This window comes from Balaenoptera acutorostrata, chromosome 15 (assembly GCF_949987535.1).
Source record: "Balaenoptera acutorostrata chromosome 15, mBalAcu1.1, whole genome shotgun sequence".
Taxonomy (NCBI): Eukaryota; Metazoa; Chordata; class Mammalia; order Artiodactyla; family Balaenopteridae; genus Balaenoptera; species Balaenoptera acutorostrata.
In genome coordinates this window covers 58,996,723-59,112,328 of record NC_080078.1, presented here as the reverse complement: position 1 = coordinate 59,112,328, position 115,606 = coordinate 58,996,723, and the positions used below count along the sequence as shown (strand labels likewise).

The following is a 115,606-nucleotide window of genomic DNA, read 5'->3' as shown; positions in this document are numbered from 1 at the left end:
TATTACATTCATAAAACAAAAAGGGGAAGCTATGAAAAAAAAGCAAGAAATAATTCTTGGAATTTTAAGCTAGAATCACTGAAATAGAAAGAATTCAATAGGAAGGAGTGTGAACATCTGTGGTTTGGGTGTACAAAATGAATTCATTCTCCTTTTGGTAAAAACTACTCTGATTTCCCTCCTATATTCTCAAGTCCTGTGGATTGAGTTTGATTGACCCCCCCACCCCCACATTTGCTACATGAGAGAAGCATGTTGCTCCTGGCAGACCACAGTGAGGAGCCAGGGAATGACGACAACACTGAGTGCAGAGGAAAGATATATAGTGACCCTGGGTCCTTGATGACATCATTGGAGTCCCTGGATCAAGCCTTACCTGAAGCTAAAGGGGTGAGTGCCTCTCACTCTCAATATCCACTGATCAAATCCCACTGGACTCCAATTATTCTTGCCTCAGTTGTGTGTCCAGCCCTCATCAGTCACCATCAAGGTAAACTGCCAGGCATTGGGTATAGCCCACCCCTGAAGGTACTGCAATTGGAAAAAAACCCAAATCATACAGTTGGACTGGGGAGCAGCAGTTCACCAAAAGAAAGGGGAGGCGAATGGAATGCTGGATAAACTCAACAACAGTTACCATATCTCACTACACATACAAAGGACCCAGCATGGGACAGTGTATATGGCAAGTTGACTTTGTGGTAACATAATGGAGACAACATCTGTTTCTTCTCTCAGAAAGAAAGAAAAAAAAAAAAAAGGTAATTAGAAAACCAGAAACAACAAAATCTATTCCAGGAACCAAATATGGAGCAAACACATCTGAAGCATGATTCTGAGCAATTAGTGGAGTGAAACAAAAGAGAATCTACTTAACCTTAACATTTGAGACAGCAAATATTCTTCCTCAAGCAGCATAGGGTGGAGGAAATGCCATTACACTTCCTTCTCAGTAGAGGTATCTTATTACTTGGTTCTGCAGTAAATAATGCTTATATAATCATAAAATTGGTTGGTTTTCAGTTTTCAGAATCAACCTAAAGACAAAGAATGGAAGATTTAAGTATAATTACAGTACAGAATATAAGTGTTATAAACTTTGATCATGGAAACACAAAAGTAAAACCAACAGAAATTAGAAGGAGGTGGGGAAGGAAGATGGCAGATGGCATAGAGGGGCTAGTTCTTTTTATATAGTGGCAGGGCTCAAGAAATTCTGTCCGAAGTTGATGAAAGAGGAACTAAGTTTTAAACTCAGACCGTTTACAACTATGAATAACACCAAAATAAGTCTGCAATAATAATACAGCTAACACAATTGAGAAAGTAGGCACGGGGAGATGAGAGATAGTGTGATTTAAATTCTTGCTTTAATGATGAGGCATCATTAGATGTTCTCTTGAGTTACTAAACTGAGAAACAGAGGTAAAGCATATTATTTAAAACTATGATGTTAAGACTCTGGAGTATATAAAAATGGAAGATGTTCTGAGGAGTGGAACTGAGTGTGGAGAATTTTGCTTTTTGATTTGTGTCATTCGGTATTGATTGAGTTTCTTTACCTACACTTACAGCACCAGAGCAGCAGCCCCCCACACACCCACCAGGCTCCACCTCCTATGTTTACAGGGAGGGTTGCCACTCCCCTCCCACCTCCTTCTGGTTTATTTTCCTGTACTGCAAAGGCTAGACAACTAAATTTACATTTCCCAGACCACCAGCTACCTTAATGTCACCACGCCATCCAGCCATAATTAATTTCCCACTTCACCAAACTGGTCAAATAATAGTCTCTCCCCAAAATCTGGAACTGGGACTAAGAGACACCATTTGGCATCTGCTTGTAGCTGAAATGAAGGGCAAATGCATTCAGGAGCTGTGGAATGATCACATGCATGGAGAAAAAAAAAGTAAACAAAAGGCAATCTGTTAAGAGAATTAAAAGACAAGCACAGACTGGGAGAAAATATTTGCAAAACATATCTGATAAAAGATTGTATCTAAAATATACAAAGAACTCTTAAAGCTCAACAATAAGAAATCAAACAACTCCATTTAAAAATGGGCAAAACATCTGAACAGATACCTCATCAAAGAAGGTATATAGATGGCAAATAAGCATATGAAAAGATGCTGAACATCATATGTCATTGTGGAATTGCAAATTAAAACAACGACTATCAGAATGGTGAAAATCCAGAACACTGACAACACCAAATGTTGACAAGGATTTTTGTTGTGGAGCAACAAAAACTCCCACGCATTGCTGGTGGGAATGCAAAATGGTACAGCCACTTTAGAATATAGTTTGGTGGTTTCTTACAAAGCTAAACATAGTCTTACCATATGATCCAGCAATCACACTTCTAGATATTTCCCCAGTTAAGTTGAAAACTTATGTCTATACAAACCCCAGTACACAAATGTTTATAGAAGCCTTATTTATAATTGCCAAAACCTGAAAGCAACCAAGCTGTCCTTCAATGGGTGAATGGATAAATAAACTGTTACATACATAAAATGGAATATTATTATTCAGTACTAAAAAGAAATGAGCTGTCAATCCATGAAAAGACATGGAGGAACTTTAAATACATGTTACTAAGTGAAAGAAGCCAGTCTGAAAAAGCTACATATTGTATAATTCCTACTATTTGACATTTTGGAAAAGGCAAAACTATAGACAGTAAAAGGATCAGTAGTCATCAGGTATTCCAGGAAAGAATAGGTGAAGCACAGGGGATTTTTAGGGCAGTGAAGCTACTCTATATGACACTGTAATGGTGAATATCTGATATTATGTATTTGGCAAAACCCGCAGATGTACAATATAAAGAGTGAAATTTAATGTAAACTATGGGCTCTAGTTAATAATGTATCAGTATTTGTTCATTAATTATAACAAATACATCACACTAGTCCAAGATGTTAATAATAGGGGAAGCTGTGTGTGAGGGAGGGGATAGACGGGAACTCCCTACTATCTGCTCACTATCTTTGTAAATCTAAAACTGGTATTAAAAAAAAGTCTAATAAAAAGGCAGTCTGCAGCAAGAGAAGAATTTAGCAGATACACAGAGAGCAGAAGGAGGAAAGTGGCCAGGGCGACAGCTCCCTGCTGCTGGCCTATTTCCAGTTCCTTGTTCCAGGCCCTTGTGGAGTCCAGATGCACTCCTCTGCCCCCACATTCTATAACATACAAACCCCTGTGATATGAGCTTCTCCTTTACTTATGCTGTTCTAATGGGTTTTTAAAATAAATTTATTTATTTATTTTTATTCGTTTATTTTTGGCTTTCTCTAGGTGCGACGAGCGGGGGCTACTCTTCGTTGCAGTGCGCGGGCTTCTCATTGCAGTGGCTTCTCCTGTTGCGGAGCACGGGCTCTAGGCATGTGGGCTTCAGTAGTTGTGGCATGCGGGCTTCAGTAGTTGTGGCTCACGGGCTCCAGAGCACAGGCTCAGTAGTTGTGGTGCACAGGCTTTGTTGCTCCGTGGCATGTGGGATCTTCCCGGACCAGAGCTAAAACCCGTGTCCCCTTCATTGGTACGCGGATTCTTAACCACTGCGCCACCAGGGAAGTCCCTCTAACGGGTTTTTATTACTTGTGTGGCACTTCTCAAGCCATCATCCAAATGGACCAGTCTCAGGTGATGTTATGACAGATGAGGTCCAGTCTAGCAATCAAAAAGTAATTTCAGCACATTTCAGGTTGTGTGTTTTCTTGAACACCGCGAAAGGGATTTTCACACTACAACAGCACATTATAAAACCTCTTTTTTTTCCTTCTCCAATCTACTTTGCCACACACACCACAGCTGCTCTTAAAATTCTCTCTCTAAAAACTCTTCCAAACAATTTCCTCCAACCCTAGTCCATAGACCTCTTTTCTTCCCCCAGCCTCCCTCCATCCTGATTCTGCATCATAAAAGCCAAGAAGTGTGCTGAGGAGGCAGAACCCTCCTCATGATCGGAAGCAGGTGGATGAAACTGAGCAGCAGAGCCAGAACAGTCTTTCTGGGCAAGAGGGGGACAGACTGCCTCCTGGGCAGGGCTTGTCTGCTCTTCCACACAGCACACTGTGTCTTGCTGATCTCATTGCTCTGGTGGCTTCAATTCCCATCTCCGTGAGAATGACTGCCAAATTTCTACCCACAACTCCAAACTCTGCTCTGTGCTCCAGGTCCATTACCCACTGCCTAGTCAACATTTTTCCTTAGGGTCAAATCAGATAGGATTACATTCTGCTATGAGTAACAGAGACTGAAAATACAGGGTCCTAAACAAAAGAGTTTCTTTCTTTCGCGTTTAAAGGTCTGCAAGTACTCAGCCCTGGGTGGTCATGGGCTATTGCTGAGTGCCAGTCTCCTTGCTGGTCGCTTTCTGCTATCACTGGGGTGTGTCCCTCAACCTTATGGTCCAACATGGTGGTTAGAGCTCCAGTCATCCCATCAACATTCCAGGCAGCAAGATGGAGAAAAGCAGGATGAGGAACAAGAAACAATGGGCAACCAACAGCAGTGTTTAAAAGCTGAAAGACACTATGGAACACTTCTGTATGGCTGAAAAGAGAAGTTTGTATTATGAAGAAAAAGAAACTAGATAATAGGGGAGGGGGCACCCAGCACTGTCTACACAGCATTCTCTCCAACTTGACATGGCTGAAAGGAAAGTGTCTTCTCTCCCCCAACATCTTCTTTTCCCTTAGAGTCGTGGCCCTTTTCTGTACCCCCATACCCTAGCAGAGAGGCCATTCTGTGGGGCAGGGGTTGGCAAGGGGAGGTGCTGCCCAAGGTAAGTGAAGGCGTGAGCAGAGAAAGGGTTGTGCAGTGAAGCTGAACTCCCAGTGGTCAGGACTAGAGACCAAAGATCCCAAACAGAAGATGTCCAAGTGGAGCAAGTGGGGTTGAGTGTTCCCGAGCAAAGAACCAGCATGCCTGCTGGGGTAGGGCACAAGGGAGGACTGTACTTGAAAGCATCAGGGACACACACAGCCAGACACTCATCCAGCTGTAGAGTCTGCTGATTCCTTTCTGCCTCCTGCTCACTCCACCTTCCATGCCTTTGTCTGCAGCTTCCTCTTCTTGGAATGCCCTGCCCACTTCTCCACATGGATGACTCTCAGTCATCCTTCAGGATGCAGGTCAAGCGTCACCACCTCCAAGAAGTCTTCCCAATGTCCCTGTTGGGAACCCTAATAACATCACTCTGGAGAAGGAGCTGCAAGTGGAGCCGTGTCAGTGCAGAGTTCTGGGAGACAGGGCCAATTCCGGTGCTTTGGGGGTCATTTGGGGCAGGGTATTAGGGAGGCTCAGCAGGAAGGTGGAACCCCAGGGCTCTCTTTTTATGAAGGAGGAGGTGCCAGCTGCCCATGCAACAGCGGAGGCAGGGCATCACCAGGGCTGAGCCTGAACTCCTGGCCACAGGCTGGGCCTCCCACGCTCCCATCTCCAATGAGGAAAATGATGCAGATGGATGCTATGAGCCACAGAGAGGAAGTCCAGCTGGGTGGGGCAGGCAGAGTCATTCCTGGAAGGAAGCTCGCACCTCAGGAATCTGGTAGAGGAACACTCTAGAGGCCTCTGTCCCAGGAGCCACCCACCTTCCATCCCCAGGGAGGGGCAGGCAGGGCTGGACAACTATCCAGGAAGGCTGCATCTGGGTGCCCAGGTACCATCTTCCCTTCATCAGTCTCTTGCAAGAGCACAGGCTCTGAGACAGTCCACTGAATCGATCTGTGCCCTGAATCAGCAGTGGATCTGAATTGGGCAGTGTCCTCTTCTCTCTAAGCCTCAGCTTTCTCCTCTGTAGAATGGAGAGTCCCTCCCCACCGAGGGTGTTGTGGCAGCGTAAAAGTGGCAGGTAAGTTACCCATATAGGCACCAGCACACCACGAGGTGCAGTCAACAGGGTCTACTGATGGAAAAAAACTTCTGTCCACCCTCTCCTCCCGAGGGAGGCTGTGGGAATACCTGCCCTCCTCCTGGTGTATGTGTGTGGGGTGTGTGTGTGTGTGTGTGTGTGTGTGTGTGTGTGTGTGTGTGTGGTTTGTGTGTCTCTCTGTCTGCCTGCCCCAAGCTCTGGGGTGGAGCAAGCAGCCGGACTTGGGCAAGAGGGAGGGGAGACAGAACACATAAGCTTAGGTGGAAAATGACATGTCCTAAAGACAAATATCACCCTCTGCCCTAATACTGCCTGCTGGTGTGCGGGTCAGGCACCAAGCAAGAGGAGCATTGCTCCTGCCTTCCAAACCCAAAGAGTTTTCCTAAAAGCCCCACCTGGTGATGACCAGGGCTGGGGGCTCTTTGAGCAGACACAGCACCCACAACAGGTTCCCAGGGGCCAGTTTCTCCCAAAGAGCCCAAGGGAGGAAGGGTGATGCCTGCCAAGCAAGGCAGGGCTGGGGCTGGCCCAGGTGGAACAAAGGTTCAGAAGCAGAGAAGGCAAGTTGGGCTTGAAGGGCAGCAGATGCGGTTGGAGGTTAGGGCTGGGAAGGGGAGTTTGAGAGGTCAGCCAAGGGCAGTCCAACCCTTGGATCACTTGGGTCTTCTGCTGTAGGTAATGGGGAGTCATGGAGAGTGTAGGAGTGGTGAAGCAATGGAACCAGATTTGCACTTTCTAAAGTCTCCTCCAGTTGCACAATAGAGGTGAACTGGAGGGGCAGGGCTGGGAACGAGGGCATCCACAGGAGGGGGATATCCTGAGTGCAGGCCAGAGGAGGGAAGCGTGACCTGGAGAGAGGCTGCTCCTGAAAGGACACACTCGGAACTGATCCTTCCTCGCTCCTCCCCCACTGGGGAGAGGCAGGAAGCGGGTGAGGTCAGTGGGTGGGTCCCCATAGCGATGGAGGGGAGAGGAGGGAGGTGCAAGGGCACAGGGAGGATGACAAAGGGCAGGGGCTCTGCAGGTCCCTTGTCCATGCCCACCTCAGCCCAAATCTTCTGGTGGCAGTTGAATCAAACCTCCCAGTGGCAAGGATTCACTGGGATTGTTCGGTGTCCTTCTCTTGTGTCTGACTGGACGCTGCCCAAGGGTGGGGCTGTGATGCCTATGTCAGACTGAGGGGGCCTAAAATAGGGGGGGAACAGAAGGCTGCTAAGCAGAAGGGCACCAGGGGCTGGGGACCTCCCCACCCATGACTCTTCTTCACTCCTGCTCAGAGCCTGCTGCTGTGGCCCTCAGAGATGAGCCAGTCTGTGGAGCTGGGGGTGGGGAGGGAGGAACACCTGGGGTGGAGGAAAAAGAAAAAAAAGAGGCAGGTTGTGTTTGAGGGGCTGGACCCTTTGCCCCTTCCCCATACACTAATGCCCAGCCACACTTCAACCCTCCCCGGCTTTGCTCGGCCTCTGGAATGAGAGGAAGGCCTGCCAGCCCCCATCACACACTTGTCACACACAAACAGACAAATACAACAAACACACTTACACACACAAAGACATAAGATACAGAGACACACAAATATAATACATACAGACACACCGACAGGCATAGACACATATAGACAGTCACATAGACATCCCAAGAGACACACTCACATATGGACACAGATATACACACAGTCATAGACACACAAAGACACACTCATACACATAGACACACACACAGACACACCAACAGATACACACATTCTTACAGACACACATTTGGAACAGCCAGTAGAGGTTGCTGATTGGATACCTTGCTGGCTTATTGGCCAGTGCTAACATCCAAAATTGTTTGGTTCTGCACACCCCTCACCCCCAATCTCATTGCAGGGAGCCCTCTGGAGCAGTGGCCCTGACAATAAGGGCAAAAAGTCTAGGAGAGGGACTTCCCTGGTGGCTCTGTGATTAAGAATCCGCCTGCCAATGTGGGGCACATGGGTTCAAGCCCTGGTCCGGGAAGACCCCACATGCCGCAGAGCAACTAAGCCTGTGCGCCACAACTACTGAGCCTGCACTCTAGGGCCCGCAAACCACAAGTACTGAAGCTCGCGCACCCTAGAGCCCGCGTGCCACAACTACTGAGCCCATGTGCCGCAACTACTGAAGCCCGCACGCCTAGAGCCCGTGCTCCGCAACAAGAGAAGCCACCACAATGAGAAGCCCGCACATGGCAACGAAGAGCAGCCCCTGCTCACCACAACTAGAAAAGCCCGCTTGCAGCAACGAAGATCCAATGCAGCCAAAAATAAGTAATAAAAATTTAAAAATAAGAATAAATAAAAATTTTTAAAGATTAAAAAATAAAATAAATAAATAAATAAATAAATAAAAAGTCTAGGAGAGATGACACTTTAGCTGGGGAGCCTTTTAGATGGGCAGAGAGGAGGAGAGAAAGTACTCCAGGGAGGGACAATAGCCCCTGCCAAGGTTTGGGGTGGGAGGGGCAGCTGATGCCCAAAGAACTGTGGGAGCCTTCTTTGGGGAAGGGGCTGGGGCAACAGACAGGAGGCCAGCCCCCCTAACACAGAGAGACAAGCTAAGAAGCAGCCCTTGGCCCCACCCCATCCGTGCCCAGCCTAAGCCTTTGTGGGAACACACTGGGCAGAGAGAAAGGGGCCAGGCCCAGGCCCTGCCAGAACCAGGAGGTGGTGGGCGTTATGGGAAGTCAGCTGCCTTAGAGGGGCCTAGCAAAGAGATCTCCACTCTAAATCTCCTGTTTGGAGGCCAGGTCCCCAAATCCCCACGAAAGCATGGGTTAGGACAGGAAGAAGGTCATGAACCCTCACAGGAAAGGAGCTCTGTGCTCCTTGCCAAAGCAGGATGAGTTCTGAGTGATCCCTTTGCTAGCAGTGGGGACCCAAACTGTGAGAACCCTTCCCTCCCTACCCCAAACTTCAGCAAGGACAGACCTAGGCCCCAGCCTGGGGCTTAAAGGCCTGTCCTCACCCTCAATCTGGCTTCTTCTCTCTCCTCTGACCCTTGGAGACCAAACTCGGGATCTTGGGGGTGGGGTGGGGGTGTCTGGGTGAAGGGACTGCGAGAGTCCGGGGCAGGGGCTGCAGGGGTCTGGGCAGGGCCCTCCCTCTCAGCAGCTAGGCCCCCTAGGCTGAATCCCGAGGTGGCCTTGGGGTGGGCAGAGGAGCCCTTCGCAGTCGGGCTGCAGGAGGCCTACCAGGGCCTGAAATTCCTCTCCTCCTCCCTCCACCTCGTCTCCTCACCCTTCTCCCCTCACGGCCCCCCGGGGGGCTGGGAAGTGGGGGAGGCGCAGGAGGGGCAAAGGGAGGGGCGGTGGACTCGAGCCGGGCCGGGCCCCTCGGCGGAGGCCCGTGTTGCAGGCCCCGCCCCGGCCTCGCACATCTGGGCTGAAGCGCTGGCCCACCCGGCGGCAGCGGCAGCGGCGCGGCCATCCGGCCTGGGGGAGGGGGAGGGGAGGAGAGGGGCGGGGGCGGTGCGGGGCGGAGAGCCGGGCTGGGGCCGGGCGCACGTCGAGGGCTTTGGCCGACGCGGCAGAGCACAGCCGCCCCACCGGCTGTGGGCCCAGGATCCAGGCGTCTGGACACAGGTCGAGCTGTCGGCAGGGCAGAGGTGAGTTCTGGGCGGGGGACCGCTGGGCTCCCAGAGAGGAGAAAACGCCAAGGTTTGCGGTCTCATCGCGGGCTGGCGGCTGAGACCCCACCACAAACTTCCTGACCAAGGGGGACAGGACTGGGGCAGATCTGCAAGCCCCTCTCTCCAGCAGGGCTGTGGGTTCGGTAAGGCAATTGGGGCAGCGACGGAGGGCTACATCCGGGCTTTGGGACCCCACACTCGCCCTGTGGAGGGCGGGGATCTGGGGGGAGGGAGGGGGGCTCGAGAGACTTCCGTGTCTGGGTGTCTGTGGGGCTGGGGGCGGCTCCAGGGAGCCAGTTTGTGGAGGACACGGTGCTTAGGCCAGAGGTGGAGACCCTGGGGTTGAGTGTGTGTGTATTTGGGGACGCCTGCAGGGGGAGTTCCCAGGGCCTGTGGTCCAGAAAGTTCAAGAGTGGCTGGGTGGCACAGTGCCAGACTGTGGGCTGGCCTCATGAACAGGGACCTCTGGTTTCTCTCTGTGGGGCCAGCTTGGGAATCCAGGTGGGGTGGGGTCAGGGCTCCCTGTGGTATCCCAGTGGAGCCAGGCTGTAAAGTTAGCTTGTGTGGGGGAGAGAAACTGACAGGGAGGGTGCTCTAAAATGTGGACTCCCTGGGAGAGTGAAGGCAGCCCTGGATCCCCAGAAGGTAAGAGAGGTGATGAGGGACAGTGGGCAGAGGGTGGGAGGGGCTTCAGGCCCTAGGCTGTGTGAGACAGAGGTTGTTTGTGAACTGGCTGCTCCCTTGATGAGGACCCATGGGGGCAGGGCAGGATGTATAGAAAGAAAAGTCGAGGACAGGGAGGGGACTTGAGAGGCCATTTCTATCACTCCCTGCCTCAGGCCAGGAGAAGGCAGCTTCCTCACCCCACAACCTCCCACTGGTCCCTCTCCTTGAGGGTGCCTCTCCAGAGACAGACTGGGGCAGCCCTTTGGGTGCCATTTCTGATATGTTCCTTGGGCCCTGATTGGCTCAGTCTCTGGCTTGGGAGAAATGCCTGTGGCCTCTCTTTGCCTGCTGACTGGCAGGATGCTGAGAGAGCAGTGGATGGGAGAGGCAGGGTCCCGGTAAAAGGAGGCCTGCGGGGGTATGGAGGCGAAAGTCCTAGGCTTTTGTGAGTCTGGGGGACACTGTGGGATGGGAGTCTCCAGTTTCAAGTCCCTACTCGGCCACACTCTGTCCTAGTCCCCAGTCATGCCTATTGGGTAGAAGTCAGGGCCAGGGGTCAGGGTAAAGCTGAAGATGAGAGGTCAATATGAGGCCAAGGGCTAGGGGTCAGTCCATGGGCAAGGTTAAGGGACAGACCATAGGCAGGGTTAAGGGTCTGTCTGTGGGTAGGGTAGGGGCCAGGGTTTAGCCTGCCCTTGTAGCCAGGAAATGAAGTTATTCTCTGTGTAAATCAAACTGCCCCACCCAATTATTCGCAAACCCATAAGCATCACCAGTCTGAAATTAGTGGGCCCCTGGGGCAGGGATCTACCTCTCCCCACTTCCAGCTGCAGGCCCCGCCCAGATATAGCTTTTGGGAGCTGAGGTTGTCCTGAGTCCCATGATCAGCATTCTCCTTAAATGTTTCTGGTATGTGCGTGTGTATGCATGGTGGGGGATGTCCCAGAGAAATATGGGGTATGTGTGCGTGCTTGTGTGGCTGCCACCCTCTTGTACCTCCACCTCTCAGAGAATCAGCAGGATCCTCCTTCTTTAACACAAACTGATTCAGGGCCTCCCTCCCTCCCTAAAGAACTCAGAATGACTAGAATAAAAGTCTCAATAAGACCAAAAACTTCTGACAAGAGAAAATTCAGAATCCACATCATGAAGGGAAAGAACACTGCTCACATCTGTCCAACTCCCTGCCTTTTTATCAGTCACCTTCCTTTCTTGGACTTGATCCTCACAAGCCCCCTGCATGATCCATTTTACAGGAAAGGGCACTGAGGCACAGAGAGGCAACATGATGCACTCCAGCCAGGTGCCATAATAGGCCCTGTCAGCCCTGAGTGTCGGGGCATTCAGTGTCACATGCTCAAAGATAGGAGATAACTGGACCAGGTTCACAGAGCTGGGGAGATTATAGACACATTGGTTTGGACATGAAATCAGCTTAGAGTGACAACTCTTGAGTCCTTTTTTCTTGGTGGTTCTAGATTGTTTCTGCTTCAAATACAATATCCTTGGTTCAGAAAATCCATTCATTCATTCAGCAAAGCGTTTCCCCAGCACTTAGCTGCAGAACCTGGCAGGAAGAAATGTCAATAAGTTTTTGCTGATGAATCAAAACAATGCATAAATAGGGCTGCCATATTCTCTCTTGTGGGCTTGATACAGTAGTGTGTTGGTAGATGTTTTTCAGTCAGCTCCCCAAGAGGGAGAAAAACCTAATTTGCAGTTTACCAACTTCTATGGTATAATCACCGTGGCTGATTTCAAGGTATCAATGTGATGTCAATAAATGCAGAATTGAGAAGAGATGCACAGAATCAGCTCTTGGGAGCTGGTAGGATCCACGTCCAGCACGACACTCCATCACCCTGAACTGGGCACCTGTCCCTGGCTCTCAAGGCCCATACCCACCCCCACCATTTACTTTCCTTTTTCTCAGCATCATCCAGCTGCTGTACAAGTGCCCACGATCAGCCCCTGTATTTCCCCTGATTCTGATTCCTGGACATCCACCTGTGCACCTCCAGTGACAGCAGGACTGCATGTGTCTGGAAATCTCCATGGTGCTGGCCATGGGGGAATATCCTGGATGTGTCTCAGTGTCTGTCAATGCTGGGGCTGGGTGGTGTGAATTCTGTGTGAGCAAGGGTGTGTGCACGTGTGTGTAGGGGTGTGACAGTGCCCAGCTCTGTGTCTGCTGTGTTCTGTTAGCAAAACTTCCTGATCTGGCCACTGGCTACAGAGAGGGAGTGGGCTCTGGGCTGCCCCCACCCTTGTTTAGGCTCACTGCTGAGGACAGTAGCGTTGGTGATCTGAAGACTGGGCCAGGATACGTTGACAAGCACTTCTCAAACCTTAGGGTGCTCCCAACCACCTGGGATCTTGTGAAAAAGCAAGTGCTAACTCAGCAGGTCCGGGGCGGAGCCTGAGGGCCTGCACATCTAACAAGCTCCCAGGGGACCCAGTGCTGCTGTCCTGATACCACGCTTTGAGTAACAAAGCTGTCAGTGACCTGGAGGACGATGCCTCTAGCTTGGCCCTCAGAACTTCACAGACACAAGCTCAGGTTCCTCCCACCTTAGAAAAGAAAATAAAAACCTGTCCTCCCCTCCTCAAGCATTATGTTCCTCCAGGTGCAGCCAAGCTTCCCAGAAGTGCTAGCTCCGTTCTCTCACCGTCTGCTCCCTCCTCGCCTACCTGACTCCGCCCCATCTCCATCATTCCACTGAAATGCCATTAAAAACAGGTGTTTCCAGTCTCATCTAAAAATCTCTGAAGGCGTCTAGCTTCACAGTCTTCTCTTACCAAGATCTTCATGAAACCATGGCAGGCAACTCCATCTCCCTGGCCAGCCAACCTTCCTCCAGTCAACCTTTATTCAGAGCTTCTCCTCCCTTCCCTTCCCCCACTCTACTCTCTGCCAAGCCTCCTGTGACAATGACTCCCAGACACACTTCTCCACCTCAGATTTCTCCCTGACCTCTAGGTCATGTGTCATCTGACTCCTCAGTCTGTTCTCTCAGCAGTTTCAAAACTGCACCCAGAACACTGCCCCTTCCCCCCTGCCAGCCTGCCCTGCCCCAGTATTCTCCATTTCACCATCCATCTCCTAGCTTGAATCAGGCAGTGTCATCCTTGACACCTTCTTCTTCCTAACCTCCCATGTCCAATCCAGCCATCTTCCATCAGGCTTGTTGATTTTAACCTCTAACATAAATGTCTACACTTCCGTCTCAAGACACACAGCCACCACCATCATCTGTTGCCTGGAGCACTGATTGGCTCCTGTTTTCATGTCGTCCCACTGCAGTCTACACTTCCCATGCAGCCAGAGGGGCTTTTTAAAACACAGATTTCATCATGCCCCTGCCTTCACTCTGCCACTTGAAACCTTTCAAGATTTGCTGTTGCCTTTCATGTAAAACCAGATCTAAAATTGGGTCCACCAGGGTCTGCCTGCAGGGTGAGCCTAGCCCAACCCCTCTCTCCAGCCTTGCCATGCTCCCCTTTCTGCCCTGCTTCACAGTATCCTTCACAGCATTGTTTGTAATCTCAGATTCACTTACATGATTATCTGATTATGAATGGCTTCCCCACCAGGCTGTGGGCCCCCAGGACAGGGACAGTGTCTCTCTGGGTCACTGGTGTCCCACAGCATCTGGCAGAGAGTGGGCACCTGAAAACACTTAGGAGCATCCTGGTTCCAACAAAGCAACTGTTAAAAAGACATTTTTGAGGGAATTCCCTGGCGGTCCAATGGTTAGGTTTCCTCCCTTCCACTGCAGGGGGCCAGGGTTCAATCCCTGCTCGGGGAAGTAAAATCCTGCAAGCCACGCAGTGTAGCCAAAAAAAAAAAAAAAAGACATTTTTGAGACAAGCTGGGATGGAGGATTGACCATTGGATGAGATTAAGGAATTACTGTTGATTTTGTTAGACATGATAGTGGTGTTGTGGCAACGTCTTTTAAACAATCTCTGTTAGAGAGACATATTAAATAATTTATAGGTCAAGCAACATGCCTGGGATTTGCTTCAAAGGACTCCAGCCAAAAGTAAATAAATAAAATAAACAATTATTCAGTAAGGGAACAAAGGAACAAATAAATGCCATTCTGCTTGTCTGTTCCTGTTCACAGCCACAGGGCCTACAAAGATGCTGGCTGTCCCGGAGATGGGCCTGCAGGGGCTGTACAGCGGTAAGACACACCCCGTCACCTCTGCCCGGGGCCCACTGCCCCCCTCACCCTGGCACTCAGACCCACCCCTAGTCTGTCCACATGCCTTGCCCAGCAGAGGCTCCTGAGAGCTGTTCTGTGAGTGTGTGTGCGCAAGGAGGGTCAGTGCAACAGGACTACGCATGTGAGTGTGTGTGTGTGTGTCTGCGTGTGTGCCTATGGGCAGGTCTCTGGGCACAGGGTGTGTATGTCTGCACAGAATTCTGTTTGTGTGCATGCGCATCTGCCTTTGGCCTGGTCTGGGCACAGGCTCTGGGTTCTGTGCAGGGGTAGGAGGCCAGGAGGCAGGACGGACACGCCTCAGGAAGTCCACTCACAAAGACCTGGTGGGCTGGGGCTTCCTTCCTGACTCCCTTCCCAGGCTCAAACCACAGCAACTCAGCCCCTCAAGCTGGAGCTGGTGACAGGACCCAAGCCTGCCCTGGCCACCTGAGAAAAAGGGGCTCTGGGAGTGTGACCACCATGTCCTTGCCCCTCCAGCACTGCAAGACAGATGCCAGCCCTGTCCAGGCACTTCCCAGAATTCCCTTCATGCCCAGCCCCTCACATATATTCCCAGGGTACCCCAAGGTCGGGGAGGGCTGGGACTTGTCAGGGCCACAGAGCTGTGGCTGAGCGAGTATACAGGCCCCAGCCCTGGCTCAGCCTAAAGCCAGACATTGATTTGCTGATGTGTCTTCATACCAGACCCCATCAATCTCCCTGGTCAGCGCCCCCGTCCCCACACACGGATCTCAGGGCAGCCCCAGTGCCCCTCCTAGGGGCCTTAGCAAAGTTCAGTGTGGTGGTGATGAGCCATCAGCCCACACCAGCAAAGCAGGCCCTCCTGCCCCCTGAGCTGCCAGAGCCTCCAAACCAGGCTTTGGGCTGCCTTCTGGGGGCTGCACTGCTTCCTCCCACCAAAGGTCCAGCTCAGTCCTAGGCCTGTGAGAGGGTCTTAAGGGGACCTCCTGCCCCCAAACGCTGGCTCCAGGTCTATGTGTGTCATGGGGGAGGGGAGGCTTGGAATCTGACTTCCTAGTGTGGTGGACACCTCTCGGCTCAGGGCTGGGCTGGGGGAGGTGTTGCCCCAGTCAGCCAGCTGGGCCTGTCCATGGATGGCCCTTGGGGGGCAGAGGGAGGGGGCGAGGCAACTCCCTCAGGTCCTGATTAGAACCATGTGGCTGCACTTTAGTGGGGAGAGGAGCGGCTCCACTCCTTCTCAGTTAGGTCTGTAGTCCCCTACCTTTTCTGGTTTCTCCATCCTCACCCCAGGAGCTCACCTGCCCCATCTCTCCTGCCCTTCTATCTCTGGACTCAGTCTTCCCCACCCCCACAATGCTTCTCTGTCTCTGCCCTTCCCTGCTGTGTCTGAGGGGTGCTGGGGGAGACAGTGAGTCCCTAGGTGAAGTATGTCACCCTTCAGGAATAGGTCACCTCTAACTGATAACAGACCCTGAACCCAGCTATCCCCGACCCCGACCTCAGTCCTGTCCTTCCTACCCTCCCGCCCTCATCCCCTTTCCCCAGCAGGGTACCCCTCACCTTGGCCCAGCAATGACTGATGGAGAATCCCCCAGGCTTGGGGCCCAGCCACCAGCCTCTTACCCTGATTGTGCCAGAATGATTTGCCCTCTCTTTGCAGGCTCCAGCCCAGAGCGGTCTCCAGTGCCCAGCCCACCCGGCTCCCCAAGGACCCAGGAAAGCTGTGGCATTGCCCCCCTCACACCCTCACAGTCTCCAGTAAGCCCAGAGCAGGGATTGGGGTGGTGGGTGGCCTGGGTAGTGGGGAAGGTCACACTGGTGTCTGGAAGAGCCCTGGCAGGTCTGGGCTGGGGGTACCATCATGCTTCCTGCCCCTACACACTCCACTCATGTTCCCCCTGATGGGTTAGCCTTAGGTGACCTTGGACTGTAGGGGTAACAATTCTACTGAGGTGATCTCTCTCCAGGATAACATCTAGGGACCATTGCACGTAACCTGCCTGGGGCAGGTGTACTTCTGAGCAAGTAGTTTTGTGTGTTCTCAGAGCACTGGGCCTCCGAGACTTGCTGCCCCTCCTGTCAACCACAGCCCCACCTTAATACAAGGTATATCTAGGGAAGAGGAGACATGTTGCTAAAAAATAGTTTGGGGCTAGCTTGACGTATCCAGGACATAACCACCACCCCCAAGCGCCCTAGGTCACCCCACGTGGGGTGGCCTCACCCTAGTGATCCAGCCTGGGGACCCCCTTGTTCTCAGGGAGCCCAGGCCTGGCCTGGGAGGAGGCAGGGACCACTCTTGGGCACGTGCATGGGGCCTCTCTTCTCTCACAAAACTGGATAGAGTCTGGCTGTGTCACTGTGGCCACAAAGAGCAAGAGGGTCAAATAACGCAGGTCCATGTGCTATGAAGCTGCTCAGAGCAGCAAAATTGCCCCCAGCTGGGCCCAGGCTGCGACATGGTGTGAGATGGGGGTGGGGCAAAGGCAGTCCAGGCAGAAGGTAGGCAGAGAACCAGAAGCAGGAAAGCAGGAGCTCAAGCCCAAAACTTCATGGGGCTACCTGAGAGGCCTTGGGCTTTCTGAACAGTTGGCATCTCAAGGGCTTAGCTTGGAGCTTAGGAGAGGAAGGAAGCCAGGCAGGCAGGTAGGTGGGGGTGGGCCAGGGCCGGTCTGGACCACAGCCAGGGGTTGGGAGGGCTCCCACATACAGTCAGCCTGGCCCTCTGGCTGCTCCCTGACTAGGTCTTGCACTTGCAGAAGCCTGAGGCCCGAGCCCCCCAGCAGGCCCCCTTCTCCGTGGTAGTGGCCATCGACTTCGGCACCACATCCAGTGGCTATGCCTTCAGCTTTGCCAGTGACCCTGAGGCCATCCACATGATGAGGTGAGGGTGGCTGGGCTGGGAGATTGGTTGTTGGGGGGGGCGGGAATCCTACACCCTGGGAGAGACCTGGTCCCAGAAGTACTGTCACTAAGGAGAAATGGGGTCTCCTCAGAGTGCCTTCCACTCCTAGTCTGGGCTCCCCACTGGGGCAATAGTTTGGAGGATGGGTGCCAGGCCTGGGCCCTCAGCCCCAATTGGGGCAGCTCTCTGACCTCTGCAGGAAATGTTGGGCTTTGTTTTTTATTTTAAATTTTTTATTGAGAGATAACAAACATACAGTAAAATACACAGATCTTTTTCTGGGCTAGTCACAAACACAAATACATATGCAAAAACCAAATAAATATGTGGTTTTAAAATAAAAGTGGTATATCATACAACTTGCTTTAAGTTTTCAACACTATTTTCTAGATGTTTCATGTGAATACAGAGAGCCACGATTTTGTTTTAATGGTTGCATAGTATTCCACAGTACAGATGTGTCATAATTTATCCATTCTCCTATTGATAGTTTTGAGGCTATTTTTCTAATTTTTCACTATTACAAAAAGTGCTGCAATGAATATTCTTCCTTGAAAACTTGTGCTGGAATTTCTATGTGGTAGATTCCTAGAGGCAGATTCCTAGGTTCAGCTCAAATGAAATACAAGGAAATGAACGATCAGAGGGTTAACTGAGTTGACAAGTCACACAGTTGTCATGAAAGAGCTGTTTGAAAAATCCATTCTGATGGATTTTGTTTTGTTTGAATGAAACATTTGTTTGACACTCCCCTTCAGGCCTCAAGACCCTGATCCTTTGAATATATCTTAGTGGGGCTGTAGCCTATAGGGGGAAGACCCCTATAGAAGACCCCAAAGCTCCCAACTCAGCCTGGGGTGGGGGATCAGGGGGCTTCACCAGGGCCTGGGAGGCTGGATGGAAGGGTGGGTGGAGAGACAGGCAAAGGGTCACTGCCCCAAATATACAGGGGACCTAACCTACATGAGCGTGGACTGTCCTTCCCCTTTCTCTGCTCCCTCCACATCCACATGAGGCCACAAAGGCTCTGGGCCCTTATAGCTCTCTAAGAGCTGCAGGGCATCCCAGCTTGTCAGCACACACAGCTGAGGCCATGCTGGGCCCCTTGCTGGGGCTGAGGACACATGAAGGGACACTGGAGATAACAGTCACAGGAAGTAACTGGGGGCATCTTGGCCTCCTCCCAAGCCCTTCCCACCCCCACTAGCCACTAATCCCCATCACTTCTATCTCTAATATCCCTGTAATACCTGCCTACTTCTCTCCACCACTACCACCCCGAAGTTCAGCCCCACCCTCTCTCACTTGAACGGTTGCAATATCCTTCTCCCTGGTTTTCCTTCTCCATCCTCCCTCCCCTCCACTCTGTTGCTACATGGGGACCAGTGACCTTTCTAAAGGCAAATGTGGTCATGCCTCTTCACTCCCCTACCTAATACCCACCAAGACAGAATTCTGATATGGCATTTGGTACTCCTCCTTAGTTGATCTTAAGATTCCTGTATTTTCTCCTGCTTTGAGCCAACTTATAGCTAGTTCTCCCTGGTCTTTCACACCTCCAAGCTTTTGCACATGCTCTTCCTTCTGCCTGGATTCCCAGTTCCTTCCCCAAAAGGCTGCACTGGTGAACTTGGCCTAGAGGAGTCAGGGCATCAGACAACGCAGAGGAAGTGGAGGAAGGATTTGCCAGGCTAATGAACTGGGCAGTGAGTTCTGGGTGGAGGTCCAGATGATGCCTGCACATAGGGAAGTTTGGAGTCTCAGGTTTTGGGGGCCTGCTGGAGGTGCAGTCAGCTGGGATGTAGCTACTGATGTGGGCCAGATAGGAATGATCATGAATGCCTTGAGAGAACTTAGCTGTGGAAGATGGCCTAGAGGAGGGCAAACCAGCTGGCTGGGAGGAGGCCTCTGCCAGGGTCCTGGAGAGACATATCAGAAGGCCAGACGAGGCAGATGGCTTGCTGCTGCTTGTTAAAAAGACAGGGAGGTGAGGTCCAATGGTATACTTCATGGAAGGGAGCAGGAGCTGAGGATGTCAGATGGGACCCATGGCCCCATGGATAGAGAGGATCCCATGAGCAACGTTTATGGATTTAAGTGGATGCCAAGCACCATATTCACAAGAACCCTAAAAGGTAGGTACTATTATTATTTCCATTTTACATATGGAAAGACTGAGGCTTGGGGAAGCCAAGTGAGCTGCCCAAAGTCACACAGCTGGTTCCAGAGCCAGCACCCAACCCCACAAAGGGAGGATTACTGCTGACCACACTGACAGCTAACTGCCTCCACAGGAAATGGGAGGGCGGGGACCCAGGTGTGGCCCACCAGAAGACCCCCACCTGCCTGCTGCTGACCCCAGAGGGTGCCTTTCACAGTTTTGGCTATACAGCCCGTGATTACTACCACGATCTGGACCCTGAGGAGGCTCGTGACTGGCTCTACTTTGAGAAGTTCAAGATGAAGATCCACAGTGCCACTGTGAGTCACATTCTGGCTCAGGGCCCAGCTCCAGACAGGGAGGCAGGGCTAGGAGGGAAAGCGGAGAGGGAGGCCTCATGGAGAGTAGGTAAAGCTAAAAGGTGAGGAGGGGCCTGGTGGAGGAGTAGCTAAGGAGGCGGAGCTTGAATGTAAGGGATGGAGGCATGACCAAGAGGTGAAGATAGGGTAAAGAGAGGGGCTGGGGAGAGAACTAATGTGAGATTAGAGCCAGAGTGGGACAGTGCCAAAGAGGGGGAGCACCAGGAAATGGGGTGAGTATAAGAGGTTGTCAGGAAATGGAGGCAGAGCTACGGCCTCCTGCAGAGTCACCTTGTGTCCCTGCCAGGATCTCACCTTGAAGACCCAGCTAGAAGCGGTAAATGGAAAGAAAATGCCTGCCCTGGAGGTGTTCGCCCATGCCTTGCGCTTCTTCAAGGAGCATGCCCTTCAGGTACGCTGTGACCCCATCCCTGCCTACTGGGGTGGAGGGCCCCCAGGTCCATCCTTTCCCCTCAGCCCATCCCCTGTCCATCCAATGGGTAGCCACTGTCAGAAGACAGAGGTCATCTCCAGTCCCCTGCCTTTCTGTCTGGTAGAGCCTGCATCAACCCTACAGGTGTTGGGGAGGTGGTGGTGGTGGGGAAGGGGGTGTTAGGATTCCAAGTTAGCTGGGAAGTTCCTCCTGAGGCCTGATTAGTTCCTCCAGCTCCCATAGAGGCTAAAGACACTTCCCACAAACCAAGCCAGCCATTCCCCTCACTGCCCCCTCCTGCTCCAGGAGCTGAGGGACCAGTGCCCGTCGCTGCCAGAGAAGGACACTGTGCGCTGGGTGTTGACAGTGCCGGCCATCTGGAAACAGCCAGCTAAGCAGTTTATGCGAGAGGCTGCCTACTTGGTGAGAATGTGCACTCAGAGCCGTGGACGTTGGTCGGGAGGGCCCCGGGCATGGCCCCATACCCTCATTCACCCACCACCCTTGGGACCACAGAGCCATTGTGTAAAGACTGCCAGCCCCACCCTGCTGGCCATTTTGGAGGGTTGTTGCCACCAGGAAAGGGGGTGGGCCTGCAGGACCAGAGAGCAGAGGGACAAAAGACACAGCCCAGGCCAGGTTAAACAGTGTCTTAGGGCAGGTTTCCTAGAAGCAGAGCCCAAGATGGGGATTCTTGTGCATGTGGTCTATTGCAAGGACTCTCAGCAGAAAGAGGAGTGAGGAAAGCAGGAGAGGAGAAAGAGCTGAGCAGGGATGTGGTCTTAGCTGGAGTCTAGCCTCAGCCTGATCCCATGGAGAGCTCTAGAGGGAGAATGTACTGTGGTGTTGGCCACGGGGAGGCGGGGGGGGGGGTGGCTTTTTGTCCATCCTTATCAGTCTGTCATTGGTTACTGGGGGAGTTGGGGAAAGGCCCTCCAAGTGAGGTGGTTCCCATTCAGCTGAGGGCAATTCTTCAGAGAAGGGGCAGCGGTGAGCCAATAGCAGCCAACACTCACAGTAGCAGGGCAGGACACCAAGAACACCCACTTCAGCCAGCATCAGTATTTTCACCACAGCCCCAACCACTGAGCAGGGGAAATAGGACTATGAAACTATGAAGGGAGGTGATTTTGGCCAATGTTTGCTGGTCTTCCTACCACAAGAGATGCCCAAAGGTCTGGAGAAAGGGGGACGGCTCAGGCACCCCTCTCTCAAGTGGAAATGGGGAGGTTGGAGGGGGCTCATTGTTTGATCCTGCCCGTGAACCTGGGGCCTTGGTGGACACCCTACGATCTCCAAGAGGGATCTCAGGAACTCCAGTGCACCTTCCCCTGGAGGATACCAGGACCCCCAACCCCCCACAAACACAACTTTGGGCCAGGCATGCCTCAGCTGTCAAATCCGCAGGTGCCTACACTTGTCTCTAGAAGGAGCTAACCCTGAGGCCAGTGGGCATCCCCCCTGCAGAGACCAGGATGAAAGCATGGCTGTGCCCAGCCAGAACAAACACCCCCACACCAGTGGCCCCCTGCTGGTTTACCCACCCTGCTTCCTCCCACACTGTTCCCTGTCAGCTGAGGACGGGCTGGCCCTGGGCAGGAAGTCTTAATACCCACCCATCCCCATCCCCCACCTGGTCAGACTGCCTTGCCTTGGCACCTGAAATTTCACTGTTAAAGTTTCTTTCCTCCTATATCAGATTCCCTGAGAACAAAGTTCTCCTAAGAGTGGGGAGGCCCATGGCCACTGTCTATCACCAGTGGAGAAAGAGAGTTCAGTAAGACAAAAGGGGCCCCCCCACCCCTCTGACTGATGGTCTGGCCATTATACCCACCCTCCCCAATACACTGTGTTGGAGTCTCCACTAACCCCCTCAGCCCGTGCTTAGCTGGCCAACGCAGTATCTGTGAAGGGGACCTTGCTGCAGCCCAGGGACACCTTGGGCAGCCTGGAGGCAGATCCCAGGTGCTCTAGGTTTTCACTCAGTCAAGGGTCTCTTCCTGCTGGGCAACACCATGGCATCCTTGGCCATGGCCATGCCCCTCCCCAGCCTGGTCATAGGGTGGCTGTGAGACAGCTCCAAATTTGTGCAGCATGGAGGGGCCTGAGCAGCTTAGCATGGGTGGGGTATAATCCGGAGGAGATGGGAGCCCCACAGGCCCCCGGTTGCCTGCCCTGAGGTGCCATTTCAGTGTGATGCCTGGCCCATGGTGCTCCCCAACCCTGCCAACCACCCATCCTCAGGCCGGACTGGTGTCGAGAGAGGATGCAGAGCAATTACTCATCGCCCTGGAGCCTGAGGCCGCCTCTGTCTACTGCCGCAAGCTGCGTCTGCACCAGCTCGTGGACCTGAGCAGCCGAGCTCCAGGCAGTGGGCGCCTGGGCGAGCGCCGCTCCATTGATTCCAGCTTCCGTCAGGGTGAGCCACCCCCAGGGGTACTGCCCAGTGGCCTTGGAGGCAGGCGCTTAAGATTACACCTTGCCCTAGAGTAGCACTGTCAGAGGACGGTAGGACTCAGCCCAGCCCTGAATCTGAGAGTGGGAGGGTGATGCCTACCCTGGGGAGAGGTGCTTGGGTACTGACAAAGGGTACTCTGAGCTGAAGGTGGAGGTCTTCAGGAGCTGTCCCTTAAACAGCCACTGAGTCAGTTTCCCCTCCCCTCCTGGCACATCAGCTGTCCTCCCCCCTCCCCCATCAGCCCCAAGCTCCTGCTGCCAGGACCAGGAACTGGGACAGCTATGGTCAACCTTCATCATCCCCTCAGATGCCATCTCCCATGACAGGGAGAGGTCCCAGGACCTTCCCCCACCCCATCCCCAGCTCCTTCAGACCTTCTTAATTCTGATTTTGCTATGGCCTGAGCCCTTCTGGATTAAGGGAAGGTCCTGCAGCCGGAAATACTTCCCCTTAGCTGTTGGTTACAGTGCCTAAGATTACCCCATCCAGTTTCTCTGGACCCTTTAGGGTTCAGTATTGCCCTCTCCCAGTTAGGAGTGGAGCAGGAGTTTCAGGAGCACTGGCTGCTCCAGATGCTCATGGAGGGCGTTGGTGGAAGGATGCGGGGCATTGAGCGTGGTAGCTGAGACACTCCTTCTAACCTCACTGTCCTGCTGTCCCTCAACACCCAGCCCGAGAGCAGCTTCGAAGGTCCCGCCACAGCCGCACGTTCCTGGTGGAATCGGGTGTCGGAGAACTGTGGGCTGAGATGCAAGCAGGTGGGGGAGGGGAGATGGAGGGATATTCCTTGGGCCCTGTGGGGCACCATATACTGCAGGTGGGGGGAACATTCCCGAAGTCAGCTCTAGCCCCTAGGAACCCTGCCCCTTCCAACTCCTTCAGCTGTACCTAACCTGGTAGTCCCCCTCAGTCACCTGCACTCCCACCCCCACTCACAGCCATGCCCCTAACCCCCACTCCCCCGGGGGATTCTCTGCAGATGGAGTTGCAGAATCCTGGGACCATTTTCCCCCACACCTTGTGCTCCTACCTGGTGACCTGAGGTTCAAGCACCTGAAGCCCCTTTCTACCCTAACCCCCATGGCCCCGCAGACAGGGCTCAGGACCTGGGGCAGGGCTGGAGGCTGGGTGAGTCTGCAGAGGGCGCAGAGCTGAAGGTGCCACGAGTGTGTGCTCACGCTCGCCCCCGTAGGAGACCGCTACGTGGTGGCAGACTGCGGGGGAGGCACGGTGGACCTTACCGTGCACCAGTTGGAACAGCCCCATGGCACCCTCAAGGAGCTCTACAAGGCGTCTGGTGAGTAGCCAGGCAGCACCCTTGGTACCCAGACCGCCCTGGCCCCGCCAACGCCCCCTGGCGGCGGTGTCGGCACTGACGCCCCCTTCGACCCCTGCCCTACCCAAGGTGGACCCTGTGGCGCAGTGGGCGTGGACCTGGCCTTCGAGCAGCTGCTGGGCCGCATCTTCGGCGAAGACTTCATCGCCACCTTCAAAAGGCAACGCCCAGCAGCCTGGGTGGATCTGACTATAGCCTTTGAGGCCCGCAAACGCACCGCAGGCCCACACCGTGCGGGGGCGCTCAACATCTCGCTGCCCTTCTCGTTTATTGACTTCTATCGCAAGCAGCGAGGCCACAACGTGGAGACAGCCCTGCGCAGGAGCAGGTGGGCCGGGGGACCGCCCCTACAGGGGAAGGTGTGGGCCCCAGGGGGGAGTAGGGGGTCCACCTTATCTGTCCCACGCACACATCATGCCAGCCCCGGTGGAGGCAGGGGGAGGGGCATGAGTACCCCAGCTGGAATCGGCAGCCCAAACTGGGGCGAGAATCTTGAGCCTGGGGAAAGGCCAACATCTACCTCTTCCCATTCCCTGCAGACACACACACACACACGCTAGCCAATGGGTCTGGGTTCCTCTGCTCGAGGCAAAGGGAGGCTCCTCTCCTGGGACCTCGTGCCTGGACCTGGAACAGACCTGCGTCTAAAGCCCTGAGGGTATGGCTGGCACAACACATAATGTGCAGTCAGTGCCCAAGTACTTCGACCTGGAATAGGGGTAGCACCTGGGACCCTGACCCATGGGCCTGTGCCTTCTTCAACACCTACAGCGTGAACTTCGTGAAGTGGTCCTCACAGGGGATGCTCAGGATGTCTTGTGAGGCCATGAACGACCTCTTTCAGCCCACGGTCAGCGGGATCATCCAGCACATAGGTAAGTACCTGAGCCTGGGTCCTTCATTCACCTCAACATACACACCCAGATGCGGGAATATCTTACCCTGTTAGTGCCTGGAAACCTCCCCATATCCATACACTGGAATGAGACCCAGAATCATCTGGAATACCTGGAGGATGCAGTGTGGTGGGGATTAAGAGATAGGCGGGAAGATGTGCAGTCTTGCCAGGTTAAAGAACCTCTGGTGCCTTTTTCCCCAAATGGGGTGATAGTATTAGGTCCCCCAAACTGTTATCACACAGATTTAAATGAACTGAAGTATCTAGAGAGTGAGTGCAATGTCTTGCACGTAGTAGGCATTTAATATGTGTAAATGCAGACCCTTATCTCAAGCCCTCCACGGTGTGGTGGGGAAGCAGAGCCCATAAGGATTGCCAGGGGCCCTCATGAAAGCACTCGGTGTTTTTCTTTATGGGAACCAGGCTACCGTTTTATAGCGAAATGTCTAGTTTCTGGTTGCCCGAGGATACAGGCGGGCAGAGGAGAGGCGCCAGTGGCTGCGCAGTGGTGGCCTCAGTGGCCCACTCGCCGTACCTCCTCCTTACCCCCACCCTCCACTCCTGTACCGCAGAGGCGCTGCTGGAGCGCCCCGAGGTGCAGGGCGTGAAGCTGCTGTTCCTGGTGGGCGGCTTCGCCGAGTCGGCCGTGCTGCAGCACGCGGTGCAGGCAGCACTGGGCGCCCGCGGCCTCCGCGTGGTGGTTCCGCACGACGTGGGCCTCACCATCCTAAAGGGCGCGGTGCTCTTCGGGCAGGCTCCGGGCGTGGTTCGGGTGCGCCGCTCGCCGCTCACCTACGGCGTGGGCGTGCTCAACCGCTTCGTGGCTGGGCGCCACCCGCCCGACAAGCTGCTCGTTCGCGACGGCCGCCGCTGGTGCACCGACGTGTTCGAGCGCTTCGTGGCCGCCGAGCAGTCGGTGGCCCTGGGCGAGGAGGTGCTGCGCAGCTACTGCCCGGCGCGCCCAGGCCAGCGCCGAGTGCTCATCAACCTATACTGCTGCGCCGCCGAGGACGCGCGCTTCATCACTGACCCGGGCGTGCGCAAGTGCGGCGCGCTCAGTCTAGAGCTCGAGCCCGCCGAGGGAGGCCCCCATGCCGCCGACGCGCCCCCTAGCCGCCGCGAGATCCGCACTGCCATGCAGTTTGGCGACACCGAGATTAAGGTCACTGCCGTCGACGTCAGCACCAATCGCTCCGTGCGCGCCGCCATCGACTTTCTTTCCAATTGAGGGCGCAGTGCCAGCCCCCCTAGGCCCCGCTGAACTCTCTTTTGGCCCAGGACCTGGGGAGCGGGCTGAAGCGGACCAACCTGCCCCATTCCCCGCCATCCTGCCCCGGGAGGTGAGGTCGCAGGAGGATGGGTGGGGACATATCCAGAAACTCTGGCTTTGGGATTGGGCCCCGGTCCGCTGACTGGAAGGCTGAAGGGCCCTGCCAAGGACTGAGGTCAAGGAGACTTAAAAGAGGTTTGTAAGACGGCCGTGCCCACAGGGAGCACGTGATCCTGAAAGCAGAATGCACCGGAAGACTTGAGCCCTGGTCTGAACTGGGGTCCGGGATGGGAGTGGGGGGGGTGGGGGTGCAGCTACAGGTGGGGCAGCAAGAGGAAGGAGGTTGTGCAGGGCCTGGGCCTGAAGGGCAGAGTGCACTGACTGACTGGCTCAGCCTGTTTAGGGAGCCAGACAGGACAAGGACTGGAAGCTGACAGGAAAGGGACAGGGGTAGTAAGACCTTCCTGGGCGTGGTACTGACCACCCAAGTATGAATGTTAATTGTAGAAAGAGCAGTAGCAGACTATGAGGAGAAGGGTACAGGGTGAGGCACTTAAGAGGGGGATGTGGGGGCACATGTTGGGGCAGCCTTTCCTTTCTATCTGAGAAGGCCCCAGGGGCAGCCTATCAATGACCCACTTGCACTCCATCGAGCCACGGAGTGGGGGGAGGGTAGGGAGGACAGAAGGAGCACTGGTCCCGGCTCTGCCATCAGCTCAGTGTATCTGCCCTCCCATGATGTGCAACAGCCCCACCTGCCTGAGAACCCTAAGGTGACAATAAAGCATTTATGCTCAAGGTGAAGCTATAGCCTCCTGGTACCTCACAAGAGGGGACCCTAATAGTGGAGTAGTGGAGAGGGGCTGGGATCTGCAAAGGGAGGTTTTCAGCTGTGCCTGGGGCTGGGAACTGACCAGAAGGGGGTGCTGCTGTCTCTGGGTCAAGCCTCCCAAACTGAACGCCCCATTCCACAAGACCTCTCTCTGACCTGGGCAGAAGGCCCCTCCCCATCCAAACTCTTCCCAGGCCTAAAATGTCACCCCCTGTGCATTCTTCTTTTGGGGCCAGGTGCTGTAATACCACGAAGTGACCTTGCCTCCAAAAAGAATGAGTTGAGCCAAAACTGTTCCTTGGCCCTTCTGTAAAGGATTGGGCATTCTCAGGGCCCTGAAGAACAAAAATCCTGCTGGCCTCTGGTATCCACTGGAAGTTTTATTTCTTTAGGGTTTTATCCCAACCAGTTGTTTAAAAACCAAGTAACACAGACCTGGAGGGTAGGGATTGGGAACTGCACCTCCCTCCTCCTCACCATGGACGGCAGTGGGAAAGAGGGAGGGGACAGGAGAGGTGGCTAAAGCAAGACAGCAGCAGCAGTAATGGGGGCAGCTACACCACAGAGCCAGCTCCCTCCTCTCCTAGGCCCTGGCTAGAGCCCCTATGGCTTGGGTTAGAGGGGTGGGTAGAACCCACCCCAGGCCCTCTCCATCCCTCCTCAGAGAGCCTCCTTGGGGGCTCAACCCATTTCTTCCAGCAGGAGACTGAGGCACACAGAGAGGAGGAAGTGGGAGAGGAGGATGCTGGAGAGGCAGGGAGGTGGCACAAATAAGGTGAGAGGTGTGGGCGAGGCTCCAGCTTGAAGGCCCTTGGACCCTCCACCTCCATGCCCATCCCTGGGAAGGGTGAGGAAGCTACATCATCACGCAGCATTTGGGGAGACGAGGTGGGGTTTAAGGCTGAGAGGCCCCGAGGCAGGTGGGGGCGAGGGCCTCAGTCGAAGCCGTGCCAGTCACTGTGCTCTGAGTCGTATTCTAGCTCAGCACCCACGCACTTGACACCATCTAGCAGCATGGGTGTGCCGTGGTGTCGGTCTGCAAGGCAGGTGACAAGTCAGTATGCCAGGCTGGCCCCTGGCCCCACCTACTCCAAGGGGACTCCTCTACCTTCCCTCCTGGCTCTGCTAGGGGATGGGGAGAAAGGCACCCACCAAGGAGGTTGGGGATGGGCCGGGACAAGGATCCCTTTTTCAGACTCAAGGAGGGTGGAAACTCTTTGCAGCCAAGTTGGTGCCTCCCTCCTCTAGCCAGACCCGGGCCTCGAGCTCTCACCCATGACGCGTGCCTGCACCATCACGCGCACGCAGGTGCCGGTGCCACCTTCGCAGGCTAGCAGCATCTCCTCCTTGAGGACGCCCTCCTTGTGCGCTGAGTACTCACACTTGATGCTGTAACCTGCCCGGGCGATCAGCACCTCTGCGGCCTCCCGCCCCCACCCGCCAGCACTCACTGGTCCCCACCCACCACCAAGACCTCCAGAGGAGCAAGGATGGCCCAGGACCCTACCCCCAGGGCTGGGCGCACAGGCCTCAGGAACTTCCCATTCTTCATTGAGCTCTACATGCCTCTGCCTGCAGGCCAGAGGTCAAACTCAGGCTTCCAAGAGGTGGGATTCCCCAAAAAGGCAGGCAGGGAGAGAGGGTGATGGGGAGGGGAAAGGAGGGCAGGGCAGGGCTTGAGCAGATCTGGTGGCAAGAGGCCTGAGGGGGCTTGCTCAATCCACTTAAGGGTGAGGTCATTAGGCGGAGGTAGGGGGAAATGAAACTGAAGCTGGGGCTTCGGTACATGGTGAAACTGATACCCTAGCCTTTGGGAGAAGGGGGGTGCACTGAAGCTGGCAGGGTATAGAGAAGCAGCCCCAAGCCCAAGCCCAGGTCTGGCGGGTGCTGGGAGGTAGCTGCCCAGAGTCCCTGAGGTTCCAGTAGCTTTTTCCTGAGGTACAGGCAGAGGGAGGGCTAGAGGCCCAGAGCCAGTTCCTCAGTGGCTCCCATCGTCCCGTTATGGTAACTATCAGGCGATGAGCAGACATAGGCCAACTGTGTGAGCCCATGGACTTCTGTCCAGGGAGTGAGGCCTGGGGCATGGGACCTGCCAAGGTGCCACACTGCAAGACCATAAAGAGGCATCATGTCCGCTGATTGCTGAGCTGCCCATCAGCCCTAGATGGGGGAAGGAAGTACCCCATGCTCTCACTCCCACTCACACCCAGGCCCTGCTGGAGGAGGGCAGGCTTCCAGCATGCCAAGCAGGGTACGCACCTTCTGGGATGGGCATGACGCTGAGGAGCTTGAGGTGCAGGCTGGGGACAGGTGCCTCTCGGACCTCCTTGCTCAGCCTGCGCACTGGGGGCAGAGTGAAGGTAATCTCATACCTGTGCAGGATCTTCAGGAAGCCAACCTGCAGCAGGAGGGGTGGGGGAAGGAGGCACCTTCACTTATAGTCTCCCCCAGGGCCCACCCAGGTTGTGCCACTGATGATCCTGTGGGGCCCTACACTTGCTTCCTTGACAATCCCAGGGGAGCCTGACTCCCTCCATCACTCTAGTTGGTCCACACCCCTGGCCGGGTAGCTCCAGGCCCTTTCTCCAAGGACCCCATCCCTACAGCTTGGCCCACACACTCCTCAGCATGTCTCATGAGCCCTGAAGTTCCTTGGTGGCCATTTTATAGATGATGAAATGGAAGCTAGGAAATGACTGGCTGAAGGCCACAGTGTGGTCAGGGTATAGTCCTCCCTGGACCTCTTGGCTACTGCTGGCACACGTGGCACACAGCAAAGCACCAGCCATTGCCCACATGGGAGGCTCAAAGCCCCACGACAGAGGCCATCCACCTGCTCCCACCACTACCAGCATGTGGCCAGAGCCAATAGCCCAGGGACTTTGGTCCTCTAGTCATGGTGGGGCCACCAGGCAACACAGATAGCACAAGATGGAGGATGGGATAGAATTAGAAAAACAGACACTAGACCAGCTGTGTCAGTCCAAAGCTGGCCCACAAGACTGGCACCAGCCATGGAACCTGGGCTCCGGCCCACCCTGCTGGCACATGAACATGGATTCCTGCCTGCCCACTCAAAGGCTCACTGTGTCCAACAGCCCTGATTCACAGCCCGAGCAATTTCTGTTGTTCATACACAGAGCTTGGCCATCCTTGGAAACTCCAGTCATGTGAAGGGTCACAGGCCAGGGTGGCTGTTGGGCAGGTAGGCTAACTGGAGTGCCAGTCCAGGAGGTGCAGGGGTGCATGCTGTATCCACAGCTCACATGGGCACACACTCTCCTGTTCAGTTTCAGGAAATGGATGGCCCTGTCCTTTGGGGGAGCAATTAGCCTTTCAATGAGATCAGATGATGTCACTGCATGATAAAGCTCAGTCCCTGTGGCCCCCACACTCTGCTGGTAGAGGGCACACCTCTCAAGAGGGCTTTCTGGCTGTACCTGCCAATGGTGACCCTGTGATCCAGCTGTATCATTTGCAGAATTTTCCAGGGGAAATACTCAGAGATGTGCAAAAAAAAAAATACTCATCACTGCCCTATTTATAACAGTACAAAACCGTAACACCAGGAATAGGGAACCAGCTAAATCAATGATACATATAGTGGAATACCAGGCAGTTGTAAAATCTCGTGGAAACCACCAGGAGATGGTTCACAACAGAAGCAAGCAAAACACAGTGCGTACACTGTGATACCAATTTTTCATTTTTGGAAACAAAGCTAAAAAAGAAACTGGAATAACACACATCAAAATATTAACCGTAGTTATTTCTGGATAGTATGATTGCGGGTACTTTTAAATTTCTTTATAGTTTTCTCTATCTTCCAGATTTTCTCTAATTACATGAATGGATTTTGCAATGGGAGGCAGGGAGCTATTTTTGAAAGTTTGGGTTAATTATGTTTATTCCCTTGGGGAAGTTGTCAGCTCTTGGAGGAAGAGCAAGGGTTTTAGAGTTGGGCAAACAGGTATGACTCTGGGCCCCTCCTCAGGGTGGTCTCAATAAACCAGACACCATCCCGCATCCTCACCGCCATGCCCTCCAGGGCTCAACTCTGGAGCCCTGATTTATTGTCCAACCTGAGGGCCTCAGTCCCTGTTTCCCTCCAATCCATCCCCTCCAGAGACTTCCTCCTGCCCCTCCAAAGTGGATGTGGGATCCAGCTGTGTGTGTCCCAGCAGTAGAGGAGCCAAGAGTGTATGAGCTGTGGCCACTCAGAGAGGAGGAGGAGGGGAAAAACATGGGGGTGATAAATACTGCTGCAAAGAGCCTAAATCACCCAGAGGTTAGGCAAAGAAAAGTAAATAAAGTCACACCTTGTTATCAGCATAATTAGCCTCACGCCTGAGTGACATACATACATCCTTCCATTTCCAACTCTTTGGGGTATAAATTGTCTCTACTTCAGAGAAGGGAAACTGAGGTGACCTGCCCAAGGTCAGAGTCAGAATAGCAGGCCTGGACCTGAACCCAGGCCTGTGATACCACAGCCTTGACACCTGCCTTCCAATTGCAATGGTTGGGGTGATGCCGATGATAACAACAGCTCCACTCCCATTCAGGTAACATCCTAAGTCAGTGGTCCCCAACCTTTTTGGCACCAGGGGCCGGTTTCGTGGAAGACAATTTTTCCACGGACCAGGGGGTGGGGGTGGGGTGGGTATGGTTTCGGGATGATTCAAGTGCATTACATTTATTGTGCACTTTATTTCTATTATTATTACACTGTAATGTATAATGAAATAATTATACAACTCACCATAATGCAGAATCAGTGGGAGCCCTGAGCTTGTTTTCACTTGCCACTTACTGATAGGGTTTTGATATGAGTCTGCAAGCAACTGATTTATTATGGTCTCTGTGCAGTCAAACCCCTCTGCTAATGATAATCTGTATTTGCAGCCGCTCCCCAGCACTAGCATCACCACCTCAGCTCCACCTCAGATCATCAGGCATTAGATTCTCATAAGGAGCGTGCAACCTAGATCCCTCGTATGCGCAGTTCACAGTAGGGTTCCCACTCCTATGAGAATCTAATGCCGCCACATCTGACAGGAGGTGGAGCTTAGGAGGTAATGCGAGCAATGGGGAGTAGCTGTAAATACAGATGAAGCTTCGCTCACTCGCCTGCTGCTCACCTCCTGCTGTGCGGCCTGGTTCCTAACAGGCCACGGACCAGTAATGGTCCGTGGCCTGAGGGTTGTGGACCCCTGTCCTAAGTGCACTCATCTTATCACAGTCTCACACTTCCCATTTTACAGATGGGGAAACCAAAGCCCAGGGAAGGACAAAGATGTGCCTATGGAGCCAACTTAGAGGAAATGGAACAGGCTCAGGAAGCCAGGCAGGGCCAGGGAGAAGACAGAGGGAATAAGGCTGATGATGGCGGGGGTGGTGGGGGAGATGCACACATACCTTGACCAGAAAGCTGCTGTCGCTCTCTTGGGTGACCATGACCACAGAGTCATGCAGCTTCTCATCAAAGTGGACGTGGCTCTGGGAGCCTTCTGCATCATGGCCTGTCGCAAAGCGGATACTCCGGACTCTGGGCTTATTGCCTACGAAGAGAGTGGGAGAGGGCTACTGGGGCTGTTGCCTTCACCTATCCCAGTAAACTACTCCACCGTGTCACCTCCCTGCCCTCTGCGACTGCCCTTCACGTAATCCAGCATCCACTGCTGGGTTAGGTCACATCCTACTGGACAGTGGCGATGATAAGGCTTGAGGCTCCCACCTGCCCCTACCTGCTCAGTCCTCCCACAGAAAATACTCATCCTGAGAGAGGGTTTGGGGAGGGATTCAGGGATTAGCTAATATGACCCTTCACTTAGAGGGAATGGGGCTGACAGGGAAGAGACAGTCCTCCCGACTCCAAACACCAAGCAGTGCAGGACTCAGCCCCAGTCCTCAGGATACCCTGCCCCATGCTCTCCTTCACAGTGCCAAGCTCCCCATCTCTGGGACCTCCTCTTCCAGGTCTGTCAGTACCTGAGGCCCCCTGCCTGCCCCTCCTGCTGACCCAACTTGAGAGAGGAGAAGGGCAGAGACAGGAATGGGCTCTATGGGACCTGCCTTGGAGTGGGAGAAACAAACAGGGTCAAAAACCACACTCAGCCCTCCTAGGAGGGGCCGCAGCTGCCTCTAAACCTCATCACTGATCACTGGCAGGTAAGAAGGAAGAACCCAGGGGAGCCTCCAGGACCCCTCCCAGAGACGCCTTTCCCTCCTCTGCTTAACCCCTCACATGGCCCGCGGCTGTCTCCAGCTGGGTCAGGTTCTCCAAGGCCAGGAAGTCAGGGAGTTAAGGCAGGCAGAGCAGTAGGAACTGGGATGAGGGCCTGCGCCGGGGGAGGCTAAGGCTGAAAGAGGCCCATCTTGCCAAGAGCATGACCCCAATCCTCTCTGACCCCCACAGCCCCTAGGGCTCCCAAGAGCCCTACCCAGAGTCCTTTTGGTGGGAAGGCCTGGGCCAGCCCTTGCCTGGGTTCTTGCACACTCAGTGGAGGGCCAGGGGGCCAGCCTGGCTTTTTCACATTCCCCGCTGAGCCCCCCAGACTTGACCCTCATATATCCTACCAGGCCTCTCTTGCCTAAAACCTTCTATGAGCACTTCTGGACTCTGAATGAAACCCAAATTCCTTTCCACAACCTGCTGTGGCCCTACCCACCTCAGCAGCCTCAGTGCTCACCCAAAGCCCCCTGTGCTCCCCAACCCCCACAGTGGAACAGGGAGGCTGGAACATGGGGCCATGAAGGCATACACCTCCAAAGACCAGCACACCATGGAGCCAGCAGGGGTCCCCAGGTTTGGCTTGGGTGTCCCCAGAACAAACACTGGTGTAATGTAATTAGTACCTCACATTCAGACAGACACACACACACACACTCACAGCCAACGCAGGCCCCACATGCAGCAATGCCCCTTCCCACCAGGGCCCGCTGGAAGATGCTACAAACCCCGCCAGACCAGGCAGGCACTCACCCTTGTTGGCTGCAGCCATGGACGCCCTCCCTGCCACAGAGTGAGACACGCAGCTCCTGCCAGACACCACCGGTCAAGCTCAGCAGCTTCCCATGCTCCAGGGACACCAGCAGAAGCCTGATGCATGGGGAGTGGGGAGGGCAGGGGTCAGGGTCACCAATGGGCCTGTGGCTAGGGGAGAGCAGAGAGTTCCCTTTAGGAAGGACCCAAACCCCTGCTGCTCTCAGTAGCCCAAGTGGTACCTGCACCCCCTAGCAGAGGGGGCTTCTGCCCCCCCACTCCTCCACCCACTCCCCACATTCACCAAGAGCCCTCACCCTTGCCTGACACACTACTGACCCAGGGCCTGGCCAGCATGTACTTAGCTGCAGCTTCTGGGTGCCAAAGCACCAGCACAAGCCTCTTGTGCCCAGCCCACCTGAGGCTGGTGGGAAGAGGCAACCAGCAAAGGAAGGGGACTTCACTGGCACTTTCCAAGGGTCAGCTGGTGCTGGTAACCCAAGGGTTGGCCCATCCCAGACACACAGGCTGTACCATCCTACATCCAGAGACCACAGTATTCACGTTGCACAAGTGGATCCAGGTCAGAGTTAACAGTATGCTTGGAGTGGGGCAAATATGGGGACTCACATAATAAAACATGTCCTCAGAGCTTTCCCTCCAAGTGATTGGTCAGGGCCATATACAGAACAGATACCCATGAAGGGGTTGCCGTCCATCGAAACCCACCATTCAGACTCTGGCTTGACTACAATCCGGCTGGCCTCCCAGCTCAGCTCCCCAAGGGCAGCCTCAGGGCAGAGACTGTGGGAGGCGCCTCCAGGAAGCCTGTGTGAGCAGCCAGGCCTCTGAAAGACTGGGCTGAGACCATCTCAGCATCAAAAAGAATAATAAGTGCAACTGATGGAAACAGATGGAATTACATAAAATCAGAGCATTCACAGAGATTACAAAAAATGGGAGAAAGCAAAACAAACAAACCCAAATCCTCATTTGTCACTACTGACAGTAGCAGTGCCCTAACTCTCTACTGAAAACTGGCAATATAGAGAACTAATTCAGCCTGTCTCTTGGCCTTTCCTATAACCAACTTGCCCTGGTGGTTAAAGGACAGCTCTTCTTTAACAAAGGAATGACCAACTGCTAAATAATTCTGCAACCCCCAAAACACAAATGCTAGGAGCAACACTAATCAGTGGGTGCTAAACCAGTAAGGCAAAGGTTGAAATGGATGCTCACATATGCACAAGTGCCACTGACAGATGACCTAGGGTTAAAGGGAATGAGTTTGCAATGGAGGGATGTGACATCAGCCAGTCTTGCATTAGTCAATCTCCTCTCAGAGTGGGACAACTGGACACACTGATGCCTACTGATGTGAGGCGGCACCAAGTCACAGCATTGCTAACAGGGCAGCCCCGCCCCAAATGTCTAACCTGCATCTAACAAGCCCCCAGAACTCCAACTTCAGCTTACCAAAAACACAGAGGCCAGCAGAATAAATTAAATGACTCCACGAGAAAGCAAGGAGACAAACCCAGAAGGCAGGATATTCTACAGGACAATTGACCTAATTTTTTTCCAAACTGTGAGAAGAAAAAGGAGGGAGGTTGTTCTAGATAGGGGATGGGCCAACTACAGCCTGTGGAGGCCGCCACTGTTTTTTGTAAAGTTTTACTGGCACACAACCGTGCTCATTTGTTTACGTGTTGTCTAAAATTGCTTCTGTTTTACTTATTTGTTTGTTTGTTTTGCCTTGCCATGCGGCTTGTGGGATCTTAGTTCCCAGACCAGGGATTGAACCTGGGCCTGGCAGTGAAAGTGCTGGGTCCTAACCACTGGACCGCCAGGGAATTCCCTAAAACTGCTTTTGCACTAAAGCAAAACTACTTTGAGTAGTTGCTACAGAGGCCACATAGCCTGCAAAGTCTATAATATTTACTATCTGGCCCTTCACAGAAAAAGTTTGCCAACCGCTGTTCTAAATTAACACACAAAGAGACCAAGAATGGGAAAACTGACCTCTTTTTTTCCACCACGTCAGTTTCAAGAAGAAAAATACATGGGGTAGGGGATTTCTAACTATCTATAAAAAGAGACATTTAGGGGATAATTGGGAAATGTGAATGAGTGGGACTGGATCTTAGATGACATTAAGAAATAAAAGCTGATCAGTTAGGTGCGATAATGGAATTGGATTACGTAGAGAAGTATGTCCATATTGGTCAGAGATACACACTAAAGTAGAGATAAGTGAACGACGTTGGCTAGTCCAGGGAATGAAGAGACTAGCCAACTTGGGGTGGCCTCAGAGTTGGGCCTGTGGAGGGCATGACCTCGAGGCCCCCCAGGTGCCGAGCTGCCCTGAGAGCAGGCCTCACCTCCCTCCCTACTTCCCAATGCAAGAGAAGTCCACCTAGGCCCAAGCCTGGCCTCAAGGGCAGGGCAAACAGCCTGGGTACCAGGAGCCCGCATTCGAGCCCTCAGGAGGTACAGGGAAAGGCAAGGCTTGGGTCTCAGGAATGCAGGAGCGGCCAGGGCAGAAACAGCCCCAGGTGAGTACTCTGGGGTCACTCCCAGAAGGGCAGCCCCTGAGCCCTGGAATGCTCAGCTGTCCCAGAGAGCCTGGCCCCTGGAGAGAGACCTGCCCTACCCTACCCACTCCAGCCACCCCCTGAAGCTGTGGACTCAGAGCATGTGAAACATGGCCAAGAGCAAGGGGCCAAGAGCAAGGGGACCCTCCTCCTACCTTGGGCAGAGGCTGCTCCAGCCACACCTCTGCAGCCAGGGGAAATGACAAGATGCCCCCATTTCCCAGGGCATTTCCTGGGAGGCCTGGATGAAACTCTTAAACAGTGGCTGGTAAGCAAAGGCTCCTGGGGCTCTTCATAAAACTCTCTTCACTTCATAAAACCCCAGTACATACAGGGTCCCGTCCCTGTCTTCCTCCCCAGTCCATTGCCTGTTGCCTGCCTGCCTGCTTTAACCCAGGCCATCCCCTCTGCCTGGAACAATCCTGTCCCCCACCCACACCCCAGCCTGGGTCTCAGCTCCAGAGGACATTTTTCAAGGTAGCACAACACCATCCCACCACCGCCCATCCCAGGATAGACCTGAAAATCTTCAAAAAGGATCCCCTTTCTCACTTCTGGGATCATTTGATATCTATGTCCCCCACCTTACAAGGGCGGTGACTGTGTTTTTGCCAAACGCTGTGTTCCCAGCACCAAGCAGCACCTGACAGGGAGCAGCTGTGTTTAGTTTATATTTGTTAAATGAATGAATGACCAAACTAAGTGGAGCCCAAGCATGGGCCTCAGCTGGGCCCTCTAGGCAGATGTGGCACCAGTGCCCAGAGGCTCTCAGAAGAGGAACGCCCCCACCTCACTCTTTAAGCCAACCCCTGCCCTGGAGGGCACTCCCTTCCCCCCATCTCAGAGTGGGGCCCCCCGATGGGCATCTTCTAGCCTGGCCACAATCAGCTGTTACCTGCCCCCTTAACCTTGAAATGGAAGGTCCACTGAGGGAAGGACCTGCGTCTCTTGCACTGCCCAGAGCTCAGGACAGAGCAAGCACTCAGGCACTGCCTTGTAACCCTTGGGCAATGAGAACGCAGAGCGAGGAGGCAAGTGACTTCAGGGGCCCAGAGAAGGCTGGAAAAAGCTCCTTTCCCAGCAGAAAGCCTCTCTAGTCGCTGTCCCCTGTGAGCCAGACTCTCGTCCATGCACAATTCTTCATCAGAATCGGGAGGAGATGGCATCGGGCCTCCTCTTGCGGCAGCTGTGTCCATAGGGAACCACTTGATCCCCTTGAAACCCCAGGCCTCCTCCTGTGCCAGCCAAGTCTTGATCGTGGCCCAAGTGGCACAGCCCCCAAGAGGCAGCAGGGACATGGTCAAGACCATGATTTAAATTCAGGCTTCATGGCAAAGTTACTCCGTGTCTCTGTGCCTCAGTTTCCTCATGTGCAACACAGAAATAAGCAGTGGCCTCTTCCTCAGTGGGTTTGGTGCAGCTGGTGCCTAAAGCTCTGTGACAGTGCTCCCCACTCCACCCCCACCTTTGCAGAACAAATCCCCCAAAGGACTGGTTTCTGAAGCAACAGCAATTTCAGCATCAAAGAGGCACTTCAGAAAAAAAAAAAAAAAAAAGAGGCACTTCAGGCCAATCCTGCAACAGTCAGGAATGGCCCTCAGGGTGGGCCACAGGGACTTCAGTCTTCTCAGAAAACAGCTCAAGGGACTTCCCTGGTGGTGCAATGGTTAAGAATCCACCTTTCAATGCAGGGGACATGGGTTCAAGCCCTGGTCCGGGAAGATCCCACATGCCGCAGAGCAACTAAGCCCCTGTGCGACAACTACTGAGCCTGCACTCTAGAGCCCGCGAGCCACAACTCCCGAAGCCCGTGCGCCTAAAGCCCGGGTTCCACAACAAGAGAAGCCACCGCGCTGAGAAGCCCGTGCACCTCAAGACTAGCCCCCACTCGCCACAACTAGAGAAAACCCACGCGCAGCAACGAAGACCCAACGCAGCCAAAAATAAATTATTAAAAAAAAAAAAAGAAAAACAGCTCAAGGGCTGAGGGGCCTCCCTCTCCCTTCCTTCATCCTGCCTTCCCCTCCCCACCAGGTCTCCAGGGATTGCCAGAGAGCAGACTGCTGGGAGCCCACTATGCCCTACAACCAGAAGGACTCATAAAGAAGATGTGAAGAATATACAGCCCACTCCAGCGAAAAAAAAGACACCCCCACCTTTAGATGGGCTGTCAACAGGTCAGGGGTGGTACCACAGAGAGTCACAGGATGGGGAGGGCTGGGAAGCTGGAACAAGGGCCTTTGGGGACTCCTTCAGCTCTCAGTTAATCTCAGGGAAACTAGCGGAACCTTCTCTCTGGGAAACAGAGCTCCCAGCTCAGATCCCTCTCAGCTTTAGAGAGAAAGGCTGCTTCGAGGTTATCCTACCCAGGGCAGGGCTCAGCCAGGCCCAGTGGCACCTCTGGCACAAGGAGCAGAACAGGGAAATGGCAGCTGGGCAAATGGACGGATGGACAGTTACACAGGAACCCAGAGTTCTCAGCCCCTTAGATTCCTGCCCTGCACACAGAGTGCTAGCTGCTACTCCAGGCTGTCCCACACTGGGGCCCAAGGCTGGAGGGAGGGTCAAAGACAGTCTGTCCATGGCAAAGTGAAGCTCCAGAACCTGCCACCCTCTTGCCCTATACCTCATAGCTGCATCCCCACAGCACCTCTCTGCAGTCCCCAAACCCCAGGCATCGTAGGACCAGCCCCAGCTTGTCCTCTGCTTTGTGGCTAGGAACATGCTTCTTGGGGCCTCGTTTCTCATTCATTCCTAATCTCCATTCTCAACCTGTTCAAGGACTTTGAGCCAGGAACTCTACAATCTTCCACCCTCCCCACCCCAGCCTAGGACTCAGTCCTGGCTTAAGCACTCAGTCCCGCAGAAGCCTCTCATCAAAGCTCAAGAATGTAAAAAGAGCACCCACAGAGGCCACACTAACCTGCTGACTCCAGGACCTGACATAGGACTGGGCCCACATACCTAGAACAAGGCCTGGAAAGGCAAGGCTGGAGGTCAGGAGTGGTTGTGACAGTTTTACATCAACTCAGACTGGATATGACTCCATTTCCTCCTCCCTCCAGCAGGCCAAAGTTGCAAGAATAAGTATGGGTGTTTTCTCTCTTGAAAACGGGTGGAGGGCTTTCCTGGTGGCCCAGTGGTTAAGAATCCGCCTGCCAATGCAGGGGACACGGGTTCGAGCCCTGGTCGGGGAAGATCCCACATGCCGCAGAGCAACTAAGCCAGCGCGCCACAACTACTGAGCCAGCGCTCTAGAGCCGGTGAGCCACAACTACTGAGCCCGCATGCCACAACTACTGAAGCCCACATGCCTAGAGCCGGTGCTCCGCAACAAGAGAAGCCACGTCAATGAGAAGCCCGCACACCGCAACGACAGAGTAGCCCCCACTCACCGCAACTAGAGAAAGTCCGCGCACAGCAACGAAGACCCAAGGCAACCATAAATAAATAAATAAATTGATTAAAAAAAAAAAAGAATGGGTGGAGCAGGGGTGAACTGAGGAAGGGACCCCCACCATCTCACACCCTCCTTTCTCCCCAAGAAGTGCTGCCCTCCTCTCCCCAGCATCTCCTCCCCACAACCTCTCAGGCCCCCAGCTAGAGGCTGCTCAGACCCCTCTAGCCTCCAGACTGCCTGCCCCACCCAGGTCCCAATTAGTAGAGGCCAGGCCAGGTCCAGCGGGTGACAGCTGCACAGCTGCAGGTGGAGCTTCTTCAGCTCCCTGAGCAGAGAAACGCCCTACCCACACTTCCCAAGGCGAAGATTCAAGATGAAAGGCAACCCAAGCCCACCCTTCTCAGTCCACCAGGGTTCCTGTTCACTAACAGGAACACTGGTCCAGAACCTAAACGAACCTTTCCTGCTCTGTGACAAAGGGGAGGTGGTGGCCAAGCTCCCAGAGACATCAGGGGCCTGGGTATAGGAATCTGTACCCTCTCCCGCCTCCATCCCCGTGTGTGTGGCGCCCCCATCCCCACCCCATCCTCATCTTCTAAGGGGACAGAGTCTGGACACCACCCCTCCATCACACTCCTCCCGGGCTGCGAGGCGTCGACTCTGTCCCTCATAACCCTGTGCCGTCCCCACCCTCATCTCTGCTGACGCTGTAGTCTCGGGAGCCCGTACTCCCCGACATCACGGCCCTCCCTGAAGATGTCGAGCCACGCGAGGTTCAGAGGCTACTCGTCCAAGGTCACACATTGAGGCGATGACAATGGGGGGCGGGGCGCGGAGTTGCTGACGGCGCTGACCCCATTAGGCCCCCACCCTCACTGTGTCACACGTGCCCCCGACAGCGCCCCGCGGAAAACACTCCAGCTCTACCACCTAACGGTCACCTGCGGCCCTGGGGCCTGACATCTCCCCAGCTCAGATGCCAGGGAGCCCTCCCCGTCCCGGGCCCGACAGCGGAACCCTCCAGCCCCAGCCGGATGGGGTCGCAGGCACCGACTACCCAGAACAGCGGCTCCGCTGGGAGGGGATCTCCGCGAGCGGGGCGGAACCGGGAGGTGGCGGAAGGAAGAGCAGTCTCACCGTGCGGGGAGCACCCCGAGGCCAGGACGGGCAGGGACGACCGAGGCAGCGGCGGCGGCAGCTGTGGCGGTGGCGGCAGCCGTGGCGGTGCCGGCAGCCGTGGCGGTAGCGGCAGCAGCAGGGTCTCAGCGCAGAACCCGAGGAGAGAACCCTACGCCGCTGCCGCCCGCCTCAAGGGCACACCCCCCGCCTCCGCCCATTGGTCGACCGAAGGGGTGGGGCGAGGGCACTTCGGACCACTAAGCGAGCCCCAAAGAACCGCCAACGGGCGTTGCGCCTCTGCGTCACCTGCAGGAGCCCCTGCGGCTGCGCCGTGCGAGCCCACGCTCCGGGGCCCGGCAAGTTCTCGCGATGAAGTCAGCCGGGGCGCTCTCTGTGGCCAGGCGGCAGGATACCGCAGAAGCGAGAGAAGGAAGAAGCGTCTTTAATAGGTCGTACGCGTGTCCACTTTCAGCTTGGGGGTTTGCACCTCCTGTCTCCGCCCAAGTTGGAAGGGGCGTCCCCTGGGCTGTGTCCCCTTGAGCGGCCGTAAGGTGGGGCTCAGAGCTAGGTGGGGCACCTGAAAGTCGCCTTTCTTCCGAGACTTCCAAGCCCGCATTGGCAGTCGATACGGGCATCGCTAGGTCCTGTCCGGGAGCGGAGGAACCCTCCATTCTTCCCGCTCTGCGATCCCCGGGTTTCGGCATCTTCCCCTTACGTCCCATCCCTCTGCCTCGGAGGAAGCGCTCCTGTGAGGACCTGAGACGCGTTCTGGGTGCCCTGCCGGCCCGGATAAGAATCAGAACAAAGAAGGCCCGCGGGGTGGGGGTTGGGAGAACCTGTGCAGGAGCTGCCGGGGACCGCAGCCTCTGCTCTCGATCTCCACGGAGGCGGTCGCAGAGGCAGGGGGATGTGCCTAGTTCAGCGACCCGGGGTGGGATGTGGGCGCCTGCACAGAGTCTGGGAGCAGAAACGTAGCCCTCGGATCTTTAAGGGTTCTAGCCGCTGCTGCGCCTGCAGGTCCTTGAACAACACCCCCTCCCGATTTCGCTGGCTGGAACAGGGTCCCTAAAGTACCCGCGGGGAACGGTCCCTTCTTCCAACGTAACTAGGAGAGAGATGGTATGGGCGGCTTAAGGCCAGCTTCCTTTCAGAAAGAGCGGGGTCACTGCCTTTGGGGAGCCCCCAAGGCTCCTACCCTCCGCTGGATCCCTGTGGCCCCTAACCTATCTTCTGGTCTCTGGTGAACACACTGTCGGCAAATTAATCTTGATGAGCTATTGTTACCATTGAATCCTCCCCTGCTCCAAAGCGCTCTGTGCTCTGGGACTGTCTCCAGAAGAGCCTCAAACTTTTTAGCATCATTTTGGGTGATGCGTGCACACTCTGACGTTTGAGATCCTGTCTCCAGCATGGTCATTGGGAGATTTATACATTCTGATCCCAGCCCATCCACTCTTGCCAGATGCTTTCTTATCACCCAACCCACCATTCCATGTGCCCCGGTATGCCTCCCCCACAGTTGTATTCACATGTCTATTCTATTCCTCAAGCTCTAAAGGTGGCAGGCAGTGCGCCCAGAGTAAGCTATAGATGTATTTTGTTTAATCCACATGGGGCTTTAAAAAATTCTTATTCTTGGGCTTCCCTGGTGGCGCAGTGGTTGAGAATCTGCCTGCTAATGCAGGGAACACGGGTTCAAGCCCTGGTCTGGGAAGATTCCACATGCCGCGGAGCAACTAGGCCCGTGAGCCACAACTGCTGAGCCTGCGCGTCTGGAGCCTGTGCTCCGCAACAAGAGAGGCCACGATAGTGAGAGGCCTGCGCACCACGATGAAGAGTGGCCCCCGCTCGCCGCAACTAGAGAAAGCCCTTGCACAGAAACGAAGACCCAACACAGCCAAAAATAAATAAATAAATAAATAAATAAAAACTCCAAGGAGACCCAGTCATAGCGGAGCCTCCACAATTAAAAAAAAAAAAAAATTCTTATTCTTCCTCTTCCTCCTCCTCTGCTTCTTCTTGTTCCTCTTTTGAAATATCAGAAGATCTAACAACATGGACTCAATTCCAGCCTGGCACCAAAGGCTGATGGCACCAAAGGCCAAGGTATCTTGGTCAGGGTTGGGAGTCAAGCTTGGCCTTGGTCCACAGAACTTGGGGTCAGTCTGTGGGCAGGGTTGGGAGTCATATAGAGGACAGGTTTAGGGGTGAGTCCATAAGCAGGGTTGAGGGTGACTATGTGGCTACATTTGGTGAGAATCTGAAGCCTGGGTTTGTGGTTGGGTTTGGACAGGGTTGGAGGACACTGTGAGGATAGGTTTGGGGGTCAGTCTAAGGCCAGAGTTAGAAGTCAGGCTGTCCTAGTGCACAAGACCTAACCCCTGGTGGTATCATCAACCTACCAAGCAGTGGCCACTTCAGGGCCCAGCTACCCACGAGTTGAGACCCACTCTGGGCCCACAAGGCTCTTTCACTTAAGGGGTGGGGGGTAACACAAGGGGGACAGGAAATCACTGCCCTCAGAGAACAGAAGGCAGGCACAGAAAGGAGAGCATACCTTTAATGGGGGCAACCCAGCCATTCTTAACATACCCCGTGTGAGGGGAGGGCAATTGGAACAGGCACAGCCCATGTCTTCCCCACTCCTGGCTGAGCTCACTCCTCACCCCGTTCTCTTCAGCTGTTGCACTTTCCAGCCTCCAGTTGGGTCCCAGGTGAGTGCCCAGGAGGGGCAAGGAAGCCCCTCAGCTGTCTGGGGCAGCCTCCCCTTTGGCCCAGGGTACAGAGGACTAGCCTGGATGGAGACGCTGCTGTCATCAGAGCTGGGCAGGGAGCGGGTTCTAGGGGTGCGGACCGAGCTGGGGGACCACCCCGCCAAGGTCCAGCACAGGGAGCACCAAGGCAGAACCCCCTCTGGTGTCAGGCACTGCTTTGGGGTGCATGCCAGGTCTCTGCATGTGGCTTCTAGGTTCTGGAAAGCAGTCCATTCTCCTGACCCGGATGGAGTGGAAGGAAGTGGCTCAGTCACGGGGCTCAGCTTGGAGGGTTCCTGTCCCACCGCCCCCCATGCTCACTCACACCCCAAGAGAGGGGAGGCGCTCTGGTCCCAGGAGGCTCATTGGAGCAGCTGGCTCACCGCTGCTTACGCTCCGCCTGCTGGAGCCGCCGGGAGAGATCTTCGATGCGCACGTTCTTGAGCTGGAGCAGGTGCTCCAAGCGTCTCACCTTCATCTGCAGGACCTGGGAGAAGCCCCACAGAGGTCAAGCCTTGAGGCCTGCTGCCCCCGCCCCTGTCTTTCCAGGCCCCAATCCCCCAGCGCCTTCCCAGTGCGCCCTCACCTGCACAGTCTCCTGCGAGGCCAACAGCTCCTGCTCCTTTTCAGCAATCTGGAGGACGAAGCTTCGGTCGCCCTGCAGCGCCTGGCTATACCCCAGAGGCCGGGGCACAGGCAGCCGGCCCACCCTGGGGTGAGAAGCAGCTTAGCCCAGGCTTGGATCTTGGGCCCCACCCTCACCCTTCCAGTGTCCCTCGACCAGGCCTTCTTTCCCCGCCACGGTCCCCCACCCGTCCCTGACTTCCCTACCTTTCCAGGTGCAACCCTCACCCTCACCTCCTAGCCATGTGCATAGGGAGATTACCAGGCTTGGTGAGGTCAGGAGCTCCCAGTTTCCTTACCTGAGCTGCCCCCCTCCCTGGGGGTCTGGAGCACCTTCCCCTCGGGCCTTCTGGGACAAACCTGAGACAAGGCAAGTGTAGGAGTAATCCTGATGGAGCCCTGTTTTCCTGTCTTCCACCTCCCCACACCCTCAACCCTTCCCCCACAGGAAGGAAGGACAGGAGGAAAGCTCCTCCTGGGAGGGAAGAAAAGTGAAGGCCACTTTACCCACATCCATGTAGTCAGTGCCATCCTGGGGAGCCAGCTCCTGAAAGAACCCCCAAGGTCTGCTGTGAGCTCAGGCTGCCCACCCCCAAAGAGCACCCCACCCCCGCCAGGCTCCCTTTAGCCAGGCACCCTTCTCCCATACTTATTGCTGAGGCAGAGCGTTCTGCTGCCTGGGAACCTCCCCCAGAGCAGTGCAAGAAGCTGGAGTGGGGTGGCACCTGTAAGGAGCTGGTGCCCTGCTTCCTGCGCCTCTGCTGCTCCTCCAGGCACTGCCTCAGTGGAATGAGCACCAGCTCCACCACGCCTGGGGCACACTGTGCGATCTTGCGCATCACGTCAGCTGGTACAGAGAAGCTCAACTTGTTCAGCACCTTCCTGGGGGGCAGACACAGGGATGGTGGACTGGCTCCTGGGGGGGATGAAGTGAAGGGTTGGGGGATGGAAAGGGGTGCAGCAGTTGCAGCCCTTCAGTGCACAGCCCTGGGGGAATGGAAGGGCACCCAACCTGAGCCCAGTGTTTATATGTCTCGAGGGTCCTTGTCACCTTCCCCAAAGAAGAGTCCCTTGATTTTGTTACCAGACAGATTCTGTCTGCATTGTCCCTTCCCAGCCAGCCACCAGCCTGGACTGTGGAGACCACAGGAGGTGGAGGGGCTGGGCAGCCCTTCCTGGGATCCCAGGGTAGGGGCTGGAGATCCCACTAGTGTGCCCAGGTATTCTGCTACCTGTTCAGGTGACCCCAGTTGCTCAGCTTCTGCTGGAGAGAGTTAGCAGGAACATAATTGTGCATCTCCACCATCTTGGGGAAGTAAAACTTGATGACCTCTGCGACCAGGACTGAGGGATAGGGGGTGGGAGCAGACATGGAAGTTGTAGAGATGGGTAAGGAAGAAAGGGGAGGGAGAAGGAATGGGTGGGATGGGAGAATCAGGGTTTGCAGAGTGGTGGGGCCAAGTGGAGAGGTGGAGATGTGGAAAGGGGTAAGGATGATATGGAGGTGAGGTAAGAAAGCAAGATCAGTGATCAGCCAGAGACAAAAATTCCAACACACCCCAGAGGAGCTGCATTCCTTTGCCATTAACTCGGGGCATATAAAAACTAAGGGCTCTGGTCCTCTATGAGTCTCAAAGAGAACCCTTCAGGAGGCTGGGGCCTCACCCTAGGAATTGACATAAATACACACACACACACATAATGACACAGAGATGCAGAAACACATACACAGACACATACTTCTATCACTGGAGTTCTAAGAGACAGTCACCAACACACACACACAGAAGCACAAAGTGTCACATATGCACCAATATACACATAGAGAGATGCATACTTCTGCTATTAAAATCCCAGGAGACAGTCTTCGACACACACCTACACAATCACAAAGAAACATATGCACACAACATCCCCACTCATACATACAGGACAGAACATGTCAACACACATATGACCAAACACATGCTCAGACTCCCACAAGACAGATATACAGAATACAGGAATAGGCATGCACACACACAGAGATGTACAAATACATACACAGAACGCATCTTAGTCATTAAAGTCCCAGGAGGGAGTCACGGACTCAGATTCAGACACACACACACACACACACACACACACACACACACACACCACATGCATAAAGGATAGAACATGTATACATAATATGGACACACACATGCCCACATACCCAAGATGCACACTTCTACAACTGAAGTCCTAGGAGATAGTCAGACACCCCTTCCACCAACCCACCCCCACCTCCGCCGCCACAAGCACACAAGCACAAGAGACATGTATGCACACACACCCCGTACACCCGTACATACAGGACAGAACGCGTAGACACACAAGGACATAGGACATACAGAACACACCCAGGGGCGCACGCGGACACACACACACACGCTGGAGCTCACACGTCTGTCTCACACACACACACACACACACACACGCACACGCTGGAGCGCACACCTCCGTCACTGAAGTCCCGGGAGAGATTTCGCTTGGGCCGGGACAGAGGGATGTTGTCTACCCACAGGTACAGTTGGTGCAGCGCTTCCTCGTCCACGCTGCCCGCCATTGGCGCCCTCAGAAAGGTCAGGCCGGTCCAGCTGTGCAGCGTCCAGGTCCAACCTCACGACCCCTCAAGAGCTTCCTCTATCGCCACTGCCGCCGCGCAGATCCTCCTCTGCCTCTCTAACCCAGACTCACTTCCCAGCTGGGAGCGGCCATATTGTTTTCTGAAACCATGGCAACCATACTCGACTCGCTGGGGAGCAAGGGCTTCTGGGAGTTGTAGTTTCCCCCCTCCCGCTACCTCCTCTCAGGCCCCAGCTTTGAAAAGGCGGTTTGTCTTGTCCACCTCCCAAAAAGAAATCACCTCTGCCAACTGCTCACCAGACATTGGCCCACTCTGGGAACTGCCAAAGCCAACCAGGCCTCTAGAACCCCTGCATCAGTATCCTCAGGACAAGGAAACTCCTCCAGGGTCCTTTAGCAATCAGTCCCAAGTGAAGGCAGCATCTCAGTGTTTGTCAGCTTTATCTGGGGGTCCATTGTTAATCACCAGCTGCTTCGCATCTGGACTGTGTGGTAGGCTGGGTGACAGTGCCTCCTTGCTAGGTCCCTCCTCAAAGCTCTGTGCTCATAGGGCCATCCCCACACCACTGCCCCCCACCCGCCAAGTAGTGTTCCAGTGAGGCATTTTATATGTAACCCAGACTCCCAGGGAGAGCATCAGAGCTCAAGGCCAGTGTCTTGGGCAGGTCATTTATAGTCCTTAACCCTATTTCCTCCTTCGTGAAATGGGGATGGTTCTCACCTACCGTCCCTAAGGAGTAACAGGGAGAATGGGAAGGATATTTACATAAGACCTGTATTTGGGGACTGGGGGAACAGGAGTTAGTTATAGGTACAGGAGCTTCAAGAGCTCCTGTAGACACTTCCACATCCCTCATCTCCAAGAGCTATTCTTCCATGGGTTAGAAACTGAGTCAGTAACCAATTCCTTTAGGAATATGGTTAGGGTTAGGAATTCCTTAGTAAAGGGGCACTTCTAGAGTCAGCCTGGGGAGAGAGCTTGCTTCTGCCACAGACTAGTGGTTTGGCTTTGGGCACATTACTGAACCTTTCTGTTCTGTGTTTTCTCATGGTTTTACCTACTTCATAGGGGCTTTGTGAGCATCTAAAGTACTTAGCATAGAGCCTGGCACACAGCAAGAGCCCTATTAATGTCAGTTGGTGTTATCATTAATGAGATAATCTCAGTTCCAGCAAAAGAGGTGTTCTTGTTGGCAAGAGACAAATGGAAGTATTTGCCTTGTTGGTATTTGAGGTGAGGGCCTTGGATTGGCCAGGGGCACCTGGTGAGAAGGCTACTGCTCCCACATATTTACTCCAGAGCAGGCCAGGGGGTAGGCTGGGCTTCCTTGTCTCATCCTCCAGGGCTCAGATGGGGACTGGATGGGGGCCAGGGTGGGGGCTGGGAATCCCAACTGCTTTTTTGCTTTCACTTAGTTCTGAAGCCTTCAAGGCCTGGAGGGAATCCCTGAGAGTCAGAGGTACGGAAGGGAAAGTCATTCCACCTTCTTGTTTAAAAAGATGACTTGGATAACTGCCTGCAACCCCCCTCCCCCGCCCCCACATTCCAGGGTGGGGAGAGGAGGAACTGTGAGGAGGTGGGGGCAGGGAACCACATGGGTGATGTGCCAGCCTCAGTAGAGGTGGGAAAACCGGTTTGGGGCCCAGAGCTGCTGGCCTGCTCAAGCTCAGGCCCTCCCCTCACTGGAACCACTGGGGCCTGAGGGCCTCAGTGACAAAGGGCCTGGGAGGGGTGAGCTGGCCCTGAAGAGAAAGGTGGGGTAGGATCAGCAGAGGGCCTGTCCTCACCTTTGGATGGGGGCAGGGGGGCTCTAGACGGTACCACACAGGGAGTGGCTAACCTCTTGGGGGTGCAATGTGTCCCCAGCAATTTCACCTCCATCCTGACACTGTTCCCAAGGATAGCCACCAGGATTGGAAATGCCAATCACTGAAAGGCCTAGGGGACTCCCTCTTTTTTTTTTTTTTTTTTTTAGAGGACTCCCTCTTAAGGCACCATACAAGAGATGCCCCGTATGCCCCTACAAACTCCTCCAACCTGGACCACAGGAGCTGCCCCAACACTCCTTTCTTTCTGCCCTCCGACCCCTCTCCTGCAGGGATCTTCTTTAATGGTCCTTGATAAGCCTAGTTCCCAGGTGCCTATAGTTTAATTTGGCCCTCCAGGGACTGTTGGCTCCCTCCCTCCTGTCCCAGCCAACTGACCCAAAAGTTTTAACCCCAAAGCAGTGCAAGGCCCAGCTTGCTCAAACCCACCCCCAGGCAGGTGCATTGAAGACCCCTCCCACCCAAGCCTAGGCAACACTTAGATATACATGTTGCCCCTCACCCTGGTCAGGGCCTGGGCTGTAGCCACTCTCTCAACATTTGTCCCACCAGAGCAAGGACCAAAGGGAACCGGGAAAGAAAGTGTCCCCAAGACAGACGCAAGCCCAGACCATGAAGGATGCACCCTTGGCTGTTAAAATGTCCACTCCCACAAAAGGGGGGTGGACAGATTTATTGAATTCAGACTGGGAAAGGAGCAGCTGGATGGCTGGACTCTGGGCCCAGCCCCAGGACCCCTACCCAGGATAGGGCCCTGCCAGAGAGGGAGGAGAGGCATGGGGCCTGCAGCTGCCCACAAGGGAAGTGCCCATTACCACTCCTCTGGAGGGCCTCTTGAGAACCTCCAATCTGGAAAGAAAACCAAGGGCCAAAGTAACATGGACTGGGCCAGAGGAAGGGGTTGGGGAAGTGGGGAAGCAGGCAGAGGCAGGCCCGGGAGCCTGCGGTTAGACTGTGCTTCTCAAGGCGGCCTCGGGGCAGGGATGCGGGGCTGCCAGCCTTGTGGGGTCCTAGGCTGGACTTTTCTCTGGAGCCCTTCCCAGAATGGCTTTGGGGTCCCCCCCACCAAAGACCTGGTGTGGATGGCAGAGGGGAGAGGCACTCTCTGGCCAGGAGCTTCCAGGGTCCATCCCTGGCTGCTACTGTGGCCTAGTCCACTGATGGCACGGTGTGGTAGCACCGGACAGCTCCCCACCCTCCCAACCTGGTCCCCCAAGCCCAGGGGCAAATAGGGAGGAAAGAGGATTCTGAGAAAGAGGCAATAAGCAGGCAGTGAGGCTGACACCAGCCCCAGGCCCTACCGAGGTGACTGGGCCTGTCACAAGACCAGGAGAACATCACTAAAGGATCTGGGGCTCCCCACTCTGGCTCCATCCACAACAGCTGCCCAGAGAGTCCTCTGCCCTGGGCTGGTGCTGCCACATCCGGGTTGGGGGCATGGCTAGGCCCAGTGGCTCAGCTTTGATGTCCAAGACCTCGAACTCCTGCCTGCCTGGCATGGTTCTTCCTGGTCACGTGGACCAAGTCGTGTTCCAAGTGGAGGATGTGGCTTTGCACACGGTCATCAATGGGGAAGGAGGTGAGGTACCTCTTGACCATAGCAAAGTAAGCCATGGCCTCCCCAAAGCTGGGTACAGGCACCTCATCACCATCCTCATCATCATCTTCGTCATCTTCGTCCTCCTCCTCATCATCTTCCTCTTCTTCCTCACTGTCTGACTCAGAGTCCTCCTCACCTTCCAGGAAGTGGAGGGTAGGGCACTGGACCTCCTCCTGGGCGCCATAACCCCCGAAGCTGCCACCAGCCTCCACTACTCCCTGGGCCCAGTCCTCAGCCTCCAAGCCCTCAGAGGAGCTCTCCTCCTCCTCCTCTTCCTCTTCATCACTGTCATCAACATCACCCTCCTCTTCTGCCTCCTCTTCTTCCCCCAGCTCCTCTCCTTCCCCCACTTCCTCCTCTTCCTCTCCATCTTCCTCCTCCTCCTCCTCCCCTTCACCCTCCTCTTCCTCTTCCTCCTCCTCTTCCTCCTCCTCCTCCTCTTCCTCCTCCTCGCTCTTGAGGGCAGTAGTGATGGTAGCATTAGGGCCACCCCCAAAGCCAGCCTCACGAAAGCAGGTGGCTATGTCCGAAGGTTCCACAGCCTGCCAGGCTGCAGCAACGAAGTGCAGGGCCTCCATGAGGCCTAGCTGCAGGCCTGAGCGATCCTGGCCCTCTAGCGCTGCCATGGCCTTGAGCAGCATAGCCTGGCGGTAGTGGCCCTTCACCTGTTGGACCACTCCACGCTCCAGCGGCTGAACGGTGCCTGGCGGGAAGAAGGCTAGCTGCACATGCCTCAGGCCCGAGGTATCCAGGGACTGGGCAGCCAGGCGGCCAGCCAGCAGCAGGACTCGCCGAGATTCTGCAGCCATGCGGGTGTCCAGGGCCTTCAAGTACTTGGCCAGGGCCTGGGTGGTGACACCACCCTTAGAGTTGGCGGTGTAGTCGCAGGGCAGGCCGGCTTGGCCTGCACGGGGCTTAGCGGACTTGCCGGCTACAAGTGGGGGAAGCTTCTCACTGCCGTCGGCATTGGCGCACAGCAGGACACTCAGGCGCTGGGTGGCCTTGCGTGCCCGTCCATCACTGCCACACAGCCCCGCGGCCTGGTCGGGCAGGAAGTCGTACCACAGACTGGTCTCAGTGGCACTGAACACGTCCTGGGAGGCGTAGCCCTCAGCCACCGACGGCGGCTGCTCCTCCCGAGCGCGCCAGCCCGTGGTACCCCCACCGCTGCCCTCCGAGGGCACCGTGGGCGGGCTGGCGGGCGCCGCTGGGGGCCGGGGGGCAGCGCTGCGCGACCGGGCGCGGGCCACGCCGCTGCAGGACACCACACCGTGGCGCCGGCGGAAGCGGTCCAGCCAGCCGTTGGAGGCAGTGAAATCGTCCATGCCCAGCTCCTCGGCTATACGCAGAGCCTTCTCCTTGAGGATGATGCCCTTGACCGGCAGGCCAGCGGCGCGGATCTGCTGGAACCAGGCGATAAGCAGCCCCTCGAGCTTGTCGTAAGGAGACAGCTTGTTGGTCTTGCGGCAGGTGGAGGCTACACCGTACTTGCGCTCCGACGCCAGGATGGCGCGCTTGTTCTTCAGGATGGTGCTCAGCGTGGACGGCGGAATGTTGAAGCGCCGCGCGATCTCGCCCTTGCGCAGGTCCGGGTTCTCCTCCACCTCCTGGATGATCCGCGACTTCTCCCGGAACGTCAGCTGCCGCCGCTTGGGGCCCATCCCGGCGCGCCCCCCGCCCCGGGGCCCGGCGCCACCGCCGCCGCCCCGGGGCGGGGGGCCCGGGCCCGCGGCGGGGGGCACCTGGCGGCCTCTCCTGCTCGCCCCGCCCGAGACAAAGCGGCTCGCGGGGCGGCGGGCGGGGCGGCGACCCGGCCGGGCCGGGGGCACCTTCGGGGGCGCCGGCGGGCGCGGCGCCGGGCGGCGGGCGGCAGGCGGCGGGCGCGGGCGAGGGCGGGAGGCGCGGGAGCGGAAGGCAGGAAGTGCCGCGGCGCGGGCAGCTGGGAGCGCGGCGAGCAGGGCGGAGCGGGCAGAGCGGGATCTCGCGGGAAGCGCGGGGACGCCCGGCACCGCCTCCAGCCCTCCGTGCCCACCCTCCTCCCCGTCCCGGACCGACCGCGCGGGGGCGCTTCGGCCTGCTTGAACCGCTAGCGCTCGGGCGTCTGGTGACCCGCCGGCAACGGTGCGGGCCGGGGCGCTGTGCCCGGCCTCTGCACTGCGTGGGCAGCGATTTGTTGCTTATAAAGAATAACAACTATGTTTTGTCTTTTTTATTTTATTAAGGTAAAAATAACCCAAGTTTTTTGCGGAAACTGAAAAATACAGGAAACTAAAAAGCACCTTTCACCCCAACACCTGGAGAGATGCGCAGGTCACATTTTGATACATTTACTTCCAGTCTTTTCTCTAGGCGCATGCAGTTTTTTGTTTGTTTGTTTGTTTTTTTTGGCTGTGTTGGGTCTTCGTTTCTGTGCGAGGGCTTTCTCTAGTTGCGGCAAGTGGGGGCCACTCTTCATCGCGGTGCGCAGGCCTCTCACTATCGCGGCCTCTCTTGTTGTGGAGCACAGGCTCCAGACGCACAGGCTCAGTAGTTGCGGCTCACGGGCCTAGCTGCTCCGCGGCATGTGGGATCCTCCCAGACCAGGGCTCGAACCCGTGTCCCCTGCATGGGCAGGCAGATTCTCAACCACTGCGCCACCAGGGAAGCCCCTGCAGTTTTCTTTTTAAAAATTTATCGCATAAAACTGGCATCAGACGATATAGACTGTGTATTGGCATCTCCTGCTGTTTACCTGGCATCAAGTGATGAAAATATTGCCTTACTGATAAAGTACTGCCAACAAACTTTTTAATTGTTGCATATTGTTCCAATTATGGTTGAACACTAATCGATGAGGCCTATTGTTACACATTTAGGTTATTTTTATAAGCAACACTATAGTTTTAAATCTGGTTGATGATGATCCCACAATTCATAGATAAACACTGATAACATCTCGGTGTGTCATTTTCTGTGCTGTTCCATGCATTTAGCCATAAATGTTTGTGTTTGCACCTACAGAAATAATGCCATGTATGTACATAAGCATACATACATACAAATCCCTGAAACCTCTTCCTCCACCAAACACATAAACATGACAAATTCTTAAAACAATGAATGAATTGCAGTGTTTTTTTTAAAAAAAATCTTAAAGTAGCCTGAGGAGTAGGCAGAGAGGAAGGCTGTGACCCAGAGGGACAGGCTGAGGATCTGGGGCTGGATGAGGCTTCAAGAAAATGGGTGTAGATGAAGAAGAAAATAGCATCAAAGACAGTGCCGGGGTTCTCCAAGGTTAAGGGCTCAAGAAAGAACTAACAAGAAACGCGGGAGGAGCAGCTGAAGCAGTAGGAGGAAATTCAAGTTCATATGCTGTTCTGGAAGCCAAGGGAAGAAAGTATAATTCACTGCTGTTTTAGTGTGCATTTCTCTTTTCATATGTGTATTGGCCATTTGAAGCCTGAGAATTTTCTAGTCATATCTTTTGCCCTTGTTTCTCTTTTGTTGACTTTTAGGAATTCTTCATATGCTTTGGACATAAAATCTTTAAGTGTATTGCAAATTTTTCTCCCAGTCTGCCACTGTCCTTTTACTTAGCCTAGGGAATCTCAGATATGAGAAGTTTTTAATCTTTAAGTAGACAGGTCTGTCAGTTTTTTCCTCTATTGCTTTTGGATTTTGTGTCTTACTTAGAGAGAGCTTCTCCCCCTTCCCCCACCTCAAGACATAAAAAATATCCTTCCAATCACAAGGTCCAGAAGAAAACTTGGGAGATTTTTTCCTTTAGGAGCCAGATCAATGCTTGGCCCATAATGGGTGTGAGGTCCCTGTGCAGAAGTAAATGTAGGACCACCTGGCTGAGGACTCCTTCCCACAAACCTTCAGGAAACCAAGTCTACAGTTTTGGAGGTTTCATCCATGTGCGTGTATGTCCCCCTGCCTCCCCACCCATCCTGACTTATAATCAATGGTTGTTTGGGTGAAATGACTATGGATGAGCTTTTTTTTTTTCTACTTTGCTGAATTTTCCAAGTTTTCTCCAATAGCAAGTACTACAGGCTCTTTAAAATGAAAAGGAGGACTTCCCTGGTGGTCCAGTGGTTAAGACTCTGCACTTCCACTTCAAGGGGTGTGGGTTCGATCCCTGGTCAGGTAGCTAAGATCCCACATGCCGTGCGGTGCAGCCAAAAATTTAAAAATAATAATAAAATGAAAAGGAAAATGGAAAGTTTGCTGAGAGGCACAAAGAATAGTGATGACGTAAGTGGAATGGGTATAGGCCTCATGGGCAGCTTTGGACAGCCTAGGCCAAGAGAAGGGAAGGTGGACTGTGGACTTTCCTAAGGTGGAGAATTGGAAAGATGGCATATTTTCATCACTTTATAAAGAAATCTCATAACCTTTAGCTATCATCTCCCTATCCACTCCCTGCCCCTTCCCTGGCTGGCCCTAAACAGCCGCTAATTTACTGTCTGTCTATAGATTTCCCTGTTCTGAAGGTTTCATATGAATGGAATAATATCATATGTGTCTTTTATGACTGGCTTCTTTCACTTAGCTTCATGTTTCAAGATTCATCCATGACATAGCATTTATCAGTACTTCATTCTTTTTTTATGGCTGAATAATATTCTGTTGTACAGATATATGACATTTTGCTTATCCATTTGTAAGTTGGTGGACATTTGGGTTGTTTCTACCTTTTGGCAATCATAAATAACTGCTATAAACATTTATTTGCAAGGACATATGTTTACATTTCTCTTGGGTATATACCTACGAGTGGAATTGCCGGGTCACATGGTAACTCTATGTTTAAATGTTTGAGGAACTGCCAGATGGAGATCATGTTCTTTTAATTAATCTAAAAATTATAATTATATTATTATTATATTATAATATTATTCCAAATTATGTTCTTTGGAAGATATTTTCAAATACAGAAAATTTTTAGGATAAAACCATTTAATCACCATTAATTCCATCACTCAGAGAATACCCTTGTAGGATACTTATCTGTGCATTTTTCTTTTTTTTTTAATAATAAAAAGAAAATTTATTTATTTATTTATTTGGCTGCACTGGTCTTAGTTGCGGCACGGGGGTCTTTTAGTTGTGGCATGTGGAATATTTAGCTGCAGCATGCGACCTCTTAGTTATGGCATGTGGGATCTAGTTCCCTGACCAGGGCTCGAACCCGGGCCCCCTGCACTGGGAGCACGGAGTCTTAGCCACTGGACCACCAGGAAGTCCCCTGTGCATATTATTTTTAATGGGACCACGCTTGGCATAATATTTTTTAGCCTGTATTGTAAAGATCTTCTCATGTCAATAAATATCTACATCAATTACTTTCAAAATTCTTTTACTCTAGAAACCCTTTCTCCAAAAGATCATTTTCCAAGAGCCCAATAGGTAATCATTCAATAATCAGCAATTATTATTGGGCTTGCCAGGTGCCAGGCATCCCTACCCTCCCAATACCTGTTCTCTTTAAATGCTTCAGGTATTGCAAAGTATAGAGGAACCACCTTTGTTGGCTAGTTCCCTGTTGAAGGACACTCAGCTTGCTCTCCATTTTTCATTGTTATTATGAACATACATCTCTGTGTACTTTTATCACCTTCTTAAGAGAAATCTCTAGAAGTAGGATATTGGGGTTAGAGACCAACCTTGGGCTTGGGCCTATTCAAGGTTCTGGGAGACGGGAGGAGAGGTAAATGACTTGGTCCCTGTTCTTCAATAACTCAGATTGAGAAAAAGAGATTCAGGAAAAGGAAAAGGAGATTTTGATAAATAAGGCCCATTCCTTCCAGCAGTTTCTCTTTAGGAATTCATTCTATGCATATCTGTTGCATCATTTAAAAGCTAATAAATGTTCAGCATTAGGGAATTGAGTAAATATATCAACTAACAGAAAGCAAGGTATAAAACATTCTGGCAAGTCCGAATTGAGATGTGCTGAGTGTGTAAAATGCACATTGGACTTTGAAGGCTTGGTACCAGAAAAAAGTATGTAAAACATCTCATTAACAATTTTTATATTGATAACATGTTGAAATGATAACTATTTTCTTTTAAGCCAATTTACAAATACATCTTTTTTTTTTTTTTAAACTTTGGTCTACCGTCATTTGTTTTATTTTATTTTATTTTTTTAATAGTTTTTAATACTTTATTTATTTTATTTATTTATTTATTTATGACTGTGTTGGGTCTCTTAGTTTTTCGTGTGAGGGCTTTCTCTAGCTGCGGCAAGTGGGGGCCACTCTTCATCGCGGTGCGGGGGCCGCTCTTCATCACGGTGCGCGGGCCTTTCACTATCGCGGCCCCTCCCGTTGCGGGGCACAGGCTCCAGACGCGCAGGCTCAGTAGTTGTGGCTCACGGGCCCAGTTGCTCCATGGCATGTGGGATCTTCCCAGACCAGGGCTCGAACCCGTGTCCCCTGCATTGGCAGGCAGATTCTCAGCCACTGCGCCACCAGGGAAGCCCCTTTTTTTTTTTTTTTTTTTTATTCATTTATGGCTGCTTTGGGTCTTCGTTTCTGTGCGAGGGCTTTCTCCAGTTGCGGCAAGTGGGGGCCACTCTTCATCGCGGTGCGTGGGCCTGTCATTATTGCGGCCTCACTTGTTGCGCAGCACAGGCTCCAGACACGCAGGCTCAGTAGTTGTGGCTCACGGGCCTAGTTGCTCCGCGGCATGTGGGATCTTCCCGGACCAGGGCTTGAACCCGTGTCCCCTGCATTGGCAGGCAGACTCTCAACCACTGCACCACCAGGGAAGCCCCGAAATGATAACTTTTAAAATAGGTTAAATAAAGTATTAAAGTTTCTTTTTCTTTTTTTTTTGTTTTTCCGTTTTTTAAACACCCTTCCTTTATTTATTTATTTTGTAATTTATTTATTTTTGGCTGTGTTGGGTCTTCATTGCTGTGCGCAGGCTTTCTCTAGTTGCAGCGAGTGGGGGCTACTCTTTGTTGCAGTGTGTGGACTTACTGCAGTGGCTTCTCTTGTTGCGGAGCATGGGCTCTAGGCAAGCGAGCTTCAGTAGTTGTGACACGCGGGCTCAGTAGTTGTGGCACGCGGGCTCAGTAGTTGTGGCACACGGGCTTAGTTGCTCTGCAGCATGTGGGATCTTCCCCGACCAGGGCTCAAACCCGTGTCCCCTGCCTTGGCAGACGGATTCTTAACCACTGCGCCACCAGGGAAGTCCTTTTTTTACTTTTTAAAATGCGGTTACTAGAAAATTTTAAATTACATATGTGGCTCGTACTTGTGCCTCCCATTTTGTTTCTATTAGCTAGGACTGTTTAGACTGACTCCAGAAGAATATGCAACCCATTATAGTAGTGACTGCCTCTGGGGAGGGGCCCTGAAGATTTGGGTGGGGTAGGAGACATACTTTTGTCACATCCCCCACCCTCCTCACCCCTCTCAGATGGGACTGGGGTCTTTCCATTCCCTTCCTCCACATGTCTCCTGGCCCACCCAACCCCCTACCGCCAGGCCCTCCCTTCTGCCACCCCCACCCACTGCTCCTTGGCCTGAAGGATTGGGGTTGCAGGGGAAGGGACTCAAGGCCGCAGCTCCAGCATTCCTGAGCTGCGACCCGACAAGCCGGAGGGCACCTCTCCCCGGGGGAGATGGGGTGCAAGAGTAGCTTACCACCCACTCGCTTTTGGTTTCAGCCTTCCCACCACGGTCCAGGAAAGATGGCTCATTAGGAGGTGATCAGATAATTAGAAGATGCTCAGTTAAAACTAGTGACAAATTCAGCCTCCCTGATCAAAGAAACACCAATTAAACGTTGGCACCACATTAGCCAAACCGTCAGTGGGCATGAGATAATTCCATAACTGGGTTCTGAGGTTGCTGACACCCTCTTTGGCCCTCACGGCCAAAACTCATGGCTAGACCAACCATTAGAGCATCCTCTAGGGCTGCGGGAGAAAACTGGATCCCTTGGCATCACATCTAATCAGAGGCTACGGAAGCACCCATCAGTTACGTGTCAGCCCCCACCGCGGGTCCACCTCCCACACCGGGGGCTCCCCGTGGGAATTACGCTTTGGGGCCGCTCTGAGCTGCCAGTCGCAGGGTCAGGGAAGCTGCGGGAGTAGAGGCGCCTGGGGTGAATCTCAACTCCACCATCTGCACAACCGTGTGACCTTGAACGAGTTAATGAACTTCTCTACCCCTCATTGTCCCCGTCTGTAAAGTGGAATGGCGAAAACAGACCGCACAGCACAGCTGTATTCTGCAGACTCCGGGAATGGAGGCTCTCAAGATGCCAACCGGTGCTTGTGAGTGATGTTAAACGGCGGGGGCCCCTCTGAGGCTACCCTGGGGGGTTGTTGCATCCTCTGAGGCCCTCTTCGCTGGAGGCTCTCTACACACCCTCTTCGCTGGGGGGTGTGTAGCTCCAAACCACATACTGAGAAGCGGAATTTGGGAAGCCAGGCTCCTCGAACCGTAGCTGGGAGGGAGTGCGAGGGGCGTAAGAGAAACCCTAATTCCTCCACCCCACCCAAAGCCTGGAACTGGGCGAGGCCCGACTGGTCCAGCCTCCGCGCCTTCCACCACACGGGCTCCGCCCCCGGTCCCGCCTCTCTTCTAACCCGCACCCCCATTGGTGGCGTCCGGCGGCGCGGCCGCTGTTATTTTTCGAATATATAAGGAGGTGGAGGTGGCAGCTTCTGCCAGAGGCTTCCCGGGCTGGTGGCTGGTCCCCGCGTCCCTCCTCCCTTCCCCACCCTCCCCGCTTCCCTCTCCTCCCTCGCTCCGGCCCCGTTGCTATTCCTCCCTCCCTCCCCCCTCCACCCCGGGCCGGCTCCCTACCCCGGCCCGGCCAGCTGTGCCCGGCGTCTGTGGGTCGCCCTTCGCCCAGCCCTCCCGCCCCACCGAGATGGAGCTGCCCCAGCCGGAGCCCGCGGCAGCCTCAACTCTCAGTCCGGCCGGCGTGCGCGGTGGCGCCCAGCGTCCCGGCCACCTCCCAGGCCTCCGGCTGGGGGCTCATGGCCTCCTGGGGTCTCCGAAGCGCGCCGCCGCTTCCTCGCCGGTCACCACCCTCACCCAGACCATGCACGACCTCGCCGGGCTCGGCAGGTAGGGCGCCCCAAGGATGCTGGGTGTGGGGTGAGAGGCCCGCATTAGGGTTTAGTCCCGGGCCTCTTGGGAGCCCTGCCTGGGTGCCAAATGGGGAGGCATCCGGGACAGAGACTGCTTCAGGGGCCCAGGACTAGGGCTGTGCTGTTCACACCCTCCAGGTGACTTGTTCTTGGCCCGCACAAGCCTCTGGAGACCCTCTTCCCCACCTCCACCATGCTGCCTTCCTAATCTCAGCCCAAATCTCCACCATTTTGCCCCAGGCAGGGGATTCTGAGTCTGGAGGGGGAACTTGAGGGTGGCCCTGTTCCCTCCACCCCAGTTCTTTCCTGGGGTTAAGGGGTTAAACTCTGGTCCTGCTCCCCAAGCAAGCCTGCAGCTCCAGCCTGGGTTGTCCTTGGAGCAATAAAGACCAAAGTCTTGGCCATTCCTCCAGAAAGGCTTGTGGATGGGTAGGGGCCTGAAGAGTTTAGGGGAAGGCCCTCCAGGGCTGTCTGCTGCCCCACAATCCCCCAGGATGATCCCAGCCCACCTCCTCCAGCCTACCTCCTTGCTCTTGCTCTGAGTTCACCTTCCCCTGCACCCAGAAGAACGTTAAATCAATCAACAAAGAGAAGACACTTAGAGTCTCTGTAGAAGGCCTGAGAAGAGGGTAGGCCCTTGATGCCATCACCTCCCTGGGACAGTTCAGAGGCTGGATGGGCCCTTCAGAGGTGGGTGGCTGGTGGGAACATGGGCCGGCCAGCCCTTGAGCCCCACATTTACCTTTCTCCTTCCCTGGGTCCCTGCTCCCTTCCCAGCGAGACCCCAAAGAGTCAGGTAGGCAGCCTGCTCACATGCCTATCCCTGTCCCGTCGGGCGTCTGAATCCTCCCTGTCGTCTGAGTCCTCTGAATCTTCTGATGCAGGTGAGGCCCAGGGGTGCCAGGGGAGTTTGGGGGGCTGCCTGAGCCTCCCCACTTCCCTACTGATCAGACTAACATCCTTACCACAACCTGGGGGGCCCAGCAGCCTCTCTCTGCCCACTTCTGGTGGGGCTTACCACGCCCAGCACAGACTGGCTGGGCAAGGCGGGTGTTGGGTGGGGTCCTCTGCGGGAGATGAGATCTTACCTATTTAAAACCAGGCGCCAAAGTCCTGAACCACAGCCCCACCTGGGAGGCATTAGGGCTGAAAGTCTGTCATTTTATAACATTCACTTGCCTTCAGCTTTAACTTTTTCCTTTAAAAAGCCATTATCTCTTCTAGAACAGATTATTTTAAACCAGTTCAAGAAAAATGCTTAGCAGAGTTCTGGTTTAAAGCCTACAGGGAGGAGTTTCCATAGTAAACAGGGAGTGGAGCCCTGTGTGATTTGGCAGTGTGTCAGCCCTTGGGGTCCATGGGTGGGTTTTGTTTCATTTTTTAATGTGTCAAGACCTAAAATAACAACAGGTTTTTTTCCCTTTTCTGAATAGGGTTGGGACATGGTGGGGGAAAGTGTGCAGGAAATGCCACCACTTTCAAACCAATGCACTCTGTCCCCAGGTCTGTGCATGGACTCTCCCAGCCCTATGGACCCCCAGGTGGTGGAGCAGACGTGAGTAGAGAAGAGGGACCACACTGCCAAGGAGGGGGAACCTGCCCTGGGGAATCTCAGTTCTACCCTAAACTCACTGGGAAGCCTGGGAGAGCAGACAGACCTCTCTGGATCCCCAGTGGGGGCACTAATTGACCTTCCCATGTCCTGGAATTCTGCTCCTTCTCTCAGGGAAGGGCCTGCTCTCATGGGAGCAGCTTAGAGTGGGTTCAGGGCTGGGGTGGTAGGAAAATATGGTCCAACTAATTCAAAGTTTTTAATTTACTTTAGGCCAAACAAAACAGTTGCTGCAAGCTGGTTTGGCCCTTGGCCATCCTATCAGTAACCTCTGGTTTCAGTGACATTTGACCCTCTGGCCAACCCCTGGACCAGGCCCTTTGTGAGGGGGAGTAGAGAAGTTGGTGGGCTCTGCTCAGCACAGTTCCCTGCTTCTTGGTTGTGGGGCATGAGTAGTACCTTCCAGAGCACAGCTGTTCCCATTCAGCTGATCATGCCCCAGCAGGGAGAGCAGCTGTCAGGCATTACTGGGAACAGCTGGGCATCCCTGGCCTGGGCTAAGGGACTATGGCTTTGGGTTTAGGGCAGTGGCTGTCTTTCCTCCCATTGCCTTTGATCAGACTGGGCTGGGCTGCAGGTTTGTTCATAAACAGGAAATGGGGAGAGCACTGGGTGGTGGTGTGGGGACTGCAGGTTGGGTTTTGATGGTAATACAGGACTGTCCCTGCTTTACCCCCAGGGCCCAGGTGCAGATTGAAAACCAAGCCAATTAAATTGGTCATCCTGATGCCAGGTTGGCTGGGCGCAGCCACCCCCCACTCGGGGCAGGGGCATCCCCCTGACACTTTAGCCCTCAGTTCCCCCCCCCACCACTGCACCTGCTTTGACAGTTACACAGAAAGAAGTGTGTGTGTGCGTGTGTGTGTGTGTGTGTGTGTGTGTGTGTGTGTGTGTACATACATAGACACACAAAAGCCCCGCCTGGCAGGTGGTCTCTGGTAACATAGCTAGCCTCAGAAGGAACATCTGTTGGAATTCTTTGCCTGCTGGCCTCTTCTAAGGCAGGAGGAGGGGGTAGGACAGAGGCTGGGTCCTGGAAAATTCCACAGGAGGGAGGAGAGGTTGTGACCCTGCACATTTGTCACTAGGGGGTCTGGTACAGCAGACTGAACCAGGCCCCTGTCCTGGAGGAGCCAGGACAGTCCCACACAAGGGAGGGAAGCCCAGCCTTTCTGGCATCCAGGCCCTGGAGACATCCACATTGTCAGGACAAGGCCTGTCATCATGGGATGGATGGATGCCTTTCCTGGCAGCCATATGGCCCTGCTGAGGTGATTTGCATACAGGTGGAAGGCCTGTGGGCAGGCTGGTGAGACTGTTGCCTTGGTAACTCCTCAGCCACCCTGCACCCTACCCCAGCTGTCTCTGTCACTGCCATTCTCCAGGCCTCCTCCATTCAGGGCAGCCTTTAAAATCCCAGGCTGCCTCTCATCTCCCCTTCCCCTATACCTGGGCCCCCTGATAGTCTGCATTCTTCCTCCCTCCTCTTTCCCCTGGCCTGAGCCCTGGCCCTGGCCTTGTGGACTAAAAACCTAATGCTGGGGGTGGGCGATGGGCTATGAGGGGAGCTGGGTTGCATGGGACCCTTCTCTCTCCTAGATTTGAACAGGCCATCCAGGCAGCCAGCCGAGTTATTCGAAAGTAAGTGCTCGGGCCTTCCTCACGCAGGCTCCCCTGCCCCGTGTGGGTGGAGTAGGCCCGGGGAGGGTGCTTTCCCAGGTCCTCCCGAAGGGGTGCACAGGGCTCTGTGGTGGAGGGGCACCCTGCATGCTCTGTGTCACAGCCCAGCTCTGTGTTCTTCAGCCCTGAGGTGTCTCTGTTTCCTTCTGCAGTGAGCAGTTTTCTATCCGACGCTTCCAGTCCTTGCCGGTGAGTGTCCTTGAGGCCCATCAGGAGGCTCGGGCTTGCTGGCCAGGATTGTGGAGGGGCAGGAGGGACCTGGGGTTGGTTCCCAGAGGGTAGACTTGAATCGGTTGGGTGTCCCTGGTCTGGCTGTGGGAGCTGGGGCTTTGGAGGTGGACAGGGGAGCTGGGGGAGTTGGAGGAGGGATGGGAGAAGGTAGGGCCTGGGCTGGCACCAGAGGAATGCAGCCTTCTGTACCTGCTGCCCTCCTGACTCTCTAGGGGAGGCTTCTGGGCCACAGCCCTGTGCTACGGAACATCACCAACTCCCAAGCGCCTGGCACCTGGAGGAAGAGTGAAGCATGTGGCCGAGCTGCCCACAGCTCTAGGGAGGACAAAGAGAATGTGCGCTTCCAGAAGGCCAGAGTGGGAGCACTCCAGGGAGAGAAGGGGGCTTGCTGGGATGGTTCTCTGGCATTTGATCATGCACCCCCTCCACTCCCTGTATTGCCCGCAGGATGGATTTGTCTTCAAGATGCCGGGGAAGCCCACATATCCCAGCCACACCCATGCCCTGGCAGAGTGGGCCAGCCGCAGAGAAGCCTTTGCCCAGAGGCCAAGCTCGGCTCCCGACCTGATGGTATATCAGGAGAGCTGACCCATGCAGGGCAGGCATGCATGCAGGGCAGGTGCCTGTGAAGGCAGCCTGGGGGACTTGAGGGTGATCCTGAGCCCTGAGGCATTGGGAAACTTTTCTCAGAAAGTTTGGGGTGGGGACTGCCTCAGGGCCCCACCCCTGAGTCATCTGTGTCTATTCGTCACCCACACAGTGTCTCACCCCTGAGCGGAAGATGGAAGTAGAGGAACTGACTCCCCTGGCCCGATGCTGCTTCTCCCTGACCCCAACCAAGGGGGCTGCCGAGGAAGATGATGGATTCGTGGATATCCTGGAGAGTGACTTAAAGGTAAACAGCCTTGCCCTGTCAGGGCCCCTACCTCTCCCTCCCTGGGATCTCCGAAAAGGGGAGAGCTCTGAGCTCCTACAGCAAGACTATGACCTCATTTCAATGTCAGAAGAAGAATTGGAGGTAACTGAGTCACAGCCTGACCTCTGGCCAATCAGAGAAGAGGAGGTGGCTGGTGCTGCAGTGAAGGGCAGATGGGCAGGGCAGAGGGAAGCCTGGTCCTCCTGCATGGCCACACTTCTCACAGTTCTATGCAAGCCCCTGCAGCGAGTGGGGCCCTGCAGCTTCCTAGTTCTGGGGGACTGCCCTGTGCTCGGGCAAAGTGAGGGAGGTGTGAGCAGGGTCAGGGAGGGCTGCTGGCCTGGAGTTTGCTGGGAGAACTGGGAAGGCTGTCCTGGAGGACTCGGGGCCTTAGAGGTTGGACCTTTGCCTGCGAATGTAACCATATCCTTGCTGATTTGGCCTCAGGAGGATGATGTAGTCCCCCCAGGCATGGAGAGCCTCATTAGTGCCCCGCTGGTCAAGACCTCAGAAAAGGAAAAGGAGCAGGTGAGCCTCTGGAGAGGCCCCTCAGAATTTGGAGGGGTGGGGCCCTACCCTCCAGGTGGGATTTGGGGTGGAGAGCAGGGGCTGGAAACTCTGACCCCAGACCTGCCACCTCTGCCAGGACCTCATCATGTACAGCAAGTGCCAGCGGCTCTTCCGCTCTCCGTCCATGCCCTGCAGCGTGATCCGGCCCATCCTCAAGAGGCTGGAGCGGCCCCAGGACAGGGACCTGCCCATACAGAGCAAGCGGAGACGGAGCGTAACCCCTCCAGAGGAGGAGCAGCAGGAGGCTGAGGAACCCGTGAGTGCCCTCCTTCTAGGGCGGGACTGGGCTTGGCAGGGCTGAGCTGCCACCCTCCAAGTCCACCCTGCAAGTCCTTCTCAGCCGGGTTTGTGGCAGAGGACAGGGTGCAGGGAAGGGGGGTCCCAGCCAGACGGGGCACTGAGGGGCAGCCTCACCCCTGACCCTGGCTGCCACCTGCCTCACAGAAAGCCCGTGTTCTCCGCTCAAAGTCCTTGTGTCATGACGAGATTGAGAACATCCTGGACAGTGACCACCGAGAACTGATCGGGGATTACTCCAAGGTACTAGCAGTGGGATCCCTCAGGAGGCTCGATCCCTTACTGACTGTGGCCCCTGAGCCCAGCAGCTTCTTCAGCAACTCCCTCTCTCCCCAGAGGCCCCTCGCTTTGTCCTTTGCATCTTATCCTTTATTCTCATCTAGACTCCTCTCTCTCTCTCTCTCCTTGATAGCCTGACTCTACCCAAATCTGTACAGGGCATCAGTGGTGTCTCAACCTTGGAAAACATTTCCAAACCATAACATCTTGCTTGGAACTTCTTTGGGCCTCATCCTGGGGCTTGCTTGGCAAAACATGGGGGCAGGAGGCATGGGGGTTCATCTCTTCTCCCCATCTTCATTTCCCCTTGAAAAGTTGTTCCCTGGGGATCAGACCCTAGCGGCCCCTCTTGGTTGCTATGGGAACCAGAGCTGAATTTGAAGGTCAAAGCAGGTGTGGCCTTTGGGCTTGGGAAAAAACTCCATCTTTTCCATCTTACCAATCTCACTTTCTCTCTTCCCTCTCTCTCCTCTTCCCTTCAGGCCTTTCTCCTACAGACTGTGGATGGAAAGCACCAAGACCTCAAGTACATCTCACCAGAAACGGTATGCAGGCATGAGCTATTTTCTGGTGCATTTGGGACTTCTGTTTGCCTGTTAACCTCCCCTGGGGTCAGGCTACACGCATGGGTCAGCCCCTGCCTGCCAGCCTGAACTGCTGGAACCCACCTCCGTGACCTCCTACAGATGGTGGCCCTGCTGACAGGCAAGTTCAGCAACATCGTGGAGAGGTTTGTGATTGTGGACTGCAGATACCCCTACGAGTATGAAGGCGGGCACATCAAGGTGAGGCAGGGTGACAGGAGAGGCCCTGAAGACTCACCCAGTTCTATCCTTCCTCTGCCCGGAGGATGAATCAGTAGGGGGTGGGTGAACCCTCTCATGGGATTCTGCCCCTCAAGAGGGGTGGGGTCACTCATTTGAAAGATGGGGACCACATAGGGCAGGGTCTCCCGCCCAGGCCTAGGGCTGTGGCCTGACCTCTGGCTCCTTCGGCAGACTGCTGTGAACCTGCCTCTGGAAAGGGATGCTGAGACCTTCCTGCTACAGAGCCCCATCACACCCTGTAGCCTGGACAAGAGAATCATCCTCGTTTTCCACTGTGAATTTTCATCTGAGCGGGGGCCCCGCATGTGAGTCCCAGCTCCGCCCAGCCAGCTAGGGCTGCTCCTGACCTTCCTCGCCCAGGATTGCGGGTGCTGGAGCCATCCAATGGCTAAGAGGCCCAAGCCCAGCCATGGCGCCTTCTGGGCCTAGACCTGTTGTCTCACCTGATACCTTGGAGCAGACCTCATCCCCGCTTCCCTGTGCATGGCACCCTCCACCTGTCTCCTTCTCACTGTCCTTCCCAACAGGCCTCCCATCTACCCTCTGTCCATTGCCGCCCCTCCCCCCCAAAACCTAACTCTAAGTCTCCATCAGTGTCCTTAAAGTCCAAGGGCCCTGTCCCAGTCCTCAGGGACACTGACCCTTCCAGAGTTCAATCGTCGTTTCCTCTCTCCACCTCCTCCTCACCAAGCCTTGTCCAGACCTTCTGAATCTACCTCTTGAACTTTGTCCACTTCTCTCCCTTCTGCCTCCCTTTCTCAGCCCAGGAGAAATGTCTCTGACAGAGATTGTGCAACTGTCTTCTGGACACAGAACCCCCTTGATTTGCTTCGTTCCTTCTATCTCCCCAACCTCGTCTGTACCCAGTTAGCCAGACTGATCTAAAAGTGTTCTTGTGGCTGACATTCCTCCACTCAAGCCTTCTGTGGTTCCCCAAGGCCCTCAAAGGAGTGGGCTCGGGGACCAGGTCCCCTGATGTACACCCCACTGCACGCCCAGCTCTGAACCGCACACCCCTGCTGGTCCCAGGTGCCGTTTCATCCGGAAACGGGACAGAGCCTCCAACGACTACCCCAGCCTCTACTATCCTGAGATGTATATCCTCAAAGGCGGCTACAAGGAGTTCTTCCCACAGCACCCGGTACCATGGGTGGGGGTGGCCATAGCCTCCGTGGGAGGGCTGGGCTACAGGGAAAGGGCTCGGCCAGGCGGTAGCCCTAGGAGAAGGAGTAGGGAGGACTGGGTCCCCCCCCCCACCCCGGAAGTTGCCCATTTCCCCGTATTGATCAACCCATCCCATCCTGCCCTAGACCTTTTGTGAGCCTCAGGACTATCGGCCCATGAACCATGAGGCCTTCAAGGATGAGCTGAAGACCTTCCGCCTCAAGACGCGTAGCTGGGCTGGCGAGCGGAGCCGGCGGGAGCTCTGCAGCCGCCTGCAGGACCAGTGAAGTGCTGGCAACTGTCCCACCCGCCTTTCTTGCTTTGTGCGGCCTGGGCGTCAGCTGCCCGGTGGCTTACAGGGCTGAGGGTCTGCTGTCTGGGCGAAAGATGGTGAGGGTGTCCTGTCTGTCTGCCCCAGTGCTGATCCCCTGTCTCACTCCAGTCATACTCCATATCCTGGTGACACCCACGCCCCCACCCCTGGCACCCCTGGAAGAGCCCAGCCTGCTGACTTAGTGAAATTGGATTAAGTCTAGTTCAAAGGAAGTATTTTGTGTCTAGCAGGAGCCTTTTCTCTTTTTTTTTTTTCTTTATTGTTTGGGTTAACCCTTTGTCTTCCTGTATCCAGAAAAGCCCCCTTTTTTCTAGGGACTTTGTTTGTATGTATGAGGCTGAGAGAAAGCTACAGCCCCCTAGGATGGGCCACAGCTGTACTCCTCCCTGCCCTAGGAGTCAGCACTGTGCCCCAGGCCCTCGACAGCACTCCTGAGTGTGTGCGCCATGTTCCCCTTTCTCTTTTCCTCTTTCCTGTCCCTCCATATGAACACCTCCAGCACAGACATGAGCTCTTACTCTTTCCTGTTTCAGTGTTATCTGTATGCTTGATTTGTCTTTTTTTTTTTTTTTTTTTTGCCCATCTCAGGATAGTCACAGGCTAAGGTTTAGGTTCCCCCGCCCAGTTGGGGTTAAAGACTCAAACTTTCATAACCCACTTGGCCCTGGCTTCTGTTGCCTCAGAAAGGGATGTTATTATCTGCGGAGGCCCTTGGGTGAGGGCTAAGGCCTGCATCCTGAGCCCACTGGAAGCCCAGCCCTCACTGCTGTGAACCCTGGGACCTGAACCATGTCAGAACTTGCTGCTGTCTTGTCATGGATGGACAGATGGACGAATGGAAGAGTGGATGGATGGATGGCCACGGATGCACAATGCCTTGTCCACAAACCGCTGAGTTGAAAATGTCTCAGTGAGGATGACAGCCTGCAGCAGGAGTATACGTGTGTCTGTGTGGACAAAGTCTTTACACTTTAAGGTTTGGAGATATTCAAAAGGAAATGTCATGGAAGCAGCTAAACCAAGGCCAGCCACCTCTGGATTCTGAATCTCAGGAAATGGGCAGGGCTTCTTGAAGGCCCTGATGAGTCATCTGGTAGGGTCTTGGTTCAATAAAGCACTGAGCAAGTTGAGTAAGGCAGCATGTGTCCTGTGGAGCCCTTGACAAGACTGCGGCAGACACTGATGGTGGAATATGGCAGGGGCAAGTCAGCAGATTGAGGCTGGAAGACTCCTGGGAAGGTGGCCTCATACCCTCTTCCCAAGTCTTGCCAAGATTTTGGATTCAGCCTCCCCATTTCCCTCATCTGGCTGCTCAAGCACTTCTGGGCTCACCCTTCCTAAATTCTGCACCAAAAAGGCAAGAGTGATGCCATCAGTTCTCTCCTCTAGAATTATCAGTGGCTCACCATTGCCCTCAGATAAACTTAAAAGTCTCATAGCCCTTTAGGATCTAGGCCCTCCCCAGCCTCATTCCTCACCTCTTGCTGAATCAAATCCCAGCAACAGAGTTTTTCACATTTCCTTGTCTTTGCATCTGCTGTATTATCCTCAGGAATGCTCTCCCCAATCTGCTTTTCCTCTTTTAAGATTCGGTTTCAAATGTTAATTCCTCCCAGAAGCCTCCCTGCCCTATCAGGGAAATGACTTTCCTTTCAGTATCCCCAGCACCCAGCAGAGGCTCCACCACCTAGGAGGTGCCAAGTTCAAGATCAAGAGAGTGGGAAAGGGCCAATCTGGGAGAACCAGTCCCAGGCCAAACCTGGGTGTGTCAGGAAATCCTCTCGGAATACCACAGCAAATAACTCTCCCCCTCAACCATGAGCTGTGATTGTAGGGAATCCTTTGCAAATGTACAACTAAGACGCTGCCTGATACAGAGTGCACACACAACATGTCAGGTGTCATTACTGCTTTCTGTCAAAGTTCATCTACCTTGTCATGATTATTTGCTCCGTTTTGCAGATGGGAAAACAGGCTATTTCTTGCCAGAGCAATAAGAAGGGACTTGAGATTCCCAGGCTGGGTCTAAAGGACACTTACCTGGTCTCTCTAGCTTGTCCCCCTGCCCACCCCAAGTTTCTTATGCTCCAAGGCTTGGTCTTCACTCTTGGTCTAGAGCCCCCTGCAAGGGCACAACCTGTGGGAGGGCCGGTATCTTGGGGGCTGGACTTCTACTCAGGAAGAGGAACTCTGGAAGCCTCCAGAAGCCCCCTCCACTGAGCAGGCAGCTGACACCAAGGCCAGCTTTATTTGGGTGAGGATTTGCCCCAGAAAAGGGAAAATATCTGTGCAGACGCCTGAGAAAGAGGGAGAAGTAGAGGGAGGGGAGAGAGTGAGCCCTGGGCACGGTTATGCTGAGACTTGCCTGTACCACCCTGAGTGCTCAAGTGGTCTGGTTTGATGAGGAGGAAGGCAGCTGGATGCTCAGAGGGCATGCACTTACCCCAGGTTATGCAGCAGATACAAGCAGAGCAGGTATTACAGCTGCCCAGGACTCTCCCACTCACCTTCCACCTCTGGCCCAGAGGACCGAGGTAGTGGGGCTAGGCTGCCTGGCTTCTGCTCTGAGAGTCCTCTTACCACTCTGTCCATCTGGATCAGGCCACATGGGGAGGAGAAAGTAATGGGTGCTGGGTGTCTAACACCGCCCAGACTGTGCCAGGTGCTGACAGCTGCAGCCACGTCTGCCCCGCTCATAACCCATCATAGTCATAGCTGCTGTCTGTCTGCTCCAGACACTTTTACCTAGTGTCTTCTACGCACACCAGGTCAGTATTCAGCTCATTTTGCAGGGGAGACAGAAGAAAGAGGAAGGCAGGGAAGGGACCCTGGTCAAGCGAGGACGAAACTCTTCCCTGAGAGAAGGCCCTGGTGCTGACATCTACCTTGAGGGAGGTGCAGGCCTGGGTCGGTAGAGGGGGCGCCAGGGTTCACCTCTCCAATTCGGGTAGGGCCAAGACTTCCCTGCCCCTGGGAATTTCCGGGGATGGGGCAGAGGTGCTGCAACCCCTTGTTCCACCAGGAAAAGAAGCTATAACTTTATTCCTGGATGCTCATAAAGAGGAGTGGATCAGGCAAGGAAGTGGTTTAAAATACTGGGCTACCAGCCAGTTTTAAAGGTTGTTTTACTTGGGCCAAGGCGGGGCAGTAATTCCCACCTCTGGCTAGGAGCCTGCGAACAGCCACGTGCAGCCGACTCACATGGTTAAAGAGCTGTGCAGGGCAGGGTCCAAGTGAGCCTGTGCCAGGCCTGGCAGAGTCAGGAGGCATCGCTGGGCACTGGGCATTATCGGATTTGCTCGCCAGATAACTTGCAAAGACAATTTTAAAAATGTTTTCTTTTTAAATTGGGGAAAGATTGACATTTCTTCAAAGGTACACATCTTAAGCATAAAGCACAGATGTGACGAGGCACCACACAGCTCAAGATGTCGACATTTCTAGCATCCCAGGAGGCTCCCTCCTGCTCCCTCCTAGTTACCCACACTCTGTGGTCACCACTAGTTTGACCTCTATCATGGTAGATTAGTTTTGCCTGTTCTTGAGCTTCATAGAGATGAAATCATACTCTTTTGTGTCTGGCTTTTTTCACCCAGTATAATGATTTTGAGATTCATCATGTTTCTTTTAGCAAGAGTTATTATTGTTCATTGCTGTGTAGTATTCCATTATATGGATATATTCGTTTTTTTAAATTGTGGGATATTCCTTTTTACTTAGAAAATTTGCAAATGATTTTTAAAAGGCAATAGTCAATGTTGGGAAATATTTTTTTGACTTTTTTAAACATCTTTATTGGAGTATAACTGCTTTACAATGGTGTGTTAGTTTCTGCTTTATAACAAAGTAAATCGGCTATATGGATATATTCTTAAATTGAATTATTCATTCTATTTTTTTCTTCTGGCCTTTATTTATTTTTGCCATGCCACGTGGATCTTAGTTCCCTGACCAGGGATTGAACCCACTTTCATGGCAGTGAAAGTGCCGAGTCCTAACCATTGGACCACCAGGGAATTCCCTGGCCTTTAAATCTTTTAAAAATTAAGGTAAAATTCACCCTTTTGTGTATACAGTTCTGTGAGTTTTGACGAATGCAGTTTGGTAACTGCCACCACAATTAAGATATAGGACATTTTCATTTTGCCCTCAATGAATAATTTGGGACTATTTCAAATTGTGGTGGAACTATACCAGGAGTGGAATTGCTGGCTTGTAGCATGTGTGTTTTCCACATAGTCCTCCAAGGGTTGCTATACCAACTTACCTTCCTACCAGCAGTGTCTGAGAGTTCTGTTGCTCCATATTTTCATTAAGACTGGTAAATTTTAATTTCTCTCTCAACCAGAAAATGTGGTTATTTATAGCAAAAAGCTCTGTTAACTGTCAAGTGCTGAACCTACATGCTGTGATGTGGCAGTAGCAGGAGTTCCAGCCTGTTTTCTGATTCTCCTACGTTGAAATACTGATCTTAGTCTTAATTGTTTCTCAAGTCAGATTCTGAAAAAAGTTAAAGTGACTCTTTGGAGTTAACTGACTGTAGATCACTGGCTTGAGTCTTCCAGTGACAATAGCTCACAACCACCTAGAAAACATGATTTTTAAAAAGTCTTTATCCCTGGAATTGAACACACAGGCACCCTACTTTCCAGAAGCAATAAAACTGTTGGTGGTACAGAAAGGAAGGATGTTTAGACAAGGAGGTCTATAGCCATGTGGAATCTGGAAACAATCAGGAGAGGGAAGTTGAGCAATGATGGAGAAGTTGCTGTTCTATAGCCTTAAAATTCATGCCTTGAGAGAATGTTGGATGACATGAAGTTATTCAGCCTATTGTTCAAAGTAGACAGTTGGTTATGGGACAGAAGCTAAGAAGCATTCCCACCCAACCCACATGGGAATGTGGGTGCCGAGCAGTGCTGCCAGGATTGCTTCCTCCCCACCCAGTCCATACCAGCACACATACCCCTGGGAGGGGTGGTGACTGAAGCTGCCAGGCTCTGAGTCAGCTGGGCCTGGGGCAGCGGGAGGGGAAAGGGTCTCACGTGGCTGGGCCTGAGCTGCCTCGTGGGGCCTCCTGGCTCTCAGCCCTGCAGGAAGAGCAGCCGTTTGAAAGGACGAATCACACACTGCCTAGTCCTTCTGGAGCCCAGCCAAGACATGGGGCCTGGGGCTCCCTGAGGGGAGGGCTCAGGGCGGGGGCCTCCTGAGCTGGGATTGGAAATACCAGGGAAGGAGATCATCCAACCAGGGTGGGAAGGGAGCTCCCAAGGTTGGATTATAGCAGGTAAGCAGGGCTGGGATTATGGCCTCTGGGAGCTGAGCGTGTGGGCCAACTGTCTCTCTGGTGACCCTGAAGGAATGGGGGAGAAGGGGACACACAAGGGAGGGGATGAAACAGGCTGAAATTTATGGACATGCACACCTCACTCAGTACAAGTGTAATATCAGGAAAGTTACTTGATCTCAGTGCCTCATCTGCAAAATGGGGATAGTAAAGTCCCTCCTTCAAAGGCTTGTGGATTGGATCAAATGAGTTGGTGTATGTAAAGCACTAAGAATAGGGCCTGCCTACATCAAGTGCCACACAAAAGTCTGCTATGGCTGTTATTACTTAGAGCCAATGTGGGGATTACAAGACCAGACAGGTAAAAAGGATAAGCCTAAAAACACTTAATTAAAAGAAAGGGGCCAAACTTTCTGCCCATGGACATGCCCCTGGGTGATGGGTTACAAGGGAAAAGCCCAGCTGCTCTGTGTAGGAGACTGGTGTCCTACTTCACCAAAGTAGCTGGTAGAAGACTGTGGATGGGGGTTGGTGCAGACAGAGGAGGAGGAGGCCGTCTGGTGACCCACATGGGGCAAGCCATCTCTGAGATGGCCCAGGGAGGTGGAGGGGGATGGAAGTATAAGGCTTGCCCTACTTTGGTCTCCTTAATTCTAGGGCAACCATAGCCACTCGAGCTCAGCCCACCTGGACTCTCAGTAAAGCAGATCCCCTCTTCCTCTCAGTTTCCTCCTCTACAGTTTGAGAAACGGCTAAACATTCTTATCAGACATTCAAAAAATCCATTGCCTGGGGCTGGCAGAATCCATCTAATTGCCCTCCCCTCATCCAGAAGTAGGCGGTGGCCCAGCTGGTCTGGCCTGAGGTTTCGGGGGTCCGTAAAGATCATCAATAAGCGTTTCCAGCTGTCAAAAACCAGTGGCGGGGGGGGACTTCCCTGGTGGCACAGTGGTTAAGAATCCACCTGCCAAAGCAGGGGACACGGGTTCGAGCCCTAGCCCAGGAAGATCCCACATGCCGCGGAGCAACTAAGCCCGTGCACCACAACTACTGAGCCCGCGTGCCACAACTACTGAAGCCTGCGCACTGCAACAAGAGAAGCCACCACAATGAGAAGCCCGCACACTGCAACAAAGAATAGCCCCCGCTTGCCGCAACTAGAAAAAGCCTGCGCGCAGCAATGAAGACCCAACGCAGCTACATAAATTAATTAATTAATTAACAAAACAAAACAAAACAAAAAAAAACAAAAAACAATGGGGGGACTTCCCTGGTGGTGCAGTGGTTAAGAATCTGCCTGCCAAGGCAGGGGACACGGTTCGATCCCTGGTTCGGGAAGATCCCACATGCAAAGGAGCAACTAAGCCCATGCGCCACAACTACTGAGCCTGCATCTAGAGGCTGCGAGCCACAACTACTGAAGCCTGTGCGTCCTAGAGCCCACGCGCTGCAACTACTGAGCCCGCGTGCTGCAACTACTGAAACCCGTGGGTCTAGGGCCCATGCTCCGCAATAAGAGAAGCCACTGCAATGAGAAGCCCCGGGTTGCTGCAACTAGAGAAAGCCTGCATGCAGCAACAAAGACCCAATGCAGCTAAAAAAAGAAAAAAAAACAATGGGGCTGTCTTGGGGGAGTGAGCTCCCCATCCCTGGAGGTGTGTTAAGCGGGACCTGAGGGTTGGTCCTGATGTCTGGGAGAAGCAGCAGAGCTTCCCAAGCCAGGCTGCCCATCAATGATTCAGGACCCTGCATGGCTTGGGTGAGTGGGAAATGGAAACTGCTGTCCAAATTGAGTCAGTATCAGACACCACGTGCATCCTGATGGTGGGCATCAGCGGGGATTGGAAGGGGCAAACACCAGGCTGCCTGCCACTGTGGGGCAGGCCTCACCCTGAAATGGGTAAAGAGCAATGGAGGGTGGGAGTGTGAGGAAGGGGTCAATGTGAGGGGCTTCAGGCAATCTCCCCAACTCAGAGGGCCACTGAGAAGAGCAGAGCTGGGGAGTGGAGTGATGAGCACCTTTGCCGACAGCCAGAGGAGGGGGAGGGGAGATGACTTGAAGGTGTGGCCCCTCATCTCAGCTAGGCAGGTGGGCCAGGCCTCAAATCCAGCCAGCTGCTTATTTATTTATTTATTTTTTAGGTTTTTTTGTTTTTTTTTTTCTGAAGTACAGTTGATTGTGTTAGTGTTGTTGTGTTAGTTTCTGGTGTACAGCAAAGTGATTCAGTTATATATAATATACATATTCTTTTTCATATTCTTTTCCATTATGGTTTATTACAGGATACTGAATTGTAGTGCTTTATTTTTCTTCTTCTCTCCTGCCTCTATCACTCACTCACACACACACACACACACACACACACACACTCTAGCCACAAACCCACATCTTCACGTACTGTGTGCCTGGCCCTGCCACAATTTCTAGGGTAACTGCTATAAAAGGCTGGCACACATGAACATGCACATACCAGGAAGCAGAAGTTCAGCCTGTCCATCGCCCTGCCTCTGAGCTGCTGCCAGACCAGAAGGCCCCACCTGCTTTCCAGGACTGACCAAGGCCTCTCTGACACCTTCTCCTATCTTGCCTCTGCATTAATGCTTGTCAACATTTACTGATTTATTGAGTACCGACTACATGTCAGGCTCCACTCTGCCCACTTCACATGCTGCCTCACTTAACTCATTTGAGTTAGGCTGCACATAACAGAAACACCACACAGCGGTTTAACAAAATAAATACATTGCAATATGTGCTCCTCATTCAGCAAGAAGGCTCTGCAGCGTCTCGGGGGACCCAGGCTGCTTCCTGCCTCACTGTCCCCAGCACACTACTTTGACCTTGGGGGCACAAGTTGGCTGAGGGCTGCCAAAAGTTGGGAATGGCATCTGAGTCTGCCTCACTTATCTGGACACCACCTCCATCTGGGTCCCCCACTGACCTCCAGAAGCTCAGGCCAGCTTCTCACTGCTGTCTCCTCTGTGTACGTCACACTAGGCTGGCCTCCCCAGCAGCCTGGGACCTTGAGTAGACTCACTGCCTGACAAGTGGACAGAGGCCAGAATACTGTGTTCCGGATGCCAGTTGGCCCCCAGCAACCAGTGCCCTCTGCCAGCAATTTGCTGTAATCAGGTGGCAGATATGAGTCCTGGCTGAGAGTGATAGGGACCAGGAACTGAGCCAACATCATCCCAGCCTTGTGGCTGAGGCCCAACTGTCTCTGGGCCTGCCCCTCCACCTACAAATACATATATGTGTTGCCCCTGTGGTCAGAATGCCCACACACTCTGGCCAGCCCCAAGGCCACCTCCTCTAGCCTCCCTTCACTGCCCCCCTGCCCACATCCTATAGCCAGAGGGGCCCAGACTGCACTCCAAGGTCCCTGCCTGAGCTGCCCTGCCCTTCTTTCTTCAGTCACCAAGAAGTGTGTTTGGGTTGGCTCCAGGCCTGCCTTGTGCATGGCCGTGGGGAATGAAACTGGGCACCGCAGCCAGGGTGTACCCCATAGGAGACATCAGCACCATAGGCAGACCCTCACAATGGATACAAAGGGGACAGCTGAATGCTAATGGGCAGTCCAGCAGGAAGACTTCCCCTAGGTTTTGGTCTGAGCACCTTTTTTAAAAAAAATATTTATTTATTTATTTATTTTTGGCTGTGTTGGGTCTTCGTTTCTGTGCGATGGCTTTCTCTAGTTGTGGCAAGTGGGGGCCACTCTTCATCACGGTGCGCGGGCCTTTCACCATCATGGCCTCTCTTGTTGCGGAGCACAGGCTCCAGACACGCAGGCTCAGTAATTGTGGTTCATGGGCCTAGTTGCTCCGCGGCATGTGGGATCTTCCCAGACCAGGGCTTGAACCTGGGTCCCCTGCATTGGCAGGCAGATTCTCAACCACTGCGCCACCAGGGAAGCCCCTGAGCATCTTTTGATGGGCTAATAAAGGGGAGGAAAGGGCAGGCCAGGCCGAGGAAACACCCAGTGTGGGGTTTTGGGCACAGAACACATCTGGGGAGGTTGCAGCAGTTCACATGCCAAAAAGTAAAAGGATTATGTGGGGAGGTGGGGGGCCGGGGTGCCCAGGGCAGGCAATGAGGCTCAGACAAGTCTTGCAGGGCCCCAAACACCTCTGGGCCAAGACTCCAACAGGGAAGGACCTGGCAGTGACCCTTTCAGGCTTAAGGTACAAGCCCTTTCCCTACACTTTTGATGGCCTCCCTCAAAGAGGGGACAAGGAAAGAGCTTGTTAGAGGTGGAAGTGTGAAAGGAAAAACTAATCAGCCTACCAAATCCTATGGGGTTTCACTGGGGCCCAGTAAAGTGACTGACCTGCCAGGGATGCATAGCTGGTGACCAGAGTTTTAATCTTTCCACTCCAAACCGAGCCCTAGTTTTAACCCACCGCAGGAACCCACAACCCAGAAGCTCTCCCCACGAACTACGTAAATATGCATGTTTCCCCACAAGCCTTCTTTCCCGGAGCTGAAGCCCAGCAACCTGAATTTTAATAGGCGCCCCCGTGATTCCCACGCATATTGTCCAGTTGGAGACCTCTGCCCTGCACCTTCAGACCCCGCCTCTCCCGGAAAGGCCACGCACCGGGTCGGGCGCCCCCTCGTGGCCGCCGGGGGAAGTGGCCTGGGGCTCGACTGGTCTAGGGCTTCGAGTGGGAACCCCGCGTACCCAGTCAGTGAGTGAGCAGCGTGGGCCGCGCCGTGAACCCGGAGCAAGGGGATTTTGGTCCGACGGTGAAAGTCGCCTGAGCTGGAGGTCCAGGCGTCAGAAGGCCACCCACGCCCCGCAGCCGGAGCACAGCTCGGGCTATGAGGCCCCGCCCACCCTGAGCGCGTCACTCTCAGGCGCGCGCCTGCTACTGGCGTGCGCAACTGCCGTATCTCCCGTTTAATCGAGTGAAGGGGCCTGTTAGTAGAAGTCCGTGGGCACGGAAGAAAAGGTGAGTGTCTCGCCTCGAGGACAGCGGCCCGGGGTTGCAGGGCACACTCAGTCCAGGGTGCCCCCTCCTTAGGCTTGGCTAGCTGGGGCAAGCAACTACAGTCCCCCAGAGGCACAGCGCCACAGGGTTGCCCCAAGTAGTGACGTAAGCGTCTTGGCTGCTACCATTTCTCTGTGGGGGGCGGGGGGGGGGACGCGGTGGCGAAGGCTGATGACGGCTCTGATTGCGGGTAGAGGGTCGCGGGAGGTCAGTCGAGGTCTCCGAGCTACGGCTTTCAAAGCGCTGTCGCGAACCTTCTTGTTTAACCAGTTTAAACTCACTATCTATTTACCCTTAGCTACAGATATCTGCTTACCGTCTACCCGCTGCCTTTCAACCCCGGGCTGGTCACTGAGCCAAACACCATTATTATTACTATTTCGTGGTCTTTATTTTGGCGTGATCTCAAGCTTACAGAAAATTTCAAGACTGTTCTTATAAAGAACTCCTGTATACTTAATTTTCCAATTAAGTTAGTTGCAGATATGATGCCCCTTTACCTCTATATTTAGAGGTACTTCAGTGTGTATTTTCTAAAAACAAGGACATTCTCCTATATTCAAAATCTGGTAACATCGATCAAGACTATTATCTAACCTGTAATCCGTATTTAAATGCTTCCAGTTGTCCTAGTAGTGCCCTATGTTGAAACTACCTTTTTCTCTGCCAGGGCTCCTATCTAGTATCGCAGGATGCATTCAGCTGTCTTGTCTCTTTGGCCTCCTTCAGTCTGGAGCAGCTCCCCAGTGTTCCTTGACTCTGATGACTGACATTTTTCAAGATTCCTGGCTGGTTGTTTGTAGATTTGGCTTTGGGGTTGTCTAAGATAGCTGCTAGACTCTTATGGACAGAGTTGGTGCTGACCACATTCAGAGGCTGGGCGTGTGTCTTGGGTGACTGAGGAGGACCAGTGACTAGCCACACCAGCCTCCAGACACGCTCCCAGGCCTAGCTAGGCCAGAACCTTTCTGTGGTTGCCTCCCCTCTGGGGTTTTACACTCATCTCACTGAGGTCTCTGGCTTTCCTGTAGCATCCATCCCAGAGCCATGGTCCATGTCTTCCTCATCCACACCTTGCGGGCCACGAAGGCTGAGGAGGGCCTTTGCCGAGTGCTCTACTCCTGCTTCTTTGGTACCGAGAATTCACCCAACGACCCACAGCCACATGGTGCTGAGAGGGACAGGCTCCTCCGAAAGGAGCAGATTTTGGCTGTGGCCAGGTAACACAGTCCAACCCATTGAATACACACCGATTATGATAGGTTTTCTGGGGGGCACAGAGAAACAGGAGGACTAAGAAGCAGAGAGCAAGTTTTAGAGTAGTGCTCTCAAAGTCTTCCACAGTAGTCACAAGTATTATATGAAAAAGGGTTAAAGACATAATAATGCTATTATCATCATCATTATTTATTATAGTTAGCATTTATGGTAATTTTTTTGTAGTTAGCATTTATTGAGCCTGTATGTACTAAGCATTTTATGTTCTGAGCATTTTGTGTATATGAACTCATTTTATCTTTGAAACAGTCTTTTGAGGTAGGTACATTATCCCCACCTTACAGATGAGTAAACTGAGCTACAGAGAGTTAAAGAAATTTAACCTGTCTAAGGTTATGCATCTAGAAAGTGAAAGAGTTGGGATTTGAGTGTAAGCAGTACAGATTAAATATGCTTTGCAGTGCAGGACTTTTCAGGGCCCTTAGTGTGCCTTTAAGCTTTATGAATTTCTTAGGAGGAGAGAGAATGTGGTTTATGGGAATCTGTGCCAAGAGCCTCCCAAAAGCCCAGGATCCACAGGGTACAGTTGGGAAACACTGTTCTAGATGTGATGGCTGACCTTGGACCTTCCCCTCACAGACCCAGTCTGAACCAGCAGGTGCCAGAATCTCCTGGCCCCTCTGTGTTTTGGGTGGGAGGATTAACACTCTGGGGCAACCCTGGGCCAGCCTCTTGTTTATCTCTTTGTTCTGCTGGGCCTCCTCCCCCTTATGTGGCACAGAAAACCAAACGTGTCTTTAAGAGCAGCCTGTACATGGCCCAAATTGGAAGGTGATTCATGAGAGATCAGAGAGTGATTTCAAAAGCCTGGATGTCCAAGTGCAAGGTTTTTCTTTTTTATTTGGAGAGGGCTGCAGGATGGGGTGAGGGTGGAGAGGTTGGACAGCCTGGGTTGGACATAGCTTTTACTCCGCTTCTCATCTCTTGTTGAGATGTTGAGGAGGCCTCTGTGAAGCAGGCAGGGGCAGGATCTTCATCCCCTGGTGCCTTTTCCCAGCCCAGGGAGCTGTGTTCAGAACCTGCCTTCTCTTGGCCACATGGAGTGAAATGGTTCAGGGCCTGGAGGCTGGAGCCTGGATTCCCATCTGGGCTCATCCTTCCTGCTCTGTGGCCCTGGGCAGGTCACTTCACTTAGTCTTTCTGGGGCTTAGTTTCTGCATCTAGTTATGGGGATAATGGCAGCTCCCAGCTCCAGGGGTGGTCCTGAGGATGACAGGTCAGTGACCCACCTATTCTCCACAGGCAGGTGGAGTCCATGTGCCAACTGCAGCAGCAGGCGTGCGGCCGGCCTGCTGTGGACCTGCAGCCCCAGTCCTCAGATGACCCAGTGCACCTGCATGAGTCCCCATGTGGGGCCTTCCGCCTGACGGCAGGGGACCCTTTCCAGGAGCCTCGGACGGTGGTGTGGCTAGGCGTGCTCTCATTAGGCTTCGCCCTGGTGCTGAATGCCCACGAGAACCTGCTGCTGGCAGAGGGCACGCTTCGGCTGCTGGCCCGCCTTCTCCTTGAGCACCTCCGGCTGCTGGTCCCCACTGCCAACCTCCTGCTACGGGCTGACTGCATCGAGGGCATCCTCGCCCGCTTCCTGCCCCATGGTCAGCTGCTATTCCTCAATGACCAGTTTGTCCAGGGTCTGGAGAAAGAATTCAGTGCTGCCTGGACCCGCTGACCCCTCAATGGGATGGAACTCCCTAAGAGGGCAAGGAGGGAGGATGGGGATGGACAGATATACAGCCAGGTAAAATTTGGCATCTGCCTCCTTCCCAGCCTCCTCCCAGCTCTGGTGTGCTGCCACACCCAGGACAAATGGATGGGACAAGCTGGCAGAAAAGGGGGCCAGGGAGAGGGTAGAGAGGAGGAATCACAGAGCATCCTATACCTGGAGTGACCTCGTGACTTATTCAGACTGCTGCAATGGTCCAGCCCCACTTGTCCTTGACCCCACTTTCTCCCATCCCTGCCAGCCAGCCCCAAACAGTCCACCAGCCACTAGTGCTGGGGCAGTAAGGAACGGCTGCTTGGAACTCAGCCCACTTTCTTCCAAACCCATAGTCATTGCAGTGCAAAAGGAGTCTCTGAGATTTCGAGGGTCAGGGAGCTGGCTTCTGCCTTTGCACCTACTTAGGCACCATCATCAAGGATTTTGTTGGCGAGGGCCTGCTCAGTGTCCAGCCCCACCACAGTTCACAAAGGTGTGAGTTGTTCAGCAGAGAGGCTCCGTAGCTCCTTTTGGGCCCAGCCTATGCCCACTGGCAGCCATGAGATAATCATGGGCTTACTTTGTCTGCAGGGAGAGAGGGTGGTGTCGGGTGAGAGAGATCTGATGTTGTCCTTCTCATTTTGAATTAAAAGCACCGAGTGTGTGATTTCACCCTCTGTTTCTGTGAGTTTGATTAATTCACGTCTTCTCCTGTGCCACTCTGAGCTGGGTGTCTGAGCCTTTGTGGTCAAGTATGTCCCCAAGAGACTTCTTGGGAGGTTCTCCACCTCTTGTCCCCCTCATCACTTCTGTCTCCTTAAATGCCTCCTTCGGATTGTAGCACTTGCTTCCTCTACCAAAATGTGGTGTGTTGGTGTGGATCCCTGAGAAGCAGAGCCTGAGACAAGGATTAGGTACAAGCAGTTTATGTTGGAGGTGATCCCAGAAAGCACTGGAAGGGGAGGCAGACCATACAGGTGTGTTATCAAGGGTAGGTAGGGAGCTAAGTGCACTAAGTGCCCCTGGGGGCCAGTGCACAGCAGTCACCTCTGAATGACCTCACCTGAGGGGTGAAGGACGGTGGATGTTTGTCTGGAGCCCCCTTCCATCTGATTGTGAGTTGGTCCCAAGGCAAATTCCCTGGCTCTTTCTGCCCTCACAAAAAGCCCTTGGGCCTGCCTGCACCATGGTCAGGCCCAAAAGGTTATGGATGGGGCACCCAACTGCTGTTCGGGAGTCTTTACTCAGTAGCTCCTAGTGATGGTTTAAAATGATTCAGTTGGATAAAACCTCAGTTATATCTATTTTCACGATCTACTTGTGACCTGTGAGGTATGGCTTTCTTTCATGGGCAGAACGGGCCTCCTCCTAGGTGGTCAGTGTGCAGGTGTGGGCCTTGTCTCATGTTTGCCAAGTATTAGTTGCCCTTCGGCACCCAGGAAGAACCCACCCACGCTCACTTAGGAGGCAGCACCTGTGATTGGAGTTTTGCCCTTCCAATTCTGCAGCGAAGGCCATCAGCCATGCCATGCCTTCCGTCACCACCGTCTCTACTAGGACAAGGCCACCTTCTCCATCCTAGGGTGCCACAAATCACCCTCTGACCTTGAAGCACTAAAGGGACCTCAGTCTGTATTTGTGGCAAGCTGTGCCACTGGAAATGTCCCAGAGGCCCCCAATGGGACACCCCTGCCCTATAAAGTCTGCTTTCTCGGCCTGCTCCTCCCCTCACTCCAGGCTGGTGGTCCTTGCCGAGTGGCTGTATTCTCACAAGAACAGGCCCCTCTGACTTCGGTTGAAGGGCTCAAGCTTGGCTGGTCTGAAACCTTTCTGAGGTTTGAAAAACCTATTTTTCAAACTGAGCTTGAGGAAGAGGGTGAGACCCTATTCCTCTAGAAGCTGTGGGAAATTGGGGTTAGGTGAGGCTTGTGGTGAGGCTTGAGGTGAGGCTACTTCCTCCCATCAAGTAGAGGAAACTGATACACAGGGAATGGCAGAGAGTGAGATCCTTTCCCGAGGCCACTGAGCCCCTGGTTTCCATGGTTCCAGATGCCCAGTTAGTACCTGGGTTTCTTTAATCATTCGAGTTTGCCCAGTGCCCTTTCTGTATATTCCCACTTTTGCCCCAGTACCTCTGAGCCGGGTTTCCACCACAACTTCTGACGCTTGCTTCACTTTCATCGAGCCTGCCTTGGCCCTGACACTCTGCTAGGTGCTATGCATGGTATAAGATGACTTGCTAGGATTTTGATTGGGAATGCATTGAATAGATGAAGATGAAGTTGGGAAGAACTGACATCTTGACAATATTGAGTCTTCTATCCATGAACAGGGAATATCTCGCCACTTATTTAGTTCTTTGATTCTTTCATCAGAGTTTTGTAGTTTTCCTTAAGGAGATCTTGTACACATTTTGTTAGATTTATATCTAAGTATTTCATTTTTGGGGGTGTTAATATAAATAGTAATGTATTTTTTACTAGTCTTGAAGTATAGTTGATTCACAGTGTTGCATTAGTTTCTGGTGTACAGCAAAGTGGTTCATTTATACATATATATACATATTCGTTTCCATTATGGCTTATTACAGGATATTGAGTATAGTTCCCTGTGCTATACAGTAGGACCTTGCTGTTTATCTATTTTATATATAGTTGTTTGTACCTACTAATCTCAGAGTCCTAATTTATCCCTTCCCCACCCCCCTTCCCCTTGGCAACCACAAGTCTGTTCTCTATGTCTATGAGTCTATTTCTGTTTTGTAAATAAGTTCATTTGTGTCATATTTTAGATGCCACATATAGTGATATCATATGGTACTTGTCTTTCTCTTTCTGACTTACTTCACTTAGTATGAGAATCTCTAGGCCCGTCCATGTTGCTGCAAATGGCATTATTTCCTTCTTTTTTATGGCTGAGTAGTATTCCATTGTATGTATATATACCACATCTTCTTTATCCATTCATCTGTTGATAGACATTTAGGTTGCGTCCATGTCTTGGCTATTATAAATAATGCTGCTGGGGACTTCCCTGGTGGCACAGTGGTTAAGAATCCGCCTGCCCATGCAGGGGACATGGGTTCGAGCTCTGGTCCAGGAAGATCCCACATGCCGCGGAGCAAGTAAGCCTGTGCGCCACAACTACTGAGCCTGCGCTCTAGAGCCTGTGAGCCACAATTACTGAAGCCCGCATGCCTAGATCCTGTGCTCCACAACAAGAGAAGCCACCGCAGTGAGAAGCACGTGCACCGCAACGAAGAGTAGCCCCCGCTCGCCGCAACTAGAGAAAGCCCGCATGCAGAAATGAAGACCCAGTGCAGCCAAAAATAAATAAATAAAATAAATAAAGTTAAAAAAAATAATAAATAAATAGTGCTGCTATGAACGTTGGGGTGCATGTATCTTTTCAGATTACAGTTTTCTCTTTTCCGGATATATGCCCACGAGTGGGATTGCTGCATCATATGGCAACTCTGTTTTTAGTATTTGAGGAACCTCCATACTGTTTTCCATAGTGGCTGCAATGGTAATGTATTTTTAATTTCAAATTCCACGTGTTCATTGTTGATATAGAGGAAAGGGAATGACTTTTGCATATTAACCTTATATCCTACAACTTTGCTATGATTGTTAGTTCCAAGAGTTTTTTTGTTGATTCTTTCAGATTTTCTACATAGACAATCATGTCATCTGCTGACAGATGTGGTTTTATTTCTTCCTTCCCAATTTACTTACCTTTTATTTCTTTTTTTTTTTTTTTTTGGTCTTATTGCATTAATTAGGACTTCAGTACAATTTGAAAAGGAGTGGTGAGATGAGATATCCTTGCTTTGTTCCTGATCTTAGTGGGAAATCTTCTCGTTTCTCACCACGAAGTATGATGTTTCCTGTAGGTTTTTGTAGATGTTCTTTATCAGGTTGAGGAAGTTCCCCTCTATTTCTAGTTTGCTGAGCGTTTTTATCATGAATGGATGTTGGATTTTGTAAAATACTTTTCCTGTATCTATTGGTATGATCATGTGATTATTCTTCCTCAGTCTGTTGATGTGATGCCATTAATTAATTTTCAGATGTTGAGCCAGCCTTGCATACCTGGGATAAATCCCACTTGGTCATGGTGTATAATTCTTTACATATTGTTGGATTCTATTTGCTAATATGTTGTTGAGCACTTTTGCATCTGTGTTCATGAGTGATATTGGTCTGCAGTTTCCCTGTATGCCTTTGTCTGGTTTTGGTATTATGGTAATGCTGGCCTCATGGAATGAGAAAGTATTTCCTCTGCTTCTGTATCTTCAGGAAAAGATTTTAGCAAATTGGTATATTTTCTTTCCTAAATGTTTGGCAGACTACCAGTGAGCCCATTTGGGCCAGCCTTGAATTTTTATTTATTTATTTTAAAACTTATTTATTTATTTATTTAAATCAATTTTTATTGGTGTATAGTTGCTTTACAATGTTGTGTTAATTTCTACTTGAATTTTTTAAATGTTTATTTTTTAAATTAAATTTCATTTTCTAAACAGGTATCATGGTTTAGAAATCAAAATGATAAAAATGTTTTTACTGAAAAACTTGGTCCTGCCTCTGTCCTCATCTACCCTGTTTCCCCCTCTGCCCTAATGTATAATAGCCTTCTAGGTTTCCTACATATCTTTCTATCTCTCTTTATACAAATATAAGCAAATACGTACTTTTTTTGGCTGCGTTGGGTCTTTGTTGCTGCACGTGGGCTTTCTCTAGTTGGGGCAAGCAGGGGCTACTCTTCTCTGCAGTGCGTGGGCTTCTCATTGCGGTGGCTTTTCTTGTTGCGGAGCATGGGCTCTAGGCGCGTGGGCTTCAGTAGTTGTGGCACACGGCTCTCAGTAGTTATGGCGCACGGGCTTAGTTGCTCCACGGCATGTGTGATCTTCCCAGATCAGGGTGCAAACGCGTGTCCGCCTGCGTTGGCAGGCGGATTCTTAACCGCTGTGCCACCAGGGAAGTCCCGTACATCTATTTTTATTCTACGTCCTGCTTGCACTGTTGGCAACAATAGGTTGCCTGCTATATATAGGATTCTGCACTTGTTTGTTTGACTTAACAGTGTATCTTGGAGATCTTTTTATAGCAGTACATAGTATTATTATTCTTTTTTTATTCTTATCCATTGTGTGGATATATTGTAGTTCATTTAGCAAACTAAAAATTACTGTGAAACAGTTCACATTTATAAAAAAAGTGCTTAGAATTATAAAATGAGCATCTAAGTACTAATCATTCAACTTTAAAAAAATTTTTATTTATTTATTTTTGGCTGCATTGGGTCTTCGTTGCTGCACGCAGGTTTTCTCTAGTTGCGGCGAGTGGGGGCTAATCTTCGTTGCAGTGTGTGGGCTTCTCATTGCGGTGGCTTCTCTTGTTGCGGAGCAGGGCTCTAGGCGCACAGGCTTCAGTAGTTGTGGCTCGCAGGCTCTAGAACGCAGGCTCAGTGGTTGCAGCACACGGGCTTAGTTGCTCTGCAGCATGTGGGATCTTCCCAGACCAGGGCTGGAACCTGTGTCCCCTGCATTGGCAGATGGATTCTTAACCACTGCGCCACCAGGGAAGTCCAACTCATTAATTTGTGCTTTTATTTTCATTAAGTCCTTCCTTCTGTTTTTATTTGGTTTATCTATAACTCTTTAAGGGTGCTTATTAATTCTTCTATTTTCAGTCTTTTTTACAAAATTGGTATTAGCGGACTTCCCCTGGCAGTCCAGTGATTAAGATTCAGTGCTTCCACTGTAGGGGGTGCAGGTTTGATCCATGGTCGGGGAACTAGGATCCCACATGCTGTGCAGTGTGGCCAAAAAAAAAAAAAAAAATTGGTATTAGTGTTTAAGTTATGAATTTTCCTCTGACTGCTGCTTTATCTGTATCCTACAGGGGTTTTGACATTTAGTATTTTCACTGTTGATATTTTCTAGAAAATCTAGTTTCATTTCTTTTTCCTCTCTGATTCCCTATTTCTGTACAGTTTCCTAAGAACAATATTCCTGAGTTCTTATATGTTCAAAAACATTTTTTTTTGAGCCTTTATACTTGCTCTTTTTGCCTGGATGCCCCAAAGATTCTTTGTTTTCTAGTGATATTACTAGACTATATCTATAGTATAAACATTGTTTTTTTCAAATGTAGATTGAAATCCTTTTTTATTTTAGAAACATTTTCCTGAATTATATTTTTATTTTTTTTAAATAAATTTATTTATTTATTGATTTATGGCTGTGTTGGGTCTTTGTTGCTGCACACAGGCTTTCTCTTGTTGCGGCAAGCGGGGGCTACTCTTCGTTGCGGTGCGTGGGCTTCTCATTGCGGTGGCTTCTCTTGTTGTGGAGCATGGGCTCTAGGCACGCAGGCTTCAGTAGTTGTGGTGCGCGGGCTTCAGTAGTTGTGGCTCGCGGGCTCCAGAGCACAGGCTCAGTAGTTGTGGTGCACGGGCTTAGTTGCTCCGCGGCATGTGGGATCCTCCCGGACCAGGGCTCGAACGTGTGTCTCCTGCATTGGCAGGCGGACTCCCAACCACTGTGCCACCAGGGAAGCCCTGAATTATATTTTTAAATAGCTCTTGTATTTCATTGTTTTTGTTCCTTTCAAGGATGCCAATTATGCACTACTTGGCTCTTCTTTGCCTGTCATCCATAGCTTTCTTTTTTCCCCCATAATCCTCTGAACATGGCAGATCCCAGGAAGCAGGAAAAGAAAAAGCACGCCCTGAAGATGAATCTTGTATTTCAGTGAGGTAGGAACTGCATCACAATGGCACCCCTGGACTCAGTTTAGCTTAACCTAGGAGAGAGCCTGCAGGCTATGAAGTTCATGAGGCTCACCCATGTGATTCAGATCTCTGCCTTCTGGGTGGATTGAGGTCTTCCACCCCTGTGGAGCTGGCCCATCCTTCAGTATTCCAATACCAGTTGCTTGAGCCCTCATCCTGCCTGAAGTGGGATACTCGGTACTGCCCCAGCACATCATATGTGTCTCCTGGCCATCACTTGTTCTCATCTTCTGATTTTGCGGCATTGTCCTCCTCACTTGGGTCTCAGTGCATGTGGCTCCTCCCTTCTCTCTGCCCTGATGTGTCTGCTAAGAATACATGCTCTTTTATATTGTGTCTCTTGTTTTCTACATTATACTTAACACCTGGCACATAGCAGGCCCCCAAAGAATCAGGTATCTGGGTATAGCAGACTTTTACTAAAGTTTAGGTGGATAGAGGAGAGTTATCTTATAGAATCACAGAGCAAAAAACTTAAGATTGATTGTTAGACACTTGTGTTCCCTCAGTCTCTTGATCATTCCCCGCAAGGGGGTCTTCTCACTCCTAGTTCCCCCCTGGTCCTTGGCCTCCCATCAACTTTCAGGTTGCTCCCTTCTGCTTTATTATTATTATTTCTTTTTTTACTAAAAACTGTTTTTCCTTCTTCTTTTTATTGTGAAATATACATAACATAAAATTGACCATTGTAACCATTTTTTAAATGTGTAATTTAGTGGCATTAAGTACACTCACATTATTGTATCTTTTTTTTTTTTTTTGGCTGCACCGCGTGCCATGCAGGATCTTAGTTCCCTGACCGGGAATTGAACCTGTGCCCCCTGCAGTGGAAGCATGGGGTCTTAACGACTGGACTGCCAGGGAAGTTCCTGTACTAATTTTTAATAGCTTTCTTCACCCCACCCCCATTATATGTGTTTATTTGTGTGTTTTATAGTTTAATGTTTCTTTTTCCCATCAGATTATAACCTCCAAGAGGGTTTATATTGTCTCTTGTTTTCTACATTATACTTAACACCTGGCACATAGCAGGCCAGGTGAATGAATGAATTCATATTGAATGAATGAATGCATGAATGAATAGGTGGTTTATAGAAGCCCCTTGGGGCCAAGGATTCTGCAACATCACCATGTAACAACTTTTTCTTTCTCCTGGGAAGCAGATAGAAACAATAGACTGTGTTCTCTCTCAAGGTAGGTGCTGCCCAGGATCACAAGTCCCTTTCCCAGGTGACAAGCTGCTTGTTGCAGAAAAGGAAACATCATGTAGCATCTGCAAGTTTCCTGCTGCAAGGCCCTCTGTGTTCAGAAGTTATGAGTTATCAGTATAACTCATAGCTTGCTTTCACATTTCTATTAATGAATAAGAATGATCTTTCCCCTCAGTGTTCTGAAAGAGGTTAGAGTTATGATTGGCTGTTACTACAGGCCTATGATTTCTGCCCCTAGGAAAGGTGAGTAAAAAAGTGGTCAGGGGGCTTCCCTGGTGGCGCAGTGGTTGAGAATCTGCCTGCCAATGCAGGGGACGTGGGTTCGAGCCCTGGTCTGGGAAGATCCCACATGCCGCGGAGCGACTCGGCCCGTGAGCCACAATTACTGAGCCTGCGCGTCTGGAGCCTGTGCTCCGCAACAAGAGAGGCCGCGATAGCGAGAGGCCCGCGCACCGCGATGAAGAGTGGCCCCCGCACCGCGATGAAGAGTGGCCCCCGCTTGCCGCAACTGGAGAAAGCCCTCGCACAGAAAATGAAGACCCAACAAAGCCATACATACATACATACGTACATACATACATACATAAAAAGAATGTAAGCAGACAAGAATAGCATTAAAAATAATAATAAAAAAAAAAAAAAAAAAAAAAGTGGTCAGAACTCCTGCTCTTTCTGAAAGTCACCCGGAGGTGGCTTTGTCCACCCTAGTTATACAAACCACACAAGCTTGAGGGCCCAGAAGTCTTTGGACCAGCAGAGATTCCACCTTCAGCTAGAGCTGGGAGCAGAGCATTTACTGTCTGGGCATTGTTTGTAATTGATACTTAATCAGAAGCAAAAGGACATTAAAACCCTTTGATAGGTCTCTGGTTCATGTGGCCCTGTAATATCCATGTGATAAAAACAAAGTAAGGGGCTTCCCTGGTGGTACAGTGGTTAAGAATCTGCCTGCCAGTGCAGGGGACACGGGTTCAAGCCCTGGTCCGGGAAGATCCCACATGCCTCAGAGCAACTAAGCCCGTGCGCCACAACTATGGAGCCTGCGCTCTAGAGCCCACGAGCCACAGCTACTGAAGCCTGTGCATCTAGAGCCCGTGCTCCGCAACAAGAGAAGCCACTGCAATGAGAAGCCCACGCAGCACAACGAAGAGTAGCCCCCACTTGCCACAACTAGAGAAAGCCCGCGCTCAGCAACGAAGACCCAACGCAGCCAAAAATAAATGATAATTAAAAAAAAAAAAATCGTAAAAAAACAAAGTAAGTCATGGGCAAGAGGAGCCTTCTCTGATCTGGAGAGGTCCTAAGGTAGGTTGTTGATAACAAAATGATCAGTAAAAATAACTTTCCTATGTCCATGAATAATGAGTTAGTACATGTAATGAAAGACAAGATCTCATTCAGGATAAAGACAAAAATACAAAATACCTAGGATCCGACATAATTAGAAATACATTGTGTCTATACAAAGATCTATGAACTCTACTGAGATGCTAAAACCAGTCAGTGAAAGATTGATGAGGAACAGGATTTTTATGTAGCCTTTCAGTGAATTAGTTATTAGTTACAAATGGGGAAATAGTAAATCTATGGTGGAGAAACTGGAGGGCACCCCATTTATCAAGTGATCGAAGTGAACATCCCCAGTAATGGGACAAATGGACATCCTGTGCTTCCTGATGTGCAGGAAGGACACAGTGTCACTTCTGAGTGTTAAAAATGTTTAACCTGAATCTGATCAGGAGGATGAAACCAAACAAACCCAAATAGAGGAAAATTCTGACCTGTAGTCTTCAAAAATACCAAGGCAGTGAAAGGCCAAGGAACTGCTTCAGATTAAAGGAGATCAAAGAAACATGACAACTCAAGGCAATGGGTGATCAAAGTTGGATCCTGAATCAGGAAAAAATGTTATTGTTTGGGAATTATTGGGACAATGATGGGACCTGGAAGCCACAGACTTTCAAGGGATTCATGGATAGAATTCATGGGATTCTGTAGTTCAGATGGGAGAAAAAATGCATCTTTTTCACTAATTACTATCTGAAATTAAGTTTTAATTGTTCTTTGTTCTACTTTATTATATAAAATGTATGAAATGCTGCTGAGACTTTGTAGTGTATTGTGAAGTACCTGCATGTTTTAAACTGATTGCATTTTCAATAGTAGTGTTTTCTCTCCCCTCTGTATTGGTGCATAAAGGTCTTTCTGTTGGTAGGATTTGTATTTCCCCAACATTACACATATTTAAAGTGTACAATTTGATGAGGTTTGGCGTATGTATATACCCATGAAACAATCACCACAATCAAGATAATGAACACATCTATCACCTCTCTCCAAAAGTGTGCCTTTTGTAATTTCCTCCCTTTTAAAATGTTGGCTACAAGCGACAATGCTATTAGCAGGATCTGATACTTGGTCACCAAAAGAAATTATGGGTGTTTTAGTATCATGATAGAATTGATGCAGATACCTCAGATTATCATCTTTGCATGACACTATTTACATATTTATTTACTGAAACATTTGTTTAATACTTTAATGTATTTCAGTATTGGGTTTTGTTTTGTTTTGTTTCTTTGTAACCCTATTTATCTTTAAATGCCTTTAAAAACATTGTTCTGGCCTATGGACTTTGCCAGACAGCCCAAGGAGTCACTGGCCTAAATCAAGTTAAGTGCTCATGTTCTAAAGAAACAGAACAGCCCCATGTGTGAGACCCTCATGTTCTGGCCTGTAGGGCTCTTCCACAGGCCAGTCCCCATATGGCCCTTTCAGAAGCAAGCCAGCCAATGGATGTGCACAGAACTTCCTTCATGCTTTTTATTGCCTCACGCTTAATGTGAACAAAGTTCACCAGACATCTGGGGAAAGCCTACAACATAAAAGAGAACCTAAATAAACAGCAAGAACTGGTTTCAGAGGAAAACCATGCAGGGAACATAAAAGATTTTTTTTTTTTTTTTAAGAAGGCTTTCTAATTGCTCTTTTTAGTAATTAGCTTCGGAAAGATATCACATCCATAAAGCAAAACCAGGAAGAACAGATAACAAGAATGAGTTCTCAATGTTATTCCTTACATTAAAAATTTAGAAGATTTAGAAAATAAAGTTAAGGAACCTAAGAAACAGGATAAAATAAAGGGACAGAAAAGGGAAGGTACAGGGAATCTTGTTGCTTTGCCCAAAAAAAGGATCTGAGTACTTGGGATTTGCTGGCTAGTTCCAGAAGTGGGAGGCATGGTGGGGGCTGTGGACTAGTGTGGTAGATTACCCTGACTTTTCAACCCACCGTTTAATCACACCCTTGCAGGGTGAATTTACCTCACCTTCTGGACGAGGTGGAGTCTATTTCCACTCCCCTTGAATCTGGGCTAGCCTTGTGACTTGCTTTGGTCAATAGAATGTGGCAGAAATGATGTACCATTTGGAGCCTAGGCCTAAAGAGCATTTTGCTCTCTCATGGAAACCTGCCCAGCCATCATGAAAACAAGCCTAGGCAGGCCTGCTGGCGGACGAGAGACCACATGGAGCAGAGGTGACCTATCTCAGCTGAGCCCATCCTAGGCCAGTCAGTTCCAACAGAATTGGCAACTGACTTCAAAGTCATGAGTGAGCTCAGATAAGATGAGAACTACCTAGCTAAGCCCAGCCCCAAGTCACCAACCCACAGAATTGTGAGCTAAATAAGTGGTTGCTATTTTAGTCTGTTACATGTTGGGGTAGCTTTTTCACTCAGCAAAAGCCAACTGATACAACTGGCTCCCTCTGCCTCCTTCTAGAGTGTTTTCCTCTGTTGGGCAGAGGCTAGAAAGTAAGAAACTGCATTTCCCAGATTTTTTTTTTCGGCCACACTGTGCAGCATGTGGGATCTTAGTTCCCCGACCAGGGATCGAACTTGTGCCCCCTGCATTGGGAGTGTGGAGTCTTAACCACTGAATCGCCAGGGAAGTCCCTCCTGGATTCTTTTGCAGCTAGAGTTATGAATAACTGACAATTAGATGCCCCACCAGAGATTGGGGGTGGGGGGCAGAGGCCATCTTCCTGCTGTCACTTATGCTGACAGCAAGGACACAGAGATACAAGGGTCTAGAGCCAGTCTCAGTAGCCGGACTCAGCATATTCCTGAATCAACCAGATGTTGAGACAGAGCCATGTGGAGCTGAGGGTGGCAGCAGTGGCCTCCTCAGTTCTGACCATGGTTATGGTGATGTGCTGTTTAACTCAGTTACTCCAGTGGCAGCCTTCTGACTCCTGCTCCTCCATTCCCCCTCACCATTTTGCACCAACTAATTCCCTGTATGAAATTCCTTCCTGTGAAAAAACTGACTATGTCAAGTGTTGGTGAAGAAGAGGACTGTACTGCAGAACCTGGATCCATCGATATACTTGCTGGTGGTAGTTTAAAGTGGTGCAACCACCTTGGAGAATTGGTTGGAAGCTTCTAATAAAGCTAAACATACCCTACCCTCTTGTCCAGCAATTTTTAAATACATGCATAACTCCACAAAAAGACTTATATGTGAATGTTCATAGCAGCTTTATTCCTAATAGCCTAAACCCAGAAAAGGCTGAATATTTCACTAAAAGTAGAATAAATAAACAAATTGTGATATATTCATATAATGGAATACTGCTCAGCAATGAAAGAGAACAAATTCCTGACACATGGAACAACGTAGGTGAATGTCAAAAATGTTGTGTAAAAGATGCCAGAGAGGGGCTTCCCTGGTGGCGCAGTGGTTGAGAATCTGCCTGCCAATGCAGGGGACACGGGTTCGAGCCCTGGTCTGGGAAGATCCCACATGCCGCGGAGCAACTAGGCCCGTGAGCCACAACTACTGAGCCTGCGCGTCTGGAGCTTGTGCTCCCTAACAAGTGAGGCCGTGACGGTGTGAGGCCTGCGCACCGCGATGAAGAGTGGCCCCCGCTCGCCACAACTAGAGAAAGCCCTCGCACAGAAACGAAGACCCAACACAGCCAAAAAAAAAGTAAATATATATTAAAAAAAAAAAAGATGCCAGAGACAAAACAGTATGTATTATATGATTCCATTTATATTAAATTCAAGAACAGGCAAAACTAAACTATGGTGATGGAATCAGAATAGTGACTGAGGATGGAGACTGAAAAAGGAGTACAAGGGAGCTTTCTGGGGAGATGGAAATATCCTAGATCTTGATCTAGGAGCTGGTTACACAGGTATTTACTTGGATAAAAAGTAATCAATTTGCACAGTTAAGATGGATGTATTTCACGAAATGTAAATCATGCTTCAAGAAACAAAAACCTTTCGTGCACATAATACCTACAGTGATTTCTGTTTTCTGTACTGAGCTCCAGATCCTGGGGGAGGGGCCCTAGGAAAAGAGACAGCAAGAGGGCCTGAAAGCAAGTCAAGCACCGAGAAGTGTGGCAGGAAGCTGGGTGGGGTCTTGGAGGGATGTGGCCAGGGAATGGCCTTTTGCGTTGGGGGAGGTGTGTGAATCTTAGGAACTCCAATATCTAACTTTGAAGGCATGTCCTGCCCATGCACTCATTTCCCTGTTTTTCCCCAAACTGCAAGTAAATGTCTGTTGCCAAGCAACTTATGTCAGTAGTTCTCAGAAAGGAAGGGCAGGATGGCAGCCCCTGAGTGGCAGGTAATGAGTAACACAATGTCTTGAGGTTGGTGAGGCCACACTGACCGTAGGGGGCTGGATAGCCCCAGAGACGCTGGCTGCAGCAGGGAACTGACCCATGAGCTGACACAGACCAAGTCCCTTCCTTCTCCTGAGACCCCTGAGAGGTAAGGTGGACTCATACCAGACCAGACCCTTTTATGTCCTTCCCATGTGGCTGGGCGAGGCAAGGGTGATTCCAGGAAGCCAGAGGACTCAGAGATCCGGCACTGTAGAAGAGAAAATACTAGAAGAAAAGACACCAGAGTGTTTGTTACCAGTAGTTTTTTCTGGGTGGTGGATTATAAGTATGAATTTTGGTTTTCTTCCTCAAACATTTCTGTTTTTACCCATACTAACTTTATAAGCATGTATTAATTTTTCATAATAAAGTTGACAGTGTGAAAAAATAAAATAGTTTAAAAAATAACAATTTAAAAACTTACTTGAAATGAGGTTGTAAAGGCAGGGATTATATTTTGTTTTTCAGTTTGGAGAGTCCCCTGAAGGAACTTAGACATTTGAACATGTACCTTTTTGGGGGCCCTCTGGCACTATCTTTGGGCCTGACTTTGGTCTCTGGGGGGAAACATGAGCTGGTGGTTGCTGAGTCATAGCATGTGAGCCACAGCCTTCCTTGGAGCACTGGTCTGGAGACATGGGCCACCTGCCTGGGGATGAACTTTGCTGGCGAGGGGGCCTCCTAGGACCTCAATGGAGCGGGGGGCGACCTGTGGTATAGATCATTCTCTGGACTTGCCTTTCCCCTAATAAATGGACAATGATCAATAAATTTTATTCATGAAATAGGGTGGGATGCAATCAACAGTAAAAGATAATATAAATAGCTGGATAGAGTCAAAAGATGATTTTTAAATTTTATTTCACTTAAAAAATTTCATTTTCAAATAATTTCAAACTTACAAAACAGTTGCAAAAATAATACAAATGTTTACATCTTACGTAACAATGTACAAATGTACAATGTACAAATGTACAATGTACAATGTACAATGTACAAATGTACAATGACCAAAACCAGAAAATTAACCGTAACAGAATATTAACTAATCCAAAGGCCTTAGTAAGAGTTCATCATTTGTCCCACTGATGTCCTTTTTCAGTTTCAGGGTCCAACCCAGAATCCCACATTGCTTTTAGTTGTTATGTTTCTTTATTCTCCTTTAATCTGGAGCAGTTCCTCAGTCTTTCCTTGTCTTTCATGGCCTTCACATTTTTGGAGAGTTACTCTACAGATCAGTGCTGTCCAATACAACTTAAAAAAAAACTGGCCAATAGAACTTTCTGTGATGATAGAAATACTCTATATCTATGCTGTCCAATATGATAGTCATTAGCCACATGAAAATAGCATTTGAAATGTGGCTAGTGGGGCTGAGGAACTGAATTTCACATTTTATTTAATTTTAATTAAAATAGCTATATGTGGCAAGTGGCTACGGTATTGTATAGGACAGCTGTTGAATGTTCCTTATTTGGGGTTTCCTCAGATTATGAGTTTTAGCAAGAATACCATAGATGTGATGTTGTGCCCTCTTTTGGTTCCCTGAAAAAGGTGGCAGGAAACTAACTAGACCTAGATTTTTATTGTGGAAACATATACATAATGTAAAATTTACCATTTTAACCAGTTTTAATCGTAAAGTTCTGGGGCATTAAATACCTTTACATTGTGCATTCATCACCATCATCCATTCCAGAACTTTTTCCTCTTCCCCAGCTGAAACTCTCTACCCATTAGACACTAACTCTCCATTCTCCATTGCCTCAAGTCCCTGGCAATCACCATTCTACTTTCTACTCTGTGAACTTGACTACTCTAGATCCCTTATGTAAGTGGAGTCATACAGTTGTCCTTTTGTGACTGGCTTATTTCACTTAGTATAATGCTGTCAGAGTTCATCCATGTTATAGCATATGTTAGAATTTTCATCCTTTTTAAGGCTGAATCATATTCCATTGTATGTATATACTATATTTTGTTCTATCCACTCATCCATCAATAGACATTTGGGTTGCTTCTCCCTTGTGGCTATTGTGAATAATGCTGCTATGGACATGGGTGTACTGTTTGAGTCCCTGCTTTCATTTCTTTGGGTGTATATCTAGAAGTGGAATTCCTAGATCATAATGTAATTCTGTTTTTACTTTCTAAAAAATTTTTAAATTAAATTTTATTTTTTTTATTAAATAAAAATTTATTGTCTACTCTTTACACTCATGTTGCTGCTATAAAGTATGACAACATACACAGATTCCTAGCATGAATTACTCATTGCTCACCCCCACTGAACTACAGACATTGCTTGAGAATTAGATCTTTGCTTTAGGGATTAAAAAAAAAAAAATTGGAGCATAGTATCTTGAAAAGTATTCTCAAGTGACGTGTTGGAATTCGAAGGCATAGCCAATACAGTAAAACAGCACCGACTGTGCTGTCCCTGGGAGGAAAGGCGAATGGAAAACAGGCAGAGTAATTATAAGCAGTTGTTTCTGGTGACAGATGTGACTCTGAAAGCTTGATTCTGCCCATCTGGGCTAAGTGGCTGCTTTGAGGAGGAACAAATAAAACGGGGGAGGGTGGGAACGTGGATACTATGAGTTAAAAAAGTATAAAAAGTAATTAATTATATCTAAAATATAGATTAGATATAAATGATCCAGAACTCATTAAATAAGCTCAAAAATACTGTAAAGTGGCAATTTGAACTACATTTATTTTTAAGCAAGTGGGGGGAATACTAAGTGTCTTGAATGTTGTGTGCAAAACTGATCCACATCACCATCTCACCGTCACAACTGGACATGGCAAGGCGGGTGCATTGGTTTCCAGCATCACAGGCAACACTGCATGTAGGTTTTTTAATGAATAATGTAAACTTCAGTGTTAAGGCAGCTGGTACTAACGCTGCACACAGGCTTAGCTCCGTGCCCATTTCAGGAATGAGACCATCAGCACTTGAAAACAAACTGAGAGAAGAAAAGGGGAACCAGCATTATCTGACAAAAACAATGTGTCAAAATATTTTCCCTTTCACACACACAAAAAGAAAAACACGTTTAGATAAACAAAGCACCCATCCCGCCAACTTCAGCCTGTTCCTTAACAAATATTTCAAAATACTGATCAATAATAGTGACTGCAGTATTTCAAAATACTGATCAATAATAGTGACTAAATTCCAGTGCCCGAGCCGATGGCCCCAAGGAAGTCAGCCAACACCGACAGGGTGCCGATGCACAAGCCCCCAAACGCAGCCACCGTGGGGATGTACCTATTAAGCTCATGAACCATAGAGGTATCCCTGTGGCCCCTCATTACCATTTGCTGTTTTTTAAGCTGTTTAGCTACATCTTTGGCTGAGGAACCAGACACCTCTATCCACATCTTAGAAAAGAATGCACATGATCCCAACATGAAGATGATACAAACAACCACATGGACAGGATCCTCAAATATGGCGCCCATGGACTCAGGAGGAGAAAGGTAGTAACAAAGTCCCCCCCACTGGGTAAGAATGAGCAGGTCCTCCCCCACTGACATCAGCCCACTGTCCTAGTAAATTTACTAAAAAGTTGCCACTAAATCGAACTGACAGCATCTGGGAAATAACATACAGGTTGGACACCAGGGCCGACTGCAGGATGATGGGGATGTTGGAGGTGTAGAAGAGCTTGAAGGGGTAGCTGCTGTACTGCCCTTGGTACCGGGCCGACTTAATGGGCAGGTCCACACGAAATCCCTGAAAATATATAACAACAGCAAACACGAAAACTGTAGCAATGAGGTTCATGAGATTGGGTAAATTCTGACGATGGAAAGCCTCCCTTAGAGCTCGAACTTTGTCCTGGTGGCCAGTAAATTAAAGAGAACTATGACTGCACCCTCAAACTCGGTACCTCTGCCAGCGTTAATGGTAGTGGGACTAAAGGCCTTCCAGACAATGGTTTCACAGATGTTGGTGGCAATAAAGAGGGAAATCCCAGACCCCAAGCTGTAACCCTTCTGTAGCAGCTCATCTAACAGTAGCACAATCAAACCAGCAACAAACAACTGAATGATGATAAGGAGACAGATTCCAGCACCCCTTTCAGCAGGATTCCCGTACATGCCCGTCATGACATACACAATGGCTTGCCCAATGGTAATGATCATACCAAATAGTTTCTGGGCTCCATTGAATAGAGCTCTATCTTTGGGTGTATCTCCAACTTCAATGATTTTGGCTCCAGCTAACAACTGCATAATCAAACCAGATGTTACAATTGGGGAGATACCCAATTCCATTAACGTTCCTCTGTGGGATGCAAGAATAACTCTCATCCAGTAGAAAGGATCTGCAGAATCTGATTACATGATTCCAAATAGTGGTATCTGACAACATACTAAGAAGATGAAGAGGGTTATAGCAGTCCATAGTACCTTCTCTCCAAACTTGATTTTCCTTTCAGGTTTCTGAATTTCTGGTAGAACTGCACAGAAAAGTTTGAGAACTTCTAAAAATTTGATGCCCATGGTGGCGGCTAGGGCAGCCGGGCTGGGCCCTGCTACCTCGGCGCGGCCTTCGCTCGGATCCCGTGGCTCGGGCCTCAGGGCCCACTCCCGACACGCTCCAGCCTGCCCCGCCTACTTTTACTTTTTTGAGGAACTGCCGTACTGTTTTCCATAGCAGCTGCACCATTTCACATTCCCACCAGAAATGTATAAAGCTTCCAATTTCTCCATATCCTTGCTGACACCTCATTTTGTTTGTTTGTTCTATAATAGCTGGTTGATATTTGCTGTAGACTGCATGTTTTTGTCCACTCCACCTCCCATTGATATATTGAAAACTTATCCCCAATGTGATGGTATTTGGAGGTGGGGTCTTTGGGAGGTGATTAGATCATAAGGGTGAAGCCCTCATGAATAGAATTAGTGGGGGTTTTTTTTGAATTTTATTTATTTTTTTATACAGCAGGTTCTTATTAGTCATCCATTTTATACACATCAGTGTATACATGTCAATCCCAATCTCCCAGTTCATCACACCACCCCCTCCCCACCCCCCGCCGCTTTCCCCCCATGGTGTCCATACGTTTGTTCTCTACATCTGTGTCGCAATTTCTGCCCTGCAAACCAGTTCATCTGTACCATTTTTCTAGGTTCCACATATATGTGTTAATATACGATATTTGTTTTTCCCTTTCTGACTTACTTCACTCTGTATGACAGTCTCTAGATCCATCCACATCTCTACAAATGACCCAATTTCTTTCCTTTTATGGCTGAGTAATATTCCACTGTATATATGTACCACAACTTCTTTATCCAGTCATCTGTCGATGGGCATTTAGGTTGCTTCCATGACCTGGCTATTGTTAATAGTGCTGCAATGAACATTGGGGTGCATGTGTCTTTTTGAATTATGGTTTTCTCTGGGTATATGCCCAGTAGTGGGATTGCTGGATCATATGGTAATTCTATTTTTAGTTTTTTAAGGAACCTCTATACTGTTCTCCATAGTGGCTGTATCAATTTACATTCCCACCAACAGTGCAAGAGGGTTCCCTTTTCTCCACACCCTCTCCAGCATTTATTGTTTGTAGATTTTTTGATGATGGCCATTCTGACCAGTGTGAGGTGATACCTCATTGTAGTTTTAATTTGCATTTCTCTAATAATTAGTGATGTTGAGCAGCTTTTCATGTGCTTCTTGGCCATCTATATATCTTCTTTGGAGAAATGTCTATTTAGGTCTTCTGCCCATTTTTGGATTGGGTTGTTTTTGTTTGTTTGTTTGTTTTTTGTTTTTTTAATATTGAGCTGCATGAGCTGTTTATATATTTTGGAGATGAATCCTTTGTCCATTGATTCGTTTGCGAATATTTTCTCCCATTCTGAGGGTTGTCTTTTCGTCTTGTTTATGGTTTCCTTTGCTGTGCAAAAGCTTTGAAGTTTCATTAGGTCCCATTTGTTTCTTTTTGTTTTTATTTCCATTACTCTAGGAGGTGGATCAAAAAAGATCTTGCTGTGATTTATGCCAAAGAGTGTTCTGCGTATGTTTTCCTCTAAGAGTTTTATAGTATCCACTCTTACATTTAGGTTTTTAATCCATTTTGAGTTTATTTTTGTGTATGGTGTTCGGGAGTGTTCTAATTTCATTCTTTTACATGTAGCTGCCCAGTTTTCCCAGAACCACTTATTGAAGAGACTGTCTTTTCTCCATTGTATATCCTTGCCTCCTTTGTCATGGATTAGTTGACCATAGGTGCGTGGATTTATCTCTGGGCTTTCTATCTTGTTCCATTGATCTATATTTCTGTTTTTGTGCCAGTACCATATTGTCTTGATTACTGTAGCTTTGTAGCGTAGTCTGAAGTCAGGGAGTCTGATTCCTCCAGCTCTGCTTTTTTCCCTCAAGGCTGCTTTGGCTATTCGGGGTCTTTTGTGTCTCCATACAAATTTTAAGATTTTTTGTTCTAGTTCTGTAAAAAATGCCATTGGTATTTTGATAGGGATTACATTGAATCTTTAGATTGCTTTGGGTAATGTAGTCATTTTCACAATATTGATTCTTCCAATCCAAGAACATGGTATATCTCTCCATCTGTTGGTATCATCTTTAATTTCTTTCATCAGTGTCTTATAGTTTTCTGCATACAGGTCTTTTGTCTCCCTAGGTAGGTTTATTCCTAGGTATTTTATTCTTTTTATTGCAATGGTAAATGGGAGTGTTTCCTTAATTTCTCTTTCAGAATTTTCATCATTAGTGTATAGGAATGCAAGAGAATTAATTTTGTATCCTGCTACTTTACCAAATTCATTGATTAGCTCTAGTAGTTTTCTGGTGGCATCTTTAGGATTCTCTATGTATAGTATCATGTCATCTGCAAACAGTGACAGTTTTACTTCTTCTTTTCCAATTTGTATTCCTTTTATTTCTTTTTCTTCTCTGATTGCCGTGGCTAGGACTTCCAAAACTATGTTGAATAATAGTGGTGAGAGTGGACATCCTTGTCTTGTTCTTGATCTTAGAGGAAATGCTTTCAGTTTTTCGCCATTGAGAATGATGTTTGCTGTGGGTTTGTCATATACGGCCTTTATTATGTTGAGGTAGGTTCCCTGTATGCCCACTTTCTGGAGAGTTTTTATCATAAATGGGTGTTGAATTTTGTCAAAAGCTTTTTCTGCATCTATTGAGATGATCATATGGTTTTTCTCCTTATTTTTGACTGCACTGGGTCGTCATTGCTGCGTGTGGACGTTCTTTAGTTGCAGCGAGTGGGGGCCACTCTTCGTTGCAGTGTGCGGGCTTCTCACTGCGGTGGCTTCTCTTGTTGCAGAGCATGGGCTCTAGGCACGTGGGCTTCAGTAGTTCTGGCATGTGGGCTCAGTAGTTGTGGCTTGCAGGCTTAGTTCCTCCATGGCATGTAGGATCTTCCCGGACCAGAGCTCCAACCCATGTCCCCTGCATTGGCAGGTGGATTCTTTTTTTTAAACATCTTTATTGGAGTATAGTTGCTTTACAATGGTGTGTTAGTTTCTGCTGTATAACAAAGTGAATCAGCTATACATATACATATATCCCCATATCTCCTCCCTCTTGCATCTCCCTCCCACCCTTTCTATCCCACCCCTCTAGGTGGACACAGAGCACCGAGCTGATCTCCCTGTGCTATGTGGCTGCTTCCCACTAGCTATTTTACATTTGGTAGTGTATATGTGTCCATGCCACTGTGTCACTTCGTCCCAGCTTACCCTTCCCCCTCCCTGTGTCCTCAAGTCCATTCTCTATGTCTGCATCTTTATTCCTGTCCTGCCCCTAGGTTCTTCGGAACCTTTTTTTTTTTTTAGATTCCATATATATGTGCTAACATACGGTATTTTTTTCTCTTTCTGAATTACTGCACTCTGTATGACAGTCTCTAGGTCCATCCACCTCACTATAAATAACTCAATTTCATTTCTTTTTATGGCTGAGTTATATTCCATTGTATATATGTGCCACATCTTCTTTACCCATTCATCTGTCGATGGACACTTAGGTTGCTTCCATGTCCTGGCTATTGTAAATAGAGCTGCAATGAACATTGTGGTACATGACTCTTTTTGAATTATGGTTTTCTCAGGGTATATGCCCAGTACTGGGATTGTTTGGTCGTATGGTAATTCTATTTTTAGTTTTTTGAGGATCCTCCATACTGTTCTCCATAGTGGCTGTATCAATTTACATTCCCACCAACAGTGCAAGAGGGTTCCCTTTTCTCCACACCCTCTCCAGCATTTATTGTTTGTAGATTTTTTGATGATGGCCATTCTGACCAGTGTGAGGTGATACCTCATTGTAATTTTGATTTGCATTTCTCTAATGATTAGTGATGTTGAGCATCCTTTCATGTGTTTGTTGGCAATCTGTGTATCTTCTTTGGAGAAATGTCTATTTAGGTCTTCTGCCCATTTTTGCATTGGGTTTTTTTTAAAAAAATTATTATTTATTTATTTATTGGCTGTGTTGGGTCTTCGTTGCTGTGCATGGGCCTTCTCTAGTTGCGGTGAGCGGGGGCTACTTTTCCTTGCAGTGTGTGGACTTCTGATTGTCGTGGCTTCTCTTGTTGCAGAGCACGGGCTCTAGGCGCGCGGGCTTCAGTAGTTGTGGCTCGCAGGCTCTAGAGTGCAGGCTCAGTTGTTGTGGTGCATGGGCTTAGTTGCTCTGCGGCATGTGAGATCTTCCCAGGCCAGGGCTCGAACCCGTGTCTCCTACATTGGCAGGCGGATTCTTAACCACTGTGCCACCAGGGAAGCCCTGTTTGTTTTTTTGATATTGAGCTGCATGAGCTGCTTGTATATTTTGGATATTAATCCTTTGTCAGTTGCTTCGTTTGCAAATATTTTCTCCCTTTCTGAGGGTTGTCTTTTCATCTTGTTTATGGTTTCCTTTGCTGTGCAAAAGCTTTTAAGTTTCATTAGGTCCCATTTATTTATTTTTGTTTTTATTTCCATTTCTCTAGGAGGTGGGTCTAAAAGGATCTTTCTGTGAGTTATGTCATGGAGTGTTCTGCCTATGTTTTCCTCTAAGAGTTTTATAGTGTCTGGCCTTACCTTTAGGTCTTTAATCCATTTTGAGTTTATTTTTGTGTATGGTGTTAGGGAGTGTTCTAATTTCATTCTTTTACATGTAGCTGTCCAGTTTTCCCAGCACCACTTACTGAAGAGGCTGCCTTTTCTCCATTGTATATTCTTGCCTCATTTATCAAAGATAAGGTGACCATATGTGCGTGGGTTTATCTATGGCAGGCAGATTCTTAAGGACTGCGTCACCAGGGAAGTCCCTAGAATTAGTGCTTTTTTAAGAGAGCTCCCTTGCTCCTTCTGCCTTCTGAGGACACAGTGAGAAGACTGAGTCTGTGAACAAGGAACACAGCCCTTACCAGACGCCTAATCTGTTGGCACCTTGATCTTGGACTTCCCAGCCTCCAGAACTGAGAAATAAATGTTTGTTGTGTAAGCCACCCTGCCTATGGTATTTTTGTTAGATCAGCCCAAATGCAGTAAGTTAGTATCTCATTGTGTTTTTCGGGAAGCTGTATTTTTTAAAGCCCTGCAAGGTCGAGCAAAGACAGAGGGGGACAACTGCATTTGGAAGTCAGTCACCATACTCCCAATGGTCTTCCTGCAAGAATTAGATACGAGGTCACTGAATTTGGGGTGGGTAACAAGCAGGAGTAAATTCTCAAACTAATCAACATTCACCCTGTCTTGGCTGAGCTGGCTTTATCACAGTTGAGTTCAGGTGTGATGTTAACAACATTCTGTAAATGCTGAATGTTGTGAAATATCCACAGGGTTACTACATAAAGTAATAAAGTTTCATCTGAAATGTGTTCAGGCATCTTTCTACGATTCAGTTTGGAACCACTGATTTTGGAGACAGGTATGTGCTCAGGCATTTGCAAGTGATCTCAGCCAAACCTCTTAGCCCTCAGTTGTCTGTCTTTTTTTTTTTTAATTTTTAAAATTTCAAAAAATTTTAATTATTTTTTAAAAAATTATTTATTTATTTATTTTTGGCTGTGTTGGGTCTTCGTTGCTGCGCACTGGCTTTCTCTAGTTGCGGCGAGCGGGGGCTACTCTTCGTTGAGGTGCCCAGGTTTCTCATTGCGGTGGCTTCTCTTGTTGTGGAGCACGGGATCTAGGCGCGTGGGCTTCAGTAGTTGTGGTACGGGGATTCAGTAGTTGTGGCTCGTGGATTCGAGAGTGCAGGCTCAGTAGTTGTGGTACAGGGGCTTAGTTGCTCCGTGGCATGTGGGATCTTTCAGGACCAGGGCTCAAACCCGTCCCCTGCATTGGCAGGCGGATTCTTAACCACTGCACCACCGGGGAAGCCCTGTCTTTCTTTTCAAAGTTGCAGTATAAAGTGTAACAACCCTTTTTTTAAAAGAAATTTTTTTGATGTGACCTTTTTTTTTTTAAAGTCTTTATTGAACTTGTCGCAACATTGCTTCTGTTCTATGTTTTGGCCTTTTTTTGGCCACGAGGCATGTGGGATCATAGCTCCCCGACCAGGGATCGAACCCGCACCCCCTGCATTGGAAGGCGAAGTCTTCACCACTGGACCGCCAGGGAAGTCCCTATAATGTGTAACAGTCTTAAGTGTACAGATGATGTATTTTTACATATGTGCAAGCCCAGGTACCCACCACTCACATCAAGATATTGAACATTTCCATCACTCCAGAAGGCTCTCTTGTACCCACTCCTCAACATTCCCCAGAGGTAACCAGTGATATGATTTCTGTTTATGTAGACGAGTTTTGCCTGTTTTTGAACCTTATCATACCTTGTGGCTGGGAACAGAGAGCATGTACTTTTTGTGCTGGGCTTGGTTAGCCATGGTGCCCATTCATCCTGGTAAGATTCTTGCATGTTGTATTGACAGTTTTTCACCTTTGTTGTTTTTCACTACTGTGTACACCACAGTTTGTCTCTCCATTCTATTGATGGACATTTGGGTTGTTTCCAGTTTGCCTATTGTCAATACAGCCACTATGAACATTATCTATTGTGCATGTTTCCAGGTGGACTCGTAGGTCAACCAGGAGTGGTTGCTGGGTGATAGGGTTGGCATATGTTTAACTTAAGAACTGCCAAACGTTTTTCCAAATCTTTTAATCTCTCTTTAAAATAGGAAAAAATAAACCTCTACCTGGTTATTTTGCGGATATTTAATGGGCCCTAAGGTATTAAGTCTGTACCTGGAACACAGTGGGCACTCAATAATTGCTGGCCTCTGGCCCAGCAGAGGAAGGGCGAGGCGGTAGGCGAGCACTGCCGTGAGGTACCGCCCAAATGCCCTAAATCATTGAGCGGAGAGGCCTTTCCCACGCAGCACTCAAGGCCCACACCCTGCGAGCCGGGCGAGCCAACCTTGGCGCCCCTGCCCTGCATACAGCTACATGCCCCGATCCTGCCTCCTCAGGTCCAGAATGAGTGTCGCCTGGCTGGGCACTCATACCCTTGTGAACTCTGCGTGACACCGGACATTTATTGAGCACTGACTGTGTGCTTAGGCCCTGGGCGTCCAGGAGCGAACTACATAAAGACCCTCACCCCTCAAATTACTCGGCGGAAGGAGGGGGTAGCCTCGCGTGGGAAGCGTCGGGATCGAGCCCACCACGGTTTCTACTTGGTTTCTAGTCAGACCCTGGGCTTCCCCTGGAAGTTGCTCGAGACGACGAAGGAAAGATCATCTGCTCTTCCGCGCATGCAGTAGGAACCCAGGTCTGTCCCGAGCGCGCGTCCAGAGCCTCGAGGCCCCGCAAACCAAGGCCAAGTGCCCGCCCCCGCTGTCTGCCCAATGGCCGCGCGGCCCTACCCCCCGCCCTTCCCTCCCTGCAGGGGAGGGTTCCCGGCTGTCCGCGACTGGAGGCAGGTCGCCGGGTCGTGGCTACCCAAGGTAAGATCGCCACCTTGGGAGCTCGGTCCTCTGGACTCAGGGCGCACAGATGCCTTTCGGGGAGGTGGTCCGCGGCGCAGGAGCCGAGTGGGACTAGGAGTCCGCTGGGGCGCACGGGGCTTGGGGCGCGCGGGGAGCCGGGAAGAGCAGGTACTAACACACAGGGTGTTCCGGGCAGCGAGAGCTCCGCGCACCGCATCCAGCACCGGGGGCTCGGGAGGTGGGTGGCGCGGGCGCCTGCTCGGGCTGGAGGGGAGGTTGGGCCGGAAGGAGAAGGGCGCTGGCTACTGAGCTTCTCCAGTTGCCCACAGGCCCAGGGTAACTCCCAGGCGAGGCCTAGCCCGGGTGCGCCAATCTCTGGCGGCCGCGCTTTTGGGGGTCGCGGACTGCCGCCCTCCCTTGGGTCTTGGCTATTTTCGGTGGTGACGCCTGTTCAGAACAGCCTCCCGGTCCTCCGCGGACCTGGGTCTGGCCCAGGAATTCAGGAATAGGAGCTGAGACTGTGAGGCCTCGCCCCTTCCGGGAGGGTGGAGCGCTCTGAACTCAGCTTCTGGTGCAGTCGGGTCAGAATTCTCCTAGACGCGACGGTCAGGAACTCTCCGGCCCACATCTTACCTGAGACCGGAAGGAGGTGCCTGGAAAACACTGGAAAAAACAAAACCGACATTCTCCGTTTGGAGGCTCAAAAACATCTGGAAGGACATCTGGAAGGACCTGAGAACCCGGCTGTTGTGGAGGGCAGGGTTAGAAAGTCCTCAGACGTGTCCGAAAGATTTCCATATCTCGCAAGAGAAGGGGCTAAATAGTGCACCTTCCCAGGCACACTCTCACTTAGCGACCCTCCTCACCCAGGCAGTGGCCTTGGCCCCTCCCGGGGCTTGAAGGCAGGGGGCTGTGTGAGTCTCACTGGCCACAAGGGTCTCTAAGTCTTGCAAGGTGTATGGTGAGCTGCAATGAGGCAGCAAGTCCTGGGTTCAAATCCTGTTAGGCCACTGGTCAGCTGTGCAACTTGGCATCGCTTGTCCTCTTGGGATTGTGGCAAGAATTAAATGAAAGAAACTTAGGATGTGCCTGCCTATAGTGGACCCTCAATAAATGTGAACAAATATGGGCTTCCTTTCTTTTTGGTTGGACCATTACATACACCCATACTCCCCAAACTCTTTGCCTCAAAGACTGAGGCTGGGATACAGAATGTATCACCTGACTCTCTCCTGGTACTTCCCTGGATCCCATGGGAGGGAAGGAGGGATCTGTTCACCACCACAGAGTTGTTCTTTGCTCATCTTCTGAAGGCTCAGAGGAACCCCGCCCCACCTCTCTGATCCTCTTGATTTCTGTCATTGGTACTCGCCCCACCAGGAATGTAGCACCTGGTGGTTGGTAAAGCAGGTCATGCAGCATGTGGCTATGAGGCTGGTGGGCTGCAGGTAGGCAGGACTACTGCTCCATTTCCCATGTGGCAGGGGACTGGTGGCCTCAAGAGCTTCTGGGCACTCTCTACTCTGCAGCACTATCTCTTAGAGGTCCCACCCAAGCTTGACATCCAAGTTTCTACTCCAGCCTGCCCCTCTCTCCTCTGCCCACTTCCCTCCCTGAAAACCACTTTGGACATCCAATAGCATCTCAAGCTTCACTTGTTCAAAATGGAACTCTGGAGTCCTCTCTGCACCACTGCTTCTCCCCCAGACTCTCTGGCTTGCTAAGTGGCACCCTCCATCCACCTAGTGCCTTGATTCTTCTCTCTCCTTCACCTCCCATATCCACAAAATACCAGGAATCCAGCCACCTCTTGTCACCTTCATGGTTACCATCCTGGCCATACCCATCATGTATTCCCTGCTGTGGCCTCCTGACTTGTCTCCCTGCTTCCATCCTGCCCCCTCCCCAGTCCAGGATCCTCACAACCACCACAGAGGTCTTTAACATAAATCAAATAAGTCAAATCAAATAAAATCCTCTCCCTTTCCTGCTCAGAGCCCTCCAGTGGCTCCCTGTTTCACTCCAAATAAAACCCAAAGTCCCTTCTTATAATGCCCTACATTATTGGCCCCTCCTTGACTTGAACTCTGCCCCTCCCCCTAGCTTTCTAAACCTGGACAACTCCAATCTACTTTCTATTCTTCAAACATGCCAATCTTGTTCCACCTTAGGACTTCTTACTTGCTGTGCCCTCTGCCCAAAACACTGATCTTCTTACATTCAAGTTCAGCTCAAATGTCAGTTCAGAAAAGCTTCCCTCCCCATCCCAGTTCAAGCAGCATGCCCTTCTTCAGGGGCTCTGTCTCACCATCTGCTTTATTTTCTCTGTAACCTTTATTACTGTCTGGAATTCTTATTTATGTATATGTTTTCTGATTTGTTATCTGTCCCATTCCAGTGGAATGTAAATTGGATGGTGGCAGAGATCTTGTCTGTCTTATTCCCTGCAGCTCTCTCCCATGAGAAAGGCAAATAAGAAACAAGCAAACAAACAGATCTATAATTGAAAATTGTGTTAAGTGCTACATAAGCAACCTGTGGCAATTGATTGTATTGGGGGTACTTTTAAATTTCAGGCTTATAAGGCTGAACTACTGTATTGTCAAAACAACCTCTCTGAGCCATTTTAGGGGTGAGGACAAGCCTGGAAAAGGCTGATAACTTGCCTGAAGTCACACCCAGAAGTGGAACTCAGCCTCCTACCGAAAAAATATGTATGTAGGGCTTCTCTGGTGGTGCAGTGGTTAAGAATCTGCCTGCCAATGTAGGGGACATGGGTTCGAGCCCTGGTCCGGAAAGATCCCACATGCCGCGCAGCAACTAAGCCCATGCACCACAACTACTGAGCCTGAGCTCTAGAGCCTGTGAGCCACAACTACTGAACCTGCGTGCTACAACTACTGAAGCCCATGCGCCTAGAGCCCGTGATCTGCAACAAGAGAAGCCACCACAATGAGAAGCCTGTGCACCTCAATGAAGAGTAGCCCCCGCTCGCTGCAACTAGAGAAAGCCCGTGTGCAGCAACGAAGACCCAACACAGCCAAAAATAAATAAAATAAATAAATTTTTTTTTTATATAAATTTTACACTTTATTTATTTATTTATGGCTGTGTTGGGTCTTCGTTTCTGTGCGAGGGCTTTCTCCAGTTGCGGCGAGCGGGGGCCACTCTTCATCGCAGTGCGCGGGCCTCTCACTGTCGCGGCCTCTCTTGTTGCGGAGCACAGGCTCCAGACGCGCAGGCTCAGCAATTGTGGCTCACGGGCCTAGTTGCTCCGCGGCATGTGGGATCTTCCCGGACCAGGGCTCGAACCCGTGGCCCCTGCATTGGCAGGCAGACTCTCAACCACTGCGCCACCAGGGAAGCCCAATAAATAAATTTTTAAAAAATTAAAAAAAAATGTGTGTAGCAAGCTTTAATGTAATGGTGGGCCTGCAGTCATGTTCTGGGAAGAACCTGATCCCAGATCCTGAAGACCTCAGTTCTTTGCTCTTCTGCTCACTAGCAAGTCCCCTTAATTCCTTGGTACTTCATTTTCTTCACGGTAAGAATAGGATAGATCCTATTATTATGTTGGGTGCCTTCTCCTCTTCCCCATCCTCTCCCTCCTACCCCTCATCCTCCCTCCCTTTTCTCCTCCTCCTCCTCCCTCTCCTCCCCTTCCCCCTCAGTATACTCCAAAGGAGCAGCACTTCTAGGTGGTGCCCTTTTGCTATCAGAAGCTAGGGGCACATTCAGACCTGGGGATGATGGGGCAGGAGCCAGAGCTCTCCCCAACACTGACCAACCTGCAGGGCAGAAATGGGCCCTAGGTCTTCTAGATCTGATTTTTTTTTTTTCACCAATTTGTTTTTAGGCAAATTCATTGAGGGCCTCTGAGACTTAGGCAGTAAAATAGGATGATTAAAGAAAAAAGCAAAAATTCCAAAGAGTTGAAAAAGAAAGAGAGAATTGCCTTTTGTCCAACTCCACTCCCAACTCTGTTGCCATGCGTGGTCTGTTTTCTTCCAGTCTTTTTTCCTCTCTCTCAGTCCATCCACCCTTCATAGGCCAGAGCCCTCTGCCACTTCAGAACCCGGACAGCGATGACGTTTGCTGAGGACAAGACTTATCAGTATATCCGCAACCATCACGGCAATTTTTGCAATATTCATGTTCTGGAGATTCTGCCTTACCTGTCCTGCCTCACAACAAGTGACCAGGTGAGCCAGGGCGTGACAACCAGGCATGGACTGGGGGCAGGGCTGTGGAATTCAGAGCTTCTCCCAAGCCAGGACCAACTCCTTCCTTCTCTGTTGTCTGTATCTTGCTTCCCATCCTTGACGGTTTTCTAACTTTCAGAATGAAGTGTGGCTCAGGGTGTCCTTTCCAACCTCACTGAGCTCCCTCTTGTGTCATTTTGGTATAGTGCTCCAAAATATGGCACTGAGATTTCTGGGCTTGGGACCCCTCACCCACTTTCATCGGAACCTTCTTTTTCTTTATCTCTTTTGTCCTTGTTCCTGTTTAGTTTCAATTGCAGTCTCCTAGTCATGGGACCCATCCTGGCAGAGAGCTTGTGGCTCAACTTTGAGAGTCTTTGGGAGCCAGACTGTGCTAGCTCCCTCAGCACTTGCTGTGGGCCCCTAGTGAAGTGAGCCTGGCCCCTCCCAGTTTTAGCTGTCCCCACATTGAACCCCGAGGCCTCCCTCTGCTTCCTCCATGCAGATACCGGTGGTGTGTGAGTTTGTGGCTGGTAGGGTTTGGCTCCTCCCTCTTGTATTTTGGTGTTTGTGGGAATACCTTGCCATTTAGTTCCGCAGTAATGTTTTCTGTGGGTTTTTGTTTCTGCTATCTGGTTGCTTGTTTGCATGTGCTAAGCCTCAGTTTCCTCCTCAGTAGAGTAGGGGTAATAATAGCATTAAATAAGATAATTCACGCAAAGCCCTGAGCAGAGAGCCTGGGACACAGTAAGGCCTATTTCCTGGGCCTTCAAACTTGGGCTCAAACTCTGGCCTTGTCCTGGGCTCTGACTCAGTTTCAGATGATTGCTTCCATCTTGTAGCTTTCTAGGTACCTCCATCTGCAGCTGTCCCCTCCAGAGTGGGGAGGGGGTCAGGGCTACCAGGCTTGAGCTTGGTGGCGGGGATGTGTCTTTCAGGACCGACTGCGGGCCTCCTATGAGCGCTGGGGGAACCAGGGCACTCTCTGGGACCTCTTCAACAGCCTTCGGCGGAGGAACGGCTGGGTGCCTTCCTTCATTGGGGCACTGAGGGCCTGTGAACTGTCTAGTCTCGCTGATGAAGTGGACCGAGTCTACCAGAGCAACCTGCTACGTGAGCCTCCCACCTTGGCCCTTCTTCTGGAACTCCTATCTGATTCCCTGGCCTCCACTCTCCCTCTCCTCTCACCCCATACCTACTGTCTTCATCTCTCACCCTCCCTCCCATCACTCCTGGGCAGTGGACAAACCTGAGTGTAGATCCCTGCTTTGCCACTTATTAATCTTTATTAACCCTTTGGCCAAGCTCCTTCATTCCCTAAGTCTCAGGCTTCTTTGTAAAATGGGGCTAATGGCAACATTTACCTTGTAGGGCTGCAGTGGATACCATGGGATGATGGCATGTTGAGTGCTTAGCTGGGGCTGGGCACCTTCCATGTGCTCAGCAAATGGAGCCTCCTCTAATTTTTGTGGCTGTGACGTTTGCCTTCCACGCTTTTCTCATTTCCTCCTGTCTACTCTCCCTCAGTTCGCCTTTCCTCTCTCAGCTCATCTCTTCTCTCCCCCTCCCTTCACTGTCTCTTCTTTCTTCCTCATGGGCTCCTTCCTTCCTTTCCCTTCATCTCTTCCCCTCCCACTGGTTTCCCCTAGAGCCTCCTTAGCTGCCTCCCACCCCGCCAGCTGCCCAGTTATCCCTCAAAGCCCTCTCAATGCTCCCTGCCAGGCCAAGTACTCAGAGGGGGTCTGCTGAGGCCAGGGTCTCAGGGGCTGAGGCAGGAAGAAAATTCACACCAGCCCTATATATATTTCAGACTAGAGACAATTCCTGAGACACTGCTCAGATTTACAGCCTTAAAATATCCCCATGTTTGCCTTTCTTTCTTTTCCTCCCCCTCCCTTCCTCCCTCCCCTCCTTCCTTTCTAACTCATCTCTTCATTTGTGGAGATTACCAGTGATTCCCCCAGATGAAAACAGCTGTGGTAGGGCCAGGCGTGTATGGTGGGGGCAAAGGGGAGGGGCTGAGGAGGAAGCTTTAGGTCAGGGGTCAGTTAGTGGTGAAAGCCACCCACGAGGAGGAGAAGAAAGCCACTGTGTCCCAGAATGCCTGGGGACAGAGAAGTGGTGACTGCTGACACAGTCTGGGTGGTGAGAGGCCTGCGAGGTGCCCCCAACACTCTCCCTTCCCCCACTGCTCCTCCTACCTCTCCTTGTCCTCTCCATCTCCACTCTCCCTCCGATACCTGCCTCCTGCTTTGTGAAGCTGGTCTCCTCTGAGGAGTACTGCCCACGTCAGGATAGAGTTTGATGCTGTGGGGGACTGAGAGCCATGGACCTGGAGTTCTAGGAGCACCCAGGCCTCTCTTGTCACTGAGAGCACCCCAATTCCTCCTTGACATCACAATATCTTTGTCCTTCAGGGAATCCGAACCACCCCCCATCTCCACTGGAGCGGCCATCAGTTTCTGCTGGGGTTCCAGGGCCCTCCACACCTGCTGTGGCCCCCAGCATCCCCTGCAATGGCTACAGAGAGGACGAGCCAAGTTACCCTATGCCTGTCCAGGACACCGAGCCACCAGAGTCCCTGGGAGAGGTGCGTCCTCACGATCTACCTTGAGCCTCCTGCTTTTGTGTTCCCATCTGCCCACTACTGCTCACCCAGCCTTCCGGCAGTCCCCCACAAATCATGCCTAATCTCTGCTCAGAACCCCAGGGCTCCCCCAATGTGGATCTGCCCCAGCTCCCAGACTGCCAACCAGGTCTTCACTATGTGGCAGCCCCCACCCCTCTGTCATCAGCCAGCTGTGAGGTCACAATTCTGAGGTCTTTGCAGTGGTCCATGTGAGATGTTGAGCTGGGTCAAGGGATCAGGGGATGACCAGATGAGGGAGAGTGAGGGAGCAGGAGGTGATGGGGTAAGGGGTGGATGGTTGGAGCTGTAATCATTGCCAGTAAAGTTTGGGGGTTAAGATGACTGATTCTATTGGGATAGGATGAGTGGGCAGTGAGGTGTCCAGGAGACACCACTTAGACTTGAAGCCTAAGAAAGGGGTCTGTGCAGTGGCCCCAAAGATGAGGACCTTTCTTTAGGGCCAGACAGATGAATAGGGACCCCCCATGGGATGATTTTCTATGAGGTGGCTTCAAAGTCACCTGCAGATAGAAGTTCTGGCAATGACCAAAGCCGAGGCAAGGGCTTCCTTGGTCCTGTGCTTCATGGCATGGGCTGTGGCCTGTAGGAGCCGTCCCAAACATAAGCTGCCCTTTGCCAGCTCCTGGGAGAAGCAACTGCCTTATTCATATATTCCTTCGTGCAGAGTTCGAAGAAAGCCCCACAGCCACCCAGCTCTGGGGCTGTCCTCAAGAGGCTGGGTGGCCCCCTGCAGCCCTCGTCTGACATGGTGGCCCTCAGCCCTCTGACCTGCAGTGGACATCAGGAGCAAGACACAGAACTGGGCACTACCCACACAGCAGGTATGCATGGACTCTTGAGTTATAGGGCCTTTCTGACCTCCCAGTGAGGGTAAGGGTTAGAGTTGCCCCTCTGGTTTTCTTGGACAGGAGGCAAAGGTGGTATTCCCCAGGGAAATGAGTTCACCCCAGGGAACAACCCAGTTCCTCAGAGGGCATATTGGTTAGTATTTGCTTGGTAACATACAATCCCAAAATTTAGTAGCTCAAAATACGACTATTTACTTAGCTCATGATTGTGTGGGTCAGCAATTTGGGCTGGCTGAGATGGGCTGAATTCCCTCTTATATACACATCAGTGTACACATAAGCTGTTTACGGCTGTTGGCTGGGGCACCTCAGTTCTCTTCTATGAGTCTCTTACCTTCTAGCAGTCAAGCCCATTTCATATACCTGAGCAGAGTTCTGAGAGAGGGAGAGAGGGCTTCTGGGGCATAGGCTCAAAACTGGCACAGTTTTCCTCCTGCCTCTTTCTGTGGGACAAAGCAAGTTACAAGGCCAGCCCAGCATCAAGGAGTAGAAAGATAGACTCCATCCCTACATGAGAGGACTGACAAGGTCACATTGCAGAGGGCGTGGATACAGGTAGAAGTGAATTAGGGCCATGCCTGCACTATACCAAAGGGACTATGTAGGGATCTGCCAGGACCTGGAGGACAGTGCAAGAAGAGTACAGGGCTGGGCCAGCTGTTGTCAGGGAGCACTGCCCTACCCTAAAGGGGTCTCTAGCTCCCAGTGAATCACTAAAACTTTTCAGCCCCCAGAAGAAGTATGTTCTTCATCAGCCAAGGGCCTGGACCCTCACATCAGACATCTCAGGAATATAGTGCTATCTACTCTGATCTCTTGGGCTGGCATCTCTGCACCACTATTTCCCAAACTGTGTTCCACATGATAGTGATGCCCAGCCAGCCCGCAGTGCCCACGGAACAGCCACAAGACACAGGAGCTCAGAGAAGCCACCTTAGTGTTCCATGCTCCTGTCACACCAAACTCTAACCCAAGTATCCTTTTGCACTTTGCATTGTCAGCTTGCTGTGGAACATCTTTTCAAGAAATGCTGCTGTGGACCAGGGAGGCAGAGGGCACTTTGATTTCAGTATGAATATGGACATAGGTCCCATGAGATTCTGTGGTGTTAGCTTTGGGACGGGGGTGGTGGACATCAGAATCACTCCCGACCTTTGTCAGCTGTAGGGCCAGGCATGTGTGTTCTCAAGAGTTCCATGGTGAATCCTTATGTAGCTGCCTTTATGGACCATCACCACCTACACCCTCCTGCTTCCCCCAGTTCAGACTCTCCTCCCAGGGGTGGCTTTGTCCCTGTACCCCCAAGCCCTTGGGCCTTCTAGAAGATTTGCACACACTGGGGGCCGACAGGGCCTCTGGTGCCACATGACTGGTGTGAGCTCTTCTAAGCAGAGCCATTCTGCTCCTCTTGCCCTGGCCTAGGATTGTTCCTGCTGAGAGGAAAGATGGCAGTGGGAGAAACATCCAGG

At 51.4% G+C, this 115,606-nt stretch overlaps 7 protein-coding genes and 1 pseudogene across 23 annotated transcripts in view; 4 read left to right on the top strand and 4 right to left on the bottom strand.

The window, feature by feature from the left end:
* The first annotated feature begins 9,408 nt into the window (after window positions 1-9,408).
* On the top strand, window positions 9,409-27,009 carry HSPA12B (heat shock protein family A (Hsp70) member 12B). 5 transcript variants are annotated; one of them, XM_007195862.3, is made up of 13 exons: window positions 9,409-9,508; window positions 14,329-14,388; window positions 16,052-16,149; window positions 17,151-17,275; window positions 19,591-19,777; window positions 20,124-20,228; window positions 20,556-20,672; window positions 22,494-22,668; window positions 23,379-23,465; window positions 23,900-24,004; window positions 24,113-24,371; window positions 24,815-24,918; window positions 25,514-27,009. In XM_007195862.3, the coding sequence occupies exons 2-13, from the start codon at window positions 14,346-14,348 to the stop codon at window positions 26,167-26,169; spliced, it is 2,061 nt and encodes a 686-aa protein (XP_007195924.1). In that variant the 5' UTR covers window positions 9,409-9,508; window positions 14,329-14,345; the 3' UTR covers window positions 26,170-27,009. The 5 variants fall into 5 exon arrangements, with proteins under 5 accessions (XP_007195924.1, XP_007195925.1, XP_007195926.1 ...); XM_007195860.3 differs by lacking the exon at window positions 9,409-9,508 and adding an exon at window positions 10,120-10,177 and having other exon boundaries at window positions 19,675-19,777; XM_007195859.3 differs by lacking the exon at window positions 9,409-9,508 and adding an exon at window positions 10,121-10,177.
* Window positions 27,010-27,403: 394 nt separating this feature from the next.
* On the bottom strand, window positions 27,404-41,365 carry ADISSP (adipose secreted signaling protein). 3 transcript variants are annotated; one of them, XM_007195858.3, is made up of 6 exons: window positions 41,160-41,365; window positions 34,029-34,199; window positions 32,462-32,604; window positions 29,303-29,441; window positions 28,317-28,439; window positions 27,404-28,079 (listed from the first exon to the last, which is right to left on the bottom strand). In XM_007195858.3, exons 2-6 carry the CDS (start codon window positions 34,045-34,047, stop codon window positions 27,979-27,981), a joined length of 525 nt encoding a protein of 174 aa, XP_007195920.1. In that variant the 5' UTR covers window positions 34,048-34,199; window positions 41,160-41,365; the 3' UTR covers window positions 27,404-27,978. The 3 variants fall into 3 exon arrangements, with proteins under 3 accessions (XP_007195920.1, XP_057385259.1, XP_007195919.1); XM_057529276.1 differs by having other exon boundaries at window positions 34,029-34,193; XM_007195857.3 differs by having other exon boundaries at window positions 34,029-34,145.
* Window positions 41,366-43,693: 2,328 nt separating this feature from the next.
* Window positions 43,694-49,341, bottom strand: SPEF1 (sperm flagellar 1). 7 transcript variants are annotated; one of them, XM_007195868.2, is made up of 8 exons: window positions 47,000-49,341; window positions 45,751-45,862; window positions 45,244-45,400; window positions 45,026-45,065; window positions 44,818-44,878; window positions 44,481-44,604; window positions 44,278-44,381; window positions 43,694-44,132 (listed from the first exon to the last, which is right to left on the bottom strand). In XM_007195868.2, the coding sequence occupies exons 1-8, from the start codon at window positions 47,106-47,108 to the stop codon at window positions 43,982-43,984; spliced, it is 858 nt and encodes a 285-aa protein (XP_007195930.1). In that variant the 5' UTR covers window positions 47,109-49,341; the 3' UTR covers window positions 43,694-43,981. The 7 variants fall into 7 exon arrangements, with proteins under 7 accessions (XP_007195930.1, XP_057384325.1, XP_057384324.1 ...); XM_057528342.1 differs by having other exon boundaries at window positions 47,065-49,341; XM_057528341.1 differs by lacking the exon at window positions 45,751-45,862 and having other exon boundaries at window positions 45,244-45,434.
* A 241-nt stretch (window positions 49,342-49,582) lies between these two features.
* On the bottom strand, window positions 49,583-52,446 carry CENPB (centromere protein B). The gene has a single exon (XM_007195901.2). The coding sequence runs from the start codon at window positions 52,214-52,216 to the stop codon at window positions 50,411-50,413; it is 1,806 nt and encodes a 601-aa protein (XP_007195963.2). The 5' UTR covers window positions 52,217-52,446; the 3' UTR covers window positions 49,583-50,410.
* A 6,779-nt stretch (window positions 52,447-59,225) lies between these two features.
* On the top strand, window positions 59,226-71,137 carry CDC25B (cell division cycle 25B). Of its 2 annotated transcripts, XM_007195871.2 has the most exons (16): window positions 59,226-59,638; window positions 60,439-60,545; window positions 61,165-61,216; window positions 62,873-62,914; window positions 63,106-63,142; window positions 63,397-63,519; window positions 63,632-63,754; window positions 63,945-64,079; window positions 64,548-64,628; window positions 64,747-64,926; window positions 65,115-65,210; window positions 65,729-65,791; window positions 65,933-66,031; window positions 66,245-66,378; window positions 67,103-67,214; window positions 67,384-71,135. In XM_007195871.2, the coding sequence occupies exons 1-16, from the start codon at window positions 59,439-59,441 to the stop codon at window positions 67,522-67,524; spliced, it is 1,725 nt and encodes a 574-aa protein (XP_007195933.2). In that variant the 5' UTR covers window positions 59,226-59,438; the 3' UTR covers window positions 67,525-71,135. The 2 variants fall into 2 exon arrangements, with proteins under 2 accessions (XP_007195933.2, XP_057386032.1); XM_057530049.1 differs by lacking the exon at window positions 60,439-60,545 and having other exon boundaries at window positions 59,227-59,638; window positions 67,384-71,137.
* A 6,399-nt stretch (window positions 71,138-77,536) lies between these two features.
* AP5S1 (adaptor related protein complex 5 subunit sigma 1) lies at window positions 77,537-81,499 on the top strand. Its single transcript, XM_007195872.3, has 3 exons — window positions 77,537-77,811; window positions 78,882-79,070; window positions 80,371-81,499. The coding sequence occupies exons 2-3, from the start codon at window positions 78,898-78,900 to the stop codon at window positions 80,795-80,797; spliced, it is 600 nt and encodes a 199-aa protein (XP_007195934.2). The 5' UTR covers window positions 77,537-77,811; window positions 78,882-78,897; the 3' UTR covers window positions 80,798-81,499.
* Window positions 81,500-97,579: 16,080 nt separating this feature from the next.
* Window positions 97,580-99,035, bottom strand: LOC103012770 (protein transport protein Sec61 subunit alpha-like; annotated as a pseudogene).
* A 7,300-nt stretch (window positions 99,036-106,335) lies between these two features.
* The window catches only part of MAVS (mitochondrial antiviral signaling protein), a 12,167-nt gene continuing 2,896 nt past the window's right edge, over window positions 106,336-115,606 (top strand). For 2 of the 4 annotated variants that reach the window (XM_057529105.1, XM_057529103.1), the window contains exons 1-5: window positions 106,336-106,455; window positions 110,487-110,639; window positions 111,578-111,752; window positions 113,057-113,229; window positions 113,954-114,110. In XM_057529105.1, the coding sequence (XP_057385088.1) occupies window positions 106,357-106,455; window positions 110,487-110,639; window positions 111,578-111,752; window positions 113,057-113,229; window positions 113,954-114,110 (757 nt within the window). In that variant the 5' untranslated portion in view covers window positions 106,336-106,356. Of the gene's footprint in view, window positions 106,456-110,448; window positions 110,640-111,577; window positions 111,753-113,056; window positions 113,230-113,953; window positions 114,111-115,606 lie in introns of all 4 variants that reach the window. The other 2 variants (XM_057529104.1, XM_007195877.3) reach the window with 2 other exon arrangements.

Coding starts and splice junctions, on each gene's coding strand:
- CENPB (XM_007195901.2), bottom strand. CDS start 52,216: ATGGGCCCCAAGCGGCGGCAGCTGACGTTCCGGGAGAAGTCGCGGATC.
- HSPA12B (XM_007195859.3), top strand. CDS start 10,132: ATGTGGACTCCCTGGGAGAGTGAAGGCAGCCCTGGATCCCCAGAAG. Junction 17,276..19,590: donor GAGGCCATCCACATGATGAG/GTGAGGGTGGCT, acceptor CTGCCTCCACAG/GAAATGGGAGGGCGGGGACC. Junction 19,778..20,123: donor TGAAGATCCACAGTGCCACT/GTGAGTCACATT, acceptor TGTCCCTGCCAG/GATCTCACCTTGAAGACCCA.
- ADISSP (XM_007195858.3), bottom strand. Junction 28,440..29,302: donor CGTCATGCCCATCCCAGAAG/GTGCGTACCCTG, acceptor TCGCCCGGGCAG/GTTACAGCATCAAGTGTGAG. Junction 28,080..28,316: donor GGTGCAGGCACGCGTCATGG/GTGAGAGCTCGA, acceptor CCTGCCTTGCAG/ACCGACACCACGGCACACCC.
- SPEF1 (XM_007195866.2), bottom strand. CDS start 46,103: ATGGCAAAGGAATGCAGCTCCTCTGGGGTGTGTTGGAATTTTTGTCTC. Junction 44,605..44,817: donor CAGGGAGGGGGGCAGCTCAG/GTAAGGAAACTG, acceptor TTCTCACCCCAG/GGTGGGCCGGCTGCCTGTGC. Junction 44,133..44,277: donor CAGGCGGAGCGTAAGCAGCG/GTGAGCCAGCTG, acceptor CATCCGGGTCAG/GAGAATGGACTGCTTTCCAG.
- CDC25B (XM_007195871.2), top strand. CDS start 59,439: ATGGAGCTGCCCCAGCCGGAGCCCGCGGCAGCCTCAACTCTCAGTCCG. Junction 63,143..63,396: donor GACGCTTCCAGTCCTTGCCG/GTGAGTGTCCTT, acceptor CTGACTCTCTAG/GGGAGGCTTCTGGGCCACAG. Junction 64,080..64,547: donor TCCTGGAGAGTGACTTAAAG/GTAAACAGCCTT, acceptor ATTTGGCCTCAG/GAGGATGATGTAGTCCCCCC.
- AP5S1 (XM_007195872.3), top strand. CDS start 78,898: ATGGTCCATGTCTTCCTCATCCACACCTTGCGGGCCACGAAGGCTGAG. Junction 79,071..80,370: donor CAGATTTTGGCTGTGGCCAG/GTAACACAGTCC, acceptor TATTCTCCACAG/GCAGGTGGAGTCCATGTGCC.